Genomic DNA, 142,567 nt, shown 5'->3' on the forward strand with positions numbered 1-142,567 from the left:
AAACTTTCACTTAGCTAGTGAATGTAGCTAGCTAGTTTAGCCTACTCAAACACCCAGCTCAAACAGAGAGGGATGAATTGTTAGCTAGCTGGCTATGGCAATCCAACATTGGGACTCTTCTAAGTCAAGGTAAGCTTTTGGTTTTAGTCATTTATTGCCACTTGTTCCGCCGGTGTAACTGCTAAACTGCTTAAGCAGCTAGCTAGTTTAGCCTACTCAGACAGAGAGGGATGCTAGCTGGCTATAAAAGTACCATAAAACCTAGCAGTCAAACAGGGAAATGTTTCCAAGCATAATTTTTTCAATAGGGGATTTTAGAAACACTTCAAATATTGGAAACACTTCAAATAGTATTTCATGTAGGCTTACCCTGGCGTTACGTTTTCATAATCGTGTAAATCTCCCTAGGACAAGGTGACTATTATCAATATATTAACCTGTATTTACCCACAAAAAATGTAATGCTTTTTAGCTGCTAATGTGGCTATCATAAATAACTACAAATACCATGTTGATCTGGACAACACTGTCAAATTGAGGCAAAGGTAAGAATCTCTGGATTAACTATATAATGTTAGCTAAATGTAGTAATGAATAAATTGGCTATATTTCTTTAAATTGACACTTCTGTGAACTGTCTTGTGCAAGTTTTAAATTGACACAATACCTGTTTAGCAAAGGTTTCGGCTAGAGATGACGTGATAATTTTCAATAGAGCTGAATATATAAATAAATCGATGAATAGATAAAACTTCATGGCAGGGTAAGCCTACACGAAATACAGCCCTTATTTTAAGTGTTTCTAAAATCCCCTATGGGAAAATGTATGGTGCAAAAAAACTATTGGAACCATTTCCCTGTTTGACCTCTAGATTTGATGGGTATCACCTTGATTACTCAAAATTCTCTTGATCTGTGCACTTACGTTGTAAACTTGCATTCGTATGCTAGGTTGTAGCAACCCCATGATGGGTACAGGGAAAATTTGAGTGTAATGTAGTAGCCTAAACCTATCAATGTTACATTGAGCTGGGTGAATAGAATATGAATGAAAGTTATCCAATATGCTGTAATACAAATTAGGCAATGCACATAAAAAAAACTAAACAACTCTCCCTCATCTTCAAGGCACAACCGTTCACTGATGAGAGGAGATGTGAGGAGAAGAGATGTGTAGAGAGGGGATGTGAGGAGTAGGGATGTGAGAGGGGATGTGAGGAGAGGAGATGTGAGGAGTAGGGATGTGACAAGAGGAGAAGAGATGAGAGGGGATGTGAGGAGTAGGGATGAGAGGAGAGGGGATGTGAGACGTAGGAATGTGAGGAGAGGAGATGAGAGGAGATATGAGGAGAGGGGATGTGAGGAGAGGAGATGAGAGGGGATGTGAGAAGTAGGGATGTAAGGAGATATGAGGAGAAGGGATGTGAGGAGATGAGAGGAGATATAAGGAGAGGGGATGTGAGTAGAGGAGATGAGTGGAGATGTGAGGAGAGGGGATTTGAGGAGTAGGAATGTGAGGAGAGGAGATGAGAAATGTGAGGAGAGGGGATGTGGGGAGTAGGGAGGAGAAGAGAGGAGAGGGGATGTGAGGAGAGGAGATGAGATGTGAGGAGTAGAGATGTGAGGAGAGGAGATGAGGGGAGATGTGAGGAGAGGGGATGAGAGGAGTAGGGAGGTGAGGAGAGGAGATGTGAGGAGAGGATATGTGAGAAGAGGGGATGTGAGGAGAGAAGAGATGTGAGGAGATGGGATGTGAGGAGAGGGGATGTGAGGAGATGAGAGGGGATGTGAGAAGAGGGAATGTGAGGAGAGGAGATGAGAGGAGACGAGAGGGGATGTGAGGAGAAGGGATGTGAGGAGTAGGGATGTGAGGAGAGGTAATGAGGGAAGATGAGAGGAGTAGGGATGTGAGGAGAGGAGATATGAGTAGAGGGGATGTGAGAAGAGGGAATGTGAGGAGAGGAGATGAGAGGAGACGAGAGTGGATGTGAGGAAAGGAGGGGAGAGGAGAGGAGATATTTGGAGAGGGGATGTGAGGAGAGGAGAGTGGATATGAGGAAAGGAGGGGCGAGGAGAGGAGATATTTGGAGAGGGGATGTGAGGAGAGGAGATGTGAGGAGAAGGGATGTGAGGAGGTAATGAGAGGAGTAGGGATGTGAGGAGAGGAGATGTGAGTAGTGGGGATGTGAGGAGTAGGGATGTGAGGAGAGGTAATGAGGGAAGATGAGAGGAGTAGGGATGTGAGGAGAGGAGATGTGAGTAGAGGGGATTTGAGGAGTAGGGATGTGAGGAGAGGTAATGAGGGAAGATGAGAGGAGTAGGGATGTGAGTAGAGGGGATGTGAGGAGCAGTGGTGGTTCTAGACCATTTCAACTGGGGGGGCCAAGCTGGGGCCAGTTGTACTGTTAGAGGGGCCAGTTACATTATACGTTATTGTTGTTATATGGTTTTCTTCACTACATTGCAGGTATTAGCAGGCAAAAGACCATGTTCATAATCATTCAACTTTTTATTTGCATTTTCTTTTTAATAACGGATGTAAAAAAAAAGAACGATAGCAACAATTTGTTATTTAAAAATGATTTCATACTCCACATTTGGAAGGGCCACAAGGGGGTCCAAAATTGTTGTCACAGGGGCACTGGTGAGTAGGGATGTGAGGAGAGGTAATGAGAGGAGATGTGAGGAGTCAAGATGTGAGGAGTATGGATGTGAGGAGATGTGAGGAGTCAAGATGTGAGGAGTATGGATGTGAGGAGATGTGAGGAGAGGGGATGTGAGGATAGGAGACGTGAGGAGAAGGGATGTGAGGAGTAGGGATGTGAGGAGAGGTAATGAGGGGAGATGAGAGGAGTAGGGATGTGAGTAGAGGGGATGTGAGTAGAGGGGATGTGAGTAGAGGGGATGTGAGGAGATGAGAGGATATGTGAGGAGAGGGGATGTGAAGAGTAGGGATGTGATGAGAGGAGATGGGATGTGAGGGGTAGGGATGTGAGGAGAGGAGAGGAGAAGAGATGTGAGGAGATGAGAGGATATGTGAGGAGAGGTGATGTGAGGAGATGAGAGGATATGTGAGGAGAGGGGATGTGAAGAGTAGGGATGTGATGAGGGGATGTGACGAGAGGAGATGGGATGTGAGGAGAGGTGATGTGAGGAGTAGGGATGTGAGGAGCGGAGAAGAGATGTGAGGAGAGGTGATGTGAGGAGTAGGGATGTGAGGAGAGGTGATGTGAGGAGTATGGATGTGAGGAGAGGAGATGTAAGGAGAGGGGATGTGATGAGAGGAGATGGGATGTGAGGGGTAGGTATGTGAGGAGAGGAGAAGAGATGTGAGGAGAGGTGATGTGAGGAGTAGGGATATGAGGAGAGGAGATGTGAGGAGTAGGGATGTGAGGAGAGGAGATGTAAGGAGAGGAGATGTAAGGAGAGGAGATGTGAGGAGAGGGGATGTGAGTAGGGATGTGACGAGAGGGAAAAGGAAAACAGAGCCTAGATTCTTGTGGTGAGTGGGGCAGTGGTTTCTGTTAGAAACCTCATAAATAGATCGGCGGGGGAGGGAGTTGGTTAAAATGTGGGGTGAGATAGAGGGGGGAGGGAGGGGGAGTGGCAGTAATTTAAGGCAGTTTGTTAGATTTTTTTCTTCTAAAACCAATAAAATAATTTCAGCTTTACTGGACACCTCACTCTTAATTTAGCACACTCTTTCTTTCTTTCTTTCTTTCTTTCTTTCTTTCTTTCTTTCTTTCTTTCTCTCTCTCTCTCTCTCTCTCTTTCGCTTGGTTGGGGCTGGAGGCTCCAATGTTTTAAGAATTCCAGATGTAGTTAACAGAACTCAGTTGGAACACTGCACTCAGAAAAACGTGATCATTCCATCACTTTTTCCATTTCTCATTTCCCTGGGCTCATGGCTCTCTGGCCAAGTCCAAAACAACCTCCCAGCTTCAACTAGGCTCTCCTCTCCTCCACTCCACCCATGACCCCTGGTGAGCTGTAAACAATAGCTGGTTAACAACAAGTTGGAATGCACAGAACCAGAGAAGCAGCTCTTCATTCTGTTGTTTGCTCAGCATTCCTAGTCCTGTTTGAATAGTGGTGAGGCCAGGCTGCTATTTGTTAGTCAGTCCGAAGGCCATTCTCTTCCCCAGTGTGTGTGTTTGCGTGTGTTACGATAACAGAAAATCGCTAACAAAAAGTAACGCATTACTCATTTTAGAAAATATTTTTTATTTAATTTTAACTCATGAAATGCAAAAAGGTGAAACAGGCAAAACAATCTAATTCCCTTTTTTTTTATTTTATTGATATCATTATCATTATAAATATCATTACCGTTATCATTGTTATTAACAATTCTACTTCATTTTTCAATTTGTGTAATACTTAAAAACATTAAGCATCATCAGAATTGCTTATAAATAGTTTTGTTTGATTGTTCTTATATGCCAACCAAGCAATGGGAAAAGTAGTGTTTCAGAAAAGGAAACACTTTCAAAGTCGCCCAAGTCCACCACTCAAATGTGAAATTTGGGAGCCATTTTGATTATCTTTGTCACGTTATTGTCTCTGTCCAGCAGGACTCGAAATGACAATGTACAAAAACAACAAACATCATTTACTGTACGACTACACCTGGAGAACAACAACAACAATAATAATAACCATAGTCATAATAATAACAACAACATTTATAACAATGATAGTAACAAAAACATAACAAACACGATAATACATTAGTATTTGGAATGGGGTGACATGTAATGAAACTTCACTGCCTTTCCATGGAGTAATATTGAAACTGGCTTTATTGTTGAGCCACTGGCTTTATTGTTGAGCCAAAATGGCTACTTTAATTCCATCCAACTTTGACTGCTTACTGAGACCAGGCTCTGTACCAAGGGCCTGTGCGATTTCAGATACATTTGTAAACTGGGTGGGGAAGCTCCTTTTTTTTTAGGATACAAACAGTCTTTGACCCTCTATGACAAGACCTTAGCCTTTCTCACTATGACTCAAGGCAGGAGGGGTGTACAATATACAACACCTTCACATCTACCCCTTTATCATCTCATTAGCGGCGAGGGTAGTGCCCATAGCATGCTCCTCGCAATACAACCACAACTATAAGACCATGGTGCTAGCGTGAGCACAGTGAGAGACTGGGGTTAGTGTCTTCTCTCAGTGGTAGGAGAAAAGGAAGAGAGAGCTGTTCGTTTGTTTGTGTTCGGCCCTGGGTTTCATCATTAGAGCGAAACCAAAAATGAAAGCGCAAAGTAGCTGTATAAAGGTTTCAAATGTAATTCAGACAGCAGTTCAGCTGGAGTCGTCAAGTAGATGGGATGGAGATTTTAGGAGAGGAAGAATGAGAAGGGATAGAATGGAAGGACACATGGAGACGTGACGGTAGATTTATTGCAGATGGGGTGTCGACCACACGGAACGTTGATCACGATCATCATCTAATAATTCCCTTCCTCTGTGTTTTGTGTAGGGGCCTGTTCCTAATTTCAAACTCGCAGAGCTGTACATGTAAATAGATAACATACTTTTGTCTTTCCTGATTGACTCTCTCTCCTCCCTCCTCCCTGTCCCTCTCCCTCTTTCTCGTCTTCTGGGCTGTATACGAACCAACCAACCAAACCCCATGTCCAACAGCCCTTCCATTACCCCTTCTCTTTTAAAACCCCAACTCCTTTCAGCCTACTTTACTCACCCTCATCCCTACCCTTACCCTCCCAAACCCCCTTTTCTTTCAATCTTTCAATTCATTCAGTCGCTCTCTCTCTTTCTGTCCCTCTGCATTCTTCATTCGTTCAGTTGGTCTCTAGACCTTGTCCAGTAGAGATCTCTGGCAGTAGAGGAGACGTCGTGGTGTCCCGTACTTCCTGAAGAACAGCAGGGCTCCCAGAGTGAGGACCACGCAGACCAATAGGAGGAGGGGGATCACCACGGCCGCCGCCGTGGCCCCGCCTTCTCCCTCCTCCACCTCGATGATGATCACTTCCTCCTCGCCGTCCCGCTTCTTAGGCTCCTCCCCCGCGCAGCCCATCCATTCGCTGAGCACTGATTTGGGGTAGCCCGACTCCACCCTCATGTGCTGGTTGTTGAACTTCCAGTACTTGTTGGCTTTGTAGAAGTAGGTGTAGGCTGGAGAGAATGTTAGAAGAGAGGAAGGATGAAAGGTCCGATATAAATCTAATTAGAAACTGGGTGGTTCGAGCCCTGAATGCTGATTGGCTGACAGCCGTGGCATATCAAACTGTATACCATGGGTACGAAATAAACCTCCTGTAACTACATTGGTAACCAGTTCATAATAGCAATTAACATGCACGCCTTGACACACTTACATCCTTCTTCGCTCATGATGGCAGCCTTAATGTTGTCGGGGACACCCTGCCATGTGTTGATGGGTTTGGGGTAGTCTCTGTCCACAGTCTGGGACTCTTCATTGAAACGGTAATACCTGACAGACAGAGACAGGCAGGTTACGGAGAGGGACGGGAGAGAGAAAAAATAACAAAAGAGAGGAAGAAAGAAGAATAGACGGATAGCGGATGAAACTGCTTTTTTTTCCAGATAGAAAGGTACACAGAAAAAAAAGAAAGAAAGGAATGAAGGATGAAAGACAAGACTCACTTGGTCCCTCGGAAGTAGTATGTCTGTCCGGTGGGGGTGTAGAAGAGGGCAGCGTCCAGCTTGTCTTTGGGCAGCCCTGTGCCCAGCTCCTTCAGAGTCTTAGGGTAACCCTGCTCCATACTGGACTCTGTGAACACCCAGTACTTGTCACCTGGAGGGAGGAAGAGGGAGAGGGAAGGAAGGAGGAGGGGAGAGAAAATCTATAAGCACACAGATCTGAAAAGGATACAAAGAAAACAATAAATGACTACCAGTAGCTAGAATGGGCTTATCAATGACAATGCAAAACCATCATGCGAAAAACTGAAAAAGACATTGCCAATTGAAGTGAACCTACCCTTGAAAAATACAAATTTGCCATCGTTCCTCTCGTAGGCAGCGTTGATGTTTGGTGGCAGTCCCTTCCAGAAGTGACCGATGGGCATGGGGTAACCCTGGAGCACCTTGTTGTTCCGAACACGCCACAACCACTTATCCTTCACCGGAAAGACAGTGAGTGTTTACAGAGCACAGTACATACACACACACATAGGTTTGGTAGTTGAGTGACTTGATGTGCCATTCAGTCCTTCTCAGTGGGTGTAAGTGCATTTACAGTGCATTCGGAAAGTATTCCGACCCCTTGACTTTTTCCACATTTTGTTACGTTACAGCCTTATTCTAAAATGTATAAAATTTATTTTTTTTCCCTCATCAATCTACACACAATACCCCATAATGACAAAGTGAAAAAAGGTTATTTGAAATGTTAGCATAAAAACAGAAATACCTTATTTACATAAGTATTCAGACCCTTTGCTATGAGACTCGAAATTGAGCTCAGGTTCATCCTATTTCCATTGGTCATCCTTGAGATGTTTCTACAACTTGATTGGAGTCCACCTGTGGTAAATTCAATTGATTGGACATGATTTGGAAAGGCACACACTTGTCTATATAAGGTCCCACAGTTAACAGTGCATGTCAGAGCAAAAACCAAGCCATGAGGTTGAAGGAATTGTCCGTAGAGCTCCAAGACAGGATTGTGTCGAGACACAGAAATGGGGAATTGTACCAAAACATTTCTGCAGTATTGAAGGTCCCTAAGACCACAGTGGCCTCCATCACTCTTAAATGGAAGAAGTTTGGAACCACCAAGACACTTCCTAGAGCTGGCCGCCCAGCCAAACAGAGTCAGGGAGATGACCAAGAACCCGATGGTCACTCTGACAGAGCCCCAGAGTTCCTCTGTGGCGATGGGAGAACCTTCCAGAAGGATAAACATCTCTGCAGCACTCCACCAATCAGGCCTTTATGGTAGAGTGGCCAGACAGAAGCAACTCCTCAGTAAAAGGCACATAACAGCCAGAAGGCACCTAAAGACTCTCAGACCATGAGAAACAAGATTCTCTGGTCTCATGAAACCAAGATTGAACTCTTTGGCCTGGATGCCAAGCGTCACGTTTGGAGGAAACCTGGCACCATTCCTACGGTGAAGCATGGTGGTGGCAGCATCATGCTGTGAGATGTTTTTCAGTGGCAGGGACTGAGAGACTAGTCAGGATCCAGGGAAAGATGAACGGCGCAAAGTACAGAGAGATTGTTAATGAAAATCTGCTCCAGAGCGCTCAGGACCTCAGCCTGGGGCAAATGTTCACCTTCCAACAGGATAACGACCCTAAGCACACAGCCAAGACAACGCAGGAGTGGCTTTGGGACAAGTCTCTGAATGTCCTTGAGTGGCCCAGCCAGAGCCCAGACTTCAGATCTCTGGAGTGACCTGAAAATAGCTGTGCAGCAAAGCTCCCCATCCAACCTGACAGAAAGAATCTGCAGAGAAGAATGGGAGAAACTCCCCAAATACAGGTGTGCCAAGCTTGTAGCGTCATACCCAAGAAGACTTGATGCTGTAATCGCTGCCAAAGGCGGTTCAACAAAGTAAAGGGTCTGAATACTTATGTAAATGTGATATTTCAGTTTTTGCTTTGTCATCATTGGCTATTGTCTTTGATTGATGAGGAATAAAAACAAACAAAAAACTGAACAAAATATGGAAAAAGTCAAAAGGTCTGAATACTTTCCAAATGCACTATATGCAAATATGTGTATATTTCTGTGCCATGTGTTTCGGTGTGGTTATGTGTTAGCCTATGTAGTCGTTTATGTGTTCCATATTTACCTTAAAGACAAACATCTCCCCCCTGAGGATGGCGATGGTGTCGAAGTGTCCCTCACAGACATCTGGTCCGTGTCCGGGGTGGTCTGGTTTGGAGGGTCTGGTGGGGCGGGGGGGGAGGGGGAGGAGCTCCGGACGACCCTGTGGTCGGACACAATCAAGACAAAATGAGGAAAGACGATAACCAGAGGTGGACTTGAGTGAGAACTGAGTTGACAAAATGAATGCGAAGTCCTTCTTTCTGTGAACTAGACAAGAACTTCCTGCCTGTTTAGCCTTCCTGAATCATTATAAAGAGACAGTCGGTATTAAATATGTCTGTAACATTCCAGGAACATTGCTATAACATTCCATGAAACTACACTCTTAGAAATAAAGGTGCTATCTAGAACCTAAAAGGGTTCCCTTTGAAGGGTTCCCTTTGAAGAACCCTTTTTGGTTCCATGTAGAACCTTTTCCACGGAGGGTTCTACATGGAACCCAAAATAGTTATACTTGGAACCAAAAAGTATTCTACCTGGAATAAAAAAGGGTTCTCCTATGGGGACAGCTGAAGAACCCTTTCGGAACCCTTTTTCTAAGAGTGTAGGAGTTTACCATAGACTGCCTGGATTCCGCGGCGATCGTCATCAGGCAGCTGGAAGTTCTCTGTGTCCATCCACTGATAGAATGGAGCCATGATGGCAGACGGGTCGTTGGAGTGTTCTAGACCCAGGGCATGACCCAACTCATGGACCGCAACCAGGAACACATCATTACCTACAGAGGTAGAGAGTGAGAGAGAGATAGAGAGTAGAGCAAGAGGAGGAAGAAGGGAAAAGGTGGGAAGAGGGAAAAGACAGTTTGAAAAGAGAGTAAAAGTAGCACGTTTACCAAACAAAGTACAGACGCGCCCTAACAGTACTGTGTAATTCAGAATGACTTAATTCCGACTTCCAGACAACCCAGTGAAAAACACTCAGGTGTCTATTTTCACTCGCTCCCACTCCCTGTACCTCCTGTTTAAGTCTCTACGCTTCTCCCCCCCCCCCCCCTTCACTTCTCATCTCCTCTCTCCCCTGGTCTCGCCCCTCTTCCAGCTCTCACTCCTCTTTCTGATAATCTCTCACCTTCAGTGGAGGTTGGTGGGAGGAGCTATAGGAGGACGGGCTCATGGTGATGGCTGGAATGGGATAAATGGAACGAAGTCAAACGTGGTTTTCATGTGTTTGACACGTTCTATCTCTTCTGTTCCAGCCATTACCATGAGCCCATCCTCCTATAGCTCCTCCCACCAGCCTTCCCTGCTCACCTTCTCCCTCTTCCTCCCCCTCTCCCTCACTTTCCTCTTCCCCTCTCCTCCCCATTTCCCTTGTCTCTTACCCCCTTGGTCGGCGTAGCCGGTAGTCCAGGGCTCGGCGTTGTCAAAGTGTGTGTCGCCCCCTATCCCGTTCCCGGGGAAGTACGCGTGGGCCAGGAAGCCGCCCTCGCCATCGAACGGCGTGCTGTCGCCGTGGAAACCCTCAGAGAACGAGAGCATGATGTCAGCGTACTTGTCGACCTTGTCCCTGATGTGGCTGTAAGGGATCTCACGGAAGCGGAGAGGGATGGCTGCCTCCCACACCTTAAACGCCCGGCGGATAGCCTCGTATGTGGCGTGTTCCCCAATCTTAGGGGTGTAGTTCTGTATGCTAGGTGAGGGAAAGGAAGGAAATAGCAGATTTGACGTTTTAAAGAATAAATATATAATAATATCTTCTGAAATGTGTATTGGTTGCGTTTGTGCAACCTTTGCTAGATGCAATCTCAATATGATCCCGTTTTGATTGATTAATATTCCTTAAGAGCTCTAGATCTAACAAGTTACTTGAGATAAATATTTTATTTATACTGTATGTGTAATTCTTATAAGTGACAAGTGAACTTTAAAGACTTAAGAGGAAGTTAGACTCACTGCTTACATATTAGCTGTGCTGTGTAGTCTTACCTGAAAGTGACTTCTTGTTTGTCCCACTTCAGCCCCTGTACGGCGTATCTCTTCCTCCTCAGGTTGCTCTTCAGCTCAGATCCAAACTTGTCTGGTACGCCACAACGCGGCCGCTTCATCGCCCTGGCAACAGCAAGACACACCTGTTTGTTACCTTTACCATGTTACAAACTGTACAATGTCTATATCTGAGTAAATCATTAGAGCATATGAATGGGTTTTGTACCACATCTGGGGTAATGACATCACTTAAAGTGGGTTAGCTGTTCTGTATACAATTCTGAGACTACAATTCTTTAAAAACAGCCAACAGCATGAATCTTTATCAATACGTTATGCGCATAACGCTTAAATATTTGCATTCTTTGACTTTGTCCTGCTCACTCAGGACTCACTGTAGGGTGTTGGTGTCCATAGATCCGGTGACGGTGAGGCCGTAGAACTTCTGCATGGCTGTGATGGCCGTATTGATGGACTTGGGGGAGCGGATAGCCTGGGCCCGGACGTCCCCTGGAGGCAGGTAGCCATACTGCTGAAGCCACACCTGGGATAGAAAGAGGAGAGATGGGAGGGTAGAGACAGTTAGACCCTGGACAATTCAATGTCTTTGAAGATAATGGTAGAAAGGGACACACACACACACACACACACACACACACACACACACACACACACACACACACACACACAGATAAACGCACATCTCTCTCTCTCCTCCTCTCTGGATTTTCCCACCATTTCCATCAGCCAGAAACAACACAGAAACCGACCCAGGATGTCATTGTAAAGAGTGTTTTGTGTGTACATGTGTGTCAATATCTGTGGGTGTGCCTGTTTGCCTACTTACAGTGCTTATCTGAACGTGCGTGTGTGAGTGTGTGAGGGTGTGAGTGTGTGAGGGTGACAGAGAGAGATTGAAAAAGATAGAACGAGAGAGGGAGAGCGAGAGAGATCTGGGTGGGTGGATGGGAGTTTTAGTATCCAGTGTTTGAATAAACCGATGCAAAGCTGACATTGAACCAAAACCGTGTTGTACCCAGGAACACACACTCCCTTCCTTACAACAGCAAACAGACAGAGATTGGCCAGACTGAACACACACACACACACACACACACACACACACACACACACACACACACTGAATTATACAAAAAACTATTCTTATTGCAAGAGTTACTGCAATGTAATTCCATTTATACACATTAAAAACTTGCTCCTTAGCTTATGCTTGGCATTTTAAAAGGAAACTGTGACCTTGTTGTGGGATTGTAAGGAGAAATGAGGGAAGAGAATCGAGCCAAATAAATCACAGTAGAACCATAACACTGATGTCATCTCAGACGTGGATCCCCAGAACTTCGTCTTTTCTCTCAGTCAGAACCACGGGGGCTCATAGAAAATAGACGTGTGCTTTCTAGACCCTACATGCCTATGTAGAGGGAGAGAGGAGTGACATCTATACTAACAACATCTATGATTCATTTGACATTTTAGTGATTCAGCAGAGGCTCTTATCTTTTCCCCCAGTGGGCATCGAACCCACAACCGTGCTCTACTAACTGAGCCACACGGGACCGCATCTGAGTAGTGGTAGTGAGGCTTTTAACCAGGTGAGATCATACTTAACCAGATTAAATATAGCTTAGCGACTATCCTGCGCCATTCCCAGAAAGTTGTAAGAAGGTTGTATGCAAAATAACCATAGGACGACCACGCTCTCACCAAGATGTCAGAAACATATGGTTCTCAGAATGTTATGCGTTAGCTGGGTATGGCGTTTCAGTCAAATGTCTGACCAAGAAGTGCTAAACTTTCACCTATCTCGCTCTCAAATACAAGAGCAGTCATGCGGAGCTGCTTAAGCCTCTGGCCTTAGTCTAAAGTTACAAACTGACTACATCAGTGCAACAGTCTCTCTATTAGAGAGAGCGAGAGAGAGAAAGAGAGAGAGAGAGAATGAGAGAGAGAGAGAATGAGAGAGAGAGAGAATGAGAGAGAGAGAGAGATGTCCTCAGACAAACATCAACCTAATGGAGATTATTCATTCTAGTCCGACGTAATGTTTGTTCATGTGTGTGGGTGAGAGACAAGATGAGTGTGCGCGCGTGTGTGCGCGCACACTTGTGTGTGTGTGTGCTGCACAGACAGGCAGTCAGTGAGTGTCTCAATCTTTTCCACAAATTCAGTCAGTGGAATTACAGAGAATTCTTCTGTAATCCCAGAAAAAACCCAACCCTCTCTCTAATTTATTCCATCTCTCTCTATCTCCTTTTCTCTTAAAACCCCCAACCACGTGTGTCTATATAATAGTATACATTTTATAGTTAGTTGGGTGAATATAGTCAGCCTTCCTCTTTCCTAGAATGTCTCTCTCTCATGTCGTTTTAGATGAGAGGTCTTTTTTAATATCGAGAAGAGTTGAATTTAAATGAGGGAGGAAAAACGAGAGGAGAGTAAGAGAGTAAGAGTGAGGAAATGGCTGGCTTGTACCTGGGCAGAGATATTACCACACACAGCCACGGCAGACAGGGTGAAAAACAAGGTTCAATTATAGGCTGCAGAGTGAGGTAAACTCTCCCTTTGCTCATGTCAGTACTGCAACCAGCCCGCTCTTTCAGCAAGACCTACACACTGTATCAATCCATCTGGTCCCCACCTCCAACAACCTCTCTCCATGTCTGTATATCTAACTCCCTCCAAGCTCCCTCTCTCTCCACCCCCCTCTCTCTCCATCTCTCTATCTGACTGCTCCTAGTGTGCGCTGTGGCTCCACTGTGGTGACGAGTCTGGCTCTGTGAAAACACTTTCAGCTCAGTCAGGATGAAAAGTTTCCCCCAAAACGAGAAGACTCTCTCCTCTCTACCTCTCTCTCATTTCTCTCCCTCTCTATCTTGGTCTCCTCTCTCCACCACTTGTCCCCCACCCTCTGCTCTTCCCCCTCTCTCTTTCTATCTCCCAAAGCCTCACATCCCCTCTGACAACGCCAGCTATCCCATCATGCAACTCTCCTCTGGAACTCCCAGCAGCAGTTCCAGTCAAAGGTTCTATTTAGTAGGACTTCTACGTCGCTTATTGCCAGCCTTGGGGTAACTACAAACCCATGTGTGTGTGGTCATAGCCTAGGGTCATGTAACTGCAATTTTAGTAAACAGACGCAAGTCCCTATAAGTTACGCAATTTGCAGTGATTCATATATTCTAAGGAAATGCATTTCAACAAAGACAGGCTGTGTGACCTGCAAAATAAAATAACGAGTAGATTGATGACAAATATATATCCTGTCCAACAGACACTCATGAAAGTATTAGACACCCGGAGGATAAAGTAGCCTGATAATATACTAGTACCTACTGTATACTACCTACTGTATACTCACTACTGTATACTACCAGGGATGTGAAACTTTGATGGGGGTGCCCCCCCATTTATTTCGCCCAATTTTTCAGTTTTTGATTTGTTAAAAAAAATTGAAATATCCAATAAATGTCGTTCCACTTCATGATTGTGTCCCACTTGTTGTTGATTCTTCACAAAAAAAATACAGTTTTATATCTTTATGTTTGAAGCCTGAAATGTGGCAAAAGGTCGCAAAGTTCAAGGAGGCCGAATACTTTCGCAAGGCACTGTAAGAACAAATTCTTATTTTCAATGACGGCCTAGGAACAGTGGGTTAACTGCCTGTTCAGGGGCAGAACGACAGATTTGTACCTTGTCAGATCGGGGGTTTAAACTTGCAACCTTCCGGTTACTAGTCCAACGCTCTAACCACTAGGCTACCTTCCCTGTTTGACCATCAGTTATCATATTAAAAATGGCAATGGGCACAAGCCCAGCTAGTAATTTGACCATGCTTACTGCAAGTTTAGATAGCTGGCCGCTAGACTAACTTACCAATATATATCATAAGTGTCACGTCCTGACCTTAGTTCCTTGTGTATGTCTCTGTTTTAGTTTGGTCAGGGCGTGAGTTGGGGTGGGCATTCTAGGTTTGTATTTCTAGGTTTTGTATTTCTGTGTTTGGCCTGGTATGGTTCCCAATCAGAGGCAGCTGTCGATCGTTGTCTCTGATTAAGAACCATACTTAGGCAGCCTGTTTTCCCATTATGGGTTGTGGGTAGTTGTTTTCTGTGGCTGTGTTTTCCATACAGAACTGTTTTGTTTTTAAAATGTATTTCTCTTGTTCTTTTGTATTCTGTTTTCAGTTTATTAAATATATTATGGACTCCTCATCAGAGGAAGAAGAAAACCATTACAGAACTACCTACCAAGAAAGGACCAAGCAGCGTGGTAACCAGGAGCAGAGGGTTCTGGACTCCTGGACTTGGGAGGAGATATTGGACGGCATGGGACCCTGGGCACAGGCTGGGGAATATCGACGCCCCAAGGAAGAACTGGAGGCAGCGAAATCTGAGTGGTGGCGATATGAGGTAAGGTAGCGCAACAGGCACGAGAGGCAGCCCCCCAATTTGGTGGAGTCAGGCGAATGACCTGAGCCAACTCCCCGTGCTTACCGGAAGAAGCGCAGTACTGGTCAGGCACTGTGTTATGCGGTCAAGTTCACGGTGTCGCCAGTATGCGCTCGTAGCCCGGTGCGCTATAGACCAGCCCCCCGCAAGTGCCATGCGAGAGTGGGCATCCAGCTAGGGTATCCTGCGCCGGCTCTGCGTGCCTTGTCTCCGGGGCGCTGGGAGGGTGCAGTGCGCCCTATGGCTGCGCTCCGCCCGTGCCGGGCGAATGTGGGCATTGAGCCTAAGGGAGAGGTGCGAGTGGTATGCACCAGATCTCCAGTGCCCACCCACAGCTCGGTTCAACCTGTGCCTGCACTCTGGAGGGTCCGGGCTAAAGTGGTCATCCAGCCTGGAGGAGTGGTGCCAAGGCTGCGCACCAGAGCTCCAGTGCTCCCCCATAGCCCGGTCCATCCGGTGCCTCCTCCACGCACCTGGCCTCCTGTAGGTCTCCCCAGCCTGGTGGGTCCTGTGGCAGCCTCACACACCAGGCTGTCTCTCCGTCTCCTCCCTCCAGGTTCTCCCGCCTGTCCGGCGCTTCCAGAGTCTCCCTCCTGTCCGGAGCTGCCAGAGCCGCCCGTCAGTCAGGAGCTGCCAGAGCCGCCCGTCAGTCAGGAGCTGCCAGAGCCGCCCTTCACTCCGGCGCTGCCAGAGTCTGCCGCCTGTCCTGCGCTGCCAGAGTCTCCCGCCTGTCCAGCGCTGCCAGAGTCTCCCGCCTGTCCGGCGCTGCCAGAGTCTCCCGCCTGTCCGGCGCTGCCAGAGTCTCCCGCCTGTCCGGCGCTGCCAGAGTCTCCCGCCTGTCCGGCGCTGCCATTGTCTCCCGCCTGTCCGGCGTTGCCATTGTCTCCCGCCTGTCCGGCGCTGCCAGAGTCTCCTGCCTGTCCCGTGCTGCCAGAGTCTCCCGCCTATTCGGGGCCCCCCAGTCGCCGCTCCAAAGGCGCCACTAAAATGGGCCAAGACTATGGTGGAGTGGGGTCCCGCACCAGAGCCGCCACCGCGGACAGATGCCCACCCAGACCCTCCCCTATTGGTTTTGTGTCCGGAGTCCGCACCTTTGGGGGGGGGGGGGGGGGGGGGGGGGGGGTACTGTCACGTCCTGACCTTAGTTCCTTTTTTATGTCTCTATTTTAGTTTGGTCAGGGCATGAGTTGGGGTGGGCATGCTATGTGTTCAATGTTTTTGTATTTCTGTGTTTGGCCTGGTATGGTTCCCAATCAGAGGCAGCTGTTTATCGTTGTCTCTGATTGAGAACCTACTTCGGCAGCCTGTTTTCCCACTACGATTTGTGGGTAGTTGTTTTCTGTCTTTGTATTAGTTACCAGACGGAATTGTTTCGGTTGTTCTTTTTGTTTACTTTGTAGTGTTCAGTTCAGTTTAATAAAATAACAAGCACTTACCATGCTGCATATTGGTCCGATCCTTCCTACTCCTCCTCAGAAGAGGAAAACTGTTACAATAAGGTGTTTAAGCAAGAAGCAATTCTGCCAAGCGTGAAGATACTGCAGATATTTGGGTTTCAAGCAAACTGAAAAGAGCTGTCTTCAGCCCTCTCAGTCCACATGTCTTTTATAGTGGATCTGGTTTTCTTTAGTCAGCGGAATTAGTGGCATCTTTTCCCGACTCTCTTTTTTAATAGTTCACTGATGCTCTGAGAGATAGAGAGAGCGAGAGAGAAGAAAAAACAGAGAAAAGGAAAATAAAATGTTCATTGGGATTGAACGACAATGAAGGAAAGTGAGAAAGAAATGGGGGATAAAGATGTAAAAAAATAAAAATAATAAGAAAAGGGTCAGAAAATAGGGGACAGGAGTATTAAAGTTTAATTTTATATTTAGGGAGACGGAGTTGACTGAGTCAGTTATTCCCCTTCAGACGGTGCCAACGGAAAAAACAGACACCAGAGTTTGGTCGTAAGCGGCTCAGTCTGAGAGACACATTAGCCTCCCTGGCCTTCTAGTGTGGCGTCCCACTTCTCTGACCCATTTCAACCCGAACCGGGGCTAAACGTTAATGCTAACTAACTAAATTACTTTTACTGTATATACACGCTTAATATAATGTAGAATACCTGAGTTCTAGGCTAAAGGAGCGACCATTTATAACATAATAATACACTTGGCTACTCTTAAGCCTACCCCTCAAGTGGCCAAGTATGGCCGAGTCAACACTGGACGCTAGCTTGCACATGGCTCCAGTCTACACAATTAGACCCAACCAAACCGTAGGTGTCCTATGCATATTGTTAAAGCCTATCAGTTTATGAGCCTCAATTTCCTACATGAACCTGGGTTCATATAGGGATGTAACGATTCACCGATACACATCGGTCCCTGATTAAATAGTTTAAGATATGAGTGCATAGGTCCGGGGGCCCCAAACCGATCATGCATTGGTAAGAAAATCCATTCAAACATTACGAATCAGCGGTTTACAATTCTTTCTACCTTCCGAAAATACCTCTCATCTTTTGTGACAACTGCGTCCTCTCCTTCAGGGTTGAACTAAGCATGGAATTATGTTGACAGTCATTGATCTACAGGTCACTTTGCATACCAAACCACCCCAGGCAATATCAGTAATCGAGTCAAACTGCTTGATGTGCTCAGTTTGCTACATGCTGATCGGGGCTTACATTAGATTTGATTGTTCAGGTTCACCATCGGCAATAGTTTTGGTATCACATCTTCTACCTGCACTGCATAGTCAAACATCTTCTACCTGCACTGCATGGTCCATCAACTTCCAAACAGTCTAAACCTGTGGTTCCCAAACTTTTTATAGTCCCGTACCCCTTCAAACATTCAACCTCCAGCTGCATACCCCCTCTAGCACCAGGGTCAGTGGACTCTCAAAAGTTGTTTTTTTGCCATCATTGTAAGCCTGCCACACAAACACTATTGGATACATTTATTAAACATAAGAATGAGTGTGAGTTTTTAACACAACCCAACAAAGAGCTCTTATAGGACCAGGGAACATATAATAATATAATAATAATCATTCATTTAGCTCTTTATTTAACCATCTTACATATAAAACCTTATCTGTTCATCAAAAATTGTGAATAATTCACCACATGTTAATGAGAAGGGTGTGCTTGAAAGGATGCACATAACTCTGCAATGTTGGGTTGTATTGGAGTCTCAGTCCTTTTCTACACACAGTCTGTGCCTGTATTTAGTTTTCATGCTAGTGAGGGCTGAGAATCCACTCTCACATAGGTACGTGGTTGCAAAGGGCATCAGTGTCTTAACAGCGCGATATGCCAAGGCAGGATACTCTGAGCGCAGCCCAATCCAGAAATCTGGCAGTGGCTTCTGATTAAATTCAATTTTCACAGAACCGCTTGTTGAAATTTCGATGAGGCTCTCTTGTTCAGATATCGGTAAGTGGATTGGAGGCAGGGCATGAAAGTGATAACGAATCCAGTTGTTTGTGTCATTCGTTTTGGGAAAGTACATGCGTAATTGCGCACCCAACTCACTCAGGTGCTTCGCTATGTCACATTTGACATTGTTCGTAAACTTGAGTTAATTTGCACAAAAAAACAATACAATGATGGAAAGGCCTGTGTGTTGTCCTTGTTAATGCAGACAGAGAAGAGCTCCAACTTCTTAATCATAGCCTCAGTTTTGTCCCGCAAATTAAATATAGTTGCGAAGAGTCCCTGTAATCCTAGATTAGGATGATTCAGGTGAGAAAAAACATCACCCAGATAGGCCAGTCGTGTGAGAAACTCGTCATCATGCAACCGGTCAGACAAGTGAAAATGATGGTCAGTAAAGAAAACATTAAGCTCGTCTCTCAATTCAAAAAAGCATGTCAATACTTTGCCCCTTGATAACCAGCGCACTTCTGTATGTAACCATTTTCACTGTAGTGTCCAAAACGTCTTTCAAGCAGTCAGGCATTCCCATGGCAGCCAGAGCCTCTCGGTGGATGCTGCAGTGTACCCAAATGGCGTCGGGAGCAACTGCTTTAATGCGCATTGTCTCCCTGTCATGGCTTTTGCGCCATCAGCACAGATACCAACACATATTGACCACCAAAGTCCATTTGATGTCACAAAGCTGTCCTGTACTTTAAAAATATCCTCTCCTGTTGTCCTGGTTTCCAGTGGTTTGCAGAAGAGGATCTCTTCCTTAATTGACCCCCATAAACGTAACAGATATATACCAGGAGCTGTGCCAGGCCTGCCACATCTGTCAACTCATCCAGCTGTAACTCATATAATTCTCTGGCTTGTGTGCGAAGCAGTAATTGTTTCAAATCTCCTGCCATGTCACTGATGCGTTGTGAAATAGTGTTGTTTGCTGAAAAACTCCTGTGGATTATTTCTCAAATTGCCATGTTTTGTTTCTCAATGTCTGCGCAAGAGTGAAGATTTCATTGAGTTGTGAGATAGTACTTTTGCACATATAACACACCTTGGCTGAGGAAAGGCACTACTCCCAATAAGTGAATCCCAAATCAATGTAGTTCTCATCATATTTGCGCCTCTGCGATGATCCAACATCCCTGTCTGTTGTTCGGTGCTTTCCTGGGTAAAGGGGCAGTAGCTCTTCGGCTGCATCAAATTTACAACTGTCAGTGTCCATGCTAGCTGGGCTAACAGCAAATGTAGAATGACTGATGCTAGCATTGGATGTGCTCGTGGAAGCAGAACAACTTGTCATTGACAGGTGCAGGTGTAGTACTGCTGGTAGTAGCAGTACTACCAGTAGAGTTGGTATGTGTCTCTATGGACGCAGGCCTTACTTTTTTAACCATTTATCAATTTTCGAGCAAACAGAATGAGCAGCAGCTACGTTTAGCTACATACGGACCGTTAGTGGAATTCCCGCGAGAGAGTAACGGTTAATGTGATTGGATGTAAATTATTTGACTAGGCTACCTGTATTTGACATTGTGTTTGTTATTTCATTGAACACTAGAAGGTTTCATTTTATTTTTAGCAGTGAAACGAGGCTACTCAGACGAGAAAAAAAACTCCCCCAAAATGTATAGACCCATTGGAAAATATAAATGTTTGAAAATGTGTTTGAAAATGTGAAGAAAAAATAAATAATAATTTTTTAACATAAAAATGTATTATTTGGCGTACCCCCGACTGCATTGCAAGTACCGCTGGGGGTAAGCGTACCACAGTTTGGGAGTACCTGGACTAAACCATTTGATTATGAGACGGGGGTTACACAAAGTTGTGCTATATATTCATTGGCTTTGTCATAGCTATTTTTTAAAGATAAATATTAATACATTACTAGCTTTAACACTTTTAACCTGCACAAATTAATTAGTGGGTGATGGGGGGTGGTAGATTCCCAGTTTCCGTTATGGCTCAGCTCGGGTGCCTATACACCACATAGACATAATTTACACACACGCACACATGCACACACACACGCACACACACACGCACACACACACGCACACACACACACACACACACACACACACACACACACACACACACACACACACACACACACACACACACACACACACACACACACACACACACACACACACACACACACACACACACACACACACACACACACCTAAGAGAGGCCCTGCTCAGCAACAGATTATAATTTATCATGGAAAATGACTGTGTTTATGCATCGAATCGCATCGATTCATACCGAATTGCTTCAAACTAAAACATATTGTTCTTGTATCATATTGTAGCCCGTGTATATAGATACATATCGAATTGTTTTGAAAGGGAAAGTTGCAGATCTCTTAATCATCTGGGCCACGAAGGCTAAATTCTATGTCTACTGTTATACAAATAATGGGTTCTAGGACGAAAACTGCCGGGATAGCACTTGAGGGGAATGGATAAACACACCATCTCTCCATAGACATCCGTCGGTTGGTTTGTTTTCCCTGTGGCAGATAGATTAACTGAATATTTTCCTGCCTGAAAATGTTTAAGTGACAGCGAGCACTTGTGGAACAGCACGCGCCAGCACTTTTCCAACAGGGTGCTTCAACCATACAAAAACAACCCAGACAAACCATAGAAATATAATCAATAGACCAGACATTCCCATTCAAGTAAATGCTCTGTGATGGATGGATCGGCAACAATATTGAGTATACAGATCATAGAAATAGAACTATTCATTCTATTTCTATAGTACCCACACTGTCCATTTAAAAAAATGTATTTAACCTTTATTTAACTAGGCAAGTCAGTTAAGAACAAATTCTTATTTACAATGACTGTCTAGGAACAGTGGGTTAACTACCTTGTTCAGGGGCAGAATTTTTACCTTGTCAGCTCAGGGATTCAATCTAGCAACCTTCCGGTTACTGGGTCAACACTCTAACCACTAGGCTACCTGCCGCCCCAAATGACTGTGGTCTGAGAATGTATCCCCGTTCTAGTATTTCTATTTCTATGGGCCTAACCCATCTGGGATTGGACCCCTGGCATGACCTCTTCCCTGTGATCCCGAGACACGCTAGTCACCTTGCCTCCAGATGTCTGCTGTTATCGTGTTTGAAAAAAACTTCAAGGATTTCCAGATTCAGACATATGTTGCGGAGATCTGTGAAATGGATCGTCTCATTTTCATTCCTTTCCACTTCCATTGGCTAAGATAAAGTCCAACCAGCAATTTTATAAAAGTGAGACAAGGTGTTATTGTAAATAAAAGTGAATAAAATGAAATAAAATGAGGGTTTTTTCTTGGATTTATAGTATGTGCACAAAGTAATGTACATATAGAGAGTAAAGAGGTATTTTGTGATGTATAGCTCTTTTTTGTTACTATCCCATTTCAAAAAGCGCATCCCGATCTCAAGAGAAGCCTATGACTGTGAATATTTGCTAAGACATTCTCCTCACTCATCACAGCTTTAAGTTAAATTGTAGGCTTAGCCTCCCTGGCCTATCAAGTTGGACTCCGTGGGCAGTGACTTAATACTAAATCACTGAAAGGAATGTCCGAAAATTCTACTCCTACTAAGTTCGGTGCTTTCATACCGTAAATCGGAATTTGTCAGCATAAAAATCAACCCACCATCCTCTCAACTCAACCCTATTCATTACTTAGCCTATTCGTCACACACAGGTGATGTAAACCAGAAACCGTTAATTAGTGATAATCCCATCTTCCATCATGGCTGCTATGGGCAGAGTAGGTAGAAGTTGCCCTCGACCGCTGTTCCAGGGTCAGATATTTCCATCTTGCTTATGGCATTCCTTGGGATTTGGGGTTGGGTAATCTGCCGACTCCAGTACGAGCATGGGCAAATTTGATGGGACTTCGGGTGGCGTTATGGGTAGGATTTGGAATGGGTAAACGGAGCTTTGATCTGTCATGGACCCAGCATCAACATCTGCAGTCTTATTGTGACACTGTGTATGCTTTATTACCGTCTCAGTGTTGTGTGTGCACTTATTACACTATTATCACAGGGTTATAGATGTTGTATTGATTGGTCCACTAAACTGTGGCCTCGTAAATGGACAGTCTCCCAGGCATTTCTAACTGACAGTGCAACCAGTGGTTGACCATGTCTCGCTGACTGCATAAAGAATAGGGTGCCATTTCAGACGTCCATCATGTCTGGCTGACTCAGACACCAGCTGTTTGTGGTCACTGAGTCAGGACCTGAGTTCCTCCAAGCATCCTGTATTTCTTAATAAGAACAACCTCTATGGGTAGGCTAGGAGAAATGCATGGAGAAATGCATGAAATGCATGAAAAGACTAGGAGAAATGCATGAGCACCATTGGATACCTTTGACTTGGCCATTGGCTATTGCAGTCATGGCTAATGTTGGTTATTCTTGATGGTTTTGGATGTATCCAAAAGCACACTGTGATGGGTAGATAGAGAGATCTGTAATTCCCGAAGAACTGGATCTAGAATTACCCCAGGCCAGAGGCATCATGTCACCTAATATTTTTGAAGGGACACCATGACACAATATAGTGTGACAAAATATAGTGTTTGTGTAGGCTACACTTTAGTAGTGTCCCATCAGTTACAATGGGTATGATGCCTCTGTTGCTCCAGACAGTCTTCATGTCCAGTTTGCTAAAAGAGAGAACAGCTTCCTCTCCAGTCTCCAGTCGCTCTCTACCATAACTCAGTACAGATGAAAACCATTACCCCCCCCCCCCCACCCCACCCACCCACCCGCCCACACACACACACACACACACAAACACACCACAGCCCCCAGTTTCTTAGAACAAAGCAGCTGACTTGAATTTTCACAACTCTGTACTCCCCCAATGCTTTTACCCCTCCTCACTTCTTTCTCTTTTAAACCACAAAATCTGAGTCATGTAATTTTTCTGACTATTATTTGCATTTTCATCTCTTTTTCAGATTCTACTGAAATGTTCACTTTTCACTCACTGTTTTAACCTTGCCTTTCAATTGCCCTCAATTTAAAGATCATGCCACCCCATCATGAAAGATCAAGAGAAAGAAAATAGTGCCAATTATGAAGACTGGTACAGAAAGAAGTGTAGACACAGTTGGCAATAACACATAGTAGTTGATATATACCCCCACCCTTCTCGTATAAACCTTAAGCAATGTCTGTCTTATTATACTTTTAAATAGTTTTAAAATAGTTTCTGAGTTTATACATGTTGTCATAATGATTTACCTCTGCTTTTACTTCGTTTTCCGTTGAAACAACTCCAAAGAACAGTCCGCACGTCAGCGTCAGGAGCTGGATCACCTTCTCAAGCCGGGGTAACATTCCTCTATATATGCGAGTTACCCAAAAAGGAAGAGATATAGAGAACCTCACAACGGGATTGCTTCTATTGGTTTTCCACGTTATCAATTATAATCCGTCGGGATGATCTTTAAAAAACAAAATAATATGCCACTAATCTGCCCTCATGGATACTTTCTTGCCACACTTCAAGTTCTACACAACAAATCCTTTGTGGTAGAAAAAAAGAATTAAATACATGTAAAAAATATATATATAATCTTACAAATCTGTTCAAAAACTCAAATCCAGATGTTGGTGGGAAAAATCGCTGCAATCTCAGCGCTTCATAGTTCCTCTCTCTTTTGTCCCCCCAAATTATTTTCTTTATTTCCCTCTATTTTGACATCGCTCTCTGACGTGTGGACGTGGTTGTGCTAGCTAGTCGGAACTAGGAAACTCGGAAATGTCCGACTTGCTGATTCGTTGATCGCGGCACGTGTATAACTACAACCAGTTAGCAAATCTGACATTTCCAAGTTTCCTAGTTCCAACAAGTTGTGGAACGCGACAAGAGTCCTTCAACAGATAGATAATAGAGAGAGAGAGAGACTAACTATTTGCACATAGTTACAACACTGCATAACATGACATTTGAAATGTCTCTATTCCTTTGGAAATTTTGTGAGTGTAATGTTTACTGTATATTTTTGATTGTTTATTTCAGTTTAATTTTTTAATTTAAATGTTTTACCTTTATTTAACTAGGCAAGTCAGTTAAGAACAAATTCTTATTTACATTGACAGCCTACACGCTGGGCCAATTGTGCGCCGCCCAGGTTGTGATACAGCCTGGATTGTGATTTTAGGGTTGTGATACTTGCTTTGGCAACGTAAACATATGTTTCCCATGCCAATAAAGGCCATTGAATTGAATTGAGAGAGAGAGTTCCTCCATCTCCACCCAATCCATCCAATCCACCTTTCCAGAAACAAGTTTCTCACCGTTTCCGCTTGTTATAGACCACCCTCTGCCCCCAGCTGTGCCCTGGATACCATATGTGAATTGATTGCCCCCCATCTATCTTCAGAGCTCGTACTGTTAGGTGACCTAAACTGGGAAATGCTTAACACCCCGGCCGTCCTACAATCTAAGATAGATACCCTCAATCTCACACAAATGATCAATGAACCTAACAGGTACAACCCAAAATCCGTAAGCATGGGCACCCTCATAGATATCATCCTGACCAACCTGCCCTCTAAATACACCTCTGCTGTCTTCAACCAGGAACTCAGCGATCACTGCCTCATTGCCTGCATCCGTAATGGGTCTGCGGTCGAACACCCCTCATCACTGTCAAACGCTCCCAAAAACACTTCAGCGAGCAGGCCTTTCTAATCGACCTGGCCCGGGTACCCTGGAAGGATATTGACCTCATCCCGTCAGTAGAGGATGCTTGGTTATTCTTTTAAAGTGCTTTCCTCACCATCTTAAATACAGTGGGGCACAAATGTATTTAGTCAGCCACCAATTGTGCAAGTTCTCCCACTTAAAAAGATGAGAGAGGCCTATAATTTTCATCATAGGTACACTTCAACTATGACAGACAAAATGAGAGAAAAAAATCCAGAAAATCACATTGTAGGATTTTTAATTTATTTATTTGCAAATTATGGTGGAAAATAAGTATTTGGTCAATAACAAAAGTTTATCTCAATACTTTGTTATATACCCTTTGTTGGCAATGACAGAGGTCAAACATTTTCTGTAAGTCTTCACAAGGTTTTCACACACTGTTGCTGGTATTTTGGCCCAGTCCTCCATGCAGATCTCCTCTAGAGCAGTGATGTTTTGGGGCTGTTGCTGGGCAACACGGACTTTCAACTTACCTCCAAAGATTTTCTATGGGGTTGAGATCTGGAGACTGGCTAGGCCACTCCAGGACCTTGAAATGCTTCTTACGAAGCCACTCCTTCGTTGCCCGGGCGGTGTGTTTGGGATCATTGTCATGCTGAAAGACCCAGCCACATTTCATCTTCAATGCCCTTGCTGATGGAAGGAGGTTTTCACTCAAAAATCTCACGATACATGGCAACATTCATTCTTTCCTTTACACGGATCAGTCGTCCTGGTCCCTTTGCAGAAAAACAGCCCCAAAGCATGATGTTTCCACCCCCATGCTTCACAGTAGGTATGGTGTTCTTTGGATGCAACTCAGCATTCTTTGCCCTCCAAACACAACGAGTTGAGTTTTTACCAAAAAGTTATATTTTGGTTTCATCTGACCATATGACATTCTCCCAATCTTCTTCTGGATCATCCAAATGCTCTCTAGCAAACTTCAGACGGGCCTGGACATGTACTGGCTTAAGCAGGGGGACACGTCTGGCACTACAGGATTTGAGTCCCTGGTGGCGTAGTGTGTTACTGATGTTAGGCTTTGTTACTTTGGTCCCAGTTCTCTGCAGGTCATTCACTAGGTCCCCCTGTATGTTTCTGGGATTTTTGCTCACCGTTCTTGTGATCATTTTGACCCCACAGGGTGAGATCTTGCGTGGAGCCCCAGATCAAGGGAGATTATCAGTGGTCTTGTATGTCCTCCATTTCCTAATAATTGCTCCCACAGTTGATTTCTTCAAACCAAGCTGCTTACCTATTGCAGATTCAGTCTTCCCAGCCTGGTGCAGGTCTACAATGTTGTTTCCGGTGTCCTTTGACAGCTCTTTGGTCTTGGCCATAGTGGAGTTTGGAGTGTGACTGTTTGAGGTTGTGGACAGGTGTCTTATATACTGATAACAAGTTCAAAAAGATGCCATTAATACAGGTAACGAGTGGGGGACAAAGGAGCCTCTTAAAGAAGAAGTTACAGGTCTGTGAGAGCCAGAAATCTTGCTTGTTTGTACGTGACCAAATACTTATTTTCCACCATAATGTGCAAATAAATTCATGAAAAATCCTACAATGTGATTTTCTGGATTTTTTTTTCTCATTTTGTCTGTCATAGTTGAAGTGTACCTATCATGAAAATTACAGGCCTCTCTCATCTTTTTAAGTGGGAGAACTTGCACAATTGGTGGCTGACTAAATACTTTTTTTGCCCCACTGTAAGCATGCCCCATTCAAAAAATCTAGAACCAAGAACAGATATAGCCCTTGGTTTACTCTAGACCTGACTGCTCTTGACCAGCACAAAAACATCCCGTGGCGTACTGCATTAGCATCGAATAGCCCCCAAGATATACAACTTTTCATGGAACTTAGAAACCAATATACACAGGCAGTTAGGAAAGCAAAGGCTAGCTTTTTCAAACATAAATTTGCATCCTGTAGCACAAACTCCAAAAAGTTCTGGGACACTGTAAAGTCCATGGAGAATAATCCTCCCAGCTGCCCACTGCACTGAGGCTAGGAAACACTGTCACCACCGATAAATCCACAATAATTGAACATTTCGATAAGTATTTTTCTATGGCTGGCCATGCTTTCCACCTGGCTACCCCTACCCCGGTCAACAGCCCTGCACCCCTCACAGCAACTTGCCCAAGCCTCCCCCATTTTGTTCTGAAAGAGTTGCAAAATCTGGACCCCTACAAATCAGCTGGGCTAGACAATCTGGACCCTCTCTTTCTAAAATTTTCCGCTACAATTGTTGCAACCCTATTACTAGCCTGTTCAACCTCTCTTTCGTATCGTCTGAGATCCCCAAAGATTGGAAAGCTGCAGCGGTCATCCCCCTCTTCAAAGGGGGAGACACTCTAGACCCAAACTGTTATAGACCTATATCTATCCTACCCTGCCTTTCTAAGGTCTTCAAAAGCCAAGTTAACAAACAGATCACCGACCATTTCGAATCCCACCATACCTTCTCCGCTATGCAGTCTGGTTTCCGAGCTGGTCATGGGTGCACCTCAGCCACGCTCAAGGTCCTAAACGATGTCATAACCGCCATCGACAAAAGACAATACTGTGCAGCCGTATTCATCGACCTGGCCAAGGCTTTCGACTCTGTCAATCACCACATTCTTATCGGCAGACTCAACAGCCTTGGTTTCTCAAATGACTGCCTCGCCTAGTTCACTTCTCAGACAGAGTTCAGTGTGTCAAATCGGAGGGCCTGTTGTCCGGACCTCTGGCAGTCTCTATGGGGGTGCCACAGGGTTCAATTCTCTGGCCGACTCTTTTCTGTGTATACATCAATGATGTTGCTGTCACGAATATCACCGAAGGTGACTCCCCTTCCCATTCGGGTGGCGCTCGGCGGTCGTCATTGCCGGTCTACTAGCTGCCACCGATCCCTTTTTCCCCTTTTCGTTTGGTTTTGTCTAATTGGTTTCACCTGTTCCTTGTTGGGGTTTTTGGGTTGGGGTTATTTAAGTTCGGTTAGCCCGCCTGTGTTTGTGCGGGCTTTTTACTGTTATGTAAAGAGGTGTTCTTTATTATTGTGGGTTTTCCGCTGTCCGGTGAGATACCAGTGTGTACTTGGGTGGAGTGTATTGCACCTGTGTTCGGCGTTACCCATTGTACGTTTTCGGTTGGACATTAAAGCGTGTTTTTTCCAGAATCCTCTGCGCCTGACTCCACACCCATTCACTCTTTGAGCGTTACAGTCGCTCTTGCTGCTGGTGATTCTCTGATCCACCTCTATGCAGACGACACCATTGTGTATATTTCTGGCCCTTCTTTGGACACTGTGTTAACTAACATCCGGACAAGCTTCAATGCCATACAACTCTCCTTCCGTGGCCTCCAACTGCTCTTAAATGCAAGTAAAACTAAATGCATTCAACCGATCGCTGTCCGCACCTGGCCGCCCGTCCAGCATCACTACTCTGGACGGTTCTGACCTAGAATATGTGGACAACTACAAATACCTAGGTGTCTGGTTAGACTGTAAACTCTCCTTCCAGACTCACATAAAGCATCTCCAATCCAAAATTAAATCTAGAATCGGCTTCCTATTTTGCAACAAAGCATCCTTCACTCATGCTGCCAAACATACCCTTGTAAAACGGACTATCCTACTGATCCTTGACTTCGGCGATGTCATTTACAAAATAGCCTCCAACACTCTACTCAGCAAATTGGATGCAGTCTATTCCAGTGCCATCCGTTTTGTCACCAAAGCCCCATATACTACCCACCACTGCGACCTGTATGCTCTCGTTGGCTGGCCCTCACTTCATATTCGTCGCCAAACCCACCGGCTCCAGGTCATCTATAAGTCTTTGCTAGGTAAAGCCCCGCCTTATCTCAGCTTACTGGTCACCATAGCAGCACCCACCCGTAGCACGCCCTCCAGCAGGTATATTTCACTGGTCACCCCCAAAGCCAATTCCCCCTTTGGCCACCTTTCCTTCCAGTTAGTTCTCTGCTGCCAATGACTAGAACGAATTGCAAAAATCACTGAAGCTGGAGACTCATATCTCCCTCACTAACTTTAAGCATCAGCTGTCAGAGCAGCTCACAGATCATTGCACCTGTACATAGCCCATCTGTAAATAGCCCATCTGTAAATAGCCCATCCAACTACCGCATCCCCATATTGTTATTTATTATTTTGCTCCTTTGCACCCCAGTATCTCTACTTGCACATTCATCTTCTGCACATCTATCACTCCAGTTTTTAAATGCTAAATTGTAATTACATCGCCACTGCGGCCTATTTATTGCCTTACCTCCCTTAATCTTACCTCATTTGCACACACTGTACATAGATTTTTTTAAATATTGTGTTATTGACTATATGTTTGTTTATTCCATGTGTAACTCTGTGTTGTTGTTTGTGTCGCACTGCTTTGCTTTATCTCAGCCAGGTCGCAGTTGTAAATGAGAACTTGTTCTCAACTGGCCTATCTGGTTAAATAAAGGTGAATACATTTCTGGGGGGGAATCTTACAGATGTTTATTTATTTTTTATTATGAACGGAAAAATACAAAAATAGAAATATACAAACAAGAGTACATAACCTAACAGTATTACATATCGAGATACATTTTCAATTTGTCAAAAAAGTTTTATGGTGTGTATTGCTTTTTTGTTTTTACATTTACTGATCATTTCAAAATAATATTTCAATTATATCTTAAATAATGTGAAGAGGGGTTTGTTGTCCGCCCACTTCATTTACATCTTACAGATGTGTGAAGCCTATCTCAGAGAGGCAAAGAAACAGCGGTAGACGCTGTGTCCGTATAAATATGAACATTCATTTATCACAATTCATCAAAAACAACACCCCAGGATAGTGTAAATTATCAAAAAGAACTACAAGAACAAGTTAGGCAGACAATTCAGTAGTCATTTGATTTCAATCCACGTTGTCTCAGTCCATTGACGAAATACATAAAATGTGTGTTACCTTGCTGATTACAAAACATGCTAATGCAAATAATGTTACATTGTATTCTCTGATGCAAGGCCGTCTGCTATAATACAATTCCACTGTGGTATACACAATCTGAGGGATCGTCTCACTAGCCTAATCAATTCTGGCACCTTGTGGTGAAACATGATAACAAAAATTTATCCCAAACTGTCGATATGAACACCATTGAATCGAATTCGTGAATCGAGACAAATTACATTTGATGACAAATCTGATAAAATTATTCGTACACCGGTTTGGCTGTTTAACATTGGAGTTTGTTTGGGACGTTGTGACAGCCGAAGCCTCAGTCTGAGCTTCTAGCACCACCCCCTCTCCTGTTCCAAGTAAACAATACGGAAGTTGACCAGAACTCTGCCTATCAACAAGAAAGACGACAGAAAGGGTAAGGTTGCTAACTTCGTTGTTACAGGCATTTATATACACAATTTATCGCCGTTTTTTAATTAATCTGTACATCAGAGTGTTTGTATGTATATATGAATGCTTTTAATTTTTTTTATCGCGTGGCACGTTCAGGAAAACATAACGAAAGGAAGAGGGAAGTTAGTCAGAGCTAGCATTAGCATTAGCCACAACAAGGCGAGAGAGCGAAGCAGGGGTGTATTCATTACGTTCTATAATGTATGAACCAAACGGAACGGAACGGGGAGGGACCTAGCTGAATTTGTCCAATAGAATCGTTCGTTTTCGTTGGAAAACGGTTTCCTTTTAGAGTAAACTGTTTCTGTACAAAACGTTTTGCAACAGAATTGGCGTGATGAATCCCTTCCTCTTAAAGGAAGTTTGCGGGGGCAGGCATTCAGAAGGTCTAGAAGCTATGTACATAATTTCACATAATCTAGAATTAAAATGACACAGAAAAAACGCGATATTAAAAATCACAAGCATTTTTGTGTTTAGGATTAGCTTGCTGGTAAATCATACAGCACAAGGTTAGCTAGATGCGTCATTTAGTTAGCCAACGTTACTGGCAAGGCAGGACATGTCTGTGTATAATATTCAAAAGAGTCACGATCGGTGTCGTTTAAGATGAACATGACGTTATTTATTTATATTATAGAATATTGGGTGACTGTCATTCATATTCCATTCACCCAGCTCAATAAAACATCGATAGGTTAAGGATACTTAGTCACATGATACTCAAAATGTACCGTTACCCGTCATGAGGTTGCTACAACCTAGCCTATGAATGAAAGTTTACAACGTAGGTGCACAGGTCGAGAGAATTGAGTAATCAAGGTGACAGACCATGACACATTAAATATCGATTTACACAATCTTTCCTGTATCTAGATGATCTAGGGCGGCAATATCCAAACAGCGGTACGCCAAATAAAAATACGATTCGCATTTTCAAACAGTCCATTTAGATTTTCCAACGGGGCTATAAATTTGGGTTATGTTTTTTAAATATGTTTTTATTTAACAATAATTTAACTAAGCAAGTCAGTTACGAACAATTTCTTATTTACAATGACGGCCAAACCCGGACGACGCTGAGCAAATTGTGCGCCGTCCCATGGGACTCCCAATCACGGCCGGATGTTATTCAGCCAGATTTCGAACCAGAGACTGACTCTTGCACTGAGATGCAGTGCCTTAGACTGCTGCGCCACTCGGGAGCCCTAATACAGGTAGCCTAGTCAAATAATTAACATCCAATCACATTAACCGTTACTCTCTCGTAGCCAAAGGTAGCTGCTGCTCATTCCGTTTGCTCGAAAATTGATAAATGGTTAAAGAAATGTAAAGTCAGAGGCGCAAGTATGATGAGAACTACATTGATTTGGGGCTCACTTATATTGGGAGTAGTGCCTTTCCTCAGCAACATTATATGTGCAAAAGTACTGTCTCACAACTCAATGAAACATTCACTCTTGCATAGACATTTAGAAATGAAACAGTGAAAATGGTTAACTTTGTTAAAGCAAGGCCCCTGAACCCTCGTGTATTTTCTGCATTATGCAATGATATGGGCAGCGACCATGTAACGCTTTTACAACACTGGTTATCAAGGGGCAAATTATTGACACGTTTTTTTAAATTGAGAGACAAGCTTAAAGTTTTCTTTACTGACCATCATGTTCACTTGTCTGACCGCTTGCAAGATGACGAGTTTCTCACATGACTGGCCTATCTGGTTGATGTTTTTTTCTCGCCTGAATGATCTGAATCTAGGATTTCGGGGACTCTCCGCAACACGTCTTTCCATCATTATATGTTTTGTTTTGTGTGCAAATGAACTTAAGCTTACGTACATTGTCAAATGTGGTATAGTGAAGCAGATGAGTGAGCTGGGTGCTCAATTACGCAGGTATTTTCCCAGAACAGATGAGACAAACAACTGGATTCGTTATCCTTTTCATGTCCAGTCCGCTTACCGAAATCTGAACAAGAGAGCCTCATCAAAATTGCAGAGTTATGTGCATCCTTTCAAGCACACCCTTCTCATTAACCTGTGGTGATTTATTCACAATTTTTGATGAACAAATAAGGTTTTATATGTAAGATGGCTAAATAAAGAGCAAAATGATCGATTATTAATGTAATATTATTTGTGCCCTGGTCCTATGAGAGCTCTTTGTCACTTCCCACAAGCCGGGTTGTGACAAAAACTCACATTAATTCTTACAGTTCGTTAACACATCGTATAGTGTGTGTGGCAAAAATACAACATTTAAGTGACCTGACCCTGGTGCTAGAGGGGGTATGCAGCTGGAGGTTGAATGATTGAAGGGGTATGGGACTATACAATGTTTTTGTACCACTGATCTAGGGTGAAATCATTAGTCCAACAGTTGGAAATGAGTTTCTATTGGACAAATTCAGGTATGTTTATCACCGTTCCATTTTAAGAAATATTTTAACAGAATCGGCGCAATGAATACACCCCTGATCACATGCAAACACAGTTCACCCTCATAGCAGCCACTTATAAACAACTTGTTGTGTATATATAATTCCTTCTCGCATATATCTATGCGCTCTCCTCTCACCGTTTCACTTCGCTTGTGGACTTCAGTGCACAACATATCAGCTGTCTGTGACAAGGCAAAAAAAACTATCTGAGCTATGTCATGACCGCTAACCGCTACACACAGCCTACATAATTGTCCCGTCAGAGTCAACATAGCTACTAGAACTAATGCGTTAGTAAACCCGTTACAATCAAGCAGTACAGTGCGCAGCAAGCAGTTTAGCAGTTACACCGGTGGGTCCCAGTGACAACAAAAATAATACAAATAAAAGCTTGCCTTGCCTTGGAAGAGTTCCAGCGTTAGATAGCCAGCTAGCTAACATAGCATCCCTCTCTGTTTAAGCCAGGTGTTTGATTGAGTAGGCTAAACTAGCTAGCTGCATTCAAAGCTAACAAAGTGAAAGTAAAAAAAATTATACTACGAAATATACAGTTGAAGTCGGAAGTTTGCATACACCTTAGCCAAATATATTTAAACTCAGTTTTTTCACAATTTATTACATTTAATCCCAGTAAAAATCCCCACTCTTAGGTTAGTTAGGGTCACCGCTTTTTATTTTAAGAATGTGAAATGTCAGAATAATAGTAGAGTGATTTATTTCAGCTTTTATTTCTTTCATCAAATTCCCAGTGGGTCAGAAGTTTACTTACACTCAATTAGTATTTGGTAGCATTGCCTTTAAATTGTTTAACTTGGGTCATGTTTTGGGTAGCCTTCCACAAGCTTCCCACAATAAGTTGGGTGAATGTTGGTCTATTCCTCCTGACAAAGCTGGTGTAACTGAGTCAGGTTTGTAGGCCTCCTTGCTTGCACCCGCTTTTTCAGTTCTGTCCACATTTCTTCTATAGGATTGAGGTCAAGGCTTTGTGATGGCCACTCCAATACCTTGACTTTGTTGTCCTTATGCCATTTTGCCACAACTTTGGAAGTATGCTTTTTGGAAGACCCATTTGCAACCAAGCTTTAACTTCCTGACTGATATCTTGAGACGTTGCTTCAATATATCCACATAATTTTTCTACTTCAAGATGTCATCTATTTTGTGAAGTGCACCAGTCCCTCCTGCAGCAAAGCACCCCCACAAAATGATGCGGCCAGCCCCGTGCTTCACGGTTGGGATGGTGTTCTTCAGCTTGCAAGCCTCTCTCTTTTTCCTCCAAACATAACGATGGTCATTATGACCAAGCAGTTCATTTTTAGTTTCATCAGACCAGCGGACATTTCTCCAAATAGTACAGTTTTACTGTGGATATGGATACTTTTGTATCTGTTTTCTCCGGCATCTTCACAGGGTCCTTTGCTGTTGTTCTGGGATTGATTTGCACTTTTCACAACAAAGTAGGTTAATCTCTAGGAGACAGAACGCGTCTCCTTCCTGAGTGGTATGACGGCTGCGTGGTCCCATGGTGTTTATATTTCGGTACTATTGTTTGTTCAGATGAACATGGTACCTACAGGCGTTTGGAAATTGCTCCCAAGGATGAAACAGACGTGTGGAGGTCTACAATTGTTTTTCTGAGGTCTTGGCTGATTTCTTTTGATTTTCTCATGACGTCAAGCAAAGAGGCACGGAGTTTGAAGGTAGACCTCCAATTGACTCAAATTATGTCAATTAGCCTATCAGAAGCTTCTAAGGCCATGACATAATTTTCTGGAATTTTCCAGGCTGTTTAAAGGCACAGTCAACTTAGTGTATGTTCACTTCTGACCCACTGGACTTGTGGTACAGTGAATTATTAGTGAAATAATCTGTCTTTAAACAATTGTTTAATTGTAGATGTCCTAACGGACTTGCCAAAACTATTGTTTGTTAACAAGAAATGTGTGGAGTGGTTGAAAAACTAGTTTTAATGACTCCAACCTAAGTCTATGTAATCTTCCGACTTCCAGCTAGCTCCCTCTCTCTTGCTTCTCCTTAATTTTGGAAAGAAAAAAAAATTGTTCAAGTATTGTCTTCTCTCTTTGAGTCAACTACTCACCACATTTTATGCATTGCAGTGCTAGCTAGTTGTAGCTAATGCTTTCAGTACTAGTCGTTCTCTGATCCTTTGTTTGGGTGGACAACCTGTTAGTTCTTGCTGCAAAAGCTCTGATAGGTTGGAGGATGTCCTCCATAAGTTGGTCATAATTACTGTGTAAGTTTATGGAAGGGGTAAGAACCATGAGCCTCCCAGGTCTTATATTGAAGTCCATGTACCCAGTGGACAACCTCTAGCTGTCCTCCTGCAATACCACGGCGCTACCCTACAGAGTGCTGCAGAGTCTACTGTAGACCTTCATTGCAAAACAGGGTGTTTTAATCAATTATTTGGTGACATATGAATATACTGTATTTAGTATAGTTTTATCTAAAAAGTTGAATTAGTTTTAATTTTTCTGAAATTCTTTGAGGATGTTCCTGCCCTTGCTCCTCTGAGGAGCCTTCACTGATGTAAACATTGGGTTCTTGATAAAAACAGAAAACCATCACATTGAACACACATGCTTTAAGCGAACAACTTCAGATGTCTGGCTGTCATAAGTAAAGGCTTAAGCAAGTTCTGTAGCTATGTTTCTGTCATTTCCTCCTGTTCCTCTAAAAATATACCCTGGTCCCAGATATTTTTGTGCTGTCTTGCTATTTTTTTGGCGTGTCAATGGCCATAGGACTTAGCAAGACAGCACAAACAGATCTGGGACCAGGCTAGTCAAAATAGCCATTTCTGCTGACTAGGGTTGATCTTTTTATTTTCTCAGGTGAAGTCTTCCTGAACGAGACATTAGCGATGATGGGGCCACTCAGCAAGGCGGACTGAGGGGGATCTGGCTAGATGTTTTTCCATTCTAGTTTGCTTTCTTTTCACAATTTTTGCTCTTTCATGAGCACCTGCATTTCAGAGGAGCACCTGCATTTCAGAGGAGCACCTGCATTTCAGAGGAGCACCATCATTTCAGAGGCGCACCATCATTTCAGAGGCGCACCATCATTTCAGAGGCGCACCATCATTTCAGAGGAGCATCATCATTTTAGAGGAGCACCATCATCAGAATGACTGTCTCTTTCAACCTTTGTGTCATCAACATTTTGTTTGTAACTGGTGGGTTTTACTTTGAATGTGACCCATCTATCTGCCTGTTTTGTCTGTCGGTCCACATGTCAGGTGGTTAAGAACAATACTTAAGGCCAGGGCTCTCCAACCCTGTTCCTGGAGAACTACCGTCCTGTAAGTTTTCGCTCCAACCCTGATCTAGCACCCCTGATTCTAATAATTAGCAGGTTGATACGCTGAATCAGGTTAGTTCACAACTGGGGTTGAAACAAAAACCTACAGGAGGGTAGCTCTCCAGGAACAGGGGTGGCGAGCCATGTGTTAGGCCAACAACTATTGTAAACATTGTATTTTTTAAGCAGTATCTAGTGTGAAATGTACCATGTGCAAATACTAGTCAGATCTTTAGTAATGCCCGATTCAGACCTCTGTAACTCTGCTTTTGCCTGTTGATTCACAGCCTACAGCAGACTGGAGCTGGTCTCTAGTACTGGTAAGAGCGCTACCCCTCCCCCCTCCCTCTCTCTTGCTAATGTCTCTATTCATGTTATCAAAGGGACCCATCTGCCTCTCACCAGTTTTACACAATCCTCATAGTTATGTGATCAACATGGGTAGGCGTGGGAGTCTCAACTGTAATTGACAATCAGCCGTGGCACCTCCGGTTCCTTTACATGATTTTACACTCCAATGTTTCAGGCGGTATATATCAATTAATAGTGTATTACGGCCTGATTTAATCAGACCAGGCATACCGTAGCAAAATGTTTTGCAACTGGAAAACAAATATGTGTTCTCAGGCCGCCCCTCCCAGTCTAATATACTGTAGGGTTCTTCTCTCTCCCAGCTCATTGTGGACGATCTCCCCAAGTCCTGGAGGCTGCGAGAGGAGAGATCAGAAGCTTTGTGCACCGCAGCTCGTCCTACCGTCCTCGGCCCTTCTACTGTAGTTGGATTATCAAGGCACATGTAGGAGAGCCTGTTATTCTCAGGTAATTTCTCCACCCTCGCTGTCTTACCGCTGTCTTAGGGGCTTATTTGGTGGGTCAGGGTGCATCAACGTTTGTCCCCAAAACAACTTCTAGTCTAGTCCTTAACCCTCTTGGCACTAGTGTACACCTGAAGGATTTAGGTAGGTGTAAGCAATTGGAGGAGTTTGTACAGCCTGTCAGTGGTGGAGCTACTACCATGTTCTTTAAATATACTTATCCAATACTTTCAGATCTACATGAAGTGCCCAGGGTGTACGGTGTAGACTGGACTTTAGAAATGTCACATTATGTAAAGGAAAATGGATTCATTGCCAAATAATGTAGTTTTTGATTGTTTGCTTACTTCTTTATCTATTTTTTTCCCGTCGATCTTTCAGTTTCTCCCAGTTTTCCACACGGTGTAAGAAGGAATGGGTCTCGGTGACGTCATCGACTGGCAAGCCCATTACCCTCTGTGGTTCCGACCTGCCAAAACCCATGGAATTGATGGGGGGAAACATTACAGTGACGCACCACTTCCTGCCACACTTATTCCCTGTGTCTGCGTTCCGCCTGGGCTATGTCAGAGGTATGGTGCCGTGATGTTAGGCTATATCACTTGTTAATCATCACCTAATAGACTCGTTATAACTCTCTTTGAGTACCAGGAAATGTAATATAGCTAATAGAAATATCAGCTCTTCTCCCTCTCTCCCCCTTTCCCTGCCACTCCTCTCTCTCTAGACTCCGGGGACTGTACGGGTGTGGACTTTGAGTGTTTGGGCGGGCGCTGCCTGCCCTGGTCGTGGCGTTGTAACGGCCGGGTGGAGTGCCTGGGTGAAGGGGTGGGCCTGGGCATAGACGAGCAAGACTGTGATGGAGAGATGAAGATCCTGAATCTGGATCCTGAGTATGGCAAAACAGTGGTGGCCACCGCCACACCAGAGTCCTACAGGGTGCGGGAGACCGTAAGAGAGAAGAACAGGAGGAGTAACAGCAGAGGGAGGGATTGGGAAACAGTAGGGAAGGCACCGGGCGAGCTGAAGAAAGAGGAGGAGGAGACAGAGAAGCAAGTAGACGAGAATGGGGACCACACCAAGGAAAAGGAGCCAACCAATCCTATATATGACTTCTGGCAGTTCCAGGCTCACAGAACCCACCCCAGTGTGACCCGGGCCCCCGTTGAGTGGCCCTGCGGGGGCCTCCTCCAGGCCTTCTATGGGACGTTCACCCCTCCTTCCATCAGGGGCCCCTCTCTGTTCTGTGTGTGGACCCTGGACCCACAGGAGTCAAGGCCTCTGAAGCTGGACCTGAGGCTGCTGGAGCTGGGGCCTGGAGACACGGTCACCATCACTGACAGACAGCAGGGCACCGGGGAACTACTCAAAACTGTGAGTGTGCCTGTGGGTGTGTTTATGTCTTAGAGTTAGGTAAAGTGGCCCCTTATAAACTAATATGGGGTCAGATATTATTTAATTACTCTCGGATTGGAAGTAGGCTAGTCTTATTGTTGATCTGTGGTGAAAGCCAACTTCTACCTCTAGAGTTTGTTACAAGACTGATCAGTTCAATTACCCAAGTTAATTTACTCATTCTAATAATTTCACCATCTTCCCTTTCCCTTTGTGACAGATCACCAGCGCGTCCAATTACAAGGCCATCCAGGTCGAGTCCCGGACCGGCCTCCTCTCCCTGACCTATCGTACGCTCCCCGGCTCTGAGGGGCTGGGCTTCAACGCCACCTACCGTGTCGGGGGCTACTGCCCCCCCTGGGAAGGTAAATGTGGGGGTGCCGTGGGGGGCTGCTACACCCAGGAACAGAAGTGTGACGGGCACTGGGACTGTCCCGAGACGGGACATGACGAAGCAGGGTGCAGGGGATGTCCCCGGGACCAGTTTGCCTGTGGAGTGGCTGGGCAGAGGGCACTGCTGGCGGGGCATAGCTTCCTAGGGCGTCCGGTGTGTTTCCCTGCCAAGGAGAGGTGTAACTACCAGCTGTACTGTTCTGATGGGAGTGATGAGAGAGACTGTTCTATATGTCAACCTGGGACCTTCCACTGCGACAGTGACAGGTAGAGGAGTGTGTGTGTGTGTGTTGGGGGGGGGGGGTGGTGGTGGTCATTTTTCTGCCAATGAAATCCTTATAATTGAGATTCTTCAAAGCGTCAGATGACATGGCCTCCACAATCACCCGACCTCACCCATGTTCAGATGGTTTGGGATGAGTTGGACCGCAGAGTGAAGGAAAAGCAGCCAACTAGTGCTCAGTGTATGTGGGAACTCCTTCAAGACTGTTGGAAAAGCATTCCAGGTGAAGCTGGTTGAGAGAATGCCAAGAGTGTACAACGCTGTCATCAAGGCAAAGGGTGGCTACTTTGAAGAATCTCCAATATAAAATAGATTTTGATTTGTTAAAACACTTTTTTGGTTACTACATGATTTTATATATATATATATACACACACACACACACACACACACACGCACAGTGGGGCAAAAAAGTATTTAGTCAGCCACCAATTGTGCAAGTTCTCCCACTTAAAAAGATGAGAGGCCTGTAATTTTCATCATAGGTACACTTCAACTATGACAGACAAAATGAGAAAAAAAATCCAGAAAATCACATTGTAGGATTTTTAATGAATTTATTTGCAAATTATGGTCGAAAGTAAGTATTTGGTCACCTATAAACAAGCAAGATTTCTGGCTCTCACAGACCTGTAACTTCTTCTTTAAGAGGCTCCTCTGTCCTCCACTCATTACCTCAAATCAAATTGATTTATATAGCCCTTCGTACATCAGCTGATATCTCAAAGTGCTGTACAGAAACCCAGCCTAAAACCCCAAACAGCAAGCAATGCAGGTGTAGAAGCACGGTGGCTAGGAAAAACTCCCTAGAAAGGCCGAAGCCTGGTTCCTCTCTAGGTTATGTGGGGTGGCCAGTCCTCTTCTGGCTGTGCCGGGTGGAGATTATAACAGAACATGGCCAAGATGTTCAAATGTTCATAAATGATCAGCATGGTAAAATAATAATAATCACAGGCAGAACAGTTGAAACTGGAGCAGCAGCATGGCCAGATGGACTGGGGACAGCAAGGAGTCATCATGTCAGGTAGTCCTGAGGCATGGTCCTAGGGCTCAGGTCCTCCAAAAGAAAGAGAGAATTAGAGTGAGCATACTTAAATTCACACAGGACACCGGATAGGACAGGAGAAGTACTCCAGATATAACAAACTGACCCTAGCCCCCCGACAAATAAACTACTGCAGCATAAATACTGGATACAGCATAAATACCTGTATTAATGGCACCTGTTTGAACTTGTTATCAGTATAAAAGACACCTGTCCACAACCTCAAACAGTTACACTCCAAACTCCACTATGGCCAAGACCAAAGAGCTGTCAAAGGACACCAGAAACAAAATTGTAGACATGCACCAGGCTGGGAAGACTGAATCTGCAATAGGTAAGCAGCTTGGTTTGAAGAAATCAACTGTGGGAGCAATTATTAGGAAGTGGAAGACATACAAGACCACTGATAATCTCCCTCGATCTGGGGCTCCACGCAAGATCTCACCCCGTGGGGTCAAAATGATCACAAGACCGGTGAGCAAAAATCCCAGAACCACACGGGGGGACCTAGTGAATGACCTGCAGAGAGCTGGGACCAAAGTAACAAAGCCTACCATCAGTAACACACTACGCCGCCAGGGACTCAAATCCTGCAGTGCCAGACGTGTCCCCCTGCTTAAGCCAGTACATGTCCAGGCCCATCTGAAGTTTGCTAGAGAGCATTTGGATGATCCAGAAGAAGATTGGGAGAATGTCATATGGTCAGATGAAACCAAAATATAACTTTTTGGTAAAAACTCAACTCGTCGTGTTTGGAGGACAAAGAATGCTGAGTTGCATCCAAAGAACACCATACCTACTGTGAAGCATGGGGGTGGAAACATCATGCTTTGGGGCTGTTTTTCTGCAAACGGACCAGGACGACTGATCCGTGTAAAGGAAAGAATGAATGGGGCCATGTATCGTGAGATTTTGAGTGAAAACCTCCTTCCATCAGCAAGGGCATTGAAGATGAAATGTGGCTGGGTCTTTCAGCATGACAATGATCCCAAACACACCGCCCGGGCAATGAAGGAGTGGCTTCGTAAGAAGCATTTCAAGGTCCTGGAGTGGCCTAGCCAGTCTCCAGATCTCCACCCCATAGAAAATCTTTGGAGGGAGTTGAAAGTCCGTGTTGCCCAGCAACAGCCCCAAAACATCACTGCTCTAGAGGAGAACTGCATGGAGGAATGGGCCAAAATACCAGCAACCGTGTGTGAAAACCTTGTGAAGACTTACAGAAAATGTTTGACCTCTGTCATTGCCAACAAAGGGTATATAACAAAGTATTGAGATAAACTTTTGTTATTGACCAAATACTTATTTTCCACCATAATTTGCAAATAAATTCATTAAAAATCCTACAATGTGATTTTCAGGATTTTTTTTCATCTCATTATGTCTGTCATAGTTGAAGTGTACCTATGATGAAAATTACAGGCCTCTCATCTTTTTAAGTGGGAGAACTTGCACAATTGGTGGCTGACTAAATACTTTTGTATGTGTGTATATATGTATATGTGTGTGTGTATATATATATATAACACACACAAAATAGATTATCTTTGAGAACTAACAAACATCAAAATAAAATATAGACAGTGAAAGAGAAATTGAAAATTCTAAAAGCAAGAATTTAGCAGTATTGATTTTATTTGGTTTGAGCAAAAATAACACCGCGTTGGCCATGGCAAATTTCTCTCAACTCCATGGATAAATGTGTAGAATTGCAGGACGTTGGCCCATTGTCACACCCCCTACCATGCCCACAATCTAAGCCCCCTTTTGATCCCGAAAAAAAGTGTGTGTATGCATACATTTAATGTTTGTTAGTGAGCTTTGAAATGTGTGTTAGTGTAGTTTCGATGTGACATGCGTTTGGTGTGTTTCGATGTGTGTGTATACGCCACCTGAACTGTTTATGCCTCTACCCCAGGTGTGTTTTTGAGAGCTGGCGCTGTGACGGCCAGCTGGACTGCAAGGACGGGACAGATGAGCTGAACTGCACCGTGACTCTACCTCCCAAGGTCGTCACCTGCGGGGGCCTCCTCCAGACCTTCTATGGGACGTTCGCCCCTCCTTCCATCAGGGGCCCCCCTCTGTTCTGTGTGTGGACCCTGGACCCCCAGGACTCTAGGCCTCTAAAGCTGGACCTGCGGCTGCTGGAGCTGGGGCCTGGAGACACGGTCACCATCACTGACAGACAGCAGGGCACCGGGGAACTCCTCAAAACTGTGAGTGTGGGGGTGCGGGGGTGTGTGTAATGGAGTTTGGTAGACGTTGCCCCTAATAAACTGAAACGAAGTCAGATATTTATTTTTGTAAATCAGAGAGTAGGGTGGTCTGATCCTAGATCTGTGGTTAAAGCCAACTTTTCTACCTCTGAAATCACTGGGAAAGTTAATATAACCAAGTTAATTTACTCAATCTAATCACTTCACCCTCTCCCTCCCTTTCCCTCTGTGACAGATCACTAATACGTCCAATTACAAGACCATCCAGGTCGAGTCCCGGACCGGCCTCCTCTCCCTGACCTATCGTACGCTCCCCGGCTCTGAGGGGCTGGGCTTCAACGCCACCTACCGTGTCGGAGGCTACTGCCCCCCCTGGGAAGGTAAATGTGGGGGTGCCGCGGGGGGCTGCTACACCCAGGAACAGAAGTGTGACGGGCACTGGGACTGTCCCGAGACGGGACATGACGAAGCAGGGTGCAGGGGATGTCCCCGGGACCAGTTTGCCTGTGGAGTGGCTGGGCAGAGGGCACTGCTGGCGGGGCATAGCTTCCTAGGGCGTCCGGTGTGTTTCCCTGCCAAGGAGAGGTGTAACTACCAGCTGTACTGTTCTGATGGGAGTGATGAGAGAGACTGTTCTATATGTCAACCTGGGACATTCCACTGCGACAGTGACAGGTAGAGGATGGTCTGTGAGGGTGCGTGGTGTGTTTTTGATGTGTGTAAGTGTATACACATCATCTTGACCGTTTGTCTCTTCCCAGGTGTGTGTTTGAGAGCTGGCGCTGTGACGGCCAGGTGGACTGCAAGGACGGGACAGACGAGCTGAACTGTTCCGTGACCCTGCCTCGGAAGGTCATCACCGCGGCAACTGTTGGCAGCTTGGTCTGTGGGCTGTTGCTGGTCATCGCTATGGGCTGCACCTGCAAGCTTTACTCACTGCGCACCCGAGAATACAGGTATCCCTCATGCACCTCACATGTCAGGTTTACTACATGTTGATGCTTCATCACCCACAAATGCCTGCCTTGATCTGTGTCCAAATTGTCTTATTGGACCAGACACCCATATGTTTCTGTCTGTCTTCCTCCTGCAGTATGTTTGCTCCAATCAGCCGCCAAGAGGCGGCGCTGATCCAGCAGCAGGCTCCTCCCTCCTACGGTCAGCTGATTGCCCAGGGCATCATCCCTCCAGTGGAGGACTTCCCCACAGAGAACCCCAACGAGGTGAGAGCCTAGTAACAGGTCTAGGATCAGCTAGCAGTCCCCCAATCCTAACCCTAAGTGACCTTAGATCAGGAACTAACAACAACTTTGTTCCACTGTGCTCTGATTGGAGCACAATTAATTGAAGGCCTCAAATAACAGATTACTTGATTTCCTTTCTTTGGTTTCCTTCCTTTACAAGGGGAATCCATCACTAACTTAGTTTGCCTCTCTGTCTCTGTGTTTCTCTTTCTCTCTCTCCCCCCATCAGTCTTCCTCTCTTACTCTGAGAGGTATCCTCCAGCTCCTCAGACAGGACACCGCCAACTCTCCACGTCGCCGTCGCCGGCCCCGATTCGTCCGCCGGGCTGTCCGTCGCATGCGGAGGTGGGGCTTAATCCCTAGAACCGCCTCCAGGCCCTCCCAGCCTTCCAGTTCCGCCCCCCAGCAGACAGATCCCACCTCTACTGGTGCAGAGCCCAGTCAATCAACTCCCACAACTTCCTCATTGGCTGTGGAAGCCGTCAATCGGCCGTTGCCACAGAAACTAGGCTTGCTCCCTCAGACGGTGCAGCACCCACCACCGCCGCCTCCCGCCTCCCTTCCTCCACCCCTCGTCTCTATCCCAGCCACCCCCCAGAGCTTCCCTGTGGCTGCCCCTCCCACCCCCAGTAGCCCCTCCCTGGCCTCGCTCTTCCACTCTCTGGGGCGCGGTATCTCTCGCTTCCGCGCCTCACCGTTCTCCTCCTCCTCCCCCACCAACTCCCTGCCCCTCTCCGCATCCCCCTCTTTCTCCTCTTCGGAGGATGAGGTGCTGCTTATCCCCCTCTCGGAGGACATGACCTCGGAGGATGACGTCCCCCTGCTAACCCTTGATCCCTGACCTTATCCAAACCCCACCGCCATCCCCCTCCCTAAATGATGTGCACAGTGCTCGCGCACAGGATCACTGCAAGGCTCTCCCCGTCTCTGTGCTGATGTAGTGCCTTTTGAATTACATTGGGTTGGTTTTGACTGACTGTAGAAATCTAGTATTCAATGCGTTTATGTTATTGAGTGTGGGACCTCCTTGAGAAAGTGTATACGTGTGTCTGCCTCTGCGTGCGGGTAGTCATGAATGTGTGTAGTCTGAAAGTGGTGAACTTTGCACAGAGAATCTTCCTCCCACATCCTCATGCTCTAATATATCAGCTACTGTCAAATGAGTGATTTTGTTTTTAACACATGAAAGAGCTTGTCTTTATGTGACTCGTATGTGTGACTACGTCATGTGTGTTTTAGTATTTATGAGGGTGAGTGGAGGGCGGCAGTGTAAGGGTATGGAAGATGTTCTAATATTATAAGTTATACCCCCCCCCCCCCCCCCCCCCTGTTTTAAGTGCCTTGTTTAGAAGCTTCCTGCATATGATGAGTTTGAATGATTACACACACGTACTGCATGCATACTGTCACAAATATGCTATATATACAAAAGTATGTGGACACCCCTTCAAATTAGTGGGCTCTGCTATTTCAGCCACACCTGTTGCTTACCGGTGTATAAAATCGAGCACACAGCCATGCAGTCTCCAGTAGAATGGTCCTACTGAAGAGCTCAGTGACTTTCCACGTGGTACCGTCATAGGATGCCACCTTTCCAACAAGTCAGTTCTTCAAATTTCTGCCCTGCTAGAGCTGCACCAGTCAACTGCAAGTGCTGTTAATGTGAAGTGGAAACGTCTATGAGCTTCAGCTGTGAAGTGGTAGGCCAGACCGAGTGCTGAAGCGCGTAGCCCGTGATAATCGATTGCAACACTCACTACCGAGTTCCAAACTGCCTCTGGAAGCAACGTCAGTCAGCACGATAACTATTCTTCGGGAGCTTCATGAAATGGGTTTCCATGGCAGAGCAGCCAAAAGTGGGCTGGACTGGTGTAAAGCTCGCCACCATTGGACTCTGGAGCAGTGGAAATGCGTTCTCTGGAGTGATGAATCACGCTTCACCATCAGGCAGTCCGACGGCAGATGCCAGGACAACGCTACCTGCCCCAATGCATAGTGTCAACTGTAAAGTTTGGAGGAGGAATAATGGTCTGGGACAGCTTTTCATGGTTCAGGCTCTTTAGTTCCAGTGAAGGTAAATCTTAACACTACAGCATTCAATGACATTGTAGACAATTCTGTTCTCCCAACTTTGTGGCAACAGTTTGGGGAAGGCCCTTTCCAGTTTCAGCATGACACTGCCCCCGTGCACAAAGGGAGGTCCGTACTGAAATTGTTTGTCTCGATCGGTGTGGAAGAACTTGACTGGCCTGCACAGTCCTGACCTCAACCCCATCGAACACCTTTGGGATGAATTGGAATGCAGACTGCGAGCCAGGCCTAATCGCCTAACATCCGTGCCCGACCTCACTAATGCTCTCGTGGCTGAATGGAAGCAAGTCCCCGCACCGCATCTAGTGGAAGCAAGTTCCAACATCTAGTGGAAAGCCGTCCCAGAAGAATGGAGGCTGTTATAGCAGCAAAGGGGGGGACCAACTCCATGTTAATGCCCATAATTAATAGAATGAGATGTTCGATGATCAGGTGTCCACATACTTTTGGTCATGTAGTGTGTGTGTATCTACACAAAAAGGCACACCTACCTTCTCACAGACAGACTGTTTTATATTGCTTTTATAATTGATAAATTCCATGCAGTTCTGCAAACTGGCAATAATTTTGGGGACCCTCCTGGTTAGTGTATGTATGGCATAACTTGTGTGTGTAATGTATGCACTTAAATGTGATGTATGAATGTTTATAATGTAATTCTCTAGTACACATTGTCTCTAGACTCACAAGACAATCTCTCTCAGTGCCTGAGGTTGGGTTAGACTTGTGCAGTGCACGCAGAACGACGAGGCCCCCCAGGGGCAACAGGCACAACAAACTTGACTTGAAGTCTCACCCCTTTGTGAATCCAACCCACTCTACCACACTTTGACACGATGAACAAATAGCGCATGAAGCGGCGTTTCAGTGTGCCATTTGTATAGCATATTCTTTTGTTTTTTTCTTGCTTTTGTCCTCCAGAAATGTACTTTCAATTTTATTTTCTTATTGTTCTGTTTACCTGGTTGTACTGAATGTATTCAATTATACATGGAGTGGTTGGATGATTGCAATCTAATAATAAGATTGTAGAGCGATTTTTTTTTTTTAAATAGGGTCTATTTCACTGTACATAGGCAAAGATATGAACGAATCCACAGAGATTAAACAATTTGCACTTTTATTTGGACTCTGTGTGTGTGTGTGAGGTGTGGGTCGAAGAAGTGAAAGTGCAATTTTAGGAAAAGTAAAGTACGTTTTTTAGATAAGGTGGTCTATAAGCCATTGTCCTCTGTCTTCTGGGAATGTATCAAAGACATGTCACATCAGTCTCTCGAGAAGAGCCCCATGGCGCCATGACGACAAAGTACATTTAAATACCTGGGTGTCAATGGTGGAGAGCTGTTTGGTCGCTTGCAACTTGCACCGTTAGGAGAAGAGTGAAGGTGAGTCGGGAGGAAAAGCCATTAAATTTACAGAAGAATGAGATGAGTATGTTGAGGAATGTCATTTAATTTAGAAAATTCTGCACTCAATTTTTGATGGGGTCGGCGCGAGGCTGGACACGGCATTCCCAGGTAATTAGAACTTATTCAGTGGGGAGTTCAAATTGTCTAGATGAATTTAAAATAGCAGAGGAGTAAGTGGTCCACTATACAGCACTTTTTGACTAATAGCAAGGGGGAATTGAAAAACGTTGATTTAGGCTTACCCCTTTTCATGAAGTTGTGTAGAAAAGTTATGGAGACTCATTACGCAGTCTGAAACGGGCTCCTCTAGTGAAAAACAGGTCAGACTGATTAATTCAAGTGTCATTATCTACATCAGTCAATACTTCAGTTGTATATTGACTCACCATTTATACATGTTTGAGTGAATACAGTAAATGTTACTAAGGCAACTACAGCATTATTGCGCAATATTGTCCAAGTGGACTGCTGAAATGCAGTAGTTTTCCGAAGATACATTGGGATTTCCTCTCTAAAATCACCTCTAATCCCACATGTTTTTCAAACAACTAATTTAGGATTATCTTGTAGCATGTTAGCTTAGTCCTGCAACTAGCCATTCAAATGACCATTTATATGAACAATGTAGACCTATAATAGAAATCTGTAACATTAAAAGTAAAAGTCAAAATTGGTCATTTAAATGGCTAGTTGCGGGATGAAGCTCGTAGCTGTTCGATCTACTGCTGATGTCATGTCAGTCCAACAGATCTGTCTCTGTGATCTCTTCCCCGAGATGAGGCTTCTGTGGAAGGGCGGCTCCTGTGGAAGGGCTATGATTATGCCTTCACCCCCCTCCCTCAGCAGGCCGTGGGTTTGGATGGTGGTGGTGGTCATATGGCTCCCTGGTGCTCTGGAGAAGTGTATCTTTGATGAGGTTCAGCAGTCGGTCACAGTGGTCACCACACCCACGGATCCAGACGGACCTCACCCTAAAACAACGGCCAGTAACAATGTTGGGCTTCAGACTCGACTTACTGCTTCAGAGGACACAGCTAATCCTTTTCAAATTCCTTCATTTGCGCTTCAACTTTCTTCATCCCAGAGACCCCGCAGGAAGCGCACAAGAGAGCTGGCTCCACCCACAAACCATCCACAGCCAATCAGGATCCACACCTGGGTTCCGAGGGATAGCCCCACCCTGTCTCAGGTGGAAAGCGAGAGACTGGAGCCAGCAGTCAGGGAGGCTGTGGGCATCGTGTCCAACTTGCTGTCAGGTAGGAGAGGAGTCTGTCTCTGTGTGCTGTGTGTTTGAGTGGATCTGTACTGCACAAAAATATAAACGCAACATGAAACCATTTCTAAGAGTTACAGTTCATATAAGGAAATCAGTCAATTGAAATAATTCAATTAGGCCCTAATCTATGGATTTCACATGACTGGGAATACAGATTTGCACCTGTTGCTCACAGATAACAACAAAAAGGTAGGGGCGTGGATCAGAAAACCATTCAGTATCTGGTGTTACCACCATTTGCCTCATGCAGTGTGACAAATCTCCTTCACATAGAGTTGACAGGGTCTGTCTGGCCCTGTCCGGATGGGGCCACAGTGTCTCCCGACCGCTCCTGTCTCAGCCTCCAGTATTTATGCTGCAATAGTTTGTGTCGGGGGGCTAGGGTCAGTCTGTTATATCTGGAGTATTTCTCCTGTCTCATCCGGTGTCCTGTGTGAATTTAAGTATGCTCCCTCTAATTCTCTCTCGCTCTCTCTCTCTCGGAGGACCTGAGCCCTGGGACCATGCCTCATGACTACCTGGCATGATGACTCTTTGCTGTCCCCAGTCCACCTGGTCATGCTACTGCTCCAGTTGCAACTGTTCTGCCTGCGGCTATGGAACCCTGACCTGTTCACCGGACGTGCTACCTTGTCCTGGACCTGCTGTTTTCAACTCTCTAGAGACAGCAGGAGCGGTAGAGATACTCTCAATGATCGTCTATGAAAAGCTAACTGACATTTACTTCTGAGGTGCTGACCTGTTGCACTCTCTACAACCACTGTGATTATTATTATTTGACCCTGCTGGTCATCTATGAACGTTTGAACATCTTGGCCATGTTCTGTTATAATCTCCACCCGGCACAGTCAGGAGAGGACCGGTCACACCTCAGAGCCTGGTTCCTCTCTAGGTTTCTTCTTAGGTTCTGGCCTTTCTAGGGAGTTTTTCTTAGCCACCGTGCTTCTACATTGCGTTGCTTGCTGTTTGGGGTTTTAGGCTGGGTTTCTGTACAGCACTTTGTGACATCGGCCGATGTAAAACGGGCTTTATAAATACATTTGATTGATTGATTGATCAGGTTGTTGATTGTGGCCTGTGGAATGTTGTCCCACTTCAATGGCTTTGCAAAGTTGGTGGATATTGGCGGGAACTGGAACACACCGATCCTGAACATGTTCAATGGGTGACATGTCTGGCCAGTATGCAGGCCATGGAAGAACTGGGACATTTTCAGCTTCCAGGAATTGTGTACAGATCCTTGTGATATAGGGCATGCATTATCAAGCTGAAACATGAGGTGATGGAGGCGGATGAATGGAACGACAATGGGCCTCAGGATCTTGTCACTGTATTTCTGTGCATTGAAATTGCCATAGATAAAATGCAATTGTGTTTATTGTACATAGCTCATGCCTGCCCCCATAACCCAACTGCCACCATGGGGCATTCTGTTCACAATGTTGACATCAGCAAACCATTTTCCCACACGATGCCATTCACGTGGTCTGCAGTTGTGAGGCCGGTTGGACGTACTGCCAAATTCTCTAAAACGATATTGGAGGCGGCTCATGGTAGAGGAATGAACATTCAACAGCTCTGGTGGACATTCTTGCTGTCAGCATGCAAATTGCACGCTCCCTCAAAACTTGAGACATTGAGACTGTTGAGACACATTGGGTTGTGTGACAAAACTGCACATTTTAGAGTGGCCTTTTATTGTCCCCAGCACAAGTTGCACCTGTGCAATGATCATGCTGTTTAAACAGCTTCTTGATATGCCACACCTGTCAGGTGCATGGATTATCTTGGTAAAGGAGAAATGCTCACAAACAAGAATGTAAACAAATATGTGCGCAAAAGTTTAGAGACATAAGCTTTTTGTCTGAACGAAAAATGTCTGGTATATTTTATTTCAGCTCATGAAACATGGGACCAACACTTTACGTGTTGCGCTTATATTTTTGTTCAGTGTATCTACTGTGTGTGAATGTTTCTCAGTAGGAACATTATTGTGTGTGGATGTTTGTCAGTAGGAACATTTATTGTGTGTGTCTTTGACTGAGTCTTTGTGACTTTTGTGTCACGTTTGTGTGTAATAACAATGTAATGATGTATTCATGTGGGGATAACTAAGGATTTCACTGATAATTTAATCCTTGCTGTCCCGACAGTAAACAGAGTCCCTGGTCATCTGCTGCTCAGCAGAAACATCAACAAGTACTGCAAGTTCATATGGCGGAACGCCAGCGCTGCCAACTATAACAAGTCTGTGTGTTACAACTGTATACCTAGCTATATGTGTGTATTTGTCTTTCTTTGTCTTTCTTTATATAGTAAAATACTGTCTCTGTTTATACAGTATGTTTCTCTTGTCTTAGACTTTCTGATACAGTATATTGGATTTTCTACTGTTAGTGGTCGGTGAATCATTTCAACCAATCATAGATTTCCATTTCCGCAGGTGTGGCCGAGCCAATGAGAACTACAGGACGGAGACCTGTCTGGATGTCATTGTGAGTAGCAGCATCTGAACCCTCTCTCATATCACACAGAAAGGGAGATGCTGTGTTATTATTAGTCCTTTGATGGAAATCATGACCTGCCAGTGAGGATGCACCACCATTGATTGACAGATCCCAGATGATCACCTGAGGGGTTGTTCCGTGTACTCAGAGCCTGATGCACCAACCATGACTGTGATAAGGCCTGAGGGGGCGGGACTTCCTGACACTGACTTCCTACTTTACCTCCACGCGCAGAGCACCGACAAGTGTCGAGCGGAGGTGAGGGGTCACAGCGGAGACCATGTTATGTTCCATGTAAATCAACTTAGTTGGTGACTGTCAACATAGCTCTGGTTGTCCTTAGGTACAGATCTAAGATCAGCAGATATCCTTACCAGCACACCCTCACCAATGAAAAGCAATACGATCAGTAATGATGAACTCAGGTCATAAAATACGTTGACTGTCAATGTATCACTCTTTCCTCTTCGCTATTCATATATCCCAGCCCAGTGTGTTGGCCTATGCAGTGCACTGCCAGACTGACTCCCTGGGTCGACCTCTGGCTGGAGTGGTGGTCATCTGTAGGGACAGAATGACTGGGGAGGGATATAGCCACCAAGGCACTGTGCAGGTAAAATAATTGTAATTGTGTGTGTGTGTGTGTGTGTGTGAGATATATATATATATATATGTATATATGTATATATTTATAAGTAAAAATAATTAGCATCTCCTTTTCTCCAGACAGTGATCCATGAGTTGTTCCATGCATTGGGTTTCTCCAAAGAACTCTTCAGCACCTGGAGAGACTGCTCCTACTCACAACGTCAGTAACCTTGCTTGTGTTATCATTTGGTATATTACATTTGTATTATAAGGCTATATTCTATTGTGTTACTTAAGAGTGTGTTTTTGTCCAATTCTTTTAGGTTAGATTTTTAGATTTGTCTCTCTCTGTTGTAAAGGTATCTGTTTTTGTTTTGCTGTGGGTTTGTTGTTGTGTTGTGTGGTTGTTGTGTGATTGAGTTATACTCGGTTGTGTTATGTCATTGAGTTATACTCGATTGTGTTGTGTGGTTGAGTTATACTCGGTTGTGTTGTGTGGTTGTGTTGTGTGGTTATGTGATTCTGTGTTGTCTTATTGTGTTGTGTAGCTGGGATGGGCTGCTCCCCCCGGGGTCAGGTGACTAACACAGATGAGACAGGTCAGGTCAGGATCTACACCCAATCAGTGATCAGAGCCCTGCAGGAACACCTGTTATCTACTGACCCTGACCTGGGAGGACCACTGGAGAACCTGGTACGGACCCTGCCATGAGACATTAACACACAATATATAGTAGTGCAGAAATATAGGTACTGTAGTCACACTCATGAAATACCGGACTCTCACACTTTATTCATATTATATATATATTATATTGTGTTTTACCTTTCTCTATCTACCTCGTTACCCATAACTCCTTTCTCACACTTTTCTCTCTAAATCTCTCTCTTTCTCTCCCCTTCTCTTTAACACACACTCTGCCCCTCCCTCTCTTTCTCCACTCCTCTCCCCATCTCCCAGGATGTAGGTTCTAGTGGTCTGTCCTCTCACTGGGAGTCCAGGGTGCTACAGGGTTCCATCATGGCTGCAGCCCTGGGGGATCCAGCTGTGGTGTGTGTCGACCCGGTCACCCTGGCCGCCCTACAGGACACGGGCTGGTACTCTGTCAACCACAGCCGAGCACAGGGCCTGGTGTGGGGAAAGGGTGAGGGACCCGCCTGTCCATTGAGACGGATATAACTGAACCAAACAGATAAGGGGTTTAGAAAGAATATCTGTCAAAGAGAAAGAGTGTAAGAGAGGAATATCGTGTGGTGTGAGTGATTCTGAGTGTACCTGATTAATGGCCGTAGTGAATTATTGTTTGTGTATCTTTCGTAGGTGAGGGAGCAATGTTTGGATTACGGTCCACCTGCCATGACAACTCCTCCTCATTTTTCTGCACAGGCAGGTAGTGTTATTCTTTTATTTGAATATCCCACACTTAACCATACAATGAAAAACAAACCCCATTCTCCAACGTTGTCTAAAGCTGTCCAGGTACTCTACCTCATTCTCTGTTTGACTTGTGTTCTCCATCGCTCAGTGGTTTGGGGTGTCATTATCTTCACCGCCACAAGGGGGAGTGCCAGACTGACGCTCACCTGGATGGGTGCCGCATTTACAAACCTCTAATGGTGGGTCTTCTGCATACTTATTTACTTCAGTTTGACCGTTTCCCTGAACTCTGTTCTCCATGACAAAACAGTATTTCAAACACTCTTCCTCAGCTTCACCTTCTCTCTCTATTTGAACTTCTCCCTCTTTACTTCTCTCTCTGTGTTTTCCTAAGAGTGAGTGCTGGAAAGAGGAGAATGAGAGAGAGACTGAAACAGAGTGGAGTGGAGAGTTGTACCGTATAGACAGCCGATGCTTCTTCTCTAACCTGAGCAGAGAGGTCAGTGTGTGTGTATTTTATGTGGACTCACACCTCATATATTTGTGAAAAAGTGTATGAAGGTGACACCTACCCATTTTTTAAATTTTCTATCCATCTCCTCTCTCTGTCAGAATGTCTCCCTGTCCGTCAGTGACTCTGTGGTGGGGCGTTGTTATAGACACAGGTGTACTGGGCTGAACCGGTATCAGATACAGGTGTCTGGCTCTGACTGGTTGGACTGCCCAGTAGGAAGCACCATCGTGGTAAACTTTTGAGCATACACCGATTTTGCAATTTTGGCCATTAGATTCTACCATGATTTGACATGATTTCTCATTCATTCAGGTGACAGGTTACTGGGGGCTAGTTGCATGTCCTGACAAGAGGTTGTGTTATTACCCTGACATTGGTCTCTCCATCGACAACCAGGACCCCCACTCTCCAGCTGCCTCTACTACTGAGAAGTGAGTATGGCTGAGTACGAAGTATTTCCGTATCTTTGGTATGGCACAATATGAACTTGTAATGTTGTTATTTTAATCAAGTTTTAAGTGGTCTTTCACTTTCTCAGAGCGCAATACATAATTTATTTATCAGTATAAATAAAGTGTTTATTTTCTTATCTTCTCTCCCTCAGCGATCCCCTGTTACATCAGAACACAATCCCTGACCCGAGCCTGACCTTTGACCCTGCCCCTACTAGTGCAGAACCAGGGGTCAGTACAGACACCACGTTGGCTGCAGTCCTGGGGGTCAGTGCTGCTGTCTGTCTCCTGGCTGCCCTGATGGTGGCCAACAGGAGGTACCGCTCCTCCAGAGTCAGGGTGCATGCTGCCCCTGAGGCCCCCAGTGTTCTGCAGTTGCACTCGACCCAAAGTGATTCAAATAACTGCTAATGGAAACTGGGTGTCCATTATAGCACAGTCTTGTGCACTGGTGTAAATGGTTACTTAATCAAGTAGGTGGTGTTTGTACATTATTTATCAGAGGGGGAAATTGACTATTTGTTAAGTGTTGAACTGTACAAATGAAAAAAGTACAATAGAGTAAAGAGCAATGCGACGCTGAGGTGTTCTAATTGTCCCCTGGATTTGTTGTTCAACATGGATTTAGCTTTAACACTATGTTAACCTGTAATAACAATGAATTATGTGAGCGTTTTCTGTGCCTTATCCCTGTGGTATACATTTTACTCATACAAATTGACATATAAAATGTAAATCTGCACTATTTATTTTTTATACAGATCTGTTGCCATGGTGATGTTCTCTGGAATCCCCCTTAGATAAGTCAGAGCAGGGAAGGTTCCAGGCATAAGGAACCATAAGGACCCCCCCCCCCCGTTTTTTATTTATTTATTTATTTTTAATATGAACTAAATATACACTACAGTTCAAAAGTTTGGGGTCACTTAGAAATGTCCTTGTTTTTGAAAGAAAAGCTAATTTCTTTGTTCATTAAAGTAACATCAAATTGATCAGAAATACAGTGTAGACAATGTTAATGTTGAAAATGACTATTGTAGCTGGAAACGGCAGAATATTATCCCATTATCAGAAACCATCACTCCTGTGTTCCAATGGCACATTGTGTTAGCTAATCCAAGTTTATCATTTTAAAAGGCTAATTTATCATTAGAAAACCCTTTTGTAATTATGTTAGCACAGCTGAAGACTGTTGTTCTGATTAAAGAAGCAATAAAGCTGTCCTTCTTTTGGCTAGTTGAGTATCTGGAGCATCAGCATTTGTGGGTTCGATTACAGGCTCAAAATGGCCAAAAACAAAGACCTTTCTTCTGAAACCCGTCAGTCTATTCTTGTCTGAGAAATGAATGCTATTCCATGCGAGAAATTGCCAAGAAACGGAAGATCTCGTACAACGCTGTGTACTACTTCCTTCACAGAAAAGCACAAACTGGCTCTAACAAGAATAGAAAGAGGAGTGGGAGGCCCCAGTGCACAGCTGAGCAAGAGGACAAGTACATTAGTGTCTAGTTTGAAAACAGATGCCTCACAAGTCCTCAACTGGCAGCTTCATTAAATAGTACCCGCAAAACACCAGTCTCAATGTCAACAATGAAGAGGCGACTCGAGATGCTGGCATTCTAGGTAGAGTTGCAAAAAAAAAGCCAATAAAACTAAATATTAAGATGGGCAAAAGAACACAGACACGACAGAGATATGGCTTTTTCTTTGCAACTCTGCCTAGAAGGCCAGCATCATTTCTCAGAACAAGAATAGACTATCGAGTTTCAGAAGAAAGTTATTTCTGGCCATTTTGAGCTTGTAATCAAACTCAGAAATGCTGATGCTCCAGATCCTCAACTAGTCTAAAGAAGGCCAGTTTTATTGCTTCTTTAATTAGCACAACAGTTTTCAGCTGTGATAAGATAATTGCAAAAGGGTTTTCGAATGATAAATTATCCTTTTAAAATGATAAACTTGGATTAGCTAACACAACGTGCCATTGGAACACGTGTGATGATTGCTGATAATGAGTCTCTGTACGCCCATGTAGATATTCCATAAAAATCTGCCGTTTCCAGCTACAATAGTCATTTACAACATTAACAATGTCTACACTGTATTTCTGATCAATTTGATGTTATTTTAATGGACAAAAAAATTTGCTTTTCTTTCAAAAACAAGGACATTTCTAAGTGAAGCCAAACTTTTGAACGGTAGTGTATATATTTATTTTCAGGCGGGGTGGGGGTACTCAGTCCGGGTCTCAACTAACTGTTGACAGTTAGAATAGCAGAATACACAATGTGAAAGTTCAACATTTGGTTGTGCTTCAGCAAATTTTCTCTTGGTATGTCAGTCACTGACAGTCACTCAATTAACCAGCTAACAATTTTTTAATTGGTAAGTTAGTCTAGCCACCTATCTAAACTTGTAATAATGGCCAAATACTGACCAGGCACGTAGGGCAAAAGCCCAGGGGCCCCTTATTGACTTTGTTAGTCACTCTCAGTCAGATATCATTACCAGGGCCAAGAATTTTGCTTTAAAACTGAAAAAAATGTCTCTCCCCATGGAAATATGGGTAGAATTGAAGATAATCACCTCTAAAACTGAGAAAAAGCAGTGTCTTGCCCCATGGCATTTAAAAATAATAATTTCATGAAATTTGAAATCAAATTGTAAAGACAATTATCCGCCCCATGACAAAATGTGTAGAGTTGCAGGAAATTCACTTTAAAACGTAAATTTCATCTCTGCCATAAAGAGGGGGGTCACTAAAATGTTTTGCAGACTCAAATGTTTTGCTTGCTTAGGGCCCCCCCAAAAGGCTAAAACGGGCCCTGAGTCAGAGAATGTCAGTTGATAGAAGTTAATCTGCAGTGACTGGGATCTGTCATGCTCAATGATCAAGATAATTCTAATGTTGGACAGTCATGAAACATGACAACATGCACAGGTGCTAGTCTCTAGGAATCAGTTCAGCAGCACAAAGTATAACAATACACTAGCTAGGAGTAAAATACTAGAGCATCAACAGCAGGCATTTCCTTCATACCATGTGACTTCTCGTAAATGTCAGGTGAAAAAGAAAGTGAAATCTAGCTATGTTGGAAAAACACGTACAAGAGATAGTCGAGGAGCAAATCGGATTCTCTTATTCATATCCCACAGTCCGTCCTGTGTGTATGAGGCAACGACTGAGAGACAGTGGAGAGAGAGAGCAACACGATGACAACCCAGCAGCAGGAGGGTGAGAAGCGCTATGACCCCAAAGACACCACGCTCAAGTTCGTCACTAGACACGATGATATTAGTAAAATGTATCTAAGCCTCTCTTGCTCAACCTTTAGTTTATGATTTCAAGTAAAATAGGAATTGCTTAATAGGTCATGGAATTTTGTATGCAGATTTGAAAGTATTGATTTGATTGTATAGCTTGAATATGCAGTAAATTAAATATACAGGTAACTGACAAAATAATGGAAACACCAACAAAGTGTCTTAATGGGGCGTTGGGCCACCAGGAGCCGCAAGAACAGCTTTAATACGCCTTGGCATAGATTATGCAAGTGTCGAACTCTATTGGAGGGATGCGAACTATGTCCCCTATAAACTGCGCGCGTGCGCGGCCGCGCAGCTTCTGCCAGGATTGCCGGCGCAGAAGAAATGTCATGCCGCGCAGAGACGCAAGAGATTGAATGTCACTGAGTTCGCCCCATTAGTTTGCTCTATTTAGATCAACGTTTTTTCCTGTGATCGAATCAACATTATATCAGCCACTTTTCAATGTAACAAACCAAAAGAAATCTAACTTTGCAAGAGTGAGTCTTTGATTTTGTTGTGGGCAAAGCCAGAGCGCAACGGAGTAGAATTCTATTGGCGGGGGTCGTACACGAGCGCTCGTTCAATCACCAGTTCAGATCAGAGCGCAGTGCCGCGGGTGTCCCCATTTGTTGATATTCTTTTCTAGTAAGCAAGTTATTAGCCCAAGTGTAGATAAATATAGGTTTATCAAGGAGGAGTTATTGCTTCCTACAAGAGCACAAAACATGTAGGCTACATTTCAAGCTGTTTTTGAAAAGCCATGTCTTAATTAAAGGGACAGTGTTGTATTTTGAGACACGCTTGAATAGGCAAATAAGCCAATAGGCAGAGGGGTAACCTACATTGTCTGATTCTCTGTATGGCAATAATAAATAATTGTACTTTAAAAAGTGGTTTCTTCATCATAAAACACAATACAATGCACTTTATAGTCACCTATTAGGAGTGGTGATTTTAGCATGTAAATCTTGGTGGTGCAAAAAAAGAAAGAAAGTGGGATGCATGTCAGCAAAGCCACAACACAACACTAAACAATACATTCATTGAGGCCTCCCGAGTGGCACAGTGGTCTAAGACACTGCATTGCATTTGCTAGCTGTGCCACTAGAGATCCTGGTTTGAGTCAAATCAAATCAAATCAATCAAATGTTATTTGTCACATACACATGGTTAGCAGATGTTAATGCGAGTGTTTCGAAATGCTTGTGCTTCTAGTTCCAACAATGCAGTAATAACCAACAAGTAATCTAGCTAACAATTCAAAAACTACTACCTTATAGACACAAGTGTAAGGGGATAAAGAAGATGTACATAAAGATATATGAATGAGTGATGGTACAGAGCGGCATAGGCTAGATACAGTAGATGGTATTGTGTGCAGTATATACATATGAGATGAGTATGTAAACAAAGTGGCATAGTTAAAGTGGCTAGTGATACATGTATTACATAAAGATGCAGTAGATGATATAGAGTACAGTATATACATATACATATGAGATGAATAATGTAGGGTATGTAAACATTATATTAGGTAGCATTGTTTAAAGTGGCTAGTGATATATTTTACATCATTTCCCATCAATTCCCATTATTAAAGTGGCTGGAGTTGAGTCAGTGTGTTGGCAGCAGCCACTCAATGTTAGTGGTGGCTGTTTAACAGTCTGATGGCCTTGATAGAAGCTGTTTTTCAGTCTCTCGGTCCCAGCTTTGATGCACCTGTACTGACCTCGCCTTCTGGATGATAGCGGGGTGAACAGGCAGTGGCTCGGGTGGTTGTTGTCCTTGATGATCTTTATGGCCTTCCTGTGACATCGGGTGGTGTAGGTGTCCTGGAGGGCAGGTAGTTTGCCCCCGGTGATGCGTTGTGCAGACTTCACTACCCTCTGGAGAGCCTTACGGTTGTGGGCAGAGCAGTTGCCGTACCAGGCGGTGATACAGCCCGACAGGATGCTCTCGATTGTGCATCTGTAGAAGTTTGTGAGTGCTTTTGGTGACAAGCCGAATTTCTTCAGCCTCCTGAGGTTGAAGAGGCACTGCTGCGCCTTCTTCACGATGCTGTCTGTGTGGGTGGACCAATTCAGTTTGTCTGTGATGTGTACGCCGAGGAACTTAAAACTTACTACCCTCTCCACTACTGTTCCATCAATGTGGATAGGGGGGTGTTCCCTCTGCTGTTTCCTGAAGTCCACAATCATCTCCTTAGTTTTGTTGACGTTGAGTGTGAGGTTATTTTCCTGACACCACACTCCGAGGGCCCTCACCTCCTCCCTGTAGGCTGTCTCGTCGTTGTTGGTAATCAAGCCAACCACTGTTGTGTCGTCCGCAAACTTGATGATTGAGTTGGAGGCGTGCGTGGCCACGCAGTCGTGGGTGAACATGGAGTACAGGAGAGGGCTCAGAACGCACCCTTGTGGGGCCCCAGTGTTGAGGATCAGCGGGGTGGAAATGTTGTTGCCTACCCTCACCACCTGGGGGCGGCCCGTCAGGAAGTCCAGTACCCAGTTGCACAGGGCGGGGTCGAGACCCAGGGTCTCAAGCTTGATGACGAACTTGGAGGGCACTTTGGTGTTAAATGCTGAGCTGTAGTCGATGAACAGCATTCTCACATTGGTATTCCTCTTGTCCAGATGGGTTAGGGCAGTGTGCAGTGTGGTTGAGATTGCATCGTCTGTGGACCTATTTGGGCGGTAAGCAAATTGGAGTGGGTCTAGGGTGTCAGGTAGGGTGGAGGTGATATGGTCCTTGACTAGTCTCTCAAAGCACTTCATGATGACGGAAGTGAGTGCTGGCTCTGTCGCAGCCGGCAGCCGGCAGCCAGCCGTGACCGGGAGGGCACAATTGGGGCATGGGGCAGAGCACAATTGGCCCAGCGTTGTCCGGGTTAGTGGAGGGTTTGGCTGGCAGGGATGTCCTTGTTCCATCGCGCTCTAGTGACTCCTGTAGTGGGCCGGGCACATGCATGCTGATACAGTCGCCAGGTGTACAGTGTTTCCTCTGACACATTGGTGCGGCTGTCTTCCAGTTTAGGCTGCCTTGTCCCAAAGCAGGCCCAACATCTTACCACTGCTACACCTGGCTATCAGCGGAGCCTTGTCTGGCAGCCAAACTGTTCATTCAGCCTCATTTACTGCCTTAAAAAAACACAGCTGATATGGCTGACTTGCTTAAACAAATGTGGTTTCTAATGACAATTAAGATGTACAAACTATGGCATAAGGGGACGCGAAGCGGATAAGAGGCAATCCGTAATTTTGATTAAGACATTAATGAGGAAGCTAGGATGGATGTCGTCAATATAACTATTTACTCAGCATTTTTGAAATGTACAGCGACAGAATTCAGAACATTGACCATTCTTACAGTGTTCTCCCTGTCCACCAAGTCAGAACCGTAGGATAAATAAAGGGGGCATATAAGCAGACAATGAAAGCTCTTACAATATTCAATGATTACATTTCTCTAAAACAGGTTATAGGCTACATGTGCACCACCAAGTCAGAACAGTAGGCCGAAATTAAGAGGGTTAAATAGACCAAATTATTAGGGGGAGGTACATGGGCTACTGACATCTTACTACACAACATACACTACCGTTCAAAAGTTTGGGGTCACTTAGAAATGTCCTTGTTTTTGAAGGATAAGCACATTTTTTGTCCATTATAATAACATCAAATTGATCAGAAATACAGTGTAGACATTGTTAATGTTGTAAATGACTATTGTAGCTGGAAACAGCTGGTTTTTAATGGAATATCTACATAGGCGTACATTATCAGCAACTACCACTCCAGTGTTCCAATGGCACGTTGTGTTAGCTAATCCAAGTTTATAATTTTAAAAGGCTAATTGATCATTAGAAAACCCTTTTGCAATTATGTTAGCACAGCTGAAAACTGCTGTTCTGATAAAAGAAGCAATACAACTGGCCTTCTTTAGACGAGTTGAATATCTGGAGCATCAGCATTTGTGGGTTTGATTACAGGCTCAAAATGTCCAGAAACAAAGACCTTTCTTCTGAAACTCGTCAATCTATTCTTGTTCTGAGAAATGAAGGCCATTGTCAAGAAACTGAAGATCTCGTACAACGCTGTGTACTACTCCCTTCACAGAACAGCACAAACGGGCTCTAACCAGAATAGAAAGAGGACTGGGAGGCCCCGGTGCACAACTGAGCAAGAGGACAAGAACATTAGAGTGTCTAGTTTGAAAAACAGACGCCTCACAAGTCCTCAACTGGCAGCTTCATTAAATGGTACCCTCAAAACACCAGTCTCAACGTCAACAGTGAAGAGGTGACTCTGGGATGCTGGCCTTCTAGGCAGAGTTGCAAAGAAAAAGCCATATCTCAGACTGGCCAATACAAATAAAAGATTAAGATGGGCAAAAGAACACAGACACTGGACAGAGGAACTCTGCCTTGTTTGTATGCATCTTTATTAACTCAATGATATATCTTTTTTTATATTGTTTGCAAACTGATATGTGAACACATATTGATGCCAAAATAACATGCAAAATAACATGTTTGTTTTTGCAAAAAATGTGGGGCTCAAAACAGGTTGGGTTCTGTCCTATCTGCCCTGAATGACTGGTCGCCACTGCCTATTTGGCCGATGGTGTTACAGACCAAGTAAAATATAATTAATTAATGTCAAGCTCTTTAAAAAAAAGTCTCATGCAATGTAGGCCTACCTTGAACACCCCATATAGGCTACTGTAGGCTATATCAAAGTAATCCAAAGCTATGTCCAATGTTTTGGGATTTGCCACATTGGTTTTGTTGGTAGGCCTACATTATGCTCAAATAGCCACAATAGCTTATTGGCTAAAACATTAAGGGTACAGCCTCAGTGTTCACTGTAAACGCACCGGAAATTACAAAAAATTCCTGAAACATTGACATTTCCGCTCACAAGACCTAAACTTTGCTCAGTGCCCTAAACAATAATAGGGAACATTGGATGCAACACCATGTTTCAACGAGAAATTCCATCATTTGGTGTTTTGTTGATGGTGGTGGAAAACACTGTCTCAGGGGCCCGCTCCAAAATCTCCCATAAGTGTTCAATTAGGTTGAGATCTGGTGACTGAACGCATGCACACACACGATCTGGTGACTGAACGCACGCACACACACACACACACACACACACACACACACACACACACACACACACACACACACACACACACACACACACACACACACACACACACACACACACACACACACACACACACACACACACACAATTTAAACCACCTATTGTATGCTCCTTTGAGACCTCTCTTTCAAAGTCATGGTAATCAAAATAATGGGCAACTCGGCATTTTTATACCCTAAACATGATGGGATGTTAATTGCTTAAAACTCAGGAACTACACCTTTGTGGAAGCACCTGCTTTCAATATACTTTGTATTCTTCATTTACTCAAGTGTTTCATTTATTTTTTATTTTGGCAGTTACCTACCTGTATGTTGTAAGATGTGTTAGAAGTTTTGGGAAAAATAGGATACAAATTACAATTTTATTCCAAATGCCAATTTGAACCACTTCTGTAGATATGTGTATCTATACATATATATATATATATATATATATATATATATATATATATATATATATATATATACCTAAGTACTTATGTATATATATATATAACGTTTTTTTATTAGCATTCTTCCATATTGACACAACCTCTATGATATTTACCAGGAGCCCAGTTCATAGATGATCACAGGGCAGAGCTTATTCAGAGGGTCAGTCCGGTAGAGCCCATTGCAGATGTCATGCTCTCACAGGGACTGATCCATCCAGAGGTTAATTCTAACATCCTGGCTGCCAGAACCAGCCAGGACAAAATGAGGGCGCTATACGGAGCCATGTCCACTCAACCCCAGAAGGAGGCACTCTACAGCATCCTGGTGAAGAACTATTCTTGGGTCACTCAGGACATCCGTAAGTATCACAAGCTGTATCGGCTCTGTCAGCTACCACTAAGCCATAAGGTACCGTTATCTCTCTGCATACAGTATGCACACCAGACCTGGTTAGAAAACCAGAAATACCAACCTTTCAAATACTCAAAGTTGTCGAATATAGAGAATCAACTAAAGGCAAGTATTTCATTTGATAATCAAATACAGGTATCAGAAAATCTAATAATATTTGAAAGTATATTGAATACCTCTCAGAAAAACACAAATAATATTTTAAGGTATTTAAGTGATTTGAAAACAAAAATAATATTTATTTGGTGGCTGCCAAATGCTGTATTTGATGAAGAACGAAAAACTACAACAATTAGTTGAATTAGTCTAAATATATGATCATTAGCACATGGTTTGGAGGGCTTTAAGATATGAATCTATAGAACATTACTTTGTGATTACTCCAATAGCAACGTTGTTGTTACATAGGACTTTAGAAACCTGGGTCCTGTTTAGGAGAATGGGAATGTACAGAATGTTCAAACATACATGTATTGTGTAGATCTAATGTGATCCACTGCCAGATGGATTGGAATTCAAATTCTTAAAAAGGTAGTCACTTTCTGAGATCTGTATTCAAATAGTTTTAAAATTAGTCATTTTTGGGTCACCTCCAAAGTAATTATTTGTTACTTTCCCAAAATAGTTACTTTCCACAAAGCATATTTAAAACTATTGTTATCTCAGGTCTGCTTGACAATGTACGAACCAGTTGAGCTATACAAAAGGAGCCAATTCGATAGCACCATTGGTGACATTTTAAGTTAGCTGTGGAGTGAGTTTACTGCACATTCTTATTTCCATCAAAGACGGTGGATAAATGAAGATGCCCCACTCAGGCCGTTTACCATTGAAGAAAGGGGGTGGCTCTCCCATTGACACCAATGCATTAGCAGCTGGGTCTGGTCTGCTTAGTTCATTCACTTTATATAAAATAGCGAGTGGGATGTCTCGCTTCCTCTTCCGTCTGTGTCTCCGTTACACAATAGCTCCTTTATGATCCATGTAGATCAGGGATGGGCAACTGGCAGCCCGTGGGACCGTGGACCAATTTTACAAATATATATATACTGTACTGGACCAGTCAAAAGTTTGGACACACCTACTCATTCCAGGGTTTTTCTTTATTTTAATATTTTTCTAGATTGTAGAATAATAGTGAAGACATCAAAACTATGAAATAACACACATGGAATCATGTAGTTACCAAAAATTGTTAATCAAATCAATATATATTTGAGATTTGAGATTCTTCAAAGTAGCCACCCTTTGCCTTGATGACAGCTTTGCTCACTCTTGTCATTCCTGTGGCGGTCCTCGTGAGAGCCAGTTTCATCATAGCCCTTGATGGTTTTTGCGACTGCACTTGACAAAACTTTCAAAGTTATTGACATTTTCCGGATTGACTGACCTTCATGTCTTAAAGTAATGATGGACTGTCATTTCTCTTTGCTTATTTGAGCTTCTTCTTGCCATAATATGGACTTGGTCTTTTACCAAATAGGGCTATCGTCTGTCACAACACAGCTGATTGGCTCAAATGCATTAAGAAAGAAAGGAATTCCACAAATGAACTTTTACAAAGGCACACCTATTACTTGAAATGCATTCCAGGTGACTATCTCATGAAGCTGGTTGAGATAATGCCAAGAGTGTTCAAAGCTGTCATCAAGGCAAAGGGTGGCTACTTTGAAGAATCTCAAACATAAAATATATTTTGATTTGTTGAACACTTTTTTGGTTACTACATGACTCCATATGTGTTATTTCATAGTTTTGATATCTTCACTATTAAAAATAAAGAAAAACACTTGAATGAGTAGGTGTATCCAAACTTTTGACTGGTACTATATATATATATATATATATATATACTGTTTTTCATTATTTATTTATTTTGGAACTCAGCCAACTTACTGTTGAGCGTTAGAATAATAGAATACAGTAAGTCTGGCGGCCAGCTATCTAAATTTGTATAAGCATGGTTGAATTACTGACTGAGGTGGAGCCCATTGATCATCAGTTATCATATTAAAAACTGCAAACATTTGCCTCCACCGTATTGCAAAATGTGTAGAATTGCAGGAAATGAGCTGTAAACTGAAAATGTTTCTCTCTGCCCCATGGCAAAATGATGAAATGAATTGGCATGAATCATGCGCACCGATACAGTAAAGATCGAACCACCGGGAAAAACATCACTATTACAATATAAACTGTTTGGTTTCAGATAACATGGAGTAGTCACTGTATGAGTAAGGCAGTCATTTCAAGTGCATTCATTTCTCAAATATCGTGTGTTTTTTCTATTAAAACAGATAGAATGAGGATATTGCCGCTGGGAAAAACTGGGAGGAGTGCATCAGGAAACACAATCCTTGGTGAGAGATTTTCCTTCTGAGTCTAACTTCTCTGTTACACACGTAAAACAGAAATTAAAATGGCAAAGTGCAGCCAGAAGATTCATCCAGGGCTAAGTTTTGTTCATTACAAAAATGTCAAATGAGAAGTAGGTGAGTGTCAAATTATAATTGTCAGTATAATTGTAAGTGTGTAGAAACAGCTTTGTATGGCCTGCCTGTATGCAAATATATATATATATATATACCCCCCAAAATAAAAAATTTCTTACAGACATTACCTACGATTATTATTATTATCCCACAATTTAAATGTCTTTCATTAAAAATATATACATGTATTTCAGTAAATCATTATAATATATATACAGTGGGGCAAAAAAGTATTTAGTCAGCCACCAATTGTGCAAGTTCTCCCACTTAAAAAGATGAGAGAGGCCTGTAATTTTCATCATAGGTACACTTCAACTATGACAGACAAAATTAGAAGAAAAAAATCCAGAAAATCACATTGTAGGATTTTTTATGAATTTATTTGCAAATTATGGTGGAAAATAAGTATTTGGTCACCTACAAACACGCAAGATTTATGGCTCTCACAGACCTGTAACTTATATACTGTATATATATATATATTATAATTGTTTCCTGAAATATATATATTTGTAATGAAAGACATTTCAATTGTGGGATAATAATACTAATAATCGTAGCAGGTAACGGGTAGCGGCCAGGGGGGGCACGTAAACAGCATTTTAAAACGAGCACCCAAGTTGCTAAGTCTGCTCCTGCATTTATATTTTTATATTTTTATAGTGGAAGGACTGAGACAGGAGAGAATGGCAATCAGCATGGGCCACACAGAGGAGGAGATGAACAATACCAGAGTGCTGCAGCTGAAACAGAATGTTGTCGAGCGAGTGCCAGAGAGACCATCAAGGAAGTCAGGTAAGCAGGTAGAACTATATGCAGAATTGAACACACATACTTACTAGGCAATGTCAAGAAATCAATGATGATAGACTCTATTAAAACTACAATTAGAAATTAAATGTAAAATTGCTTAGCAATATAAAAACAACAGCGAAATACCTGAGGAGTTCAGGTAGGCAGGTGGAACTGTAGAATGCAGAGTACAATACACTGGGCAATATCAAGATATCAATGTATGAAAAAATGAAAGGTGACAAATAACGTGCATTTTCAAGTAGTATAAACAGTACAAAGTCAACATAAGCCTGTTAGCATTCCCATAGACTTAACATGGCGGGTTAGCTACTTAGCATTATGGAACAACAGAAAATATTTCGATCCTGACCTAATTTTATGTTCATAAAAACATCTCAGCACTATTTCTGTCTTTTGTCATTGATATTCTGTGTCTAACAAGATTGACCTTTCAAGCATTAAGTCTCAAAGAAGAAAAAAATCTACACGAATTCAATATGTTTATGACCATGACTTGCAAATGATACATAAATGCCCTTGAATGTAATTTAGTCTAAACCTTGATTCGTGCATGAATAAAGTTTGTTTTGATCACATTCAGCAACATTCCATGTTAGAGTGAATGGACTGAGAGGGGAGATAATGGAAATCGACGTGGGCCAATCAGAGGAGGAGATGAACAATACCACAGTGCTGCAGCTGAAACAGAAAATTGCCCAGAGACTACCAGGCTGGGACATAGGTAGGGCAGGTTGAACTCTACAGTACAGAATTAGAACAAACATACTGGGCAATGTACATAATGATATTTATGTAATTTGATGGTTTATCACTAGGGAAACAAGGGAACACCCAACATATTGAGTAACATTGTGATAAACAATTCATCATAACATTTACAGTAATGTGTGTACCACCTTATTAACGACAACTGTACGCTGAACTCTAACCTCTTTATGCAGATACCCTGACGATGAGATTCACATGCAAGACTCTGGAAGACTCACGCTTGCTCTCCTGTTACGGAATCCAGGACAAGTCCCACATTAATCTAGTGCTTGATAAATATAGAGATTAAAGCATCTTCACCAGTCACATCATCCCACTACACTACTCTCCAAAAAAATGCTGGGTTGTTTGGTTGATCCTGGGTTGCAGGTGTTGGGTTGGGTTGTTTTCTTTAAAAACTGCTGGGTTATTGATGCTGGGTGCTGGATTATTGTAAGTCCCATTGTTGGGATACAATAAGGTGTTATACCTTATTATAATATGTAATAATTAATCCAATGTGTAAAATGCAAATAAAATAAAGGACAATTTGAATTTGCGGTATTTAAGCTTAACATGATCAAATGGGATGACATTTACTCTCACAGTGTGGCCAATACGATCTAGCTGAATGCCACACCCCTAAAATGCGACACTTTTTGAAAATGACCTTACATTCAAAATGACCCAGCTGCTTTGTCAACCCAGCATGAGAGTTAAAAATACCCAACTGATGTTTAAATGAACCCTTGTTTGGGTAATCCAAGACACCCAATTTGTTGGATAAGCCGCTCAACCCAAATGGGTGTGATTTGTCCTTAATTTCTACCCAGCGCTGGGTTTCCAAATAACTCAAATTATGTTGTTTTTAACACCAATTTAATGGTTCTCAAACTCTGGTCCGTAGGATGTTGCTAGCTAGTCCCTGAGATGGTTAATGGACACTCTTTTAGTCAGTTCTACAATGCTAGTTTAATGTAGGCCGTCTCACAAGGAATCAAAATCACACTGAGAAACACTGCACACTGCACCGGGGGTGCTTAGCCAGCTCGTCGGGCTTCCACACCCTATCTGGCTCGAGAGGTTTCCTTGCCCTGGTTGGCTTGGAAGGCACCCATCCCACGTCGGGCTGCCCTGCATTAAGCACTCATGCCACCATCATTTACGCACACCTGCCTTCCCTCGTCTTTAGTAATATTTGATATATCCTTCACTTGGTCTTTACTATGGTCTGCTCTTCATGTTTATCCCTGTGGAGTGTAACAAAACGTTATACTGATGTAAATGCGTGTGATTCAGGTACCTACCGTTTCAAAGAAGTCCCATGATTTAACAGAGGGGGAAATTCAACTTCAGAGCCACTTTCTCTCCACAGTCAGGGAGGGGGTTAGTACACACCTGACTGTGGCTGCTGTCCTGGGGGTCACTGCTGATGTGTGTCTCCTGGCAGCCCTGATGGTCGCCTACAGGGCGAACTTTTTATCCAGATCAAAATGATCCCGTGTTGTCTCAATCCTGTTTCTCCATTCAAATTGGTTCCTCAATCTAAGACAGAAAATATTCTGACCAAATGTCATGGGATCATACAGTACAACATGAACTTTGTAGCTTAGCGTTAGAAAGTTATAAAATATTTAATTGTCACTGCAATGATACAATAATTGACAATTCAAAATACAGATTTTAAAAACCACATTGTTGACAACTAAAATATATTTTGAGAGGAAATAGCACATGATGTGATATGTTAGAGATTTGTTTCCATTTTGTCTTAAAACGACATCCAAAAATGAGTGACCACATTTAACACAACACAGGGTCATTTTGATCTGGATTTAAAAACCTGGGCCAATGAGGTACCGCTCATCCAGAGTCAGGGTGCATGCTGCCCCCTGAGGCCCCCGGGTTTCTGCAGTTGAACTCAACCCTATGTGATTCAAAATAATACTGATGGAAACTAGGTGACCATAATAGCACAGTCTTTCATGATTTAATACAGCAGGAAATCAACTATTCATTAAGTTGAACTGAGCAAAAAGCAAAGGTTAGCAAAGCTCAGGTTTTCTATGATCGTTCCCTTGATTTGTTTTATGAGATTCCACTTTCTCTGTCATTATGATATGATGTGCCTTTTGTCATATTCTACCTTATTAATATCCTTCTCTTGATATTTATTATATTTGACCCTGGAGGATAAGACCTTAAAACTTTGCACTGGTGTTATGCTGCATTCATGACGTGTCGGAATTAGGAAACTCAAACATTTCTGTCTTGAAAACTCGTTGTAGGAAGATGTGTCACATTCAAGACAACTCGGAACTCGAATACTCTAACATTTCAGACTTGGAAACTCGTTGTAGAAATCTAAGATCCAGGTTTCCCACTTAGAAAATATAAAAATCAACCAATAAGAAGCTCTACGCAAACAACTTAGGCAAATTTGAACTCAGAGGTTCCGAGTTTCCAAGTTGTCTTGAATGTGGCAATAATACATGAGTTGCCGACTTGGGAAGTATCAGAATCAACCAATAGGAAGCTATACGCAAATAACTTACACATTAATTTGAACTTGGAGGTTCTGAGTTTTCCAAATTGTCATCAATGCAGCATTAAATAATTATCTAATCAGGTACCTAGTATTTTGCAAGAAGTCACACAATCTAACACAGGCCCGGAGTGACCTGCAGTTACACTTTCCCCAGGGGCGAAAATCTGATATCAACTTTGGAGGGGACAATTACATGACATTTTCTCAAGAGCAATTCCCAAGGGGGACACCAAAAGTAGTGCTGCAACACATAGCCTACTTTGTAATATGTTAAATGCATATTGTGGAACCATAATCACTACTACTGGATAATTGATAGGTACAGTAGTTAACTGAAGGGTTGTCCCAACTTGTTCAAATGTTTAAATCATTATAATACTACTAATAATAATAGTTATAGCAGTGTTCCTTATCAGTCCAGTATGTATGCACGTATTTGTACTTACAACCAGCAATACCAACAAAGGCCAGTAGGTGGCAATACCAACAAAGGCCAGTAGGTGGCAATACCAACAAAGGCACAGTTTTCGTAAATACAATGAACATGGTGTGATCTTGTCTAAAATAATCCCCATTGAGAACCATCACAAAGTTGGTCTCCGTATTGAATTTACTTTTTAATTGACCTTTTTCTGATACATTTATATAGTCATTAAATATGTGCCACTGGCCTGAGTCTACTACAACATCTTTACAAGAACAAAAAGCTCAAAATAAGTACAGTTCTAAAAGCTAAATAACTACTTCAATGAGTAACCCAAATAACCCTCTGCTGCCTCTCCCCTGCTGCTACAGGGGTATTTGTTGTGAAAGAGAGGGATCTGCACTGAAAGAGAATCTATGTTCAGCTCAGGGTACTGATCTAGAGACTCATCCAACACCCCCGTGAGAAACTCTCTTTCCAACTTTTGCAGGACGTTTAAGACTGTTCTGGTCAAAACGGTCGCCAAACTGAACCTCCACACCATCCAACACTTAAAAAATGTCTGCCCTATAGCGATCCACTGCTTTGCCAGCAAATCGTCTTGAGTGCGTCTCAATGGATTCAATAGAGTCAATCAATGCTGTTGCTTTCTCATGCAGTGCAAGGTAGCTTTCGTCATTTCTCTTGCCCCTAAGAGATGACCGCACACACTCGACTGCAGCCTGCATACCAGAGATAGTCTGAGTTGTCTTCTGCAGTGAAATGTTTACACATTCAAGCTCTCCATGAACAGCAGTGACAAGTGTGAGGCCCAATACAGTCTTGCCTTTGCTGAAGTGCTCGAATAAGCCACTGGCAGTTGAAGCTGTCTTGGATGCAGTTTTTGCCATCTCCTCTAGGCTGCTTAGTACCCGTTATTACTGCCCTAGCACAGCTCTAATAGCAGTATTCTGCACAGTCCACCTTGTTGCACATAGGGGTTTCAGGGTGGGCAGATTTGTATCTTTGAACGTGGCAATTGATTCAAACATGCTCTTAAACTTTCCTGACTGGCCATAGAGGACACCTAACTGATGGACCCAAGAAAGGGAATCCCGGATCAGTGGGGAGGCTGAGCAGCCAGCCTGTGTAATCAGATTTACACAGTGTGCTCCACAATGCACATAGAGGGCAAATGGCTTCTGCCTCCTCACAATTGCCTGTGCACCTGTGTATTTTCCTGCCATGTTTGAGGCACCATCGTAACTCTGCCCACGTAAGCCAGACATGGGCAAATTGAACCTCAACAACACATCAGTTGCCACTTTTGCAATGCCCTCTCCTGTTGTCTCCGGCACCCTGTTTAGCCCAATAAACTCCTCGTGAGGGACAAGGTCATGGTCAACATAACGCAGACAGACACTCTCCTGTTCCGCACCAGAGACATCTTGAGTACAATCAACAATTACTGAAAATTGTACAATCGGAAGAGACCTAATCTCAGCTGCAATGCCTCGAATGACTGTATTGGCCATGATGTTTAGAATTTCATTCTGTGCTTTGGGGCCTGTGTACATTGTGGTACGCTCTATTAACCACTTCAGTAAAATGGGATCATCCTCTTCTGTCCTAAGTTTCAAAAGCTGGTATAAATTCCCACTGTCATCCATGTGGCCTCTAAAGGCTTGTCCCTGTCAAAATACATGCCGCACGGAACTAACCATTTTCATCAAGTAATTCCGTTTCTGTGGTGTTTGCTATAATCTTTGCTACCTGGTTAAATAAAGGTTAAATGCATTTTTTAAAGTTCCCTGGCAACAATTTAGCTTTTGCAACGAGACCATTAAATATATTTAAGACAATGGTAGAAGAGCATGTAGTTCTGTCCAGTTTGGACTTCAGTTTATCGCTAACCTTATCACAGGGACATTGAAGCACTACAGCTGCAAACGAAGCGGTCTTCTGGTCAGGCTCCGGAGACGGGCACATCGCGCACCACTCCCTAGCATACTACTCGCCAATGTCCAGTCTCTTGACAACAAGGTTGATGAAATCCGAGCAAGGGTAGCATTCCAGAGAGACATCAGAGACTGTTATGTTCTTTGCTTCACGGAAACATGGCTCACTCGAGAGACACTATCGGAGTCGGTGCAGCCAGCTGGTTTCTTCATGCATCGCGGCAACAGAAACAAGCATCTTTCTGATAAGAAGAGGGGTGGGGGGTATGCCTTATGATTAATGAGACGTGGTGTGATCATAACAACATACAGGAACTCAAGTCCTTCTGTTCACCTGACTTAGAATTCCTCACAATCAAATGTCGACCGCATTATCTACCAAGAGAGTTCTCTTCGATTATAATCACAGCCGTATACATTCCCCCCCAAGCATACACATCGATGGCCCTGAACAAACTTTATTTGACTCTATGTCACGTCCTGACCTTAGTTCCTTTTTTATGTCTCTGTTTTAGTTTGGTCAGGGCACGAGTTGGGGTGGGCATTCTATGTTTTTGTTCTCTGTTTTTCTGTGTTTGGCCTGGTATGGTTCCCAATCAGAGGCAGCTGTCTATCATTGTCTCTGATTGAGAACCATACTTAGGTAGCCTGTTCCCACCTGGTGTTTGTGGGTAGTTATTTTCTGTTTAGTGTATGTTGCACCTGACGGAGCTGTTTCAGTTGTGCCTTTTGTTACTTTGTATTTAGTGTTCATTTATATTTAATAAAATGCCGAACACGTACCACGCTGCACCTTGGTCCGATCCTTCCTACTCCTCCTCAGAAGAGGAGGAAAATCGTTACACTCTATGCAAACTGGAAACCACATATCCTGAGGCTGCATTCATTGTAGCTGGGGATTTTAACAAGGCTAATCTGAAAACAAGACTCCCTGAATTCTATCAGCATATCGATTGCGCAACCAGGGCTGGTAAAACCCTGGATCATTGTTATTCTAACTTCTGCTACGCATACAAGGCCCTCCCACGCCCTCCTTTCGGAAGGCTGACCATGACTCCATTTTGTTGCTTCCAGCCTACAGACAGAAACTAAAACAGGAAGCTCCCGCGCTCAGGTCTGTTCAACGCTGGTCCGACCAATCTGATTCCACGCTTCAAGACTGCTTCGATCACGTGGATTGGGATATGTTTCGCATTGCGTCCAACAACAACATTGACGAATACGCTGATTCGGTGAGCGAGTTCATTAGAAAATGCATCGGCGATGTCATACCCACAGCAACTATTAAAACATTCCCAAACCAGAAACCGTGGATTGATGGAAACATTCGCGCGAACCACTGCTTTTAACCACTGCTTTTAACCAGGGCAAGGTTATGCCCAGGAATCCACCGGAAAGAGCGGTCACGACAACGCAGACAAAAATTCCTAATTATATCCATAATGTCCACAGAAACATGTCAAACGTTTTTTATAATCAATCCTCAGGGTGTTTTTCAAATATCTATTCGATAATATATAAACCGGGACAGTTGGCTTTTCACTAGGACCGGGAGTAACAATGGCCGCCTTTCTCTTTTGCGCACAACTCACTCTGAGATCCCCACCTGTCCACTTACGCAATGTGGTCGTTCACGCTCATTCTTCAAAATAAAAGCCTGAAACTATATCTAAAGGCTGTTGACACCTAAGGGAAGCCATAGAAAAAGGAATCTAGTTGATATCCCTTTAAATGGGCAATAGGGATGCATAAGAACAGAGATATTTCAAAAACAGGGGCACTTCCTGATTGGATTTTCCTTAGGTTTTAGCTTGCAATATCAAATATATATAACAATATTATTATTATCATAATATTTATTATTATTATTATGTTACAGGTGAGACATACCCAGAAATGTCAACGTCTTGTCAAGTACTCAAATCTGTACAACAGCCCCATATAATCACGTACAGTAGCTCCAACTTACAAGAATGTGTTTACAAGGCAGTGATGAAAACAGTTTATGAGTGCTAATTCAAACAGACAATGATATATATTTGTTACAATTACAGTTTAAAATGTGTTGTTACAAAATCACTTCTCATTGTGTTCATTTCAAGGTTTCACAAACATAAAACAACTATCTAGTTAATGTTTCTCAGACTAACACAATGTTGAGTTTCCTATTTACTAAATAACGATCATTAAGACAAAACACAAAAAGTTGTAATATAATCTGTGTACATGTCATTCTATACTGAAAACAGGTACATTCTGAAAGATGTTGATGTGATAACACATTTTTTATTAATGTCTCAATTTAGGGAAAAAGGCTAAATAATGAAAAATAATTGAATTATCAATTGCATAATATGCAATTATCTATTGACTTTTTTATTTGTAAATCATTATTTCTACACAAATGAAACCTAGAGTTTGGCTTTTATAGTGAATGAACAAAAGTTGTATATGTATTAGGTTGTGAAGATCTTAGATTACTTGTTAAAAAAAACAACTCAATGTTGAACTAAATCAAAATATGTATTCGTATTATAACCTCTGAAGAACATGTCTACAACTCACAAATATTATAAAAAAATGTGTAAGAAATTGAAAGACAATACATCTCAATATTCACAAGAGACACATTCTGAACTAATGCTACTTTCACATAACAAAATACAATGGCAGTGTCAGTGTATGCATCCTTAAATGCTGTGGGGACTGTGTTATATCTTGTACATGTCCCCCCCCCCCCTAGATATGCCTTAACATCCTAGATACTAGTACATTAGTAGTACATAACAGTGTACTAGTGTAGTACTACAGTACGAACCTTTCTTGACAGTCTCGTTTGGAACTATAAAGCTTCTTGTTTATTGTCGGAACGAGCCTTCTGGATTTGTGTTGTACCGTATATAAAACATCAGTGACTCTTTGATTCACCAAAGGTTCTTGTTCTCTACAGTTTAACATAAACAATATTTCCCTCCCCTCTCAAAATATACTTTTGGATTATTAACATTTACATTTAAAAAATGAAAAAGGAATACTAAAATAGCCAATGTATCAGCATGTCATATACAGTTGAATTCAGAAGTTTACATACACCTTAGCCAAATAGGTTTAAACTCAGTTTTTCACAATTCCTGACATTTAATCCTAGTAAAAATTCCCTGTTTTAGGTCAGTTAAGATCATCACTTTATTTTAAGAATGTGAAATGTCAGAATAATAGTAGAGAGAATGACTTATTCCAGATTTAATTTATTTCATCCCAGTGGGTCAGAAGTTTATATACACTCAATTAGTATTTGGTAGCATTGCCTTTAAATTGTTAAACTTGGGTCAAACTTTTCTGGTAGCCTTCCACAAGCTTCCCACAATAAATTGGGTGAATTTTGGCCCATTCCTCCTGACAGAGCTGGTGTAACTGAGTCAGGTTTGTAGGCCTCCTTGCTCGCACATGCTTTTTCAGACCTGGCCACATATTTCTATAGGGTTGAGGTCAGGGCTTTATGATGGCCACTCCAATACCTTGACTTTGTTCTCTTTAAGCCATTTTGCCACAACTTTGGAATTATGCTTGTGGTCATTGTTCATTTGGAAGACCCATTTGCGACCAAGCTTTAACTTCCTGACTGATGTTTTGAGATGTTGCTTCAATACATCCACATCATTTTCCTGCCTCATGATGCCATCTATTATGTGAAGTGCACCAGTCCCTCCTGCAGCAAAGCACCCCCACAACATGATGCTGCCACCCCCGTGCTTCACGGATGGGATGGTGTTCTTCAGCTTGCAAGCCTCCCCCTTTTTCCTCCAAACATAACGATGGTCATTATGGCCAAACAGCTCTATTGTTGTTTCATCAGACCAGAGGACATTTCTCCGAAAAAGTACGATCTTTGTCCCCATGTGCAGTTGCAAACCATAGTCTGGCAGTTTTATGGCGGTTTTGGAGCAGTGGCTTCTATATAGGACTTGTTTTACTGTGGATATAGATACTGTTGTACCTGTTTCCTCCAGCATCTTCACAAGGTCCTTTGCTGTTGTTCTGGGATTGATTTGCACTTTTCGCACCAAAGTAGGTTAATCTCTAGGAGACAGAACGCATCTCCTTCCTGAGCGATATGACGTCTGCGTGGTCCCATGGTGTTTATACTGGCGTACTATTGTTTGTACAGATGAACGTGGTACCTTCAGGCGTTTGGAAATTTCTCCCAAGGTTGAACCAGACTTGTGGAGGTCTACAATTTTCTGAGATCTTGGCTGATTTCTTTTGATTTTCCCATGATGTCAAGCAAAGAGGCACTGAGTTTGAAGGTAGACCTTGAAATACATCCACAGATACACCTACAATTGACTCAAATGATGTCAATCAGCCTATCAGAAGCTTCTAACACTGTGACATCATTTTCTGGAGTTTACAAGCAGGTTTAAAGGCACAGTCAACTTAGTTTAGGTAAACTTCTGACCCACTGGAATTGTGCTACAGTGAATTATAAGTGAAATAATCTGTCTGTAAACAGTTGTTTAAAAAAAATGACTTGTGTCATGCACAAAGTAGATGTCCTAACCGACTAGCCCAAACTATAGTTTGTTATCAAGAAATTTGTGGAGTTGTTGAAAAACAAGTTTTAATGACTCCAACCTAAGTGTATGTAAACTTCCCACTTCAACTGTACATCATAACCCGAGGGGGGTCTATAAATTGTTGTTCAAATGTTGCACATAACATTTTTTAGGACCTAGATATTGTGTTATATGTTAAAATGTCTAATAAACAACTACATTGTATACATTAATAATATTGTTTTGTCAGAAATATATAAATATAATAATAATGAAGTTTACCTGCACCTGTATGCAGACGATACAGTTGTGTACTCTATCGTCCGCCCTGCTGGTCATGCTCTATCTGAACTACAGCATGCTTCCATTGTCACATTCTGACCTTAGTTCCTTTGATTTGTCTTTGTTTTAGTATGGTCAGGGTGTGAGTTGGGTGGGTTGTCTATGTTCCGTTTTCTATGTTGTGTTAGCGTTTGGCCTGGTATGGTTAGTTTTCTCTGATTGAGAATCATACTTAGGTAGCCTTTTCCCACTTGTGTTTCGTGGGTGTTTATTTTCCGTGTCAGTGTTTTGTTCCACATGGAACTTTTTCGGTTTTGTTTTTTCACGTTGTCGTTTATTGTTTTGTTCAGTGTTCTGTATTCTTATTAAAAACCAAGATGAACACTTACCACGCTGCGTATTGGTCCGATCCTTGCTACTCCTGTTCAGAAGAGGAAGATGAAAACCGTTACAGAATCACCCACCACCAAAGGACCAAGCATCGTGGTAACGGGCAGCAGCAGCGATCTCAGGACTCCTGGACATGGGAGGAGATTCTGGATGGCAAGGGACTCTGGGCACAGGCTGGAGAATATCACTGCCCCAAGGCTGAGCTGGAGGCAGCGAAAGCCGTAAGGCGGAGGTATGAGGAGGTAGCACGGCAGAGCGGCTGGGACGAGAGGCAGCCCCCATACATGGGGAGGCACACGGGGAGTGTGGCTAAGTCAGGTAGGAGACCTGAGCCAACTCACCGTGCTTACCGTGGGGAGAGGTGGACCAGGCAGGCACCATGTTATGCCGTGCGGTACAGAGCAGCGCCTCTTATCGGCCGGGCTAGGTTGGGCATCGAGCCAGGTGCCATGAAGCCAGCTCAGCGCATCTGGTCTCCAGTGCGTCTCCTCGGGCCGGGGTATATGGCACCAGCCTTACGCATGGTGTCCCCGGTTGACCAGCACAGCCCAGTGCGGTCTATTCCACCTCGCCAGCACAGCCCAGTGCGGTCTATTCCACCTCGCCAGCACAGCCCAGTGCGGTCTATTCCACCTCGCCAGCACAGCCCAGTGTGGTCTATTCCACCTCGCCGCACTGGCCTGGCTACGGGGAGCATTCAGCCAGGTAGGGTTGGGCAGGCTCGGTGCTCCAGCACCCCACACCAGGCTGTCTCTCCGTCTCCTCCCTACAGGTGCTCCCGCCTGTACAGCGCTGCCAGAGTCTTCCTCCTGCTCAGAGCTGCCAGAGTCTCGAGTCTGTCCTGAGCTGCCAGAGTCTTGAGTCTGTCCTGAGCTGCCAGAGTCTCCTGTCTGTCCTGAGCTGCCAGTCTCCCGTTTGTCCTGAGCTGCCAGAGGCGTCCGTCAGCCAGGAGCTGCCAGAGCCGTCCGTCAGCCAGGAGCTGCCAGAGCCGTCCGTCAGTCAGGAGCTGCCAGAATTGCCCGTCACTCCGGAGCTGCCGGGATCGCCCTTCACTCCGGAGGTGCCGGAGTCTCCCGCCTCTCCGGTGCTGCCAGAATCTCCCATTCATCCGGTGCTGCTGGAATCTCCAGTCCATTTGGGACCCATTGCTATGGTCCCCAGTCCGAGGTCGGCAGCGAGTTTCGCCGCTCGAAAGAGGCCACAGAGGCGGGTGAGGAGGCGGACAAAGACTGTGGTGGAGTGGGGTCCACATCCCGCGCCAGAGCTGCCACCGCAGACAGACACCCACCCAGACCCTCCCCTATAGGTTCAGGTTTTCACCTTTGGGGGGGGGGGGGGGGGGGGGGGGTACTGTCACATTCTGACCTTAGTTCCTTTGATTTGTCTTTGTTTTAGTATGGTCAGGGCGTGAGTTGGGTGGGTTGTCTATGTTCCGTTTCCTATGTTGTGCTTGCGTTTGGCCTGGTATGGTTCTCAATCAGAGGCAGGTGTCGTTAGTTGTCTCTGATTGAGAATCATACTTAGGTAGCCTTTTCCCACTTGTGTTTCGTGGGTGTTTATTTTCCATGTCAGTGTTTTGTTCTACACGGAAGTGTTTCGGTTTTGTTTTTTCACGTTGTCGTTTATTGTTTTGTTCAGTGTTCTGTATTCTTATTAAAAACCAAGATGAACACTTACCACGCTGCGTATTGGTCCGATCCTTGCTACTCCTGTTCAGAAGAGGAAGAGGAAAACCGTTACATCCATTATTTTGCAGAAAACCTTTATTGACCTTAAATTATTATTGAATACGTGTAAAACTAAGTATATGTTGTTTTCTAGAGTGCACAAAAATATTGTAACGATTGAAGTGTATGTGCGTACCTAGTATGGTGTATCAGTATAGACGTTAAGTATACTTTTTAAAACATCGTACACCTGGCGATCGTGTCAGCGTGCATTGCGCCCGGCCTGCCACAGGAGTCGCTAGAGCGTGATGGGACAAGAACATCCCTGCAGGCCAAACCCTCCCCTAAAAAGGACAGCACTGGGCCAATTGTGGATAACTTCAAGGCACGCTTTGATGACTTCACTGTTGGAAGAGAACTGCTACTGCTCATCCATAACCCCTTCTTGGTCACAAATGTGAGAAAGTTGTCAGGAGAAGCAAAACAGATCTTCAGATGGGTAGATGTTGCGTCACTGAAATTGTATATAACATGTTTTCTAAGTCGTAGACGATTACGTTTGTTACTATGCTGTACCAAAGCCCCGAAAAAGGAAGATATCCATCCGGACCTTTGCCACCTAGGAAATTTGTGTCACTGGACCCTCTCAATTAGTAGTTGAGTACCGCTGCGCTACACTGTCTGTCCCTGCATGTCTGATAACCTATCCAGTGCATAGCCTACAGACCTCACTGTCAGACTGTTTTTGATATTTGTCTCAGAAGAGCATACATATTTTAAATATTCGTCCATGCACATTTATGTCCATGGATTTGCCCTTTGATATTACAATGTCCTTGAACGTGTTCGTAATTCTAATCTTTTATTATTGTTGTTGTATTGTCAAGGATTGTTTAGTGGCACAAAATGAACACAGTTATTAATCATTTCTCTTGTCACTGATTTAAAACAAAGCATTTTTCCACTTCTATATCCCTTAGATTTACTGTATGTTGAAAGCTACGTGTTACTGATGCTTAAAAGCTCATCTTTCATGCATTATGTGTTAGCCTAGTCCTTTTACATCTAATGGAATGCTTGATAAGATATCACTTAAGATCTGCACAGGCTCGGTATGAAGGTCCTTTTTGAGTTGAAGGGTTTTGTTTTACCAGTAAAAGACTATATTATTGGGTAGATGTTTGCTACTGGTATTTTCTTCCTCCTTTTATTATTCTGATCTCAAAACTCTGTGTCCCGAAATGAAGACATCCGTTTGATTTCCATTATTGTTATGGAGCACAAAAACATCAATATCGAACAGATGAAGTTTGTTACTTTTGCCAGTAGTTTATTACATTACATGATGATGCACATAAGCAACATGATAATAATGATAAGATGATATAGAAATCCTAATTAACATAAAGCTCTGAGTCTACACACTATGAAACTCGCTTTGTATAATATCTAAGATTATAATATAAGATGGTAAAATAAAACATTATGCTTTACATGAAGCACTGCACACAAACTCTCATTGTACAATATATGGAGAGGAAATGTGTATGTGGAGCAAGATTTCTACCTACGTGTTCTGTTGGAGACAATGTAAGCAGAGTTTACAGTATGCAGTGAATAAGAGGTATCTTATTTTTCAGTTTCTATTCCAGGTGGGTATAGAGGTCTGCCTGGGGGCAACACCAGCAGAGCAGGCTGTGAAATATGAGCTGGTCTCCAAGCACTCCTCCTTGAGCTTAAGGCACACAAAGCAGAACTCTTTATTGCACCTTGGACAGAGAATATTCTTACAACCAGTCTTGTCGTGTTCCACCCGTTGGCCACAGGTGGGACAGGCGCGAATGGAGGGGCAGTCGGTGACACCTGCCACCTGAGGGAGAGACGTGGTTTCGCAGTTCTTCAGCAGTTCCAGGTCCTGGTTGATACAGCCATCGTTGTCACAGCGGTCAGAGCGTGGCGCGGGACCTTTCCACTGCTTCAGGCACTGCCAGCAGAACTCATACCTCTGACCTTTGTCTGCAGTGCACACTGTGCAGAGGACACTGAGGTTGGTGAGGTCCTCTCTCTCTACAAAGGTTTCGCAGACAGGGCACTGTTATAAAAGAGGGTAGGGTAAGAGGGGGAGATTAGAAAATCCTATTACTGTCTGCATGCAGAGATTCATGATGATATAGCTGAATAAAACATGTGCAATTACTTTTTTTGGATAACACAGTAAAGAATCTCTGACCAAACCTATGTACTGTAGTTAAAACGTCTTATGGCTGGGGGGCAGTATTGAGTAGCTTGGATGAATAAGGTGCCCAAAGTAAACGGCCTGCTCCTCAGTCTCAGTTGCTAATATATGCATATTATTATTAGTATTGGATAGAAAACACTCTGAAGTTTCTAAAACTGTTTGAATGATGTCTGTGAGTATAACAGAACTCATATGGCAGGCAACAACCTGAGGCGAAATCAAAACAGGAAGTGAGAAATCTGAGGTTGGTATGTACTCAACACAGTTCTCATTGAAATCCACTTGAGATATTAATGAAGTTGCACTTCCTAGGGCTTCCACTAGATGTAAACCGTCTTATAGAAATTTGAATGAGGCTTCTACTGTGTTGTGGGACTGAATGACAGCAGAATGAATCAGGTGTCTGGCAGTCAGCCATTTTCTGGTCACGCGCATTTCACATGATAGCGACCTGCGTTCCATGGATCCTGAAGACACAAAGGAATACTCCGGTTGGAACTTTATTGAAGATTAATGATAAAAACATCCTAATGATTCAGTACTTAGTTTGAAATGTTTCTTTGACCTGTAATATAACTTTTTGAAGTTTTTGTCCGATGTAACGCTGACCAGAACGAGCGTTTGGATATGTATACCAAACGCGCTAACAAAAGTAGCTAATTGGACATAAATAACGGACATTATCGAACAAATCAAGCATTTATTGTGGACCTGGGATTCATTGGAGTGCATTCTGATGAAGATCATCAAAGGTAAGGTAATATTTAGCATGTAATTTATGGTTTATGTTGACTACAACATGGTGGCTATTTTGACTTGATTGTTCTGAGCGCCGTCTCCGATTATTGAATGGTTTGCTTTTTCTGTAAAGTTTTTTTGAAATCTGACGCAGCAGTTGCATTAAGGACAGGTATATCTATAATTCCATGTGTATAACTCCATTTATGATGAGTATTTCTGTTGAATCGATGTGGCTATGCAAAATCACTGGATGTTTTTGGAACTAGTGAATGTAACGTGCCAATGTAAACTCTGATTTCTTTTTATATAAATATGAACTTCATCAAACAAAGCATGCATGTATTGTGTAACATGAAGTCCTATGAGAGTCATCTGATGAAGATCATCAAAGGTTAGTGATTCATTTTATCTCTATTTGTGCTTTTTGTGACTCCTCTCTTTGGCTGGGAAAATGGCTGTGTTTTTCTGTGGCTTGGTGGTGACCTAACATAATCGTTTGTGGTGCTTTCGCCGTAAATCCTATTTGAAATCGGACACTGTGGTGGGATTAACAACAAGAAAACCTTTAAAACGATATAAGAAACATGTATGTTTGAGGAACTTTAATTATGAGATTTCTGTTGTTTTGAATTTGGCGCCCTGCACTTTCACTGGCTGTTGTCATATCATCCCGTGAACGGGATTGCAGCCCAAAGAGGTTTTAAGAGGTGATCTGTCCCCACCCTCCTGTTCATAGCTCTGTGGTTGTATGTATATTATGCTTTATTATCACTGTCACTCCATTAAAGCCATTAGATGCAGTTTATCACAGTGCACTGCACTTTATTACGGGCAAAAAGTTTAGTACTCATCACTGCATTCTCTACCAGAAAGTTGGTTGGCCCACTGATACATTGGTTGATACATTGCTATATTTTCATTTATAAAGCCCTTTTACAAAATGTCCCAATGTACCTAACATCTTTACTAAACTTTAGACATACGTGTTACCACACCCGGTCTCTGGGATGGTTAATGCTGTAAATTCCTTTGGTCTCAATGAGTTACGTAAATCAGCCTTTAGTTTTCTTGCACCTTATTTGTGGAACAATTTTCTAAATGTCCTTACCGCACAAACGTGAGATGTCTGAGTTTGGTGTGGAGCCTGAAGTCAGAGATTGCTGAGTTTTGGAAAATGAAAGGAACATATGTGGATTTCCCTCAACTGCAAGATAAAGAATGGTTGGCTGATTTTGCCTTCACCATGGACATCATGGCCCTCATGAATGAACTGAATTCCAAACTATAAGGGAAGGGCCTTTTTACACATCAGATGTACAGCCTTGTCAAAGCCTTCAAGGGAAAATTATTCCTCCTGACCTGCCAAGTAGAAGCCAACAATCTCACCCACCTTCCGACACCACTAGTCTGTTCCTTATCAGATGACCAGTGGGAGAAGTATACATCACTACTAGTCTGTTCCCTAACAGAAGACCAGAGGGAGAAGTATACATCACTACTAGTCTGTTCCTTATCAGATGACCAGTGGGAGAAGTATACATCGCTGCTGCGTGCTTTGAATGGTGAGTTTCCTCGTCGTTTTGAGGATTTCAAAGTGTTGGAAAATGACATGCTTTAAGTTTCATCTCCTTTCACCTTCAATGTGGATAACGCTCCACTGACCTGCAACTTGAGCTTATCGATCTTCAGTCTGGTGCAGTGATTGGAGAACTATTCAAAACAATGTCACTGACGAGGTTCTATGCATCTCTCGATGAACAAAACTTTCCCATGATTAGGAGTCATGCTCAGATGATGTTTGTACTGTTTGGGTCAACCTATGTATGTGAACAGACATTTCCAGTGATGAAATATAATAAGTCAAGGCAAAGATCATCTCTTACTGACTCTTACCTCTCAGCAGTCCCGTGCATAGCGACGTCAGAAACTATACCTGGCTTCACTGCTCTAGTCAATGCCCATCAGAGACTTCACTCCTCACACTTGAGTTGTTTAAATGTAATGTTGAGCTCTCTCTTTCTTGTGTTTTTGCGCATACCCGTTGACGAGTTCTGTCCGTGGTGCTGAATGCACAGTGTACTTTTCACTCAGTGTAGTTCATTGCATGTTTAATAATGAAAATACCTACCAAAAGGAGAACATGGATGTGGTTTATTTCTGTGCATGTCAAAAAAGGAAAATAAGTGGCATATCTGGATGTGATTTACAGTAGATATATCTGTCAACATAGTCATACACATGATGTATAATCCTGTAATATGATTCTGGCCCACAATGGCCAAAATATATTGTAATGTGGCCCTCCATGGAGAAGAATTGCCCAGGCCTGTTCTAGGTTCAGAAAGCTGATTGAGGACCTTATTACTGATTAATGTGTTTCTTTCTTTCTGCTTGCATTATGTATTTATATTGATGTGTGTATTTTCTGTCATTTATGTAATTCAGGGCTCATCTGTAAAAAGAGACCTTGGTCTCAGTATGACTCCCTGATAAAATATAGGTATAATAAATAAAATAATAATCTATACAGAAGTAAAAAATAAAAAAAAGCTTGCAAATAAATCATTTGAACAATGAGACATGCACTCACTGATTTGTATTCACAGTATGTGGCAGCAGCCAAAGCTGCCATGGTCTTCTCAAAGTGCTCCATCTCCTCAGTGGTCAGAACAGCCAGCCTACGTACCTCCTGGTAAGACCACTCAGCACCACACTTCACAAAGGTGCCATCCTCAAGTGCAGGGCACAAAAACTTGAACTGGCTCTAGGAGGACAAAGAAGAAAAGTTTCAGGAAAATTGTTGGACATTGGATATCAAAATAGTGCAATATATTTAATATGCATGATGTAAGTCATATTAAAATATATCATTTGTTCGATTCATATGGTTAGTTCAGCTCTATGTCCACCTATTTAATATTAATTTATGATAAATGATAGGCCCTATATACCCACTGATTCTTAAAGGGGCAGTGCATGTATTTTTTATTATTATAATTCCACACTATGAGGTCATAAGGACACTTATGCTACTTATCTAAACAATGGAAGGTGCACAATCCATGGCTACAAAGCTAGCTGGCTAGTTAGCTGTAGCTACTTTGTAAGCTAGCTTGACGTACTAGAAAGTAATATGAACAAGTTAAGGCAAAAGGTAACTACACGAAACGTGGTTTATTATGTTCTGAAGCAATTTGGCTATCTTGTCTTGATTGTAGAAAATGAAGATGTTTTATGCAAAGGGGCCCTGAAATGGAAAGTTTGAAGGGGGGGAGAGAGACAGCTATAGTATTACTAGAGACATTGGTTATGTAATTATTTTCCAAACATGTGCCTTATTCCAGAGGAAGGGGGTTCATTTTTCTAAACTGCCCCCTGTAATTTAAAAAAAAATGTTTTATTCAATTGAGTCTATGATGGAAACCTGGTGGTTTTTATTCTAGGAGCGAAGATATTTTAACATCATGTCTAGACGATAAAAGGCTACAATGATCACTCATGCTTGGCTGCCAAATGTATAGGTGTCTCCATAGGTCTAATATTTAAATTGAGGAAATGTGATCATAATCATTATTTTACCTATCCATGTCAGACGTCCCACCTAATGAAAAGGCCCCACATCTTGCTGATGTGTACCGCTGGGCAGCGCACTTGGCATGCGTTTATGGGTGAGAAAGTGAACTTGCCATTCCAAAAATGAGAATGTTCAACTTCAATTAATTGGCACAAAACGTGTGTCAGACAAAAGCATTTATGCATTGCACAGGTGGTGGTTGCCTAAATTCACTGTAGTAGGTTTGGCCTAATATATACTGAGTATACAAAACATTAAGGACACATGCTCTTTCCATGACATAGAGTACGTTTACATGCACCGAAGTGGAGGTTGGCTCATTTAAGATGAGGGGGAGACAATAAAATGTTTTATGAGCATGGCCTTATTTCTATTACAGCATATTAGATGACTGTCATTCATAGTCCATTAACCCAGCTCAATGTAACATCGACAGGTTTAGGCTACTACCTGATACTCAAAATGTTCCCTATACCCATCATGAGGTTGCTACAACCTAGCCAATTGAATGAAAGTTTACAACACAGGTCGAGAGAAATTTGAGGAATCAAGGTGACAGACATTAGCCCTATTCGGACAGGGTAACTTTTAATGGGGGAGCTTAGGTAATGTAATTATGTGCACGAGCACAAATGACCACATTTGTCATTTTAGTCCCATCTGAATCTGCCATGTCAGTCATCCCTGTGTTTTGAGGGATATTACAGAGTTTAACAGGTGCTGCACCCAGTTGGGGTAAGAACATGGGACCAAATTGACACTTAAAACAAAGCGCTATGCACATAACCTACAGATGAAAGATCTGTTTTGTTACATATCAACAGTCCTAGTGCCGTACTTCTCTCTTAAAAAGATGAAGTGGACGATATTGTGTCAATGAATTGATAAATTGCGAAATATGTCAGTTCATTAAATGTCTGCATAGATTACAGTTCATGATTCTTATTGATATGCATTCTTATTTTGACTTTCTCAACTGAAGGCCATTAGGTCAACATTAGGCTATCCCTAGACACTTGAAATACCTTCACGCCTAGAAGAGCCTCCAGGCTTCCGTCATAACGGTCCATTTTGAATGAGGGAAAAAAAAATATTACAGGGGCAGTTTAGTAAAACTAATCCCATCCGAATCTTGGTAAAACTGACATACTCTGGTAATTACATAACCGAAGTTCTATAGTAATACTAGTCCGGTGCGAATAGGGCTATTGACATATTCAATATCGCTTTGCACAAGTTTGCCTGCATCTAGCTGATCTAGGGTGTAATCATTAGTCCAAAAGTTGCAAATTATAGTTTCTATTGGACAAACTCAGGTATGTTTATCCCTGTTTCGTTCCGTTTGCTTCCATTTAAGAAACGTTTTTCAACAGAATCGGCAGAATGAATGCGTCCCCGATCACAAGCAAACACAGTTCACTTTCATAGTAACCATATACAAACAGCATGATCATTTTGCTCGTTGTATAATTCCTTCTTGCACCTACACACTCTCCTCCTCTCACCTTTCCCTTCACTTGTGGACTTCAGTGCACAACACATGGGTCTGTGACCAGGCAAAAAAAACTTTCCAAGCTAAACCTTCGTATCATAACCGCTAACCGCTACACACAGCCTACATTGTTGTCACCATATTAGCTAACGTCAAGTCAACATAGCTATTAGAACTAACGCGTTAGTAAACATGCTACAATCATGTAGTACAGTGTACAGTTAGCAAGCAGTTTAGCAGTTACACCGGTGGGCTCCAGTGACAATAAATTAATGAAACCAAAAGCTTTTGAATGATTAGGACACTTGAACACCTTAATTGGCATTCCAGCTGTGTATTTGATCTGCGCATGTGGTAGTGCCAGCCGAGCAAGCCTCCCACTTTAGTGCGAGTAAAGGGAATTCAGAACAACTGAATGTATGTGGGTTTTAGAAGTAGTTTTCACATACAAACTTTATATGTTCAAACTCAGAATCAAATATGCTTCCCAAAAATAACATGGCAGCTGAGGTAGAACGTTTATTTGATTGCTGATTTTCTGCGTTTATCAGTGCCATCAGGCAGCTCGATTTAAGATGTGTCTTTGTAAACAGGATTATTAGGGAAACCGTTATTCTTGCAAAGCATGTAAACGTTGTAATCTAACTATTATATTAATCTGACTATCCACAATAATCGCATTATTGTGTGCATGTAACCATACTCAGACTGACCAGGTGAATCCAGGTGAAAGCTATGATCCCTTATTGAGGTCACTTATTAAATCCTCTTTAATCAGTGTAGATGAAGGGGAGGTGACAGGTTAAATAAGGATTTTTAAGCCTTGAGATTGTGTATGTGTGCCAAGACAAAATATTCTAGTGTCTTTGAATAGGGTATGGTAGTAAGTGCCAGGCACACCGGTTTGTGCTAAGAACTGCAATGCCGCTGGGTTTTTCATGCTTAATCGTTTGCCGTATGTATCAAGAATGGTCCACCACCCAAAGGACACCCAACCAACTTTACACAACCATGGGAAGCATTGGAGTCAACATGGACCAACATCCCTGTGGAACACTTTTAACACCTTGTAGAGTTCATGCCTTAAAGAATTGAGGCTGCTCTGAGGGAAAAGGGGGTACAACTCAATATTAGGAAGGTGTTCCTAATGTTTTGTACACTCAGTATATGAGCTTAGTTCAACTGTCATACCCAATGCTGATGCTATGCTTGGGCCATTGAGAGGCTTTGAAGCCACAGGTTGGGCATGTTGCCACTCCCAAGTAGAAGCAGTCCTCCATAGGAATTAACGGAATCCTACAGTATTTCAATGAAATGCTGTAGGACAAATTACATGTACTTAAGTTTTTTTTTTCTCAGTAAAATTAGTACCAAAAATATATACTTTAAGGAAAATGTTTTTAGATATTTATTTTTATTTTTGTTGTTAAACTCACACAATATAATTTAAAAGTATGCATTAAGGTGTCTGTAATAAAATTAACGTGTCAAAAACAAATGTAAACGATAATAAATGCATTTCTATAGTTTCCTAAATATTTATTACAATTCAGGAGGAGTATCAAGGTGGCTGCAAGGTGGCTTCAACACAGTGCCCCCTGTCAGTCATTCAGGGTTTATACACATCATTGGTCATACCCCATCAGAACCCCACATTTACTCTTGTTTTACTCTAATGTCTGTGAACAAAGTAAATGTAAATAAACACTGTACAACCTCAGAACATGGTTAAAACTATCATTCTGATATCATGGTCAGTCCTTGCATTCATAGCCCTGTTTATGAATTTGGGAAAGGTTTCATTTCTCCAGCCCAACCCCTCAGCTTTATACCAAAACAGTGCAGGGGTGCCTGCTTTGTTATGATTTCAAATGCAGATTGCCCCTTTAAGGAATAGCGAGTAGGCCTACCTGGTCCAGTAGGCTGCGACACCATCCGGTCAGTGACTCCGGGGTTACCGCATGACCACAAGACATCTCTGCCTTCAGAGTCTCAGTGTCGTCATCTAGGGCTGAGAACAAAACGAGGAAATGTAACAATGGGAAATTCTGGAAAACATGTTCAGTGGTTGAAAAAATACCCAAGTGTCATACTTAAATAAAAGTAAAGATGCCTTAATAGAAAATGACTCGAGTAAAAGTGAAAGTCACCCAGTAAAATACAACTTGAGTAAAAGTAAAAAAGTATTTGGTTTTAAATATACTTAAAGTATCAAAAGTAAATGTAATTGCTCAAATATACTTAAGTATCAAACGTTAAAGTAGAAATCATTTCTAATTCCTTATATTAATTAAGCAAACCAGATGGCACGATTTACTTGTGGCACACGCCAACACTCAGACATAATTTACAAACGAAACATTTGTGTTTAGTGAGTCCGCCAGATCAAAGGCTAGTGAGTCCGCCAGATCAGAGGCAGTAGGGATGACCAGGGATGTTATCTTGATAAGTGCGTGAATTGGACCATTATCCTGTCCTGCATTCAAAATGCAACGAGTAGCCACTTCTGGGTGTCAGGGAAAACGTATGGAGTAAAAAGTACATTATCTTTAAGAATGTAGTGGAGTAAAAGTACATTATCTTTAAGAATGTAGTGGAGTAAAAGTACATTATCTTTAAGAATGTAGTGGAGTAAAAGTAAAATATGTAAAAAATATATATATAAATAGTCAAGTAAAGTACAGATACCACAAACTACTTAAGTAGTACTTTAAAGTATTTTTACCTACGCACATTGCACCACTGACTATGTTCCTCCAGGAACGAAGAGGACATTGACTAGTTGGGGATAGGTAATAATGAATACCACATTTTTTCTTCTTTTATTTTACCTGGATAATGTTGGTTTATTGATTAAATGGATTGCTTACGATCTAAATCGTCCTGTCGGTTGACGAACTTGAGCGTGCTGTCTCCGGGGTCATATCGCTTTTCTTCCTCCTGCTGTTGAGTTGTCATCGTGTTGCTCTCTATCTTCACTGTCTTGTACAGTAATCCTACTTCTTCACACTCACCCGGGGGACGATGATATAACCACCGGAGGCAGGTGTGCTCTCCCTTGAATGAATGCTGTGCCTGGACCGCGTTCACGGAATAAAATTTGAGTAACTCTAAGCCCTTGTTTATCCCTTGGACTTGTTATTCAACACCAGAAGCTTTCACCTTCAAGTTTCAAGAAGACACGTGATATACGGTAAATGACGTTGACTGCATTCATTTGAGGATGTTCTCATAACATTTGCAGCGTTGTAAAGCAGATAAACCTGTATCAGCTGGCGGATCTCAGTCACCACATGTATTGAGTCAAACATGTTTATTGTTCATTTAGTTTGATGGAATTCCCCTGAGATCCCAAGTCACTGTACCTACTTTCAGTTTAATTTCTGTACTCAAAAGTTAGGTCTGTTTATTATTTGTCATGTGCTTCTGAGAAGGAGGAGCATTTTTCCTTCCTTATTCTCTCACATACAAACAGTTACACCAATTGACAGAAAAACTCGGACACCTGAGCAGCTCACGCACATTCATAACCATGGGAAAGATCTACCAGGTCATCGTGATTGGATTCAGAGGGGAGAAAATGGTAATAGACGTGAGCAATACGGAAGAACAAATGAACAGTATGACAGTACTGCAACTGAAAAATAAAATTTCTGAAAGACTCCCGGGGAACTCAGGTAGAGAGATATTCATTCCACAGTGGAATGATTAATCATCAATCATTATGAGAGTTTCATTAAATGTAATTCGATTATTAACTAAATTAAGTATTGCATTTAATTTCGGGGGTAATGGTTGAGCAGTGATTAAGGAAATTCTATTAGTTATCAACTGTATTGACTAAAACATCTGACCTTTTTAGGGGACAATCTGGAGACCCTGCGACTGATCTTCACAAACAAGCAGCTGGAGGACTCATCCGTGCTCTCCTCATATGGGATCCAGAACCAGTCTGTCATTCAGCTAGTGATGAGGGTGCCTGGGGGATGGAGACATTAACGATTGGAGAGAAGAGAGAATCTCTGCCTGCATTTTGATGTCTTTTTAATACTGTAGTCTTGTTATATTAATCTCACTGCCAATCCCATTGCCAAACCACACGAAGGAACTGATGTTGATAAATGTATGGGCTCTTTTTTTAAACAAAATATAAACAACATGTGGCCAGAAAGCATTTAGTTTATTCTCTGAACCTGCTACCAGAACTTCTCAATTCATTTTTATTTTATCTGTGACTTCACTGTATGGAAGTCTTCAACAACAACAATATTCAACAATAAATGAATGTTCTCCCAATTCTGGACTCTCTCTCTGACTCATTCATTTGGAAAAATAACAGTTACAGTATCCATATTTAAATATTTTGGTTGACTATTTATTCTTTTATTTTCGTCCATGCAGAGAATTAATGCAGAAACATAAAGTTGTCAGTGTGTCCAATTGTGATTAGAAACACTAGGTGGGCCGCCTGAAACCTTACTATAATAATTCAATATACGATTAAAACATTGCATTATCTGATCAACTCATGCATTTAAAGTTATATTCTTCAAGAATCATAGAGCCAAGCCTATATATCTTAAATTAAGTCCAAACATGTATGTATCTATCGAAGATTGCCCCTTTAACGATAGAGTTTCGTTTGATGTGATTGAAAAACAATTCAACGTTTAATTATTTTCTGAGTGTGCCTTCACAAGGACAACTTTGCTAAAAAAGGAATATTTAAAAAAGGTTGTTATATTGCGATACTGACAGGAATAGCCGAAATCGAAAGTGAAGCCGGTTCAACGTCGTTGTTTTTCCTTAGAGGTGACAACTCGAAGGGACGCTTTTCGGCTACAAGAATACACGAATAAATCGGTAAATTTGGATTGAATAATATGTATAGTCTAGCCTACATTCGATTTTCTTGTATTGCTCTATTAACCAAACAAACTAGAAACACTTTTGGATAACTCAACTGACAAATAGAAATGTTGCATTTGATTTGATAATCCCATTGTATTCTTTCATTAGCCTATCAAAGCAAGTGGAAACATTCTGGTGTTGGAAAACTTGAGAGCAATTCATTTTTTATCAAATCTTACATTTCCAGGTCATTAGGTGGGTGTTCTATGGCGTTTATTTGGACTGTGAAAACTACTGTAAACAATGGAGCTGAACATTTCAACACTACCGAGGCTCAAAAGCATACTTCCCACCCCAGGACCAGGTATGTGATTTACTGTATGTACAAGTACAACACAATGCAGCTATATCTGTCTCTTATCATTTGTGCACTAATTGACAACTTTATTCCTTTCAGAACACCATGGCCTGTATAATCAAGGGGCAACGTGTTATTTGAACAGTGTGCTGCAGGTCCTCTTCATGACTAAAGAATTCAGAGAGGCTGTTGAAAGGTTTTCCATTCTTACTCTTTGTGCCAAGGATACTGTATCTCAGTGAAAGTATTAGAAATAGATTGAGTTTTACCAGAGCCATGTATCTAACTAAATACATGTCTCTGAGTCATACTATTGAAACATTATCACCACACAGTACACTGAGATTAATACTAAACATCTTATATACTGTATATCTTAACAAAATCAGTCTTTTATTTTTTACAGTAATAAGGCTCCTCAAGAAGAAGACACTGTTGATCTTCAGCTGAAAAAGTTGTTTACAACTTTACGTGAAATTGAAACTAACACAAAGGGCATCTCATCAATACTAGGCATTGATGATGGTGAGTTGAGCTTTCATAGCATTTAAAAATTCTGCAACTTTGTTAGATGTACAGCTTGTGATGTTATGTAGTATTAAGTATAGTGTTTGTAGTTATTTGTAGTAGAAGACCCTTCATTGTCGTCGTCCCCCCCCCCTCCCTCCCCCCCCCAGTATACAAGCAATGTGATGCGGCTGAGTATTTTGAGAAGATTTTAGGCATGGTCAATCCTGAAGTGTCAAAGGTAGGCTACTGCATTTATTTACCTCATCTTGGGCAAAACCTGATAGCTAACCATGCAATGTTTATAAGTTATGATATGACAAGACTGACAATAGTTTGTCTCCAGATCTTCAAAGGACAATTGAGGCACATCACTACCTGTTTAGGAAAACATGTGATGAGTGATGGATTTGGTCCATTTTGGACACTGCCCCTCTCAATAGCAGATCCCTCTGACTCTTACAAAACCTACAGTGTGGTAGGAAAAATATATCTTCACCTAAAGCAAAAAACATTGTTTTATGATGGCAAATATGATCATGACAGGGCTAACCAACACTTTAAATGCCATAGCCTACGTTATTGTTATTCAATATAAGCATAATTGTCGTGGGAATGCATTATGTCGTAATTTGGCATGTGTGTAGGCTTACTCTACTTTTTGTCTCAGTTTTCATGATCATGGTATTGTAGTTAATATTATAAGTTGATATAATATGACATTAAAAACAAATTCATGGAAAGAATATCAAGTTGTTGGAGAAAGATAATATTTTGTGTTTCTGTGTTTTCAGAAAGACGGCTTTAAGGAGTTCTTCAAGTCTTCATCTGTCACAGGGGAAAACCAGATGTACTGTGATGAATGTGAAAAGAAATTAGATGCAACCATTGTGAGTAGTGACATTTAGAATTCTCATTTAGTATACCAAATGAAAGATATATATATATATATATATATATATATATATATATATATGTCCTTCTCATTGAAATCATATCTAAGAAGCGGTAGTTCTGTGCACTATTAATATGCTTCCTGTTCTTAAGTTTAGTTTTCATGTCTTTTACTTTCAGTTTTGTACACCAACTTCAAAGAGAAAATACAATATTTTTGGTAATGGAAAAAATACAGTATTTCACAGTAGTTTAGGTGGTACAATTATTCTCTACGCTATATGTGCTTATTTTGAAACATAAACTGAAATTGAGGCAACCTATTCGAATTTTAGCAACCAGGAAATGGCAGAGCATTTCTGCTTAGTGCAGCTTTAATTATTGTACCAAAGACTTCTCAAAAATGGATGTCAAGCATTTCACTGAAGAAGATATTGTATTACAATGCCCTCCGTCTGTCACCTATAGGAATGCAAGATGGAATATCACCCAGAAATTCTTACTCTGCTCCTCAAGCGGTTTGAATTTGACTACTACAGCATGTCATATGTCAAAATCAACTGCTGCGTGGATGTGCCTCACACACTACAGACAGAGGTAGACTACTTACAAAACCTTTATTCAACAGGTCCTGTTCTCATACAAGTCTACATTTAGGGCTTCGCAATGTAGCCATACTAAATTAAACGGATCGTTCTGTTGTACTGTATATTGCCTTCACTTTATTGCCCATCAGAAAAATAAAATATTTAGTGATGTCTGTTTTTACATCTGTAGTTCAGTTAATGGCATGTCTTTTGATTTATCTGAACAGAAATGTGAATATGAACTCTATGCGATTGTGGACCATTTCGGAAGTCTTGGATGTGGACACTACACTGCTAAGATCAAGTCCTTTGAAGATCATAACTGGTATGAGTTCAATGACTCATACGTTACAAAGGTAGGCAATGTTATTTTATTTATTTAATTGAATACAGCCTATACCATCATTTTTCTAATATCATAAATTGTATTTGCCATTTTATTTGGTTCTGTGAGTGAATCAGTGGCGACCCGTTGTTCAGGGCAGGTGGCATTAATACGTGTCAGATGTCAGTTTGCAAACAATGTAAAAACAAAAAATCGTTGAGTTAATAAAGCCGCATACAAACATGGTCTATTTTTTTCTTTCTTGAGGAAGGCAGCTCCAAAATGTAGGTGTTTCAGCCTAGCTAAGTGATTTCTATGGTGGTGGGGCAGCCAGCGGAAAATACGGAGCGTAGGGGTTGGTAATGTTCTCTAGCTGTGCCGTGATTGGCTCAGTGTTATGCCACTCAAGGGGACACTGTCACTGCAAATTCTACAGGGAGAGCTAGAAAATTCAAGCCCCTTGGGTGCTGCCATAGAGTTATATTAGAACTGCCCATCCAAGAAGGCTCAAGGTCATTGGCCACTGGTAAAAGGACGTCAAATCATGTTTTATCTACCGTAGCTTTGATTAGACTGATTATGTCAACATCATCTTTTCAAAATCTTAGCTCGCAAGATTGGCAAGCAGTCATCATTATGAATCATGTTGACAATCTACTGGCACATCCTTTTCAATCCTTGTCATTTGAAGAGAAATTAAGGATAAAACGTCTTTGGACATAAACATTTCACAACAACTCGGAAATAGCAAATTCAACAATGAATGGTTTGGCATCTCAAAGCAATCCCTATTTTACTTCCCCTGCCTGCTATTCAGTGGGGAGGGTGTGTGGTCCAAGTCTGGGTTCAAGGATTTAAAACATCTGTCTCTCTCAAAACATGAGAATTGTGCATCACATATAGACAATGCTGTTAAACTCGGATTGCTGGGAAATCAAACATTGTGGCTCAGCTAGACACCGCATAAAGATGAGCTATCAACCTTCACAACCAACAACAGGAGAATAGGTACGTGCTTGCCAGAATTATAGCATGCATTAAATTGTGTGGCAGTTGTGAGGCAGCACTGCAGGGCCTGTTTGTACAACTGTTCTGCCTTAGTGGCGTATATGTAGCCTATGGCCTGTTTTAGAGAAATGTCATCATCGAATATTGTAACAGCTTTCATTGTCTGCCTACGTGCCTCCATTGTAAGAGTTTTAATTGTCTTCTTGTGTGCCCCCGTTAATTTAGCCTACTGTTGGGACTTGGTGTACAGGGAGAATATTGTAAGAAAGGCCCATGTTCTGAATTATGTCACTGTCCATTTCAAAAGGTCATATAGCCTACAAATAGGCATGTAGGCTACTGTTCAGACTTGGTAGTGCACATGTAGCCTATAGCCTGTTTTAGAGAAATGTCATCATTGAATATTGTAACAGCTTTCATTGTCTGCCTACGTGCCTCCATTGTAAGAGCTTTACTTGTCTTCTTATGTGCCCCCGTTAATTTAGCCTACTGTTGGGACTTAGTGTACAGGGAGAATACTGTAAGAACGGCCCATGTTCTGAATTATGTCGCAGTCCATTTCAAAAGTGCTGGAGGAATAGGCGGCATATAGACTACTTCCATCTCAGCTCGCTCATGTCTTAATCGAAATTACAGCTTGCCTCTTAAGCACTTATCGTTCTGTCCGCCATAGTTTGTATATCTGCATTGTTATATTGCTTACATTAGGTCTATCTCATTAGTATCTTATTCATAATTTTAGGCAATGTTAGAATTATGCATTTAATTGTTTTGCTTACTTTGTGTGTTATAATTAGCTCAGGTGCTTTTCTCCACGAGGAGGGGATAGTATATAATGTTGTTGGGTCTGTAAGTTACAGACCCAACAACAGTATATTATAGTATCCCCTTCTCGTAACCATGTTTGCATGTATGTAATAATGTTGGTGTATGGTTCAAACTCATGTTGACATTCATTATTATTGAAGGATAACGCGGTTCTTATCCAGTTACACAAATCCACAAGGAGTCAGTGGAAACCATATTTATTACCTCTTCGGGCTAGGGGGCGGTATTTTCACATCCGGATGAAATGCGTGCCCAAAGTAAAATGCCTGCTACTCAGGCCCAGAAGCTAGGATATGCATACAATTTGGATAGAAAACTCAAAAGTTTCTAAAATTGTTAAAATTATGTCTGTGAGTATAACAAAACTTATGTGGCAGGCGAAACCCAGAGGACAAACCATCCATGATTTTTTTTGTTGAGGTGACAGTGTTTTCAATGAGATTTCTATGTGGATCTAGATTTCTAAGGCACTTGCTTGCAGTTCCTATCGCTTCCATTTGATGTCAACAGTCTTTAGAAATTGGTTGATGTTTTTCCTTTGAGAAATGAAGAAGTAGCCATTTCCTATCTGGGTGGATAGCCAAGTGTACTGTTGTGGTTGGGGCGCATGACCTGAAAGCTCGCTCCACTTTGTTTTTATCCGCTATTGAAACCAGTTTATCCCGTCTTAAATTTGATCGATTATTTACGTAAAAAAATACCTAAAGTTGTATTAGGAAAGTTGTTTAAAATGTTTGGACAAAGATTACAGGTAACTTATTAGACATTTTGTAGTCATGTTGCGCGAGTTGGAACCGGTGTTTTTCTGAATCAAATGCGCCAAATAAATGGACATTTTGGAGATATAACGACGGAATTTACTGAACAAAAGGACCATTTGTGATGTTTATGGGACATATTGGAGTGCCAACAGAAGAAGATCTTCAAAGGTAAAGCATGAATTATATCGTTATTTCTGAGTTTTGTGTCGCGCCTGGCGGGTTGAAATATGATTGTCATGTGTATGTTTGATGGGGTGCTGTCCTCAGATAATAGCATGGTTTGCTTTTGCCTTAAAGCCTTTTTGAAATCTGACACGGTGGCTGGACTAACAAGAAGTAAAGCTTTCATTTGGTGTATTGCACTTGTGATTGTATGAAAGTTAAATATTTCAAATATAAAATTAAAAAAAATTGCGCTCTGCAATTTCACTGGCTGTGGTCGAAACGTTCCACTAGCGGAACCCATAGCCGTAACTGTAAGCAAGTCAGCCATAAGCTCCACTGTTGGGACAGCTTGATGTAGACCCTAACAATTTCTGGTCACCGTTATAGTGCATTTTATGCATTTTTAGAGTTATGCAGTGGCTTCGCTGGCCTGCATCTAAACAAATTGGTTGTTTTGCCCACCAAGATTGACATGATAAAATCACCGCTGGAGTGAATCAGACAAGGGTTATCACTTCAAGAACAAATATGATTATAGTTCATATTTGTATATATTTGGTGGGGAATCACCAAAAATGCCATGCTACTCCGTCAGAATCTTATCTAAGGCCATTGGAAATGTATTCTATTTATTTAATTTTGACGCATTGCTGCTCCTCCCTTACAGGTCCAACCAGCTCCACTGATTGACAGGTATGTTGTTTTTCACGTGTGTTTGTGTTTCCAGTTATGTATCCAAAGTTTATCGCCAAATGTATGAACCAGAACATTAACAGGCGTTCCAGTTAGTAATTAAATACGTATGATAACAAATGATTCTCTCTCTAGTTCTTCGAGTGCTTATCTACTGGTGTACAGGAAATGTAAGTTCATTTATGAACTATTTATGAACTGTGCTCTTTTGATCAATTGCCTTGAAACTGTATCACTGATGTCTTTCATTTTGCTTCCCCCGCAAAGCACATGCTTCAGATCGTGAGAACCATGGAACCAACCAAGTTCACGGTTCACTCCGAGAGGATGGGGTTACAGAGGTTGGAGAGCAGGTTCAAATAAAGACAAGTGGAGATGATCATCACGGTGTTGATGGAAATAAAGGACAGGGACAACATGTTGCGGTCAGAAGAAAGGAAAATGTAGGAAAGGCAGATACAGGAAGAGATGATGATTTGATAGAGAGAAGACAGGACATAGATGCACACAGGAGAGAGGATGTGGATGGAACAAGACGGTATGATGTTGTTTTGATAACAGAGAAACAGCAGAGTCCAGAGATATGTCGGAAATTAGGCAAATTCCGTGTGTTTCATCATGACTATATTTTGCCCATCAGGTGTTCATCATTGAAAGAAGAGGAAAATGCTGTGGAGAAAATAGAACAGGATGATGTAGTGAGAAGGGTAGATAAGGACAGAGAGGGTGTCATGGTAAAGGGAGAAACGCATCTCGGTGAGACAAAGACAAGTCTGACCAAGTACGGAGAGTCTTCCAGCTCTACAAATAGGTGTGAGACCATCCCATCACACCAAGAGTTCAATGAACTCAGAAGGAAAGAAATGCAAAGAAGAAAGGACGAAAAGGATGCCAATTACAGTCAGTTCCTTGCTAACGTTCAGGACAACAAGCTGAGAGAGGTTCTTGAGAGGCAGAAGAAGAACAAGGCTCACTGTGGTTTCAGGCGCTTCTGGGGTGTCCGTGGCAAGTACACCAAGGCCATCGGTCGCAGTGGTCGCGTCGTTGGTATGTCTAAGAAGAAGTAAACTATGTCCCAACTCCCCATGTGTCAACTAAATGCCACAGTTCACACACAAAAACGATGCAAGAAGAATGAAAAGAGAAGTGTAGAAGAGATGGAGCTTTTGGGTAAAGACAAGAAAAGAAGAAAGAGGAACTTCAGGGAAGGAGAGGAGGGAATGGAAAAGAAGTGAGATGGCTAAATTTGAAGTTTCTGTTTTGTCCAATTTGAAAACTGGAAGAGGAATGTATGGAATATGGAATATATTCTGATTTTGGGTACAATTCTGCCTTTAACCCTGTATTATCTGTTTATATATGTTTAACAACTAACTTTAACTAAAGTCCTGTTATTAGCCTCTTTTATGTTCAACATCGTTCATCACTTTACTCAGATGAATTTCTTGTCCAAGTGTTTACAAAGTACTATATATTAAAGATGCTTTGTATGTAGAGAATAACTTAGTCCTCATCTTAATTCTTGAAAGACTTCACAAGAGGTTTAGAGATCATCCTTGGTCTGACATTTTAAAACGCAAAATATTATTCTTGCATTTTAGTAGACACCTTTTAGTTAACACCCATCAGCTTAACCCGGAGCCAGCCGCACCAATGTGTCTGAGGAAACACCGTTCAACTTGCGACCGGGGCAAAGGAAAGCAACCCCGGCCAAACCCTCCCCTAACCCGAACGACGCTGGGCCAATTGTGCGCTGTCCTATGGAACTCCCGGCCACAGCCGGTTGTGTCACATGAACCCGGGTCTGTAGTAACTCCTCTAGTGCTGCGAAGCAGTGCCTTAGACCACTGCATCACTCAGGAGGCCCTTTAGTAGACACTTTTGTCCAGTGCAATTAGGGTTAAGTGCTTGCAACCTTTCGGTAACTGGCCCAGCACTAGGCTAACTGCCACCATACATCTTTAAATAAGCATATAGAAACTGTAATTTTGCAGGTTGTCAAATCACAGCCTAAAGATAGATGATTTTTAGGTATCATCAATATTCTCCCTCGGCAGACGGGTTGCGTCCCACACAATGCTCCGTCATAAACTAGTGCTGTTGCCTAGGTCTGTTTTTTTCGAGACGATATCATTGATAACAACTTTAATACTTTAGTACTGGGTGGAGTACTGCGTACAGAGACCAAGGTACACTGACCTGGGATATCAGCTGAATTCCAGTAAATAGCACTATGGCAATGGATGACAAAATGGAAATACAAACAAATGAATCAAAAATATAGTTGTCATTTTGTCTGGCTGTAAAGGTAAAATCTCAAAAGGAAAAGCCATAGAGAAAGATAAAATGTATTAAAGTATCATAAATGGAAATTGCTGACAAGTACCACCTTAAAAGGGGCAATCTGCAGTTCCTACATCAATTTTTTGACATATAAATAAATGATATGTACGCATTGATTCTTGAAGAATATAACTCATAAATGTCTCATGAGCTTAGTTCAACTGTCGTACCACATCAGAATATGTGGTATAAAAATATATGCTGGTTTTACTCCAATGTTTGTAAACAGTGTAAAAGTAAACAAAAATGGCATAGCCTCAAAACATGGTTAAAGCTATCGTTTTGATATCATGGTTAAAGCTATCGTTTTGATATCATGGTTGATCAGACCTTGCATCCATAGCTCTATCTATGAATTTGATAGTGGTTACATTTCTCCAGCCCCATTACTAAGCTTTTTACCGAAACAGTGGCTGGGACGACACTTTGTTATTGTTTCAACTGCGCATTGCCCCTTTAACTACACATGATACTGATGAGACTGACAGTGTACTTGCCGGTGAAAATACAATTCATTATATCTCTAATGAGAAATAATGAATATAGTTGGCTATCTAGGCTACAGCAGCTGCCCGATACATCATTTTATGCTTATGCTTTCTTGTCTTCAACATTCACGATTGGAATGTGTTGCAAGTTGTCACACCAATAACAAACAATACTATTTACAAACACTCTTCAAATCACCCTTGCTCTGATCATATTGAGCCAAAATGGAGATTGATGTGATTCTATAGCAATCGTTGTGCTCATGAATTTGTGAACAACCAAACCTTACCGCGGCAGCTTTCCAATCTTTGGGAATCTCAGACGACATAGTCTCGCTACTGTTATTTTACTGCTGCTCTTTAATTACTTGTTACTTTTATTTCTTATTCTTGTCCGTATTTTTTTTAAACCGCATTGTTGGCTAGGGGCTCATAAGTAAGCCTTTCACTGTAAAGTCTACACCTGTTGTATTCCGCGCATGTGAATAATACAATTTGATTTGATTTGATTTGACTTCCACCCTGTTTGTTCTTGTGTAGTCCATAATAATGGAACATTGTATGCCCACCTTTTTTAGTCCAATAAATCTCTTTGTCTGAGTACAATATTTTTGAAGTTTCTGATAAATCTTGGTACCAGAAAAAAGTCCTGGTGACATGATGTTTTACTGTATGAGCCCCCAACAGTCCCTGTCCTGTGTAGATATCAACTGATAATTGACAAACATTCCATTATATGCAAAATGACTGGGACGTACCAAAAAAACTAGGCCAGCACATCTGAGCAAACAAATACAGTCCATGAAACTTGAACTTTCATGACTTTCAGCACTGTTATCATTTTAAATTAAGTAGTAGGCTATAGCAACAGTAAATACATTCTGTTTTCAAAACAGGGACTTGCATGGTGCGATATGAATGATTGCCAAGTTCAAACTATGACTAAGTATCGAAACAATGATAAAACAGCTAGATTGACCGGTTATCTCTTCAGCATTTGCACAGCAGTTGTCATTGTAAAATTAGTTCTTAACTGATTTACCTAGTTAAATAACGGTTAAATCAAATAAATAAACAAACAAACTGATGCCTATTCATGTGATGATGGATAGTACCGTTGTAGCTTGGACATAATGACAACATTTATCAATTATATCAATGGACAGGTCGATATAATTAATTGAAATGGCCAATGAACAACGGTAAATATTGCAGATTAGGCTACACCTTTACATTATATCGTTCTGTTGACTGACAGGAAGGAGTAGCTTAAATAGAAAGTGATGTTTTAGGACTAGGAGAGATGACAGTTGCACTATAATAGCTTTCGTTTTCTTCGAAGCTGACAACAAATAACCATAGACCAAAGCGCACCAACAATATATATTCTAAACCGCTGTTTCTTTTCAAGGATACTGGTAAGATTTAAGTCAATTTCACTAAACTATTCCGCTACCTTATAATGTAAAACTTGTCAAAGAAACACTCAGAACGCGGAACAAATCAATCTGAAAACAAAATGTTTCATCTTTCCAATGACAGCTGTTTAACTTGAGTCCGTATATTTATTGATCAAATAGTAGTAGACTCGTTTCTCCTATCGTTGGTGTAAACCTTCAAGATGTGAATTCGAAGTATGAATGTAATCGAACAATTTAACAAAGTCCCATGTTTTCCGTTCAACAGCTCATACGTGGATGAGGGTATTGATTATTTAGACATGATGGATCACTTTTGGATCCACCAACACTGTTATCCAAATGAGAACGTGAACACATGTAAGCCTTTTATACAGTTGAACTCGACATAGAACTACTGCCAAATGGCATTCATACAACTGAAATAATATACATTCACATACACATACAAATATTGGGGTTTGAGAGACATGTAGGCTACCTTTATCCAGTGGTGTTAAGAGTACCCAATTGTCATACTTGCGTAAAAGTATAAATACCCCAATAGAAAGTTACTCAAGTAAAAGTGAAAGTCACCCTGTAAAATCCTACTTGATTAAAAGTATTTGGTTCTAAATATACTTAAGTATCAAAAGTAAATGGAATTGCTCAAATATACTTAAGTATCAAAAGTGAAAGTATAAATAATTTCACATTTCTTATATTAAGCAAAGCAGGTGGCGCCATTTTCTTGTTTTAAAAATGGGGCACACCAACACTCCAACACATCATTTACAAATATTGATTAATTTGTGTTAGTGACTCAGCCAGATCAGAGGAAGCAGGGATGACCGCGTGTTAAACACTCACAATGTAAATAGTACTTTTGGGTGTCAGGGAAAATGTATGGAGGAAAAGTTAATTATTTTCGTTGGGAATGTGGTGAAGTAAAAGTGAAAGTTTAAAAAAAATATAAACGATGAAGTAAAGTACAGATACTCCAAAAAACGACTTAAGTAGTACTTTAAAGTATTTTTTCCTAAGTACTTTACACCACTGCCTATAGCTCTAACTCCAAAAAGTTTTGGGACACTGTAAAGTCCATGGAGAACAAGAGCAACTCCTCCCAGCTGCCCACTGCACTGAGGCTAGGCAACACGGTCACCACCGATAAATCCATGATAATAGAACATTTCAATAAGCATTTCTCTATGGCTCGCCATGCTTTCCTCCTGGCTACCCCAACCCCGGCCAACAGCTCTGCATCCCCCGCAAGCTACTTGCCCGAGCTTCTCCTTCACCCAAATCCAGATCGCAGAAGTTCTGAAAGAGCTGCATACAAATCAGCTGGGCTAGACAATCTGGACCCTCTCTTTCTAAAATGATGTTCTGTTCAACCTCTCTTTCATATTGTCCGAGATCCCTAAAGATTGGAAAGTTGCCGCGGTCATCCCCCTCTTCAAAGGGTGTGACACTCTAGACCCAAACTGTTATAGACCTTATCCATCCTGCCCTGTCTTTCGTAAGTCTTTGAAAGCCAAGTTAATAAACAGATCACTGACCATTTCGAATCCCACCGTATCTTTTCCGCTGCGCAATCCGGTTTCCCAGCTGGTCATGGGTGCACCTCAGCCACTCTCAAGGTACTAAACGATATCATAACCGCCATCGATAAAAGACAGTACTGTGCAGCCGTCTTCATCGACCTGGCCAAGGCTTTCGACTCTGTCAATCACCGTATTCTTATCGGCAGACTCAATAGCCTTGGTTTCTCAAATGCCTGCCTCGCCTGGTTCACTAACTACTTTGCAGACAGAGTTCAGTGTGACAAATCGGAGGGCCTGTTGTGCGGACCTCTGGCAGTCTCTATGGGGGTACCACAGGGTTCAATTCTCTTGCCGACTCTTTTCTCCGTATATTTCAACGATGTCGCTCTTACTGCTGGTGATTCCCTGATCCATCTCTACGCAGACGATACCATTCTGTATACATCTGGCCCTTCTTTGAACACTGTGTTAACTAACCTTCAAACGAGCTTCAATGCCATATACCACACTCCTTCCGTGGCCTCCAACTGCTCTTAAACGCTAGCAAAACCAAATGTTTTCTATTCAACCGTTCGTTGCCCTCACCCGCCCCGCATCACTACTCTGGATGGTTCTGACCTAAAATACGTGGACAACTACAGATACCTAGGTGTCTGGCTAGACTGTAATCTCTCCTTCCAGACTCATATCAAACATCTCCAATCCAAAATCAAATCTAGAATTGTCTTTCTATTTCGCAACAAAGCCTCCTTCACTCATGCCGCCAAACTTACCCTAGTAAAACTGACTACTTTGGCGTCATCTACAAAATAGCTTACTATACCCTACTCAGCAAATTGGATGTAGTCTATCACAGTGCCATCCGTTTTGTTACCAAAGCGCCTTATACCACCCACCACTGCGACTCGTATGCGCTAGTCGGCTGGCCCTCGCTACATATTCGTTGCCAGATCCACTGGCTCCAGGTCATCTATAAGTCTATGCTAGGTAAAGCTCCGCCTTATCTCAGCTCACTGGTCACGATAACAACACCCACCCGTAGCACGCGTTCCAGCAGGTATATTTAACTGGTCATCCCCAAAGCCAACACGTCCTTTGGCCGCCTTTCCTTCCAGTTCTCTGCTGCCTGTAACTGGAACGAATTGCAAAAATCGCTGAAGCTGGAGACTTACTTTTCCCACACTATACATAGTCCATCTGTAAATAGCCCACCCAATCTACCTACCTTACCCCAATATTGTTTTTATTTACTTTGCTGCTCTTTTGTACACCAGTATCACTACTTACGCACCACCATTTGCTCATCATCATCTGCTCATTTATCACTCCAGTCTTATACTTTGCTACTATGGCCTATGTATTGCCTTACCTCCTCGTGCATTTTGCACACACTGTATATAGACTTTCTTTTTTTCTGTTGTGTTATTGACTGTACGCTTGTTTATCCCATGTGTAACTCTGTGTTGTTGTTTCTGTCGCACTGCTTTGCTTTATCTTGGCCAGGTCGCAGTTGTAAATGAGAACTTGTTCTCAACTAGCTTACCTGGTTAAATAAAGGTGAAATAAATAAAAATCATATATAGGCCTACACCAGTGGTGTAAAGTACTTAAGTAAAAATACTTTAAAGTTCTACTTAAGTCATTTTTGAGAGTTATCTGTACTTTAATTTACTATTTATATTTTTGACTACTTTTACTTCACTACATTCATAAAGAAAAGAATGTACTTTTTACTCCATACATTTTCCCTGACACCCAAAAGTTCTTGTTACATTTTGAATGCTTAGCAGGACTGGAAAATAGTCCAATGCACGCACTTATCAAGAGAACATCCCTGGTCATCCACACTGCCTCTGATCTGGCGGACTCAATAAGCACAAATGGTTCATTAGTAAATGAGGTCTGAGTGTTGGCGTGTGCCCGTGACTATCCGTAAATTGAAAAAAAAAACAAGAAAATGGTGCCGTCTGGTTTGCTTAAATATAAGTGATTTGAAATTATTTCTACTTTTATACTTCAAATCAAATCAAGGTTTATTTGTCACGTGCGCTGAATACAACAGGTGTAGACCTTATAACCAATAGTGCGAAAAAAAGGTGTGTGTGTGTGTGTGTGTGTGTGTGTGTGTGTAGATAAGTAAAGAAATAAAACAACAGTAAAAAGACATTTGAAAATAAGAGTAGCAAGGCTATATACAGACACCGGTTATTCAGGCTTATTGAGGTAGTATGTACATGTAGGTATGGTTAAAGTGACTATGCATATATGATAAAAAGAGGGGTTGGTGGATGGTGCGACACAATGCAGATAGCCCGGTTAGCCAATGTGCGGGAACACTGATTGGTTGGGCCAATTGAGGTTGTATGTACATGAATGTATAGTTAAAGTGACTATGCATATATGATAAACAGAGATTAGCAGCAGTGTAAAAGAGGGGTTGGGGGGGAGGGGGCACACAATGCAAATAGTCTGGGTAACCATTTGGTTACCTGTTCGGGAGTCTTATGGCTTGGGGGTAAAAACTGTTGAGAAGCCTTTTTGTCCTAGACATGGCACTCCGGTACCACTTGCCATGCGGTAGTAGAGAAAACAGTCTATGACTGGGGTGGCTGGGGTCTTTGGCAATTTTTAGGGCCTTCCTCTGACACCACCTGGTGTAGAGGTCCTGGATGACCGGCAGCTTTGCACCCGTGCTGTACTGGGCCGTACGCACTACCCTCTGAAGTGTCTTGTGGTTGGAGGCCGAGCAATTCCCGAACCAGGCAGTGATGTCTCTTCGTTGTCTCTTCGTTGTCGGTGATCAGGCCTACCACTGTTGTGTCGCCTGCGAACTTAATGATGGTGTTGGAGTCATGCCTGGCCATGCAGTCGTGGGTGAACAGGGAGTACAGGAGGGGACTGAGCACGCACCCCTGGGGAGCTCCAGTGTTGAGGATCAGCGAAGTGGAGATGTTGCTACCTACCCCCACCACCTGGGGGCGGCCCGTCAGAAAGTCCAGGATCCAGTTGCAGAGGGAGGTGTTTAGTCCCAGGTTCCTTAGCTTTGTGATGAGCTTTTAGGGTACTATGGTGTTGAACGCTGAGCTGTAGTCAATGAATAGCATTCTGACATTGGTGTTCCTTTTGTCCAGGTGGGAGAGGGCAGTGTGGAGTGCAATAGAGATTGCATCATCTGTGGATCTGTTTGGGTGGTAAGCAAATTGGAGTGGGTCTAGGGTTTCTGGGATAATGGTGTTGATGTGAGCCATTACTAGCCTTTCAAAGCACTTCATGGCTACGGACGTGAGTGCTACGGATCTGTAGTCATTTAGGCAGGTTGCCTTTGTGTTCTTGGGCACAGGGACTATGGGACATGTTGAAAATGTCAGTGAAGACACCTGCCAGTTGGTTAGCACATGCCCGGAGCACACGTCCTGGTAATCCGTCTGGCCCCGCAGCCTTGTGTATGTTGACCTGTTTAAAGGTCTTACTCACATCGGCTACGGAGAGCGTGATCACACAGTCGTCCGGAACAGCTGATGCTCTCATGCATGCCTCAGTGTTGCTTGCCTCGAAGCGAGCATAGAAGTGATTTAGCTCATCTGGTAGACTCGTGTCACCGGGCAGCTCGTGGCTGAGCTTCCCTTTGTAGTCTGTAATAGTTTGCGAGCCCTGCCACATCTGACGAGCGTTGGAGCCGGTGTAGTATGATTCAATCTTAGCCCTGTATTGACGCTTTGCCTGTTTGTCTGAGGGCATAACGGGATTTCTTGTAAGCTTCCGGGTTAGAGTCCCGCACCTTGAAAGCAGCAGCTCTAGCCTTTAGCTCAGTGAGGATGTTGCCTGTAATCCATGGCTTCTGGTTGGGGTATGTACGTACAGTCACTATGGGGACGACGTCCTCAATGCACTTATTGATAAAGCCAGTGACTGATGTGGTGTATACCTCAATGTCATCGGAAGAATCTCGGCACATGTTCCAGTCTGTGATAGCAAAACAGTCCTGTAGTTTAGCATCTGCTTCATCTGACCACTTTTTTATAGACTGAGTCACTGGTGCTTCCTGCTTTAATTTTTGCTTGTAAGCAGGAATCAGGAGGATAGAGTTGTGGTCGGATTTACCAAATGGCGAGGGAGAGCTTTGTATGCGTCTCTGTGTGTGGAGTACAGGTGATCTAGACATTTTTGCCCTCTGAGTTGCTAATTTAACATGTTGATAGAGATTTTGTAGAACTGATTTAAGTTTCCCTACATTAAAGTCTCCGGCCACTAGGAGCGCCTCTTCTGAGTGAGTGGTTTCCTGTTTGCTTATTTCCCTATACAGCTGACTGAGTGCGGTCTTAGTGCCAGCATCTGTTTGTGGTGGTAAATAAACAGCTACGAAAAGTATAGCTGAGAACTCTCTAGGCAAGTAGTGTGGCCTGCAATTTATCACAATATACTCTACTTCAGGCGAGCAAAATCTAGAGACTTCCTTAGATTTCGTGCACCATCTGTTGTTTACAACCCCCCCCCCCCACCACTCGTCTTACCGGAGTGTGCTGTTCTATCCTGCCGGTGCAGCGTATATCCCGTTAGCTAAATATCCATGTCGTCCTTCAGCCACAATTCCGTGAAACATAGGATATTACAGTTTTTGATGTCCCTTTGGTAGGATATTCGTGATCGTACCTCGTCTAATTTATACTTAAGTATATTCTAGCAATTACATTTACTTTTGGTACTTAAGTATATTTAAAACCAAATACTTTTGGACTTTTTCTCAAGTAGTATTTTACTGGGTGACTTTCACTTTTACTTTAGGTATTTTATATTAAGGTATCTTTACTTTTACTCAAGTATGACAATTGGATACTTTTTCCACCACTGGCCTACACACACAAAACATTGCATAATGACATATACAGTATTTAGCCTAGCCTAGACGACACAACACAATATAGCTACTGTATGAGCTGCCTCTCTGTCAGTCATCATGCCACTAATTATTCATATTCTGTCCTTATTTTAGACAATAAAACCATACTCTATTATGGTTTGCACAATCAAGGGGCAACCTGTTATTTGAACAGTGTGCTGCAGGTCCTCTTCATGACTAAGGGCTTCAGAGAGGCTGTGGAAAGGTTTGGGTACTCCTACTCTTCTGTCACATTTTCTGTTGGGAATACAAAAAAAGCCAGGCAATTTACTGGCAATTGTCAAAAGCTTTTCAAAACTGGTAACAAGCTATGCACTTTTGGAGATATGCAGTAACCAAGTAGCCTCTATCCCTAGTGGCTATAAGAGTACATTTATTGGCTATTGACAATAATGATATGAATCTTAACTGCCAATAAGTTATTAGGAGATGTTGCTAATAAATATTACAATTTATTGTTCTTAAATGTCTCCTTTACAGCCAAGAGCAGGATAATGTTGAACAGAACACTTTTGATCTTCAGCTGAAATGTTTATTTGAGACTTTAAAGAAAAAACAAGCTCACACTAAAGATGTCACATCAAAACTGGGCATTGAAAAGGGTAAGTCAAGCAAAAGTAACCAGAGCTGAGAAATAATCAGCATTTTAAGTATCAGCATAGGTGTACAGGCACTTTAATAGCACGGTATTTGATGATACCATTGAAAAGAGTATTCTTTGAAGTATAACCTATTGCCTTAATGAGTGTAGCACTATCATTCATTAGATCAAAGGATGTACCATTACTTGTTTTTAATGCTTCTAATGCAGTGTTCGAGCAAGGTGATGCTGCTGAATATTTTGAGAAGATTTTAAGCAAGGTCAATCCGGATGTGTCTAAGGTATTGCTTCGCTCAACAAATGTAGGTGCAATTCAATGTGTAGAAATTATGAAATTACAAGACTGACAAAAGTTTGTTGTTTAGATATTTCAAGGACATTTGAAGCACACTGCCACCTGTTCTATATCTGACCGTCATGTGAACAGTGAGGAAGTTGGTCCATTTTGGACTGTGCCTCTCTCTATGGAAGATAACAACTACAGTGTGGTAGGGAAATGTCTAATTCACCTGTTATAGCAACTCTAACATGTTATATATACAGGGCTGTCAAATACTTCAAATGGCATGTAGTATGCAATGTGTCTTCATGAAATGTAATTGTAGTTGGCATGTGCAAATTTTGTATTGTAAAAAAATATATATACATCTAGTTAAATGTTTTTGAATTAACAGCATATTCGTTCAGTGAGAATGTATTTACTGTATGTTGGAATTTTAGGAAAAAAGCAAATGAATTACATTTAGTCTTGTATGATAATGATACTTTGTGACAAATTGGTTGAGGCAAATAACACTGTACCGTTGGGCTGCTGACGTTGGAGGTGCAAGATACAATACTGTTTTTCTTTTTCAGAGAGATGGTTTGGAGGATTTTTTCAAGTCTTCAACTGTCAGTGGTGACAATCAGATGTACTGTGACCACTGCGATGGGAAAACAGATGCAATCCTTGTGAGTAATGGTATACAATCAATACTCAATCAATATGCTACATCGATACTAAAAAAGGTAACATACTAAGGTAAATACTATGTTACTGGGTCTTCTAGAGGTGTGATAAGTGTGTTTTGGTGTCTCCAGGCATGTAAGATGGTACATCCCCCAGAGATTCTAACTCTGCTCCTCAAGAGGTTTGAGTTTGACTACAACAGGATGTCTTATGTCAAAATTGAGAACTGTGTGGAGGTGCCTCGAATGTTACAGACAAAGGTAACTATAAAATGTTCTTCTATACAGGTTATTATGTTATAAAACACTTTTTCATTAAGTTGTATAACTTAGGTAGTAATGTTAATTGCCTTTAAAAATAGAGTAGGATTGTAATATGTGTTTTCAGTGTGTTCCTTTATAGCCCTCCTCCTCACTGTACCTTTCCCTACTTTTGGCCCTATCTGAAAAAGCTCAGGGATTTTCCTGTTCATGGGCGACCTTTTGATTTACTCAATGTCTCTGAACAGGACTGTGACTATGAACTCTATGCAGTTGTGGACCATGTGGGAAGTCTAAGAGGTGGACATTACACTGCTATAATCAAGTCCTATGATGATCACAACTGGTATGTGTTCGATGACAGCTACGTCACACAGGTAAGGGATACTTAGCTTTTTAAAATCTAGTATATACTACCCTGCTATTTCCTCAACATGCATACCGTCCCTAGTTATAGTTGAACACTGCTGCTCCTCTCTTACAGCTCAATTCAAAACCATTTGAACAAGATGAGAGTTTTAGGTAAATATAGATGTGGGTGTGCTTTATTTGCAAACTTGTGTCCATTTAATGAAGTGTAATTGTCAAATTAGAAAAGCCTTGAAGTAACTAATTATTATTCCATTACTGTAGGTCCCAGAGTGCGTACCTGCTTATGTACAGGAAATGTAAGTTAACAAATGTGAATTGTCTTTATCTATGTGGTTCTATTTTATCCATGTTATTCATGTGATTCTACTTCTCCATAAGATCAAACATTCCTCTATTTGATCAATCACAGTGAACCTGTGTTACTTACCTCTGTCACTCTGTCAATTTCCCTCCGTTTCTAAGTGGATTCTCCAGATCGTCAGATGAACCATGAAACCGATCACAAATGTTCACTCAGTGACTCTCAACAATCTACTCCTTCCTGTTCCTTTGAGATGGGAGCCAGCAGAACAAGAGAAGAAGAAGAAGAAGAAGACAGAAAAGTTCAATCAAATCAATCTATCAATCCAGTTGACTTGGTAGGGAGAACAGAGGTTGTCCCAGAGGAAAGACAGAATGATGATGGAAAGGTTGGTGATATGATAAGACAGATGCACATACAAGTTTTGAGTGGAGAGGATAACGTTGCGGCTACTGATGATAAAGACAATTCGTTTAATGGAGAGAAAGAACAGAAAGTAGGGGATGATGTTGTTGGACAAAAAGAACAGGAAGGTGAAGTGGCCAATGTTGAGATGCAAAAGAATGATGAAGGGAGCAGGGAAGAGGGAATGACAAGAAAGTATCATAGTGTAAAAGGAGAACTGGAAGAAAGGAAGGAAGGTGGACAGAATCAAAGAGATAAGCCAAAGAAAAGGGAGGTTATAGTTGTGGATGTTGTGGATGAAGCTGGACAGAATCAAAGAGATAAGGCAAGGAAACGGGAGGATATTGTTGTGGATGGAGATCATGTCTTGGAAAATGGAACAGAGGGTGATGTGATGAGTAGAAAGGATGCGGTTGTGACTGACAGAGATGGAGATAATGAGAGAAAGAGGAATATAGATGGTGCAGCAAAGACAAAGCCAGGTAGAATAATAGATGACACTGGGGATGGTAGAACAGCAAAAATAAATGGTGGTGAGTTAAAGACAATACAGGTTGAAGTGGCAAAGTTAGGAGAGGATTGTGATGTGACAACGATGAGCCAAACTAACCACAGTAAATCTCCCAGTTCAGATCATATGTTTCAGAACAGACTGACAGACATCCCAGAGGAAACAACCACATGTTTTTGCTTCAAGAGTATAAGAGGGAGAGGTGAAAAGAGGAGTGAACATGACAAAGGGAAGAAAATGAAATTGGAGAAGAGCAGAAAAGGTGAAAGGAAGAGTATGTTAGGAGGGCAGAGTAGAAAAGAGAAAAATAAGGAAAAGGCAAATTGAAAGAAAATTGAAAAGAGAAGAGAGGAGGAAATAAAGAAAAGCTCAAAGAGAGAATAGAGGAGAAAAAGAAGAACCCAGTGGGAAAGAGAAAAGGTTACCTTTAAGTTTAAAATGATACTAATAAATAGAATGAAAATCATGAGAATGGTTCTATCTCAAAAATTAAGTAATGAACTTTGATGGTATTCTCAATTGAACCAAACAAGGATTAGTGAGACAGCTGTGATAAATTGCTCTTCTAATTTTGCCAGACTGACATGGCTTGGCATTGTGCTTGTGTATATAGATTCAAACAGAGCTATAGTGGGCACCGGTTGTGATAATGAAATAATGGTAATGGCATTAACTTCGGATCTGAATAATGTAAGGAATCATTTTTGTAATTCATACATTTAATAGAATTTCAAACCGGATTCAAATGACCCTTTTTGTCTCCCCCTGCTTCACACTACCGGCTCAAATTCAACCCACATCTTAGAAACTTTCACTTTCCATCTTTCCATAACACATGCTTGATGTCACAGTTCAGTTCACCAATTCAGTTCATGCCATTGATCCTTGAACATCTCTGATACAGAATCATCATAATCACTGTTGCCTGCAAAGATATGATTGGAACCCGAAAACATTATACTTTTATTGAAGTGGTGGATTATTTTTTATCACATTCTCTCAAGCTGGCTAGATGTTTATAATCCCAGAGTGCAACAGACTTAGGTACACTGACCTGGGATCTAACCCTAACCCTTTGACTATCACCTTGGCAATAGGTCACAAAACAGGAAAATATAAAAACAGAGACAGGTCATTTCTGATCATGTGATTGACTACACCTGATACCTGCCATATACAGGTGTAACTGGGATGTCCCTGGTTGGCTCATGTTCTCTTCCCTATGAGTTGACCTAGTTTAACTTTCCACCTTTTGTCCTCTCATTTATAATATGCTACAAACACACACACACACACATTAAAATACATCAAAGAGAAGTAGTGCTCATTATCTGGTCCCCAAGTTGCCACACCAATAACAAACAATACTATTTACTGTGCCACACAGATTGCAAAATAGTTGGCAAGAGATTTTTGATGTACCGATTCCATGGTACAGGGTGTTTGAGCTGATATATAAAACAAGGCAAGATTCAAGACTTCGTGCTTTTCAGCTAATATTATTATATAGAATTCCCTGCCACCAACAAAATGTTGAATATTTGGGGCATAAAATCATCGAAGCTCTGCAGATTTTGTTTGTGGGGATCCAGAATGAATAGACCATTTATTTTGGTATTGCCCTCAGGTTTCTGGTCTCAGGTTCAGGAATGGCTGAAAATGCATAGCATTGATCTAAAATTGACCCTATAAATAGTACTGTTAGGAGATCTGGAGAGACTGGGTCAGTCAATTACTAATACTCTTAGTAAAAGTATTTATCTTCAACAGTCTGTAGATTCTATTCGATTAGATAGATTGAAATTGTACATTAAACATCATAGCATAGTTGAAAGATATGTGTTGCGTAGAAACACGAAGTGGGTGGCCAGCAGAGAATGATGGGATGGGCTGAGGGAAGCTGAGGGTTGGTATGTGGAATTGGAGACAAGTGGGAGTGGAGTTACTGTGTGAGAGAGAGAATGATGGTCAAAAGATAAAAGGGAGAAAAAGTCCAAATAAAACATAATGAAAGTACATTTGAATGACACTAAGTAGCAGTGTTTTTACAACTAATGCTGGTTTGCCTGAGGCTGATGCCGTGCAGTTGTTTGTACACATGCATATACACACACTCTCATTCAAATACACACATACAAGAACACACACATACATGTAATGGAGCCAGACCTGCACACAAACATCATAACAGCAATGCCAACTTTATATTCCAGTTGTCCTTGATGTCCTTTGTTTTAAATGTATTATTTAGTTCAATGTTTTTGCATTGTTGTTTGCTGTTTTCTGTCTTTTCCTTTTTTCTCCTTTAGTTCATTCTCTTTGTTGGTGCGTTGGGGGGGGTTCATGGGGGTGGGGAATGTGGGAGGCATCTCGAAAAGTTGAGGGACAGCTATTGGTGAACTGTGTGGGGGGGGGGGGGGATCTTGGATGGTTTGGGTCTCACAAGATTGTGATCATGAAAAGGAAACTATGACATATATTTTATATCATTATCATGCACACGCACCCTCACACATAAGTATGGCTCTGTAGTGGAAAGACTGATACGTGTTTGATAGGGGCTGCAGGGTAGCCTAGTGGTTAGAGCGTTGGACTAGTAACCGGAAGGTTGTGAGTTCAAACCCCCGAGCTGACAAGGTACAAATCTGTTGTTCTGCCCTTGAACCGGCAGTTAACCCACTGTTCCCAGGCCGTCATTGAAAATAAGAATGTGTTCTTAACTGACTTGCCTAGTTAAATAAAGGTAAAATATAAAAAAAAATAAAAAGTGTCTTGATATTGTATGTTCTAATACTTTAATGTTACACCTTCCTTGTGTTTTTTGTTTAAAAAAAACTACAAAACAATACTATTTACAAACACTCTACAAATCACCCTTGCTCTGAACATATTGAGCCATAATGTAGAATGATGTGATTCTATAGCAATCGTTGGGCTCCTGAATTTGTGAACAGCCAAACCGTCATCCCTTTGTATGTCAATATTATTGTACTGTATGTCGTCACTATCAAGAGTTAATCAAATATATGTTTGTAATCTCATTTATATCGTGTTGTGTCTGTGCTTCTTTATTATTAACTCTACTCACAAAAGTAACCCATTTCAACCTGTTTGTTCTTTTGTTGTCCATAATAATGGAACATTGTATACCAACCTTTTTTAGTCCTAATAAACCTCTTATTGTCTGAGTACAATATTTTTGAAGTTTCTGATAAATCTTTGTACCAGTAAAACGTCCTAGTGACATGTTTTATTGTATGAACCCCCAACAGTCCCTATCAGCACATTACATGGTAGGCATTGGGGTTTGTGAGACATGTACCTATATCCTACATGCACACAAAACATATCACATACCGTAAGGACATGTACACTGAGTGTACAGTCATGGCCAAAAGTTTTGAGAATGACACAAATCTTAATTTCCACAAAGTCTGCTGCCTCAGTGTCTTTAGATATTTTTGTCAGATGTTACTATGGAATACTGAAGTATAATTACAAGCATTTCATAAGTGTCAAAGGCTTTTATTGACAATTACATGAAGTTGATGCAAAGAGTCGATATTTGCAGTGTTGACCCTTCTTTTTCAAGACCTCTTCAAACCGCTCTGGCATGCTGTCAATTAACTTCTGGGCCACATCCTGACTGATGGCAGCCCATTCTTGCATAATCAATGCTTGGAGTTTGTCAGAATTTGTGGGTTTTTGTTTGTCCGCCCGCCTCTTGAGGATTGACCACAAGTTCTCAATGGAATTAGGGTCTGGGGAGTTTCCTGGCCATAGACCCAAAATATTTATGCTTTGTTCCCCAAGCCACTTAGTTATCACTTTTGCCTTATGGCATGGTGCTCCATCATGCTGGAAAAGGCATTGTTCGTCACCAAACTGTTCCTGGATGGTTGGGAGAAGTTATTCTCGGAGGATGTGTTGGTACCATTCTTTATTCATGGCTGTGTTCTTAGGCAAAATTGTGAGTGAGCCCACTCCCTTGGCTGAGAAGCAACCCCACACATGAATGGTCTCAGGATGCTTTACTGTTGGCATGACACAGGACTGATGGTAGCGCTCACCTTGTCTTCTCCGTACAAGCTTTTTTCTGGATGCCCCAAACAATCGGAAAGGGGATTCATCAGCAAGCTCTGTACTGGTGGTGCCCCGATCCTGCAGCTGAGTCAACTTTAGGAGATGATCCTGGCGCTTGCTGGACTTTCTTGGGTGCCCTGAAGCCTTCTTCACAACAATTGAACCGCTCTCCTTGAAGTTCTTGATGATCCGATAAAATGGTTGATTTAGGTGAAATCTTTAGGTGAATATCCTTGCCTGTGAAGCCCTTTTTGTGCAAAGCAATAATGATGGCATGCGTTTCCTTGCAGGTAACCATGGCTGACAGAGGAAGAACAATAATTCCAAGCACCACCATCCTTTTGAAGCTTCCAGTCTGTTATTCAAACTCAATCAGCATGACAGAGTGATCTCCAGCCTTGTCCTCGTCAACACTCACACCTGTGTTAACAAGATAATCACTGACATGATGTCAGCTGGTCCTTTTGTGGCAGGGCTGAAATGCATTGGAAATGTTTTTGGGGGATTCAGTTCATTTGCATGGCAAACAGGGACTTTTCAATTAATTGCAATTCATCTGATCACTCTACATAACATTCCGGAGTATATGCAAATTTACATCATACAAACTGAGGCAGCAGACTTTGTGAAAATTAATATGTGTCATTCTCAAAACTTTTGGCCACGACTGTACAAAACATTCTGAACACCTGTTCTTTCCAGGACATAGGTGAATTCAGGTGAAAGCTATGATCCCCTATTGATGTCACTTTTTAAATCCACTTCAATCAGTGTAGATGAAGGGGAGGAGACAAGCTAAAGAAGGATTTTTAAGCCTTGAGATAATTGCAACATGGATTGTGTATGTGTTTTATTCAGAGGGTGAAGGGAAAAGACAAAAGATTCAAGTGCCTTTGAATCTTTTAACAAGCCAGGCCCTGCTGTTACCTCATTTCCCAGTGATAATGCCTTGCATTACGCCTGGGAAGAAAACACTTCATTTGCTAAACTTGTCATGGCTCAACCATTGGCTTGACTAACCCCATGGCCATATTAGTAGTTTTTCCGCCCTTTGCTGCTATAACCGCAGGCGACCTGCTTCCATTCAGCCACAAGACCATTAGTGAGGTCGGGCACTGACGCAGCCCTGGTTCACAGTCGGCGTTCCAATTTATCCCATCTTGAGGTCAGGGCTCTGTGCAGGCCAGTCAAGTTCTTCCACACTGATCTCAACAAAACATTTCTATATGGACCTCGCTTTGTGCACCGCGGGCATTGTCATGCTGAAACGGGAAAGGGCCTTTCCCAGACTGTTGCCCCAAAGTTGGAAGCACAGAATCATCTAGAATGTCATTGTATGTTGTACCATTAAGATTTACCTTCACTGGAACTAAGGGGCCTAGCCAGAACCATGGAAAACAGCCCCAGACCTTTATTCCTTCTCCACCAAACTTTACAGTTGGCACTATGCATTGGGGCAGGTAGCGTTCTCCTGGCATCTGCCAAACCCAGATTAGTCCGTTGGACTGCTAGATGGTGAAGCGTGATTCATCACTCCAGAGAACGTGTTTCCACTGCTCCAGAGTCCAATGGCAGCAAGCTTTACACCACTCCATCCAACGCTTGGCATTGCGCATGGTGATCTTAGGCGTATGTGCAGCTGCTCAGCCATGGAAACCCAATTCATGAAGCTCCCGATGAACAGTTATTGTGCTGACATTGCTTCCAGAGGCAATTTGGAACTCGGTAGTGAGTGTTGTAACCAAGGACAGACCATTTTTAAAGCCATTCTACTGACACTGTTTGTCTATGGAGATTGCATGGCTGTGTATTTGATTTTATACACCTGTCAGCAACAAGTGTGACTGTACTAGCTAAATCCACTCATTTGAAGGGGTGTCCAAATACTTATGTATATATAGTGTAGAAGTATCATGAAACCTCTAACACAATAAATTATTTGACTTGGTGAAAAGACAAGGTTGGCTCAACTTACCCCTTTGGCTCCAGTTACACTCTTAGAAAAAAACTGTTCTACAAATGGTTCTACATTTTGCCATGAGGATGAGGGAAAATATTGCAGTTTTAAAGTAACTGTCCAGTGAAAGTCGCAATTTAAAAAGTTAATATACTGTTAACTCATACCCAAATAATGTTGTTGATTCATTCCTATACTTGTATTTGTGGGCAAAGCATAAATTTGAGAGAATTTTGATGAAGTCATCCCCTAAGGAGAATGAGCTGGCCAATCAGCTATCTACTCACATTAATATTTTTAATGACCGGTATATGTCCCAAGCATTTGTATTACATTTTAAACAAATTATTGGGAGGGCCAAACCAAATCGATTTGTTCTGAATATTGGAGGGGATATTTCTCCCCCATCCCTGTGGCAATTTTGTCTACGGTGTGATTTGAGTACATCCACACCAAGAGATTCTTGCTGCTCCTCAAGAGTTTTGAGTTTGACATATCACAAGATGTGATTTATTTTTTAAAATTTATTTCACCCCCTTTTTCATGGTATCCAATTGTTAGTAGCTACTATCTTGTCTCACCGCTATAACTCCCGTATGGTCTCAGGAGAGACGAAGGTTGAAGGTCATGCGTCCTCCGATACACAACCCAACCAAGCCGCACTGCTTAACACAGAGCGCATCCAACCCGGAAGCCAGCCAATGTGTCGGAGGAAACACTGTGCACCTGGCAACCTTGGTTAGCACGCACTGCGCCCACAGGAGTCGCTGGTGCACGATGAGACAAGGACATCCCTACCGACCAAGCCCTCCCTAACCCTGACGATGCTAGGCCAATTGTGTGTCGCCCACGGACCAATCAAGCACCAATCAGGTTCAAACACAGCTAGCTAGATAGCCAAGGAGCTGGGCTTTATGGGAGTATCCGGAAACCCTGTGGCTGTCGCAAAATGTAGGTGCTAACCTTTTGAGAGCATGCCTTTTCCTTTTGGACAAAAATTATAAGAATATTCAGAGTTATGAAGTTATGAAAACTGGTTGTTTTGCAAATGTTGAACTTATAATATGGCTATTAATACTGGAAAAGCTAAATCAAAATCCAAGTATACAGATTTGATGTTATTCTTGCAGAAAAATGTCATATGAATGCAAAGGTCTGCTTCAGATTTGCCCAAATGTACCTAGGTGACTTCACACTAAATGTCATGTAGTTCGCTCATACTTCAAGTTATCCGTCTGAAAATGTGCAAATACACTGCTTCCATCTTGTGGACACCATCAGAATTACAAGCAGGGTAATGGCTAGAACTGGGACCTTTCTCTTGCATTTCAAAGATGGTGGTAGAAAAAAAACAGTTGGTTGTTTCTTTGTATTTTCTTCTACCAGATCTATTGTGTTATATTCTCCTACATTCAATTCACATTTCCACAAACTTCAAAGTGTTTCCTTTCAAATGGTACCAAGAATATGCATATTCTTACTTCAGGGCCTGAGCTACAGGCAGTTAGATTTGGTATGTCATTTTAGGCAAAAAATTGAAAAGAGGGGGCCATCATAACATGGCATCATACAATACAGGAAAGTTACCGATTTAAAAACAGTCTTGATAATACTTTTTTGACAGATGAAGAGACAAAACAATGTAGCCTCTTGAACAAATAAACCTCTTTCTCTTAGAAAGTACATTCTCAATTTCATAGACAGAGCTAGTATTGATGCAAGGACTGACCATCCATGATATCAAAATTATAGTTTTAACCCCGTTTTGAGTCTTTTACTTTGTTGGAGTAAAACGATGGATCGAAAAAGGATTGAACAGCTGAACAGACAAGGACATGGTTCTACCAGTGGTGGTATATATATCCCAAATTGGGGTAGAATCTCCTCCTCCTCTCTAACCATTACATCTGTTGTTAGAAAGGAAATTAAGTGACGCGGGCAATAAACTGTCCCTTCTCCTTTAATGTGACCTGACCTGACCTCGACCCCTTTCCTCACTAATCCACAGCTCTCCACCCTTAACAGTGCCTACCAACATGTGATAGTCTTCCCTGCCCTGAAATGTTTACTTACAAGCCCTTAACCAAAAATGCAATATAAGAAAGTATTTACGAAAATAAACTGAAGTTTTAAAAAAAGAAAAGAGAAAAAGAGAAGAATAAAAAATAACAAATTATTAAAGAGCAACAATAAAATAACAGTAGCAAGGCTATATACAGGGGGTACCGGTACAGAGCCAATGTGCGGGGGCACAGGTTAGTCGAGGTAATTTAGGTAATATGTACATGTAGGAAGAGATAAAGAGAATATGCATAGATAATAAACAGAGAGTAGGGGGGACAATGCAAATAGTCCGGATAGCCATTTGATTAGCGTTTCAGGAGTCTAATGGCTTGGTGGTAGAAGCTGTTAAGAAGCCTTTTGGACCTAGACTTGGCGCTCCGGTACTGCTTGCCGTGCGGTAGCAGAGAGAACTGGGGTCTATGGAGTCTTTGGCAAGTTTAGGGCCTTCCTCTGACACTGCCTAGTATAGAGGTCCTGGATGGCAGGAAGCCTGGCCCCAGTGATGTACTGGGCCGTACGCACTACTCTCTGTAGTCCCTTGCAGTCGGAGGCCGAGCAGTTGCCATACCAGGCGGTGATGCCACTAGTCAGGATGCTCTCGATGGTGCAGCTGTAGAATCTTTTGAGGATCTGAGGACCCATGCCAAATCTTTTCAGTCTCCTGAGGGGGAATAGGCGTTATCGTGCCCTCTTCACGACTGTCTTGGTGTGTTTGGACCACGATAGTTCATTGGTGATGTGGACACCAAGGAACTTGAAGCTCTCAACCTGCTCCACTACAGCCACATCGATGAGAATGATCACGGTGTTGATGGAAATAAAGGGCAAGGACAACATGTTGCAGTCAGAAGAACAGAAAAGAGGAGAAAGTTAAGGACAGACAGATACAAGAAGATATTATGAATTTGATAGAGAGAAGAAAGGAGGATGCTGCACACAGGAGAGAGGATGTGGATGGAACAAGACGATATGATGTGGTTTTGATAACAGAGAAACAGCAGAGTCCAGAGATATGTCGGAAATTAGGCAGACTCCGTGTGTTTCATCATGACTACATTTGGCCATCAGGTGTTCATCGATAGACGAGGATAACGTAGTGAGAAGGGTAGATTAGGGCAGAGAGGGTGTCGTGGTAAAGGGAGAAATGCATCTCGTGAGACAAAGACAAGTCTGACCAAGTACGGAGAGTCTTCCAGCTCTACAAACAGGTGTGAGACCATCCCATCACATTCTTCTCACATCCATCAAGAGATCAATGAACTCAGAAGGAAAGTGACGTGAAGAAGAAAGGACGAAAAGGATGGCAATTACAGCCAGGTCCTTGATAACGTTTTGGACAACAAGCTGAGAGAGGTTCTTGAGAGGCAGAAGAAGAACATGGCTCACTGTGGTTTCAGGCGCTTCTAGGATGGGGTGGCAAGCACACCAAGATCATCGGTTGCACCGTTGGCATGTCAAAGAAGAAGTAAACTATCTCCCTGCTCCATATGTGTCAATAAATGCCACAGTTCACACACACACAAAAAAAATAAAGCTGCAGGAAGAATGAAAAGAGAAGTGTAGAAGAGATGGAGCTTTTGGGTAAAGACAAGAAAACAAGAAACAGAGGAACTTCAGGGAAGGAGAAGAGATGGATACATATGAAGTTTCTGTTTGGTCCAATTTGAAAACTGAAAAAGACGGAATATAATCCGATTTTTGGTACAATTCTGTCTTTAACCTAGAGTTAAATTGTTATATATATTTGACAACAAACTTTAACTTAAGTCCTGTTATTAGCCTCTTTATGTTCAACATCGTTCATAATTTTACTCAGATTACTGTATATTAAAGATGCTTTGTATGTAGAGAATAACTTAGTCCTGATCTTGATTCTTGAAAGACTTCACAAGAGGTTTAGAGATCATCCTTGGTCTGACATTTTAAAAATGCTAAATATAATTCTTACATTTTATTTGACACTTGTATTTTTCACCCCTTTTTTAATCCCAATTTCAATGATGATCTTGTCTCATCGCTGCAACGCCCCAACGGGCTCGGGAGAGGCAAATGTGGAGTCATGCGTCCTTCAAAACATGACCTGCCTAACTGCGCTCCTTAACACCTGCCAGCTTCATCCGGAAGCCAGCCGCACCAATGTGTGGGAGGAAACACCTTTCAACTGGTGACTGGAGCCAAGTAAAGCCCCCCCCCCATCCAAACAGAAAAGTGGTGTGTGTATATGTATTCACCCCCTTTCCTATGAAGCCCATAAATAAGATCTGGTGCATCAAATTACCCTCTGAAGTCACATAATTAGTTAAATAAAGTTCACCTGTGTGCAATCTAAGTGTCACATGATCTGTCACATGATCTCAGGATATATACACCTGTTCTGAAAGGCCCCAGAGTCTGCAACACCACTAAGCATGGGGCACCACCAAGCAAGCGGCACCATGAAGACCAAGGAGATCTCCAAACAGGTCAGGGACAAAGTTCTGGAGACGTACAGATCAGGGTTGGGCTATAAAAAATGTCCAAAACTTTGAACATCCCACAGAGCACCATTAAATCCATTATTAAAAAATTGAAAGAATATGGCACCACAACAAACCTGCCAAGAGAGGGCCGCCCACCAAAACTCACGGACCAGGCAAGGAGGGCATTAATCAGAGAGGCAACAAGTGATCAAAGATAACCCTGAAGGAGCTGCAAAGCTCCACAACGGAGATTTGGAGTATCTGTCCATAGGACCACATTAAGGAGTACACTGCACAGGGCTGGGCTTTACGGAAGTGTTGCCAGAAAAAATACATTGCTTAATATCAGGAGCTTCATGTCTGGCCACAACAGTTGACTATGAAGTTAATAAAAAAAATTCAACCATTGTCTCATAACCTGTTTTACTTTAAATCATAAGAGCGTCATAAATCATTCTTACTAATATCATCCTGTCTGTTGACGAACTTGAGGATCCTGTCTCCGGGGTCATAGCTCTTCTCGTCCTCCATTTTGTTGCTCTCGGTCTCCTCTCGGTCTTTCAGTTACTGTGTCAAACACACAGGGTGGACTGTGAGATATGACTAAGGGAGGCAGGCATGCAGGTGTGCTCGCCCTGGAATTTTCCTTGGCCTCGTTTTTCAACATCAGTAAATGTTTCTTTCTTTCCACCTAGCATTACAGTCCCCTTTATTTTTGACAAGAAGTCCAACCTCTGCTTTGGTGACAGGGTGTTCTCGAAAGCTACACCCAGGCTCTGGAATTCCCTCCCTACACCTGTCCCCTCCACATGTCAGAATGTCCATTTTTCAGTCCTTTCTTGTTGACACCTAGTCTCATAGACTTGATGTAACGTAGTAAACTGAAATCCAGGATACTCAAATGAATATGATGCAGTATGTTATGTTTGGTATGGTTTCATAAGACAGATGGTTACTTAAGGCATGAACACAAACATCTAGCAACTCAAAGGTTGCAAGTTTGATTCTCATCATAGACAACTTGCTACTACATGCTACCTTTTAGCTACTTTGCAACTACTTAGCATGTTAGCTAACCCTTCCCATAACCCTAACCTTAATCCTTTTAGCTAACCCTTCCCCTAACTAGGGTTGCAAACTGTCCTGTATTAGCCAAGATGTCCCTTATATTGGTCTAAATTGGTTTTTCCCATCCAATCACAGTATAGCGTAATTGCGCCAATTCCTGCAAAGTCATTTCTGTTGTTGTTTGGTCAATTTGGCATATCAAGGAAATATGGATAAACCTGCAAAAAAGAAAAGACTGTGAAGCTACAACAATTCTCAATTGGCCGAGGAGGGGAGAATGACCTAACTCAGCATGCATCCACAAAAATACACAAGAAGGCCACGCTAGCTAAAGGTGCTAGCGATATCGGTGCATTCTTCGTGACGTCTACTGAAAATGACAAAATCGTGGCAAGTGAAGCCTCGTATGTGTACCATACGGTTAAACACGGACTCAGCAACGACAGCACCGAGTGTCTTGTTAAGCTCAACGGTGCTTTGTTTCATGACTCAAATGTTGTGAAGATGCACTTGGGAAGAACGAAAGCTGAGATGATTACAATGAATGTTTTATAGGACCAAAGACTGTGTGGGATATTTTGGATGATCTGTCCCCGATCGAAGGTGAGCCTGTGTATTTCTCAGTTGTCAGTGATGCCTCAAGCAAGGGAAAAATACAAATGTTTCCAGTGTGCGTGAGATATTTCTCTGTGTATGATGGAGCGCAGTGCAAGGTCCTTGACTTTTATGAAGACAGTGATGAAACTGCAAATGGCCTACATCAAGCTCTGATGAACTGTCTGGAAAAGCTGAACTGGATATTAGACACATCACAGCCTATGCAGCAGATAATGCCAATGTCAACTTTGGAAAACACCACTCTGTTTATCAGTTATTGAGCAGTGCCAACAATCGCATTCTGAAAGCTAATTGCCCAGCTCACATAGCTCATAACGCCTGCAATCAGCTGTCAGTGGATATTGAGACAATTGTTTTAAAGATCTACAGCCACTTCTCAGTATCTGCTTCCCGAAGAGAGGAACTGCGTACATTCTTCGCCTTTGCTGACATTGAGTGGCGTGAAATTCTGTGACATTTTTGCGCACGATGGCTCGCTCTTCATCCAGCTGTTGATAGTCTCCTGCAAAGCTGGCCAGCTCTTACTTCATACTTCAGGTCCCTTGGGGAGACCTGTCCTGGTGGACTGAAGAGTATTTTTGTAAAACAAAAATCATAAAAAAGCTGAAGGAAACAACGCTCTGCATCACAGATGTTTATCAGGAAGTCCAAAAGTTCAAAATTAAGATGCTTCAGCGGAAACAGGACAGCTTTTTTGGATACCAGACCAAGCAGCTGCTGGACAAACAATTGTCAGCGCAAAGGTCCAAGCAGCAACAGGACTTTGTGAAGTTCTATGTCATTACATACATTGACAAGTGGTTTGATTTCTCACCAGAAAATGTCATGGTAAAAGTGAAACCGATCGGCCTCTATAAGGAGCTCTCCTTCACTGACCTGGAGCAGGGGATGGTTGCCCTCAAAATGACAGAGACAGTCAGTATGGACCAACTCTATGAAGAGTTTTGTGATATAAATACCTAGGTCTGGCTAGACTGTAAACTCTCCTTCCAGACTCACATTAAGCATCTGCAATCCAAAGTTAAATCTAGAATTGGCTTCCTATTTCACAACAAAGCCTCCTTTCACTCATGCTGCCAAACATACCCTCGTAAAAGTAAAACTGACTATCCTACCGATCCTTGACTTCTGCAATGTCATTTACAAAATAACCTCCAACACTCTACTCAGCAAATTGGTTTTGTCACCAAAGCCCTAGTTTCTACCAACCACTGCAACCTGTATGCCCTCGTTGTCACGATCATCGTATGGAGGTAACCAAAGCGCAGCGTGGTGTGAATACATTCTTCTTTTCTTTAATGAAGAACACTTAAACAAAAACAACAAAACGATAAGACGACCGGGACCGCTACATAAACAATGTGCTAACGTGCAACATAACATCGATAATCACCCACCAAGTACCCACAGAATATGGCTGCCTAAATATGGTTCCCAATCAGAGACAACGATAGACAGCTGCCTCTATTTGAGAACCAATCTAGGCAACCATAGACATACAATTTACCTAGAAAGGAAAAAGCCCCATAAACATACAAAACCCCTAGACAATCCCCATATTTGTTTTTGTTTTTCTGCTCTTTTGCACACCTGTATTTCTACTTGCACATCCTCATCTACACATATATCAGTCCAGTGTAAATTGCTAAATTGTAATTACTTTGCCACTATTGGCCTATTTTTTGCCTTACCTTCTTACTACATTTGCACACTGTATACAGATTTTTCTATTGTGTTATTGACTGTACGTTTGTTTATCCCATGTGTAACTCTGTGTTGTTTTTGTCACACTGCTTTGCTTTATCTTGGCCAGGTCGCAGTTGTAAATGAGAACTTGTTCTCAACTGGCCTATCTGGTAAAATAAAGTTTAAATTAAAAATTCAAAAATACAGAAAAAGAGATTAACATTATTGACAGTGCTGCAGCTGAAACTCAAAACTACTGAGAAAGTACGCCAGAGCTCAGGTAGGCAGTTACAACTACCACACAAACAAACACACACATCACACTCTGAGAATTGACCGTTGGCTAATTGAATGGTTACACACTGAACAAAGAAACTGAGTGTATTGAGTATAATTTGATAAGAGGGAAACGTGCACAATGAATGTGAAAATCAATTCAAATGAACTTGATTATAATGCTGATATGTGAAGCTATCCTATGATGTGTTCTACCCTCCTCACCTTTTTATTTAGGGAACAGTATGAGTACAGACAAGCAACTGGAATATTCATGCCTGTTCTCCTTTTATGGGATCCAGAAGGAAGATTGGAAATGTCTACTCTCCTCTTCTATTTTCATGATTTTTTAAGACATTTTATTTGACCTAAACGTTGTGCTTCGTTAAATTATATATATATCTATGTGTGAGAGAGAGGGGGATCATATAATTAGGAATTGGACTACTAATGTAATAGGCTCTGTTTGGGGATATACATTATTAATAACAACTCTCAATATGTGTTTGATTTTTTTCAGTTGCCCGTATACAATACGCCACATCTGGCCACATATGCGTATTACTGTAGATTTCAAGCGAGGTAAAGTGAATCTAAATCGAAACTGAAATTTGGAAAACAAATATGTCGCACTTCTCTTTCTCGAAGCTGAAAAATCGGTGAAATCGGTAAGTTGTTGGTAGGCTACGGTTTACAATGTACATGAAACTAACAGGGTAATCAAGTCATGAAATCATACCGATATATAGGTATTGTAAGACGCCTGCAGTCCGTTTCCAGGCTTTATTTCAGCCCTGCTGAAGCTACTATTCATGTAGATTATGCATGTATGCATGCATATTGTGGCGAATCTTCAAATATTTGGAATTTGAATCCATATGCGAGGTCTACAATTCGATTTTAATACAGACGACATTTTACATATCGCTGTCCACAAATGAGTGTTGCTGCAGCAGTAACCTCAAAACGAAAATCCGCGCAAACAGATGTACAAAAATGAAACTATGGTGCGTCTTTACGGGTGACGGGCTTTGTTTATCGAAAAAGGCCTGAACAATTATTGTAAATAAAATAAAAACTCCAAGTAGCCTCGTAGCCCTGATACGGTACGACATTCTCATTGTTATTTCATAAATGATTTAGCCTGATAATAATTCTATTCTATTCTATATATAATGTGGTTATTATTGTTATTGTTGTAGTTATATAATTGTTGTTACAATGTTATAATTGTTATAGTGTTGTTCTAATCATACTCGTATAATTAGTCTAGTATGTGTTTACAATAAGGTAGGCCTAAATATATTTTTCCAAATCAAGGGGTATATACATTTAAATCTAACAGATTAATGTTTTCTCTGTTAACAAAACATCTTTTGATTATTCAGGCGTGAAAAAATGAGTTCCAAGGAGAATCCTCCAAAGAAAAAAGGATGCGACAAAGGCATCGTGAAGAGGTTTAAAATGAGACTTGACCTCATATTTGGTAAGCAATAAGTACGTTTCTGTCTCAAGATCGAGCCATTATAGGTCTACATGTTGACACACTGAAGTGGATCAGTTATGGTACTACAATAATTCATTATTCTTTCTTTATTTTAGACTACAATGGCTTAGTTAATCAAGGAGCAACCTGTTATTTGAACAGTGTTCTGCAGGTCCTCTTCATGACTAAGGACTTCAGAGAGGCTGTGGAAAGGTTTGGGAATTTCCATTTTCTGATTGAGTCCCACTTAACACAATGATTACAATCTAAAATCAATACATCAAACTATAATAATATGCAGTAAGAGAATATATTAGATATCACATCGATCTCTACAGTCACTGTGGTCAAGATCAGAAGACTGCTGATTTTCACCTGAAAAGCCTTTTTAAGGCATTGAAGACAAGTGAAACTCACACAAAGGACATCTTATCCATACTTGGCATTGGAAATGGTGAGTTTGCTTTTGATATCCTGCTGAGAAAGAGTATATATTTGACCTAACTTTGATAAATATACAAGTGCTCTAAGAGTATTATACTGTATATTCAAACAAGTATAATACATTCCTTTCCTGCAGTCAAATGACCTGGTGGCCTCATGGGTGGAATGTTATTCATATTCTTTAGAATTTCATAATTAATGAACATTTAAAAAAGAAAATGCCTAAAATCCGCTATTTCTATGTCAAATATATATACTGTGACCTCCCGAGTGATGCAGTGGTCTAAGGCACTGCATCGCAGTGCAAGCCGAGTTACTACAGTTCCTGGTTTGATATCATGCTGTGTCGTAGCCATCCGCGACCGGGAGACCCATGAGGCAACAAACAATTGGCCCAGCATCGTCCGGGTTAGGGGAGGGTTTGGCCGCTCGGGATATCCTTGTCCCACTCCTGTGGCGGGCCCGGGCGCATGCAAGTTGACATGGTTGCCAGGTGTACGGTGTTTCCTCTGACACATTGGTAGGGCTGGCTTCCAGGTTAAGCGTGCATTGTGTCAAAAAGCAGTGTGGCTTTCCGGGGTTGTGTTTCGGAGGACGCACGCCACTCGACCTTCGCCTCTACCAAATCCATAGGGGAGATGCAGCGATGGTACAAGACTGTAACTACCAATTGGGAATGATGAAATTGTGTAGAAAAGGGGGTAAAATAATTTTTACAATTATAAGTATTCAGACCCCTTCCCTTTTTCCACATTTTATTACGTTACAGCCTTATTCTAAAATGGATTAAATAAAACGTTTTCCTCCTCAATCTACACACAATACCCCATAATGACAAAGTGCTATTGTAATAAAAATAAAATCTGAAATCCCGTATTTACAAAAATATTAAGACCCTTTGCTTTGACACTCGAAATTGAGCTCAGGTGCATCCTGTTTCCATTCATCATCCTTGAGATGTTTCTACAGCTTGATTGGATCCACCTGTGGTAAATTAAATTGATTGGACATGATTTGGAACGGCACACACCTGTCTGTATAAGGTCCCACAGTTGACAGTGCATGTCAGAGTAAAAACCAAGCCACGATTGTCTAAAAAATTGTCCATAGAGCTCAGAGACAGGATTGTGTCAAGACACAGATCTGGGGAAGGGTACCAAACATTTCTACAGCATTGAAGTTCACCAAGAACACAGTGGCCTCCATCATTCTTAAATGGAAGAGGTTTGGAACCATCAAGACTCTTCCTAGAGCTGGCCACCCGGCCAAACTGAGCATTCGGGGGAGAAGGGCCCTGGTCAGGAAGGTGACCAAGAACCTGGTGGTTAGTCTGACAAAGCTCCAGAGTTCCTCTTTGGAGATGGGAGAACCTTTCAGAAGGACAACCATCTCTGCAGCACTCCACCAATCAGGCCTTTATGGTAGAGTGGCCAGACGGAAGCCACTCCTCAGTAAAAGGCACATGACAGCCTGCTTGGAGTTTGCCACAAGGTACCTTAAGGACTCATACCATAAGAAACAAGATTCTCTGGTCTGATGAAACCAAGATTGAACTCTTTGGCCTGAATGCCAAGTGTCACGTCTTGAGGAAACCTGGCACCATCCCTACTGTGAGGCATGTTTGTGGCAGCATTATGCTGTGGGGATGTTTTTCAGTGTGTGTGTGTGAGGGGAATTATTTTGTTTCAAAGTAGATTTGTTTAAGACTACCAAGAAACACTCTTGTGTGACCCTGATTTAGCCCACTGCATTAAAAGGTTAAACTATATACATACATTTGAATGAATCAAATTATAAATAATTTTAGTAAAACATATATATATTAGTAAACAATGATAAATTATATGAGTTTATATATATGAAAAAGTATATCCTTTGCATTATGACCTACCGCAGGAGTGTTTTGACTTCTTGTTTTTACCAATCAGTTTACGAGCAACGGGATGCTGCTGAATATTTTGAGAATATTTTAAGCATGGTCACTCCTTATGTGTCTCAGGTACAGTATTATTTATTATTTATACTGACATGTTATTAGAAAAAACCTGCAACTGAACATGTTATAAATACAATATTTGCCATGACAAGACTTTATTATTATATGGCATATTTTTGTATTTAGATCTTCAAAGGACATTTGAGACACACAATGAGATGTTCAGAAGGTCATGTGACCAGTGTTGAAACTGGTCCATTCTGGACTCTGCCACTCTCAATAGAAAATCCATCAGACTCAAACAAAACCTACAGTGTGGTAAGGAAAATAATCTTCAAGTATTTTAGTCATTTCCAAAGGTTTTGATTTTGCAGGGAAGGATTGTTTGTAAACGGTGTGTGTGTGTGTGTGTGTGTGTGTGTGTGTGTGTGTGTGTGTGTGTGTGTGTGTGTGTGTGTGTGTGTGTGTGTGTGTGTGTGTGTGTGTGTGTGTGTGTGTGTGTGTGTGTGTGTGTGTGTGTGTGTGTTTACAGAGGGATGGTTTTGAGAAGTTTTTCAAGTCTTCAACTGTCAGTGAGATGTATTGCGACCAATGCAATGAGAAAACCTATTCAACCATTGTGAGTTGTGATGTTGAGAATATTCAATCATATCAAAATCCTTAATCCACAATGGTACCAAAAGCCTCTCAAAAAGATAACACGCTTTAGACTATGGAAGGTAATGGCTATACTGATAGACTGATAGTGTGTGTTTGTTTTGTGTTGCCCAGGCATGTAAAATGGAACATCACCCAGAGATTCTGACTCTGCTCCTCAAGAGGTTTGAGTTTGACTACCACAGTATGTCATATACCAAAAATGACTGCTGTGTTGAAGTTCCTCACACGTTACGGACAAAGGTATTTAGAGATACTTTCTTTATAGCACAGGTGCTTTTGTAACATTTTTCTCATGAAGGCGACACATTTGTATATGTATTCAGGCAGGAGCACTATAAAAGGAAAACAGAGGGTTACGTGTTCTCTCATTCTCATTGGTCCTTCACCGGTCCCTACCAAAAACAGCTTCGTAAATGTAAATGATGGCGGTGTTTTTCTTTTCATGACAGACCTTTTCTCTGAACAGAACTGTGACTATGAACTCTATGCAGTTGTGGACCATGTGGGAAGTCTAAGAGGTGGACATTACACTGCTAGAATCAAGTCCTATGATGATCACAACTGGTATGTGTTCGATGACAGCTACGTCAGACAGGTATGTTTTTTGTCAATTGAATTGAATATTGACTGTTTCAGTGTCAAATATTATGTGTCGTCAAAATATATTAAAACACCACCAATAGACCTCACCCTCAATATACTGTAGGCCAGTGTACACAATGATATGCATATATTTGTATACTATTGTAATACATACTGTTCCTCTCTTACAGCCCAATCCACAATCAATCAGTCATATGAATAATGAAAGGTAAAATGTCAGTGTTTTGTGTGTGTGTGTGTGTGTGTGTGTGTGTGTGTGTGTGTGTGTGTGTGTGTGTGTGTGTGTGTGTGTGTGTGTGTGTGTGTTTTCCAGAGAACATCATGCCAAACTGAATCACCTCTTTTTTTGTAATATTACAGTTTTAACATTATTTTCCTATTTCCACTAGATCCCAGAGTGTGTATCTGCTTATGTACAAGAAATGTAAGTTAAAGTGGCAGTGCAGTAAAAAAATATATATTTTCCTGTGTTTTCTATATATTTCCACACTACTAGGTTGGAATAATAATTGTGAAAATGATGTAAGAGCTGTTTGAAAATACTGCCTGAAATTTTAGCTTGTTTTGCATGGGTGGGGTTTTGGACAATAGACCGATAACAAAGAGAGGTAGCCCTACTCTTTGCCAATAACAGCTAGTTTTAAGGTTACATATTCCTCCCAATAGGCTTCTCCAAATAGGTCCCTCCCTCACAGACAGTCTTAGGAAAATTCTTGCTTGAGATATTGCTTTTTGCTAAGAAACATTTTTTTTAAATATTTTTTTACCATTTTAATTTAAAACAATCACTTTAAGGTACTTAATTGTTACCCAGAAATGATTTGATATTGAGAAAGAAATGGCTGCATTGGAGCGATAACAATCTGTCATACAGTCATCCCGTACAGTAGCATCACTTATCTTAAAGGATCCTCCTATATGTTTTCAATTATCCTGAATTCAATAGCTCCTGTTCAGTCCCTTCAGATTTGTGGCCCTAAATGTTAATTCTGCTTGGATAAACTGAATTATGCTTCCTTCATCTAAACTCTTTTTGACCAATTACAGTCAAACTTATGTATGCATTTCCCTCTAATTCTAAGCACATGCTCCGGATCAACCAGGAGAAGAGGAAATTAAGAAAAGAGGAGGAATTAAAGTGTATGGAAGAGGAATGGAAGAAAATAGAAGAAGAATTGAGGAGAATAAAAGAGGAATGGAATCAAATTAAAGCGGAATTGAAGAAAATAATCAATGTAGAATCACATAGTATAGCATTGCAATTGGAGAGAATATATGTGGAATTCAAGACATGGATAGAACACAATGGAAGAGGCATTGATGACATTCCTCAACACTCCATGACAATAAGAGAGACAGTGAAGATGATAGAAGAGGAAGAGAAGAGAATATACAACATTGACGAGTATAGAAGAGAAATTGAAATTAATACAAAAGAAATTGAAATGTATAGAAGAGGGATTGAAAAACATAGAGGAGGACTTGAAGAGCATAGAAGAGGAATTGAAAAGTATAGAAAAGGAATTGGAGAGTATAGAAGAGAAAGTGAAGGGTATGGAACAGGAATGAAATATAATAGAAGAGGAATGGAAGAGTGTAGAAGAGGAATTGTCAAGTATAGAAGAGGAATTGAACATATGACTGAGTCTGCTACGTCCCATCGGGGACGCTAAGTCACTTAAAGCTAACTGCCAGTTGAAGTCTCTGGGAAAGTGATATCAACAATGGCAACTAACAGCTTCACTAGCCAGCTATTCTGCTTAAAGCCTTTTTTTTTTTTTTTTTCACCTTTATTTAACCAGGTAGGCTAGTTGAGAACAAGTTCTCATTTGCAACTGCGACCTGGCCAAGATAAAGCATAGCAGTGTGAGCATACAACAAAGAGTTACACATGGAGTAAACAATTAACAAGTCAATAACACAGTAGAAAACGAAGGGGGGGTCTATATACAATGTGTGCAAAAGGCATGAGGAGGTAGGCAAATAATTACAATTTTGCAGATTAACACTGGAGTGATAAAAGATCAGATGGTCATGTACAGGTAGAGATATTGGTGTGCAGAAGAGCAGAAAAGTAAATAAATAAAAACAGTACGGGGATGAGGTAGGTGAAAAGGGTGGGCTATTTACCAATAGACTATGTACAGCTGCAGCGATCGGTTAGCTGCTCAGATAGCTGATGTTTGAAGTTGGTGAGGGAGATGAAAGTCTCCAACTTCAGCGATTTTTGCAATTCGTTCCAGTCACAGGCAGCAGAGTACTGGAACGAAAGGCGGCCAAATGAGGTGTTGGCTTTAGGGATGATCAGTGAGATACACCTGCTGGAGCGCGTGCTACGGATGGGTGTTGCCATCGTGACCAGTGAGCTGAGATAAGGCGGAGCTTTACCTAGCATAGACTTGTAGATGACCTGGAGCCAGGCTATCATTCAGCAATAAAACAGGTACGCTTGGAACAAATTATATTCTGTTTTAGGTCCCGCTTTATTTGAAGTGCATCATATGAAGGCTAAGGCTTCATAAAGCAGTCATATACTGTAGAATTTAAAAGTACTAGATAAATGGGCCACAAATCCTCTATAACTGTATTTCATGCTCTAGAAAAGAGTAACGAACGTGAACAAATAAATGAATGGTTATGTCATACAGCTATGCCACATTATACATCGTTATAGAGCATGATATATGGTTATAGATCATTTGTGAAGCATCTATGTAGTGCTTTATGAAGCCTTCATAGGATGCACTTCAAATAAAGTGGGCCCAGTACCCAGTTTAATTCAGTGGCCTTGTTGAAAGTTTTTAGACATATAGATACAGTTTTTAGTTTTAGGCTACAAGCCCATTCTGCCTAGTCTGTGTCATTAGCCATATCGACTAAAGAGAACACGTTTGCATTTTGTATTTATTATATCTCTTTAGTCATACAAATAATGCCAACAACAGGCAACTTCAAAAGTCCTTTATCACTTGATACATAAAAAATAAAATGTAGGCTTACCATGTACAATGTTTGTTCTGGGGTGTATTCATTAGTGCACACCCTAGCAAACCATTAGCAATGATTGTTGGGGGGGGGGGGGGTATGTGTATGACTAAAGAGATGAATGAATACAGAATGAAAACATGTTCTCCTTAGTCGGTATGGCTAACTATAGCAGCTCATATAAGATAGAATTGTGCGTGTATTAGTAAAGGTCTGCTTTAACTGGTGTGTGTGTGTGTGTGTGTGTGTGTGTGTGTGTGTGTGTGTGTGTGTGTGTGTGTGTGTGTGTAGAATAAGAACCTAACTAGGGAAGTATGTCCTATGCAGTGGAGGCTCCACAGAGGAGGAAGCGGAGGACCATCCTCCTCAGTGAAATTTCATAAAAATAGTGAAACATTAAAAAAGAAAAACTAGAAAAACTAAACTAAATAAATTAATATGTCACCAAATAATTGATTAAAATGAAAGTATACAGTAACTTCAACAGCACTGTCTGGGGTAGCACCATGGTGTAGACTGAGGACAGCTAGCTTCTGTCCTCCTCTTGCTACACTGACTTCAAAACAAAAGCTAGAAGACTCGTAGCTTGTACCCCTGACTGCAGTTCGGGCCTGGCTCAATATGGGCGGAGTCAAATAATTGACTCCGCCCACGTTTGACCCCGCCCACCGGTGTTTGACAGTCACACACTGAATACAAACACACACGTTTGTGCAAGGCACACGTTGAATACAAACATATTTCATTTTTGAAGATTGTAAGTAATATTATATAACGTGGTACCAGCACATGTGTTGTAACACTTTTTGTTTCATGCTATATTTGAGACAAGCTACTGGTATTGTTGCAGTGAACAACAGACTTGTTATGTATGTCATGTACTGTTAAAATTGTGTTGATAAATGTTATACATTTGTAATTATATTATTTCATTGAGCGTATATATACAGTTACTACCTATCCTGATTTATAATGCTATTACTTTCCTCATGAGAATGTATTTTTTATTTTTTTATTTCACCTTTATTTAACCAGGTGGGCCAGTTGAGAACAAGTTCTCTGTCACGAATACCACCGAAGGTGGCTCCCCTTCCTGCTCGGGTGGCGCTCGGTGGTCGTCGTCGCCGGTCTAGTAGCTGCCACCGATCCCTTTATCCTTTTCGTTTGTTTTTGTCAAATTGTTTTCACCTGTTCCTTGTTGGGGTTTTGGGATGGGTGTTATTTAAGTTAGTTTTGCCCGCTGGTGTTTGTGCGGGCTTGTTGGTTGTTACGTTTGGTGATGTATCGTGGTTTGTTTTGGGTTTTCGCTGTCCAGTGTTTGTATCTAGGTTTTGGGTTTGTTTAGCGCCAGTGTTTTGGGCATTCGCCCATGTTTTGGACCTGTTACGTTTTGAAGGACATTAAAGCGTTTTCACGTTCATTTCGCTCTCTGCATTTGACTCCTCACTCATTTCACTCACCCGCCATTACATTCTCATTTACAACTGCGACCTGGCCAAGATAAAGCAAAATGGAGAATGGAGACAGACTGTAACATATAGACACGTGGACAAGCTGAATGTGCTTTGTACACTAAGTTTTACCAGCTCCAGTAAAGAGATCAGAGACTCGGGTGACTTCTACATCATCTTTACTAAACAACACAATTAACAATTGAAACAATTAACACAGCAGAGAAAAACAAGGTTTGACCACTCCTCAAAAATGGCTTCACTCTTGCTCCTCTAAAGAGGCAGACAGTCATTTTATTGTAGTCAACTGCCTCCACATAGAACATCTCATAATGTCTCTGTAACTGGAACGAGAACATGAATGGTTCCTTGAGGAGAATATTCTTCATCCAGGCCATCATACAACCGTAGTGGGGGATTGTAACCTAGGATACTGATGGTATGTCAGGTGCTTCAGAAACTGTGCTGTTGATTATTGTTGCCGTGCAACAACGAAAGCCACGCTTTATGATTGTGACCTCTGAAAGAAAGGAATAACAGTAAAGTAACAATCTATCAAATTGAATTAAATACACTGATGTAACTGAAAAAAAATAGGGCAAATATTTTAAAAATGTGAATGTCAAATATATTCAATAAACAAAGAAATAGTACCTCTGTGCCTCACTGAAGCATGACCTTTGATGTGGTTGTTGACCTTTGGTGTGGTTGTTGACCATATATTGTTCAGCTTTATATGTGCAGAAGGGGCAGTGATGAAGTTGACAGCTGCTGCTGCTTTACATTTTAGGACTCTCGCCCTCCAACAACACACTAACGTGTCTCTATATATCAAAGAAAAATAAGCATAGACATAAAAAGGCATGAAGGCATGGACATAGAGTGGCATTAAATAGGCAATAGGCATTTAATTATTGTATATACTATGTGTAGGCTGTGTAGACTCGCTATTGTGTATCTTAGGGAATGGCCGTCGGCATCAACGACACACATTTAGAGCCAGCCAAACACAACGAGGCATACATTGAAGAAACGCAGAAAATCAATGATCAAATCGATTACATAACTGTACATGTAAACCTAGGCTTACCGCTCAAGTAGGTACATTTGTCCAAATAAGATTTCCTCATTGTAAGCAATTGCCTAAGGGTGCTATCTCACGTGAAAATGGGTGCTAATTAACACTATGCTATCGGTGCGGTAGTTGGTTAATTCCAATAATTTTTTTAAATTACAGGAGACAGGAGGAGGTGTATTATAAATTGTTCTCTTGGTTTTCGAACTTTATTTTTGTTTCCAATTAGTGCAATCTATTCCAAATTGCCTTGCTAACTTCTGTCGCTAGCTACCAGCACGAGTGTGCAGTTTTCTCCGCCAGAATAGTAGAAGGGCCAACGATGCTGAAAATGTTGTGGACTTTTGGTTGAAGAACCCCTTTCATTCTCTGGGGTACAGGAAAAGGTGCACATTAAAAGCGAAGGTCGACCTCTGCCCGAGATGAGTTTCATGTAGAAGGATGAAAAGGTGAGGGCTTTCAATATCAACTGGTATCAAAAGTATATCGTTAGCTGGTTAACAGGTAGCCTTTCATCAGGCCGCCTGTATTTCTGGCCTTGCCTGCTTTTTGGAAAGTCTGAGCCTTGGTCAAAAAGTGGGTACAGTGCCACGAAGAACATAGATTGTTCAGCTAACGAAAAAACAAAAGCAGGGCATGCAAGAATGCGCTTTTAGAGGACACGACGAGAGGGAAAGTTCCATTAACAAGGGCAACTACAAGGAGGTTGCAGAGGTAATTACGCGTCATGATGCTTTACTTGCTGAACATATCAAACTTTCAACTGTCTTTTCTGGGATGTCGAAAACAATTCAGAAAGATTTGATAGCTTCCATCGCATCATCCATTAAAAGTTAGATTAAGGGGAGAGCTTGGCGCAAGCGCATTTTGTCTTGTGCGCTCAGACGATGAGAACACATAATCACTCCGGACAGACAAGCAAAAACTCATGACATAAATGTTGTCAGCAGGCTACACCTAAACATTCGAAATCTGACATGCTGTATCGGATGATCAACTGTTAAAAATTGCCCCCCCGCTCTGGGACCTATGGTGCCACCAGTCTGCAGTTGTCAGTTATCGTCAGATATGTGGATGATCGGGGCTTTATTAAGGAACCTTTCTTGGGAAACTTTATTGTGTCAAGTGGGTGAGATGCGCAGTCTGTGATTGACTTCATGAATTTTGAGATGTTTGTAGAAAAACTCGTTGTCCAAACCTATGATGGCATGTGTGTAATGGATTGAATCTGCTATTTGTACAGGAAAAGTGTTTAAACTCAAAACCTATTTCCATTTTCCACTGAAACTGTGATTTAAAAAAAATAAAGTAGTTGTACAATATCATGGGTATGCTCAGAGCATCTTTTTACAGCTTGAGAAGTTGACATTTTACTACTGTACTTGGGCCTTTAATAAGGAGGTTTGGTGATTACAGAAGACAGATTCCAGTTGTTAGATTTGTTAGTGACTCAAACTTTCTGCTGATATTCTGATCTTGTATCTCACTCCACAGTTTCCTGGCTCTGCGGACCCCTGGGAGATTGATCACAGCTCTATAAGTCTGCATTTCAATTGGACTGGTGTGTATTATATGCCTATAGGGAACGCACTACTCCCTTTGAGATGGACAGCTCCTGAGGACATCACCAGTAGAAAGTTCACCATCATGGGTGACGTGTGGTCCTTCGGCACCTTGCTGGCTGTATGAGATCGTGACCTATGGGGAGATGCCCTGTCCCAGTAAGATTTGTATAATTAGGATATATTAATCTCCTTGGCATTAAAGCTCATTGAGCGAAAAATTGGACAAGATGGTGCTGACTGAGAGGGGCGGAATCAAATGATCTTTACTTCTATTGTACAGAAAAGTTCATGCTATTATCCCATTTGACCCCAAGCACTTCTGGATATCAGATAAACAGTTACTAACCACGATTTTGACCTCAAATAAGACTTCAACTCAGCTGTTGTCCGGTCCCTATTCCTTTGTTCCATTAGCTACCAAAACCCTGCAGGCATAGACACAGTAGACGAGCTGCAGCCCTGGTGAAAATGAGCGATGAGAAAACCGAATGGCGCTCCCCTCCTTTCTGTTGGCAAATGTCCAGTCACTTTAGAATAAGATGAGCTTCGTTTGAGAGTCACATGTCTTACAGATACGTGGATAGATGATGAAACTATACACATAGTAATTTGTGGATTCTTCATCCAGTGGCAAGATCGGACGAAGGCTTTGGGAAAGTCTAAATGAGGGGGGGTTCATAAATAACAACAGGTGTGCTGCTTCCAGTGTGAAGGAAATCTATAACTTTTGCTCACCTGATATAGAATACCTCATGGTAAGTGCTACCATGACCACATTGCTGATTTTACTGACTGCGCTGTGAAGGGATAAAAGTTGATGTCATCTCTGCTGTCTTCAGACATGGTGTGTGCTTCCAAATGAAACCTTTTCTTTCTGCCTTTACACCATTGTCTGATTTCATCTCTGATTCTATACTTTACACCTGAAAAGAAAAATCCCAACACTAGTTGTACAGTATACTAACTAGCCTAAACTCTGTAGTCTTTCAATTTCACTATTACTTCACCTCAGTGTGGATTCCAGGTTAAGCTTGTATAAAGGCATCTGGTTTCTTCCCTGGTCCTTTATAGGTAACACTACCCTTTATAAGGGTTTATAAGTAAGGGTCATAGGTAGTTTACAATGAAAGACATACATCATAATCTTATACAACACGGGAAAATTACACATTAAAATAGTATTGATAATACTTTTTTAGACAGATGAAGAGACAAAACAATGTAGCCTCTTGAACAAATAATCCTCTTTCTCTTAGAAAGTTACAATAATTTTTACTCATTTAAAGGGACAATCTGCAGTTGAAACAATAACAAAGGGACCCCACCACTGTTTAGGTAAAAAGCTGAGGGATGATAGTTGAGATATGTGACCATTCTCAATTCCATAGACAGAGCTAGTATTGTCTGAATACTATAAATATTGGAGTAAAACGTTTTACTCCAATATTTATAAACAAATGAATCGACTCAAAACGTGGTTAAAACTATAATTTTGATATCATGAATGGTCAGTCCTTGCATCAATACTAGCTCTGTCTTCGGCGCTCATTCATTTCACTTCAGTTTGACCTTTTTCCTGAGCTCTGTTCTCCACGATAACATTTGATTTTAAGCACCTCTTCATCTTCTTTACCATTTACACAATGGTGTGAGCCTTTCTTCAGTGTGCAAGGCAATGGCAATCAATGTCACAACAAAAATACCACACAGGTGGGCATAATTATAAATTCACAGTCAGTATTGGCTCAATCAAGAGGTCCCGGTAGTGGAAGCAGTGGGGGAAACATGACAATCAAATAAAGATAGACACACAATACAAATACATTGTGATGTCATTACCTTTTGCCCTATTTATATGCCAACTACAAAAACTAAGAAAAATAACATTCCTCATTGAGGCCTGCTGAGGCAAGAGTGGCCAAGCGATCTATCCAATATGTCTCTCTTTGGAGAAGAAATGTATCCGTATCTCTTCTACGTGGCGTCTTCACCAATTCAATTCCCATATAATGTAAGGCAAGTGTGTGTGTGTTTTGTGTGCAGGTATGTTCTTACACAGCATATTTTTGTGAAACGTGTATGCACGTGAACGCTAACCATCCTTTTCTTTTCTGGCCATCTCCTTGTTCTCTCAGAACATCTCCCTCTCTGTCAGTGACTCTGTGGTGGGGTGTAGTTACAGACACAGGTGTACTGGGCTAAACAGGTACCAGGCACAGGTATCTGGCTCAGATTGGATGGACTGCCCAGCTGGAGGTTGTGGTGGCTAATTTCTGCATTACCAAATGAGGAGAAACAAACTTCACACACCAGTCAGAGTTATACTTATACTACATCTTTAATAATAATAAGAGCTTTGCATTAGCAATGACTTTCAATGATGCGCCATTTCTAATGAACCATTGAAAGTGACAACACAAAAGTACAGAGATCTTTTATAGCCAAGATACACCCCTCTCAACCTACATGACGAACCACAGATCTTAGGAACAGTTCAAAAAGGGACTTTATAATTAAGAAAGGAGTATCCCTTAGCCAGATAACATTCACTATAAATTATCGTTCAGTTTGGTCCCTAAAACGAGGTTCTAATCTCGTCCCTGGTACTTCATAGCACAGAACCATTACCTCATCCAATGGCATAACTCAATTGTCAACTCTAGAAACTCCCATCTAAAGTTAAACCCCTTCTTGACCCCTCTCCTGGACAAACTCACTGAGGGGAGTGAGCCTCTATGTCATACACTATCCCAGGATAAGTGCAACACCAGAGAGGATGTACAATGGTTCGAAACACTGCCATACACCTCCCGCCAATGCCAAAGGAGGGAGTGACTTGCGCACAGACATTGTGGAGACAAGTAATTGGTTCCCCCTTAATCATGCCATCCCTTCAAAAGGTTTAACAGATACATTCACATATGAAGACAATGTTCCATCCTGTCCTCTTCCCTTTCTGATATTCTGCATAGCACCAGGGATATGTGAAAGACAAGCCTGACCTCTCCCCTCTCTGGGCCCCAAGTGACTGAGCCCCAGCTGAGGGAAAAGTGCAACTGCCAACACCATTATCATTAGAAATACATTCTAATAGACACGTATATCACATAAACATATTATTCAATACAAGCATTATAACATAATCTTGCAATTTTCCACATCAAGGTGCCATTGAGGTAACTTTGAGTATGATGATCTTGGATCACTATATTATCCAAGTGAAGTAAACCACCTTTTTTTTTACCCTGATTGTGTTCGTTCTTTTGTTCCTTAATTCATTCATCCAGGTGACAGGATACCGGGGTTTAGTGTCCTGACCTGACAAGAGGTTGTGTTCTTACCCTGACATTGATCCCGCCATCAACAACTTGGCATCTCACTCTCCAGCTGCTTCCACCACAGGCCCAGTGACATCTGATAAATGAGTTTTTCTCACTTAAAATTGTAATGACTCTTTATTTCTACATTGGAAATGGATAGGTCTTTCAGAAGCCTGCCTACCTTAAGCTTGAGACACATTTGATCCAGCTTCCAGGTAATACTGCATTCCATACATACAGTACATGCCATTGATACCGGTTTTGGCATGACAACGAACACAGAGAGAGAGTTGGCTAAACACACAAACCGATCTAGTAGCATGCTAGTCTACGACTGAGTCAAATAGTAAACACTCTTTTTTTCCATCACAGCAACAACTGTTCTGTAATACCCAATTGGTAAGTGTGAAGTACA

At 41.9% G+C, this 142,567-nt stretch overlaps 8 protein-coding genes and 2 long non-coding RNA genes across 15 annotated transcripts; 7 read left to right on the forward strand and 3 right to left on the reverse strand.

Annotated features, from left to right (window-relative positions):
* Window positions 1-4,204: 4,204 nt before the first annotated feature.
* LOC109896970 (matrix metalloproteinase-14-like) lies at window positions 4,205-24,399 on the reverse strand. The gene is made up of 10 exons (XM_031832231.1): window positions 23,909-24,399; window positions 11,153-11,301; window positions 10,758-10,880; window positions 10,154-10,461; window positions 9,370-9,550; window positions 8,795-8,945; window positions 6,974-7,112; window positions 6,637-6,787; window positions 6,348-6,463; window positions 4,205-6,144 (listed from the first exon to the last, which is right to left on the reverse strand). Exons 1-10 carry the CDS (start codon window positions 24,002-24,004, stop codon window positions 5,822-5,824), a joined length of 1,737 nt encoding a protein of 578 aa, XP_031688091.1. The 5' UTR covers window positions 24,005-24,399; the 3' UTR covers window positions 4,205-5,821.
* A 6,220-nt stretch (window positions 24,400-30,619) lies between these two features.
* Window positions 30,620-47,140, forward strand: LOC109896971 (low-density lipoprotein receptor-related protein 10). Its single transcript, XM_020491453.2, has 12 exons — window positions 30,620-30,737; window positions 36,073-36,413; window positions 36,826-36,858; window positions 37,213-37,357; window positions 37,735-37,925; window positions 38,081-38,727; window positions 38,969-39,408; window positions 42,385-42,682; window positions 42,918-43,357; window positions 43,444-43,638; window positions 43,776-43,905; window positions 44,156-47,140. Exons 2-12 carry the CDS (start codon window positions 36,365-36,367, stop codon window positions 44,765-44,767), a joined length of 3,180 nt encoding a protein of 1,059 aa, XP_020347042.2. The 5' UTR covers window positions 30,620-30,737; window positions 36,073-36,364; the 3' UTR covers window positions 44,768-47,140.
* A 908-nt stretch (window positions 47,141-48,048) lies between these two features.
* Window positions 48,049-54,729, forward strand: cirop (ciliated left-right organizer metallopeptidase). Its single transcript, XM_020490749.2, has 14 exons — window positions 48,049-48,682; window positions 50,856-50,949; window positions 51,146-51,197; window positions 51,318-51,467; window positions 51,697-51,822; window positions 51,936-52,017; window positions 52,346-52,491; window positions 52,759-52,942; window positions 53,119-53,188; window positions 53,324-53,414; window positions 53,570-53,674; window positions 53,788-53,919; window positions 54,002-54,120; window positions 54,294-54,729. Exons 1-14 carry the CDS (start codon window positions 48,109-48,111, stop codon window positions 54,550-54,552), a joined length of 2,184 nt encoding a protein of 727 aa, XP_020346338.2. The 5' UTR covers window positions 48,049-48,108; the 3' UTR covers window positions 54,553-54,729.
* Window positions 54,730-57,194: 2,465 nt separating this feature from the next.
* Window positions 57,195-68,073, forward strand: zgc:194655 (Ubl_ubiquitin_like domain-containing protein). Of its 2 annotated transcripts, XM_031832232.1 has the most exons (6): window positions 57,207-57,373; window positions 63,168-63,410; window positions 65,761-65,823; window positions 66,619-66,750; window positions 67,352-67,492; window positions 67,713-68,073. In XM_031832232.1, the coding sequence occupies exons 1-6, from the start codon at window positions 57,352-57,354 to the stop codon at window positions 67,826-67,828; spliced, it is 717 nt and encodes a 238-aa protein (XP_031688092.1). In that variant the 5' UTR covers window positions 57,207-57,351; the 3' UTR covers window positions 67,829-68,073. The 2 variants fall into 2 exon arrangements, with proteins under 2 accessions (XP_031688093.1, XP_031688092.1); XM_031832233.1 differs by lacking the exon at window positions 67,352-67,492 and having other exon boundaries at window positions 57,195-57,373.
* A 12,553-nt stretch (window positions 68,074-80,626) lies between these two features.
* si:ch211-212k18.15 (probable E3 ubiquitin-protein ligase RNF144A-A) lies at window positions 80,627-90,660 on the reverse strand. The gene is made up of 4 exons (XM_020491454.2): window positions 90,239-90,660; window positions 89,279-89,379; window positions 84,893-85,066; window positions 80,627-81,414 (listed from the first exon to the last, which is right to left on the reverse strand). The coding sequence occupies exons 1-4, from the start codon at window positions 90,324-90,326 to the stop codon at window positions 80,959-80,961; spliced, it is 819 nt and encodes a 272-aa protein (XP_020347043.1). The 5' UTR covers window positions 90,327-90,660; the 3' UTR covers window positions 80,627-80,958.
* A 62-nt stretch (window positions 90,661-90,722) lies between these two features.
* Window positions 90,723-91,669, forward strand: LOC109896973 (uncharacterized). The gene is made up of 2 exons (XR_002256164.2): window positions 90,723-91,045; window positions 91,231-91,669. It is a non-coding gene; the product is annotated as an uncharacterized LOC109896973 (long non-coding RNA).
* A 460-nt stretch (window positions 91,670-92,129) lies between these two features.
* Window positions 92,130-99,844, forward strand: LOC109896975 (ubiquitin carboxyl-terminal hydrolase 47). Of its 3 annotated transcripts, XM_020491456.2 has the most exons (13): window positions 92,130-92,231; window positions 92,467-92,583; window positions 92,677-92,773; window positions 92,984-93,102; window positions 93,255-93,325; window positions 93,431-93,562; window positions 93,879-93,974; window positions 94,447-94,575; window positions 94,793-94,921; window positions 98,320-98,345; window positions 98,481-98,515; window positions 98,613-98,883; window positions 98,986-99,844. In XM_020491456.2, exons 2-13 carry the CDS (start codon window positions 92,523-92,525, stop codon window positions 99,410-99,412), a joined length of 1,593 nt encoding a protein of 530 aa, XP_020347045.1. In that variant the 5' UTR covers window positions 92,130-92,231; window positions 92,467-92,522; the 3' UTR covers window positions 99,413-99,844. The 3 variants fall into 3 exon arrangements, with proteins under 3 accessions (XP_020347045.1, XP_020347044.1, XP_031688094.1); XM_020491455.2 differs by having other exon boundaries at window positions 98,613-99,844; XM_031832234.1 differs by having other exon boundaries at window positions 92,167-92,231; window positions 92,475-92,583; window positions 98,613-99,844.
* A 2,621-nt stretch (window positions 99,845-102,465) lies between these two features.
* Window positions 102,466-115,612, forward strand: LOC109896976 (ubiquitin carboxyl-terminal hydrolase 26). Its single transcript, XM_020491458.2, has 12 exons — window positions 102,466-102,594; window positions 102,863-102,954; window positions 109,111-109,222; window positions 109,498-109,619; window positions 109,829-109,899; window positions 109,984-110,106; window positions 110,474-110,569; window positions 110,699-110,827; window positions 111,076-111,204; window positions 111,312-111,349; window positions 111,461-111,495; window positions 111,662-115,612. Exons 2-12 carry the CDS (start codon window positions 102,897-102,899, stop codon window positions 112,741-112,743), a joined length of 1,995 nt encoding a protein of 664 aa, XP_020347047.1. The 5' UTR covers window positions 102,466-102,594; window positions 102,863-102,896; the 3' UTR covers window positions 112,744-115,612.
* An 11,575-nt stretch (window positions 115,613-127,187) lies between these two features.
* On the forward strand, window positions 127,188-136,173 carry LOC109896978 (ubiquitin carboxyl-terminal hydrolase 47). Of its 3 annotated transcripts, none has more exons than XM_020491460.2 (12): window positions 127,188-127,295; window positions 128,016-128,113; window positions 128,230-128,326; window positions 128,452-128,567; window positions 130,486-130,556; window positions 130,680-130,811; window positions 131,026-131,112; window positions 131,265-131,393; window positions 131,620-131,748; window positions 131,927-131,964; window positions 132,146-132,180; window positions 135,777-136,173. In XM_020491460.2, exons 2-12 carry the CDS (start codon window positions 128,026-128,028, stop codon window positions 135,872-135,874), a joined length of 1,020 nt encoding a protein of 339 aa, XP_020347049.2. In that variant the 5' UTR covers window positions 127,188-127,295; window positions 128,016-128,025; the 3' UTR covers window positions 135,875-136,173. The 3 variants fall into 3 exon arrangements, 2 of the variants coding, with proteins under 2 accessions (XP_020347049.2, XP_020347050.1); XR_002256165.2 differs by lacking the exon at window positions 135,777-136,173 and adding an exon at window positions 132,839-133,337 and having other exon boundaries at window positions 127,194-127,295; window positions 131,603-131,748; XM_020491461.2 differs by lacking the exon at window positions 135,777-136,173 and adding an exon at window positions 132,839-133,337 and having other exon boundaries at window positions 127,194-127,295.
* A 207-nt stretch (window positions 136,174-136,380) lies between these two features.
* LOC109896979 (uncharacterized) lies at window positions 136,381-137,477 on the reverse strand. Its single transcript, XR_002256166.2, has 3 exons — window positions 137,283-137,477; window positions 136,847-137,016; window positions 136,381-136,712 (listed from the first exon to the last, which is right to left on the reverse strand). It is a non-coding gene; the product is annotated as an uncharacterized LOC109896979 (long non-coding RNA).
* Between the last annotated feature and the right edge of the window lie 5,090 nt (window positions 137,478-142,567).

This window comes from Oncorhynchus kisutch, linkage group LG9, assembly GCF_002021735.2.
Source record: "Oncorhynchus kisutch isolate 150728-3 linkage group LG9, Okis_V2, whole genome shotgun sequence".
Lineage (NCBI taxonomy): Eukaryota > Metazoa > Chordata > Actinopteri > Salmoniformes > Salmonidae > Oncorhynchus > Oncorhynchus kisutch.

Bases quoted from the DNA above. Each gene is read 5' to 3' on its own strand.
- LOC109896971 (XM_020491453.2), top strand. From the start codon at position 36,365: ATGACTGTCTCTTTCAACCTTTGTGTCATCAACATTTTGTTTGTAACT. The intron at 36,859-37,212 runs GTAAGAGCGCTA...TCTCTCTCCCAG, and splicing joins GGAGCTGGTCTCTAGTACTG to CTCATTGTGGACGATCTCCC. The intron at 37,926-38,080 runs GTATGGTGCCGT...CTCTCTCTCTAG, and splicing joins CCGCCTGGGCTATGTCAGAG to ACTCCGGGGACTGTACGGGT.
- LOC109896976 (XM_020491458.2), top strand. From the start codon at position 102,897: ATGATGGATCACTTTTGGATCCACCAACACTGTTATCCAAATGAGAAC. The intron at 109,620-109,828 runs GTAAGTCAAGCA...CTTCTAATGCAG, and splicing joins AAAACTGGGCATTGAAAAGG to TGTTCGAGCAAGGTGATGCT. The intron at 111,496-111,661 runs GTAAGTTAACAA...TCCGTTTCTAAG, and splicing joins CCTGCTTATGTACAGGAAAT to TGGATTCTCCAGATCGTCAG.
- cirop (XM_020490749.2), top strand. From the start codon at position 48,109: ATGGCTAGTTGCGGGATGAAGCTCGTAGCTGTTCGATCTACTGCTGAT. The intron at 48,683-50,855 runs GTAGGAGAGGAG...CTGTCCCGACAG, and splicing joins CGTGTCCAACTTGCTGTCAG to TAAACAGAGTCCCTGGTCAT. The intron at 53,920-54,001 runs GTAAACTTTTGA...TCATTCATTCAG, and splicing joins CAGTAGGAAGCACCATCGTG to GTGACAGGTTACTGGGGGCT.
- si:ch211-212k18.15 (XM_020491454.2), bottom strand. From the start codon at position 90,326: ATGACAACTCAACAGCAGGAGGAAGAAAAGCGATATGACCCCGGAGAC. The intron at 89,380-90,238 runs GTAAGCAATCCA...TTTTGTTCTCAG, and splicing joins CCGACAGGACGATTTAGATC to CCCTAGATGACGACACTGAG. The intron at 85,067-89,278 runs GTAGGCCTACTC...TTGTCCTCCTAG, and splicing joins GTCGCAGCCTACTGGACCAG to AGCCAGTTCAAGTTTTTGTG.
- LOC109896975 (XM_020491455.2), top strand. From the start codon at position 92,523: ATGGAGCTGAACATTTCAACACTACCGAGGCTCAAAAGCATACTTCCC. The intron at 93,103-93,254 runs GTGAGTTGAGCT...TCCCCCCCCCAG, and splicing joins AATACTAGGCATTGATGATG to TATACAAGCAATGTGATGCG. The intron at 94,576-94,792 runs GTAGACTACTTA...TTATCTGAACAG, and splicing joins CTCACACACTACAGACAGAG to AAATGTGAATATGAACTCTA.
- LOC109896970 (XM_031832231.1), bottom strand. From the start codon at position 24,004: ATGTTACCCCGGCTTGAGAAGGTGATCCAGCTCCTGACGCTGACGTGC. The intron at 9,551-10,153 runs GTAAGAGACAAG...CTACCTCTGTAG, and splicing joins CGGCTACGCCGACCAAGGGG to GTAATGATGTGTTCCTGGTT. The intron at 6,788-6,973 runs GTAGGTTCACTT...TCCTCCCTCCAG, and splicing joins CAAATTTGTATTTTTCAAGG to GTGACAAGTACTGGGTGTTC.
- LOC109896978 (XM_020491461.2), top strand. From the start codon at position 128,026: ATGAGTTCCAAGGAGAATCCTCCAAAGAAAAAAGGATGCGACAAAGGC. The intron at 131,113-131,264 runs GTGAGTTGTGAT...TGTGTTGCCCAG, and splicing joins AGAAAACCTATTCAACCATT to GCATGTAAAATGGAACATCA. The intron at 131,965-132,145 runs GTAAAATGTCAG...TATTTCCACTAG, and splicing joins AGTCATATGAATAATGAAAG to ATCCCAGAGTGTGTATCTGC.
- zgc:194655 (XM_031832232.1), top strand. From the start codon at position 57,352: ATGACAACCCAGCAGCAGGAGG. The intron at 66,751-67,351 runs GTAAGCAGGTAG...GATCACATTCAG, and splicing joins GAGACCATCAAGGAAGTCAG to CAACATTCCATGTTAGAGTG. The intron at 67,493-67,712 runs GTAGGGCAGGTT...CTCTTTATGCAG, and splicing joins ACTACCAGGCTGGGACATAG to ATACCCTGACGATGAGATTC.